Raw genomic sequence first — 141,279 nt, 5'->3', positions numbered from 1 at the left:
GAGGCTAACCAAGCTGTGCTCAAACCTAGGAGGTGTGCTTGGGAATTACAGGGCTCTTGTGGATTCAAAGCCAGGAAACAGATCCCAGAAGTGGGCAGTAGTTCTCCCAGAATCCCAGAGCAAGTTGGGGGCTGGGCTGGGCTCTGGGCTGCGGGCTTGCCAGCCCAGGGCCCTTCTCACAGTCCTCCCTGTCACTCCTGGGCGGGCCCAAGGTATTGAGTTTGAGGTCAATGCTCACAGGTCTACATCCTGCACTCTCCATCCTCCCCCTGTCCCCCAGCTTCTCTGCCCCTAGTTCTGATCCTCCAGGCTCCAGAGGTTGGTAGGGAAGGGTGGTGGGGCTGTGATGGGATTTGGGGCAAGGGAGAAGAGGTGAGGCAGGGAAATTACGAACCCCCAAACCCCAAACTAAACCCCTCCCCCTTTATAGGATGACAGTGATGAGTCTCCTGGTTCTTGTCCTGAGCTGGGGCTCCATGGGCCTGGAGGCAGCTACAGCTGTGGTGAGTGCTGGAGGTCAGGCCCCTAGGCCCTGGGGCAGGTCCTGAGGTCTAGAAGCTAGAGGCTTGGACACTTGGGTCCGAGGGAGGGGTGGGGGTCTGGACTCCAGGGTCTGAGGGAGGAGGGGCTGGGGGTCTGGACTCCAGGGTCTGAGGGAGGAGGGGCTGGGGGTCTGGACTCCAGGGTCTGAGGGAGGAGGGGCTGGGGGTCTGGACTCCAGGGTCTGAGGGAGGAGGAACTATAGGGGTCTGGACTCCTGGGTCTGAGGGAGGAGGGGCTGGGGGACTGAGCCCCTAGATCTAGAGGAGGGGTTTGGACTCCTGCTCCCCAGGAATGGTGGAGGCAGGGGTGGGGGGTGGTGAGCCAGACAGTGAGTTCTGTGGGAGTGTGGAATTGCAGCAGTTTCTGGTCTGAGACCCTTTTCCGAACACTTCTCTCAGGGCCTCAGTGACTTCTGCTCCAGTCCTGACACCTACATCCTGAACCTGACCCAGGAGGAGACTGGGCTTGGCTCAGGTGACCCCATCGACCCCGTGTGGGCCTTGCATGCCTTCCTGCACAGTCCTGCCTGCGGTGGGGTGGGCTGGGTGCCCAGTCTCAGATGCTCTCAGTACCTCTCCTGGTGGGCTGGAAAGAGGGATACAGATGCTGGACTCAGGAGAGAGGACTTGGCCACTTGGGGGAAATGGGAACACAGTCTAGTCAGGGGCAGGCCGGCAGAAGCAGGGGTTTCCAGGGAGTGTGGAGAGCAGTGTGGTTTGGGCTGTGGCAGGGCAGAATGGGTGGGGAAGGTGTGGGTGGTCTGTCCCTGAATGCCATGCCGATGGGACTACCAGAGGCCCCTGGGCTGGAGAGAGGCCCCTGGCCCTGGCCCTACCCCTTCCCATGAATCAGGGGACCCAGGCTCATAGGCTCCCCCCTTTCCCTCCTGTTTCAGACATCCTGAACTATTACTTCCTTTGCAACCAGGCAGTCTCCAACCCCTTTCAACAGGTAGGGCAAGGGAGCCTGATGGAGGAGGGCGGACTGGGGCCTGGACTGCTGGTCCTGGGGGAGGCTGCAGGCACCAGGGACCCCAGTCCTGTGTCCTGGGGCCGAGGAGGGCAGGCAGGGGGCGTCCACTACCCGGTCCTCCTCTGTCTTCCCACAGAGGCTGACTCTGTCCCAGAGAGCTCTGGCCAACATCCATTCCCAGCTGCAGGGCCTTGAGCGAGAAGCGGTCCCCCAGTTCCCTTCTGCGCAGGTCGGCAGAGGGCGCTCCCCACCCCCCACCCCAAGGGGAGGGGGGGGGCAGGTGTGTGGGTGGAGCCCCCCCCCCCACGGCGGGAGCGGGTAGGGTAACCCTCCCCTCCCACGCAGAAGCCACTGCTGTCCTTGGAGGAGACGCTGAATGTGACAGAAGGAAACTTCCACCAGTTGGTGGCACTGGTGCACTGTCGTGGCCTGCACAAGGTGAGCCCTGTCCCCCTGCCCCAATTTTTGCAGGGAGCCCCAGAAAGCATTTCTCTCTCTACCATACAGCTGTTCTTTGCCTACCCACGTCCATCTCTGCATCCCCCTTGCCTACTCCACCTTTCCGCCCCGCAGTACCCTCCCTTCCCTCCCATTTCCACCCTCCTCCCCCACTACCTCTCCTCCCCCTCCCTCTCTTCCTCCTCCTGCTCACTCCCTCCTGGTCTCCCTCCTAGAACCCTTGCAGCTTAGTGAATTCTGAAGCAGGCCTGCCCATGCTCCTGTCCTAGCTCCTGACCTCAGACTCTGTGCCTCAGTTTCCTCACTTAGAAACCTGACTCTGCAGGGGGCAGTAGCCCTAAAGCTGTGGTCTTGCTGAGGCAGCATGGAGGCGGAGCAGCCCAGAGAAAGCAGGCCTGGTGTCCTACACACTCATTCCAGCTTTGACTCTGCTGCCACCTCCATGGCTGTGTGGCTACAGGCAGGGGAGCATCCCTGAGTCCTGGAAGAGGAGACCTGCTTTCCTGGGCAGGACCACAGTCTGTTATGGTGACTCACCTGCACATGGCTTTGCTAGGTGTGGCACTGGCGGGATGCACCTGGGCCCTGGTTAGTCATGCTGTCATCACCCCATCTCACAGGCTTGGAAGATAAAGTGCAGAGGGCTGGGTCTCCCAGCTGGCCCTGGACCTCTCCCTCTGTGGCCTCCATGGCCAGGCAGTCACCCAGTGTCAACCCACTCCCATCCCAAGCCCCACTGCGCTCAGGCTTGTCTTCCCTGCAAGAGGAGGACACGTGCCTCCTCCCCCTTCTCGTCTGTCCCCCCCAAGGGCTCCAACAGAACTGCCAGATTCAGCAAACAACAAAAACCTCTTTACCGTAGGTATGTTCCAGGCCGAATTTGGACATGTTTGTACTAAACTTTTTTTGTTGCTGGGCATCTGAAATTCAGATCTAAGCGGACATCCTGCATTTGATCTGGCAACTGAACAGAGCGATCCATTTGTCCAACAGCACAGACCTGAACTGGCTCTTGCTGTGATCATATTCCTTCCATGGCTCCCATTGTCCCCAGAGCTTCTCAGATTGGCCCTCAAGCAAGGGGGCAGTGGGTGGATGGTCAATACTCAGAACTGCTGAATGCCTGAGCTGCAGAATCCTAGAAGGCAACCCTGCTCTTTTATTCAAAGACAAACAGAGGCCCACAAATTTCTCTATGGTCCAGGCCGACACTGGCCTGGATCGCACTTCCCAAGGTTCACCATGGACAGAGGGAAGAGAGGCAGGAGAAGGGAGGGTCAGAGTCTCACCCTCCATGCCTGTACCCTGTGACCCCGGGCCTCACTTTCCCCTCTCGGGCCTTAGGATCTCCATGCATTAAAATCAGGATTGAGGACGTCGGGGATAAAGTGGCAGGAGGGTGTCTCTGAGCCTGACAGACCTGGCTCCAAGCCCAGTTCTGCCCCTTTCAGGCTGTGTGACTCTAGGCAAGTGGCTTGCCCTCTCTGGGCTTCAACTTTCTGCCACTGCAAAAGGCAGCCATATTTTGGAAGCCTGATCTGTACCTTGCAGTGCTAGGAGGACCATGAAAGGACACTGTATAGGTACCTGATATAGTAAAAACAGTGCCTCATGGTTCTGACAGGCCCCTCGCTCGGGCTTCACTGGCACAGTACCAGATACCCCTGTCCCCGACCCAGGGGCTCAAGCCAGAATCCCAGGATCATCCTTTCTGCCATCTGTCCTTACCTCCCAGAACCAGACAAGTTCTGTCCTCCTCTGCAGCCCATCTGGATTCAGGTCACTGCTCCCTCCTCCGCCCCTGCTGCTACCCTGGTCACCGACCTCACCTCCTACCCAGTGACCACAGAGCATATTCCTCATCCCCCTGCTTGCCCCCACCCCCACCCCCATCTGTCCTCCCCTGCAACAGCCAGCAGCTGGGCGAGCCTCTCACACACAATCCGATCAAGCTCTTTCTCCACTAAAACCCTCCAGTGACTCCCTGCACATGGATTAAAGCCCAGCTCCTAGCCTCATATACAAGGGCGCTGGCTGGTGCTAGCCTCAGGCCCTTGCACCCTCTCCCTGCAGGGGCCGCAGCAGCCCTCAGGCAGCTCTAGGGCCCAGGAGACTTCTGGTCCCCTCTCAACTTACAGTCATCTCGGATGACCTTCTGGAGCCCAGTTACTCAAGTATCCCTGGAACATGGAGCCACACCCGTACAGAGCAGGCCCTTGGCTCATCTGGAGAATGAATTATGGCCGGGCATTCAGTACGTGGCTGTGCTGATCCAGGGATGACCGTAGGGGCAGCCAGCACTTCCCAAGCATGTAATTCCAAGTCTGCAGTTCTTCTAAGTGTTACTCTAAGTGTTGTAAGCCAGAGATTTTTGCCCCCGGGGGACATCTGGTGATACACGAAGACCTGTCTTGTTGTTACAACCAGGGTGGGGCTGCTCGTGGCATCAAGTGGGCAGGGCCCAGGGATGCTGCCTAACATCCTACAGTGCACAGGCCACCCCACAACAGTCATATCTGGCTCACCATGTCAGTGGTGTCCAGGTGGAGAAGCCCTGCACCAGACCAAGGCTGAGACGGTGTGGAGGGAGGTGGAGGGAGGCCCAGATTTGGGTTTATACCTGTGGGTATAATGACTGCTCAGAGCACCTCCCATGTGCTTGTACTGAGGTGCACAGACATGACTTATCCAGCATGGCACAGCCAGGTGGACACACTGTGTGTTGGGGAGAGGTGTCACACTGCCTGCTGACACCCTCCCCTGCCCACCCCAGGATTATGGCGCTGCCCTGCGGGGCCTGTGTGAGGATGCCCTGGAAGGCCTGCTCTTCCTGCTGCTCTACTCCCTCCTGTCTGCGGGGGCCCTAGCCACCACCCTCTGCAGCCTGCCCAGAGCCTGGGCCCTCTTCCCGCCCAGGTCAGGAGGGGAGGGAGGGCGTGACCCTGGGAGGAGGCAACAGGGGTTGGGGGGATGGATAGCCCTCTGATGGATCCCCCATCCTGCTTCTCTGCCACTCCGTTGCACCCCAGTGACGACTATGATGACACAGATGATGATGACCCTTTCAACCCTCAGGTACTGGATGCACTGGTCTGAGGGAGGGGCTCTGCACTACAGAGCCAGACTCCCTCCATGCCTCTTCACCAATCTGCCCACAGGAATCCAAGCGCTTTGTGCAGTGGCAGTCATCTATCTGAGCCCCTCCTCTATGCCAGACTGGAGCCTGTGCCCCCACCCCGGTGAGCTTCCAGAGCAGCAACCCAGCTCCTACAGCTGGCCCTTGCTCACCTCTCCCCTTGCTCTGGGCACTGGGGTGGCCCTGCTGCCTGCATCTGGCGCTTCTTGTCTGCCTCTTTCTACAGTTCCTTCCCTGGCTGCCGGAGACTACCCCACTAACCCAGCCTGACTGGGCTCTCACCTCTAACAACACCTCTGGCCACGGACACCTACACAGGACACGGCCTCCCTGCTCTGCCCCCTGTACTCCCGCCCTTGGCCCTGGGAGTAAGCTAGGGGGTGGGCCAGGCCCTGGGGTTGGCAGGGAGGGGCAGCCAGCCAGCCCTGCACCCCTCACCCCTGGCCACCAGGCCCATCCTTGAAGGGACAGGAGTGCCCCTGCCATGCCCCAGGGCACTCAGGGCCGTGATCTCAATTTGCAGCACTAACTTGGGAATGGGTTGATTTGAAATAAAAGGGAAAACTTTATTTTACAAGCAGCTGGGTCCTTATTTGTCTCCTCCCTGCTCTGGCCTCCTTGGTTGGGGCCTGGGAGACTCCTTCCCTGCAGCCTCCTGGCTGCCAGGCATTTCCAGCACAGAACAGACACCCCAGGAACAGATCTGTGTATGTGTGTGTGTGTGTGTGTGTGTGTGTGAGAGAGAGAGACAGACAGACAGAAAGATGACAGAAGACACGTGTTCAGTCAGGGTGAAAGGCTGCACGGTTTCAAAGCTCTGCAGATACAGTTGGTCTTCATCTGGAAGAAAACATCCTACATACAAGGCAGGTCTAAGCATAGATGAGGGAAGGGGCAGACATACTGCAAAGAATAAGTAGGAGACTCCTGTATGTGGCATACGTTGGCTGGAGAGGCAGGGTTTCCAGCAAGATATCCTAAAGCCGGCAAGGAAAAAATAATTTATTTGACAAATTGTGGAACTAAAAAAATAACCTAAGCCAGGAGGCAAATGCGGTAGTCTAGGTAAAAACAGTTTTGACACACATGGCAGATAAACGTGTTATTATTACTACATCATCTACAAAGCTTCTATAAACTAAGAAAAAGACAACTGAACTTGAAAATAGTGATTATGATGAACACTCGAAAAGTACAAACCCCAAGAGCAGTGAACGAAGTGCTCAGACCCTAATAATTAGGAAGTGCAATCTGAAACAAGTGGGAAGGCTCGTCTTCCAGCACTGCGCGATGCCACGATGAGAACAGTGCTAAGGCCTACTCTGCTGGCAAGGCTGTGGAGGAGCAGGCGCACGGCAGTCTGCTCACCTGTGACCCAATCCAAACAGCAGAGACCCTCTGGCCAGGCCATCCTACTCTGGGGATTCATTTTACGGAAATAAAGCAGAGGCATCTAAATCTCAGGACACGTATTAAGGGCAGTGGATTGGCTGAACTCTGAGCTGAAGACCACAGTGAGAGGGCGGGTCCCATAAATCACCCACTGCAGAGCTCCGGAACACAACTCTTGGGTTTGAGATTTTAGGGACAGCCTGAGAGGAGAGGTAGGCTGGGAGTGACAGGCAGTGGAAGCACAGCAGACAAATGCAGGGGAGGCTAAGATGAAGGGCCGTGCCTGCCACCCACCACCGGATGGCTGTGGGCAGTCACTGGACCTGGGGGAGCTGAGCTGCCTTATCAACCCATGGTGGTGGTGGTGGCGGGGGTGGGGGTAGAAGGTAAGACAGCTCCCCAGGTCTTCCTCTGCGATTCCAAAATTCAAAGCTCTCTTAGACCACAGGTCTCCCTTAACCCGCTGGGCAGCAAAAACAGACTACTTGTCCTGCTTGGTATGAATGCTCATCTCCATCCTCCAGAAACACTGACAGGGTTACTTCCAAGTGCTGTGCGGGGTACTGCGGGTACTGGGTACTGAGTGGAACACAAACCATATTGCCTCTTGAAACGGAAGAATCCTACAGTTCAAGTACACATCCGAGGATTTTATTTAGGTCACAGAGTGCCCAATGTCAGGCACCCACGGGGGAGTGCTCTTGTGCTTCCTCATCGTCTCCACCTTGTGCACTGCAAGGAACGTTCGAGGCGCTTTCTGTGTGGAGTGATCTGAGTGGGGAGGGAGAAATGGACTGCACTTTCCAGGGAGGGGCTCTGGGGAGCATGCACGGACTCAGTTTGTCCTCTTCACTGCTAGGTGAGCAGCCTGACCCTGGACAGCCCGCAGCTGTTCTGGCTGCGCAGATCTCAAACACTGCCCTCTAGTGACCTCAAAGTCCCTGTCTGCAAGCTGAAGCTGATGTGTTGGATATTTCAAAAGCACCCTAAGATTCAGGCTACCTGATTTCCCACCAATAGGTGCAGGAGTGATCTTTCACCCAGAAGCCGTAACCAAAAAACCAAAGACATTTGCATGACCTTGACAAATAATAAACCTACCTTTATTTTAAAATCATACACTCGAGGACTTTTATTTCCGACCAAGATGTAGTAACAGGGACTAGATTTGCTCTCCTTCTTGGAACAACCACAAGGCTGGACAAAATACGGGAAACAACAGGGCCCAAGGCTCAGCACCAGGCAAAGGACGAGGGTAATCCCTGAGACGGAATACATCATGGTGAGCCCTGACCTCCCACAGCCCACGGTAACCAAGGCTGACTGCAGGGCTGCCCAGGAACTGAGGTGGGACACCTCCCAAAGACCCCACCTAAAACTGCTCTAAAAGATAGACTAAAAACAAACAAACAAACAAAAAGAAAAGAAAACAAACAAACAAAAACCCCTCAAATCAGAAGGCAGAAAAAAGGGAAAAAAACAAAGAAAGATGGGACAGGTAGAAACCCAATGACAAAACAACAGATTTATTGTTTTTAAAGATTTTTTTTAAAATTTATTCAGGAGAGACACACAGAGAGAGGTAGAGACATAGAGGGAGAGGCAGACTCCTCGCAGGGTGCCAGATGCGAGACTTGATCCTGGGACTGGGATCACGCCCTGAGCCAAAGGCAGATGCTCAACTGCTGAGCCACCCAGGCATCCCAAGACAACAGACTGAAATGTAATCATCCCAAAAATCATGTTAAAAGTGCAGTTATAACACCTCTTATAGGGAGACCTGGGTGGCTTAGCAGTTGAGGGTCTGCCTTCGGCTCAGGTTGTGATCCTGGGGTCCCGGGATCAAGTCTCGCATGGGGCTCCCCCTGAGAAGCCTGCTTCCCCTCTGCCTATGTCTCTGCCTCTCTGTGTCTCTCATGAATAAATAAAATCTTTAAAAAAATTTACAAGCAAAATAAACCCCTCTTTTAAAAGGCAAAGATTGTTGGCTTGAATTAAAAGAAAGATCCCATCATATGCTATCTACAAGAAACTCACTTTAAATGTAATGGTGAAAAGTAAAGGGATGCTAAATACAACAGGTCCTTTAGACTGGATTCTGGCACACAGGGACATGTGAATGGAAAACAAGAAATCCAGATAAAGCCAAAGTTCAGTTAAGAGTAACGTGCCAGGGTTGGTTTCTTGGTTTTAGCTAATGTCCTACAGGAATGCAAGATAACAGCATCACGGAGAACCAGCAGTAGGTACACAGGACTCTCAATCACCTTTGCAACTTTCTTGTAAATCCCAAATTATCCTAAAACGAATAGTTTTTTTTTTTAAGTGAAAGGACAGAAAAAGATCAACTGTGTTAACAAACAAAATGACACCCAGTCATCAATACAAAAATTTCTAATAATAAAAACGGAAGGAAACTACTTCTGAAATACTTCCATTGCCTACTACTACTGCATTGAGCGGTCCCTGAGCTAGGTCCTGTCATCAGTCAGAAGCCTGGACGGAAACACATGGTACACTGCTACCTGCCAGGTCCACATTTCCCAGCCTGGCCCCAGAGCTCTTGCAGGGGCCGCCACTTGCCCACATGTAGAGACCTCTCCCCTCACCCCGGGACCCCGCCAGGTCCACATTCCCCAGCCTGGCCCCCAGAGCCCTTGCAGAGGCTGCCACCTGCCCCCCATGTACAGACCTAACCGCTCACCCCGGGACCTCGCACACGTCTACTGCGCCGCAGCCACCAGCTCCCCCTGTGCCCCCCGGCTCTGCCGGTCGCCCGCCGCCTGGTTTCCGCGAGCCGCGTCCTCTGCAAATTTACGTGCTAGAGAAGCTCCTCTTCCCTGCTGGAGGCTGTTCTCATCCCCTTTCCCGATTTCACCATTCTCTGCCCTGGGCTTCCACATCGCGGCACAGCAGTCTTACAGCCCCCCCTTACGCTAGCTTGTGTCTGAAAACAACCATGGTTACCACTCACTGAGCCCAAACTAGGGCTGCGTGTGCGGGCAGAGCGCGGAGGCCCGCCCTCCGCCGCGCAAGTCCCCTCGGGGCCACCGTTCCCTCCCGTCTTCCGGCTTGCCTTGAACGCCCACGCGTCCTTGCGTAAGCGGGGGGCGGGCTCAACACAAACCCGCGGCGCCCATTGGCTGTGCAAGGTCGAGGGAGGTGGGGAGAGGCCTCCGCATGACGTCAGGACGCCGCGGTCAGAACGTCGAAGCCCAAGGAAGACAAGAGCCAGCCGGGTCACGAGCAGTTCCGCACTGGTGTCGGTGTCGCCTTGGGCCGCTGCTGACGAGTCCAGGGGGCGAGCGGCTGAGGTGAGTGTGAGGCGCGGCGGGCGAGCCGGCGGGGACGGCGTCTCCTTCCGGGCCTACGCCCGGCGGGTCCCGAGGCCTGGTGGGCCGTCGCACCAACGGACGCCGCGCGCGAGCGACGACAGGGTGTGGCGGGCACTGGCGGTTTCTGCGCCTGCGCGCTCTCGCGCGTGCGCCGTCGGCCCGTGGCTCCCCGCCCCCTCCCCGGAATTCCTGGGGCCTGAGCGCCCTCTTCTTCAGCCCCCAGTGACCCGGCGGTTCCACCCGGAGGATGGCGTTGCCCCGGGCGACGCGCAGCCCCTGCGCTTCGGTGCTCCCTTCGCCTCACCCCCGAGCCGTGGTGCGCAAGCGCGGCGCGGCCGGGCGGTGGTCTGGAGCGGGTGGCGGGCCTGCGCCTGGCGTCTCTGCCCTCTGGACGGCCTTCCCTGCGGCCGTGAGAGCCGCTGCTCTCACCTCCTCCGTCGTAGTAGGACCGGCGAGGGCCTGCCTCGGGGCCCACCCGTGCTCCTCGGTCTCCGCGGCTGAGGCCGCCCGAGGCCCTCTCGCTCTCTTGCAGTCCTGGGTGTGCGGGACGTTGTTGGGCCCCCGGCCACCCGGCAGAGGAAGTGCCTCTGCCCGTGGGGGGCACTTCCTGAGAGGACGTTTCTACAGTGCAGGGCTCCCCAGGGGCACGCGGCGCTTGTCCTTGTTTCCTGGAGCGACTTCCGGGAGCCCTCCCTCCTGCCTGCTGGTTGTTCTGAGTGCTCGCTAGAGTCCGTCTTTCCGGACTGCTCCCCAGAGCACCCTCCGGGACCTCGTGCTTTCTCTCAGGAGCAGGCTTTCCTCTGGAACACGTCCTAGCCCTTGCTCGAGGTGTCTGTCAGCACCCCCCCCCCCCCCGCACCTTCTCTCCTGCCCCGGGGGCTCCTTCGGACCTTCCCTTCGCGAGGTCGTCGTTCCCCCCCTCCCTGGGGCTTCCCACTAGCCTGGGGCTCCTTCCTGAGGGCACCCCCCCTCCCCGCCCTCTGCACCATCCATTTCCCCTTAGGGTTTCAGGTCCTTCTCTTTCCCTTTGGGGAATCCCTTCAGCCTTCCCTGTTTTCACATCCCTCATGTTCCACCCAGAGCACTGCAGGGAGCCCGGGGGCTCCTTACAGGAGCCCCTTTATTCCACACCCAGGATTCTCTTCAGTGGTTCCTCGTCTCCTAGTGGCTCCTAACTTCTCATACCTCCTCCTCTGCCCGACTTCCCGTGAGCCCATCTCCTCTTCCCCACTTCGTGACTTGTCTCCTGCTCCTTCCTGAGTCTCCCTAACTCCTCCTTTTTCTCATAGACAGTGAGAAAGCAGTCTGGCTCCTGAGATCCACCCCTTATGCCCCAAGGTCCAGATGGCGGCCAACGTGGGTGATCAGCGGAGCACGGATTGGTTAGTGTGGCTAGAGAGACAGAGGCTGGAGGGGAGGGCAGGCAGAAGCAGGACTCAGTGGTGTTCCCTGAGATGACTGGGATGTGCTGGAACAGTCCTTGTGGGGGTGGTGAGGAGGAGTGCCTCTGGTCACACGGTGAAGGGAAGTGTTTGGTTGTTGGGTGGACAGCAGGTTTTCACCTCTCTGAACATTGTGTCCATGGAACAGTGCTTATTTCTCAGAATTGGGGTGATTCATTCCATGGACTGATTAAGGGGCAGCCTCCAACACACTTAATCCTCTCATTTATTGTCTGTTAATACCTTGTTTTTCCAAAACAGTATGATGATAGTCTTCTGTTGGCTGGGGACCTGTGAAAATTGACTCATAAGACATTTAGACTTAGTAGGCACCAGGTTCTGTTAATTTCTCTGGACACTGGTAATCTTTTCATTCGGTATCTAACAATTACTGTGTGTCAGACACCTGGAAAAATGTCATAGGTCTCTGTCTTTAGTCGGATTTCTTTCTCAGGGAGGTGTGAGACAGAAAGGAATTGTTAGCATGTTACAGATTAAAATATATCTTAGATTTAAAAATTTAGACTCTAGTAGATAGCATGAAGGAGTCTAGGATTCAGGCCCTGGTATGTGCCTGCCTGCATTTTGCCCGCCATGTACAGGGAGAGAAAAGACTGACTTGATGTCCCTTCCTTGCAGGTCTTCTCAGTACAGCATGGTGGCCGGGACAGGCAGAGAGAATGGCATGGAAGCTCCTATGCATGAGAACCCGGAGTGGGAGAAGGCCCGCCAGGCTCTGGCCAGCATCAGCAAAGCAGGAGCCGCTGGCAGCTCCGGCAAGGCCAGCAGCAATGGGCCTGTGGCCAGTGCACAAGTGAGAAGGCACACAGGACCTGGGGACCCTGAGCGGGGGTTGCTAGGGAGGGAAATATATGGTGTTCCCTGGTATCACAAGGACACAGTGCTCCGAAGATGTTCTAGGAGCCCTTGGATGGGGGAGCAAGGTCTGTTTCCTTGAAGAGCCCAGGGCACCGTGTGGTCCTTGTCCCTGGGAATCTAGCCTTAAGAGGGAGGCATGTCCTGGGCCCCTGAGATGCCTCAAGTGCGTTAGTAGAAGCTGTGGCTCTTGGAGAGAGATGGACCCAGTTGTGTTCCTTAGTAGTTAACCACATTTGGGGGCCGGAGGGTGTGTGCTGCTGCCAGTGCTGATGGCATGTGGGCCTCTCTCCACAGTATGTGTCTCAGGCAGAGGCCTCAGCTCTGCAGCAGCAGCAGTACTACCAGTGGTACCAGCAGTACAACTACGCCTATCCTTACAGCTATTACTACCCCATGGTGAGCATCCAGCCCAGCGGGGGCGGGTAGGGGGGTGGGTTCCAGGGCCAGGGGAAGACTCGAAGACAGCAGTGACAGCTTCCGAGACACTCCACTAGCATGTTGTTCCCATGATCAAGTTGAAGGCCCTTTCTAGGTCCCACCTTCTCTGCTCTGGCCACTTCCTCTCCCCATGCTTAGTCTGTTACCCATGACGTCCACCTGTGCTCTGTGTCAGCTCTCATTCCCTTTTCCCACACCTCTCCGTGTTCTCACCGTCGTGGTGGTGGTGGGGGTGCTTCCCAGGTTAGACCTTTCTCTGACTGGATAAGTTAAAGCAGGGTTGCACCCCACTCCTTCTTGCTTTCACAGTGCTTGCTGCCAGATACTCTGTGTATCCATCTGCAACTGTGCACGTGTTTTGAGCGCAGACTTCATGAGAGGGTGGATTTTTGCTGTTTATTTTTGGTTCTGTTGTAGCGTTTAGGAAAGTTGGCATTCGGTAAATATTTCTTAAATGGAGAATGGGATTGATAGAGTTTTTTGTTGTTTTTCTCATAAGAAGGATTTATGTAGTGGAGAAAGATAGGGGTAAGAGTGTGGAGCACAGAGGTTATGTCTGGCACCTGAGAGGGCGGGAGAAGGGGAGGGAGCTGGGCCTGTCCTGATCCTCATTTCTGTGCCTCTGGCAGAGCATGTACCAGAGCTATGGTTCCCCTTCCCAATATGGCATGGCCAGCTCGTATGGCTCCACCGCACCCCAGCAGCCATCAGCACCCCAGCACCAGGGGACTCTGAGCCAGGTAACACCCCCACCAGCTTTGTGGCATGTTCAAGATGGGGAATGTAGTTTTTCTGAGTGGGTGAATGGTGGGGACCCCTGTATTTGTTACAATGGCTGCCTCTGGGTAGTCTCCTGCCTGGTGACTACCGATCTGATAACTGAGGAGGGCAAACTATAGTTTTTGAAACCAGGATGGGGGCACCTGGGTGGCTCAGTGGTTGAGCGTCTGACTTCGGCTCAGGTCGTGGTCCCGGGGTCCCGGGATCGAGTCCCACATCGGGCTCCCTACAGGAGCCTGCTTCTCCTTCTGCTTCTTCACCAGTCTGCCTGTGACTCTGCCTCTCTCCTTGTCTCTCATGAATAAATAAATAAACTTAAAAAAATGAAACCAGGATGGGTTTAGGGCTTGGGCAAGGCCTGGGAGTAGGTGTTGGGGTTGATGGTAGCTGCGGTTTGCAGTGTGGCAGCCTATCTTGGGAATCTTCTCTCAGTGCAGTGCACACAGACATGCATAGTCATGCACATTGTCTGGCCTTGCACTTAACGTGCAGCGTGGAGTAGTGCAGAGCTGTGCAGGGGAGGTGGAGTGACCTGGGCCAGAGTCCCAGCTCCCCTCCCTTGGTGTCATTACAAGTCTCATACCCTCTCTGCGTCTCAGCCAGTCCTGTCAAGTGGGAAGGATAACCACTTCTTCACAGGGTCCCCTAGAACGTGGGTGACCATATGTGTGTTTTGACCGGCATACAGCATGTGTTCAGACAATAACTCCTGGGTGTGTTGGCAGCACTCACTAGAGCGCTCACTAGTTGCCTAACTGAGGTTTAGATGCCTACTGCTGCCACTGAGTGGCTGGGGACTGTGGGAGAACATCTCAGGATCTAAGCTGGAGCCTTCTCAGCTCTGAAGAGGGTGGGCACTAAACCTCCGTTCCTCAGGGAGACACTGAGTGCTTGGGGCAGTGAGATGTGGGAGGGTCACAGGACGGAGTTGAGGGCTGAGTGGTGCTGTGATCATGAGGACAGTGTGAGAGCCAGCACTGGAAGCTCTGCTCCTGCCCTCAGCACCTGCTTCCTCCAACAGCCCCCAGTCCCTGGCATGGAAGAAAGCATGTCCTACCAGGCCCCCCCTCAGCAGCTGCCAGCAGCCCAGCCCCCTCAGCCCTCCAACCCCCCGCATGGGGCTCATGCTCTGAACAGTGGCCCCCAGCCTGGAACAGCCCCAGCCACACAGCACAGCCAGGCAGGGCCTGCCTCAGGCCAGGCCTATGGGCCACATGCCTACTCTGAGCCTGCCAAGCCCAAGAAGGGCCAACAGTTGTGGAACCGGATGAAGCGTAAGTTGGAGGTGGAATTTGGGGAGAGAGAGGGCATAGGGGCTGCACCTTACAGAGCCAAGCGTGGGGCACTTCTGGGTGTGGTGCTCATTCCCTGGCTCTGGATGCAGTTGGTTTGGAGCCCTTCTCTAGAGCTTGGCGTCTCCCATTCCTGGAGATCAGGCAACCTGAGGAAGGCCACGGTAAGGTCTAACCCCAGCTCTTGCGGCCCTCACAGCAGCCCCGGGGACTGGTGGTCTCAAGTTCAACATTCAGAAACGGCCCTTTGCTGTCACCAGTCAGAGCTTCAGCTCCACCTCGGAGGGCCAGCACAGCAGCTTCGGCCCCCAGCCCAACCCTGAGAAAGCCCAGAACCACAGGTGATGGCCACCCCCTTGATCCTGTCCCAGCTCTCTCCTTCTGCTGTGCGTATAGTCCACTGGCAGGTTGTGCACCCCTCTGAGCCTCAGTCTGCCCCTCCAAGATGGGGAGGGGTTCCTCTTTTAGGGTTGCTGTGAGCATGAAATGAGAGGGGAAGAAGATGATGCTCGCATTGTTTTGGGTTTGTGTCTGCTTTGTGAGTGGTAGTGACAGCCATCTTTGCTGGGGTGTGGGGTGCCGTCCAGCTGAGTCCCACGTCTGCCTTCACCCAGGGGGAGCCTGTCGGGGAAGCCTGATGATTGGCCACAGGACATGAAGGAGTATGTGGAGCGCTGTTTTACTGCCTGTGAGTCGGAGGAGGACAAGGACCGGACAGAGAAGCTACTCAAGGAGCTGCTGCAGGCTCGGCTGCAGGACGGCTCAGCTTATACCATTGACTGGAGCCGGGAGCCCCTGCCAGGGTTAGTCTAGGCCAGGGATGGGGAGGAGGGCGATTCTGGGTGCTGAAGCGGAGACCTGCAGACTTAGGTATCTGAAGCCCCAAGAATGAGCAAGAAAGTTGGCTCCCAGGGGTAGAAGGCCAGGAGGGTAGAGCTGAGGCCCAGGCACTGCCTGGTGGTGGAATCCTGGGGTGGGGTGAAGGCCCTGAAGCCTGGCGAGTGCATGGTACTCAGCAGCGAAGAACACTCTCTAGACAGAGAAAATCTTGGGTTTGCCTCCCATTTTTGCAGTGTGTTAGCTGAGTCGCCTGGGTAAGTTTCTTTCCTGCCTGAGGTGGTGTGTTCCTGGGGCGGCTGGCAGATGCTGGGGTTGGTGGAGGCGCTGGATTGGTGATGCCCTGCCCTGCTATATCCTCAGGCTGACTCGGGAGCCTGTGGCTGAGAGCCCCAAGAAGAAGCGGTGGGAGGCCCCTAGCAGCCTTCATCCTCCCAGGGGGGCAGGCTCAGCGACAAGGGGCGGGGGTGCCCAGTCCCAGCGAGGGACACCAGGGGCTGGGGGTGCTGGCCGAGCCCGGGGCAGCAGCTTCGCCAAGTTTGGCAACCGCAATGTCTTCATGAAGGACAACAGCTCTTCCTCCAGCACGGACTCCCGCTCCCGTTCCTCCTCCCGGTCCCCCACCCGCCACTTCCGCCGCAGGTGTGAAGAGTTCAGGGTCCGGGGTGGGGGGGGTGGGGCGTAGGGGCTGTGGGGGGGTTGAGGGGCATGGGTGGGGTCTTGGGGGGAGGAGCCATTTCGGGCCTTACCTTCTTGCTGCTTCTGTGCAGTGACTCCCACTCGGATTCAGACAGTTCTTACTCAGGGAATGAGTGTCACCCTGTGGGTCGCAGGAACCCGCCCCCAAAGGGCCGAGGAGGTCGAGGGGCCCACATGGATCGGGGCCGAGGCAGGGCGCAGCGTGGAAAGAGGTGAGACTTGGGGCAGGTGGCCCAAGGGGTGGGGCTGAGATCGGGGTTCCTGGGGAGTGGTGGGAGAGGCATGCTGTGACATCTGCCTATTCACCTTGATCTCTTTTCAGGCATGATCTTGCTCCCACCAAGCGCAGCCGCAAAAAGATGGCCACGCTAGAGTGTGAGGACCCTGAGCGTGAGCTTAAGAAGCAGAAGCGGGCGGCCCGCTTCCAGCATGGACATTCCCGCCGCCTGCGCCTTGAGCCCCTGGTGCTGCAGATGGGCAGCCTGGAAAGCAGTGGTGCTGACCCTGACTGGCAGGAACTACAGATTGTGGGCACTTGCCCTGACATCACCAAGCACTATCTGCGTCTCACCTGTGCCCCTGACCCATCCACTGTGCGCCCTGTGGCAGTAAGTGCTGGGAAGGGCAGGTCCTCCCTGCAGGGCAGATGCTGGCACTAGGCTGTGGTACCAACACGGGAATCACGGCAGAGGTTGCACAGGAGACTGCTGTGGCAGCAGGGGCTTGCAGCTGGGCAGGGACTTTGGGGCCTGGGAGCTCTCTGAAGGTGACTTGGAGACAGAATTTGTGCTGGGTTGCATATCCTCATCAGGAGACTTGCTCAGCTCTGAGCTTATGTTCCCTGATTAGGAGACGGAGAAGGAAGTGGCTTTCCTAGGTCAGCACTTCATGTGACGGAGGCAGTCAGACCCCTCTGTGCTCTGCTGAGACTGCAGCAGCGGCATGGCTAATGTTCCATCCAGGGGACTGGACACGCAGATGTGGGCAGCTGAGGTTGAGAGTAGTAATTCTTGCAAAATGTGTTGGGTTCTTTTCAAAGTTGGCAGTGAGTTACTAAAGGAGTTTGATATTGTAGCTATTGTCTTAGAACAGAGTTAGTGGAATCATAATGGGTGTTACAGCCTTGCTCATCCTGCTGTGAAATCACACTGAGCCTTAATTTGGTTCCCTTTCCAGGTTTTGAAAAAGTCTCTGTGCATGGTCAAGTCCCACTGGAAAGAGAAGCAAGACTATGCTTTTGCGTGCGAGCAGATGAAGTCAATTCGGCAGGACCTGACGGTGCGGGGGCTGCGGGGAAGGCCTGCCCTGGGTGAGTCCTGTTCTGCTCTGGCCTCATTGTTCGTTCTGCCGATCCAGGTGCAAGGTGTGCGAACAGAGTTCACAGTGGAAGTATATGAGACACATGCTCGCATCGCCTTGGAGAAGGTGAGTGTGGGGTGCTGAGGCCCTTTCAGGCTCTTCCCGGGCTCCCTGTGCTGGCCTCACCATCTTTCTTGATGTCCACACCCTGGGTGCCAGGGTGACCATGAGGAGTTCAACCAGTGCCAGACGCAGCTCAAGTCACTGTATGCCGAGAACCTGCCAGGCAATGTGGGCGAGTTCACTGCCTACCGGGTCCTCTACTACATCTTCACCAAGAACTCAGGAGGTGAGAGGCGCTGCCTGCAGGACAGGGTGGCTCCAGGCCCCCAGGGTTGGGCGCTGCTGATCCTCCTTTGTCTTGGGCCCCAGACATCACCACGGAGCTGGCCTACCTGACTCGGGAACTGAAGGCAGACCCTTGCGTGGCTCACGCTTTGGCACTGAGGGCAGCCTGGGCTCTGGGCAACTACCACCGCTTCTTCCGGCTCTACTGTCATGCGCCCTGCATGTCTGGGTACCTGGTGGACAAGTTTGCAGACCGGGAGCGCAAAGCTGCCCTCAAGGCGATGATCAAAACGTATGTGAAGCTGGGTTCTCCCTCGCCCCCTCTGCTGGCCCTGTGGCAGCCTGCCTTCCCCTCCTTCCCCCGTCCCTTCCTTTTCTCCTCCTGCCCCTGCACACTCGGGCTGTCAGGCCTCCAGCTGCTGTGCCCTGGACCGTAGTCCTCTCCCCCCTTGTTTCTACACGTACCCTGCTCCCCAGGCCCTTCTGCTTCCCTCCCCACAGTTCACCGTGTCTCCCACGCCTGCGTCTGCATCTCCTTCCCCATTCTGTCTTGCTGCTCCAGGGTTCCCTCTTTACCCCTGAGTCTCTTTTTTCTGCTCGCATCACCTTGGACCCTGGTTTGTTTTCTCGGTCCCCTCACTCTGAGATCTCTGTTCACCTTTCAAGGCTCTCTTGACACTGAGCTCCCACTCGGTAGAAACAAACTAGAAAAGATGGCCCTGCTCTTGGTAGCTTCTGATGTAACAGGACAAGACCCTGTTCTGACTTGAGTTCCTTCGAGAGTGCAGGAAATATTTAGGGAGAAAGGTGTGATGTGGGGGCTAGGCAGATCAGGGGCTGGACATAAAAAGAGCATGCTTCTCTGTCATCAGCTATCACGTGTGCTGTGTGTGTGCGCGCGCGTGTGTGGCATGCATGCGTGCATGTGTGTGGTGGGGAACCTGTGTTTTTTCCAGCAGGGCAGTGAAATGCCCCTGGGCGACATAGGGAGATGTCAGGTGATCTCTTCTAGGGGTGGCTACTGGTGTCTAGTGGGTAGAGGCCTGGGATGCTGCTCAACCCCTTGAAGTGCCCGGGATGCCCCACAACCGAATCACCTGGCCCCAGTGTCAGTCTTGCCAAAGTTGAGAACTCTTGGTCAGAGGTTGGTAGGTCCAAGGGGCCACAAAAGTTACCTTAAGAGTCACAGGAATGGTGTGAGACTGGGGAGAGAGGGTCACCCTGAAGATATGAGACCACAGATTCCATGCTCCAGTTTGGGTCCAGGAGATTTAAGGCAGAGGCTGAGCCAGGGTAGGGGCCACAGAAGTAGACAAGGACATGGGCAGAAACATGAAGGCGCTAGGATGAGCAGAATCTGACTACCTACCCAGGAGTGTCGGGGAGGTGGTATGTCTAAAGGCCCTGTGGGCTGTCCCTCAGAGTCTGCTGTCTGCAGCGGGACAGCTCCCAAGCTTCTGTGCTGCTCCCAGGGGTGTCATGTGGGCAGGTCGCCATTCGGGTTAGTTTATACCTGCTGGGTCTTGGTTGGGGCCACAGCCATGAAAGCGCCTTGTAGGAGGGGCCTTGGCCCATCACTGGCCACATGCTCTCACTGCCCCCCTCCACCAGCAGACACGGACAGCCCTGGCCCTGAGTCTGAGAGTCCCCAGAACCAGGTCCCTGCAGGATGGCCAGGAGGCCAGCTCAGCTGTGGTAGGAATGGACTCTTTTATGCCCTCTGTGGATATCCAGGCCAAGACCAGGCACAGACTTGAGGCAGGACTGGTTTATGTCCTGTGTGATATAAGGGCAGGGTGACAGGGTTTCTGGGAGAGAATTCAAGTTAACAGCTATCTTCTGGCACATGCTGTGTCTTGTTAGCAACCGCAAGTGACTGTAGCCAGCACGTCATAATACATGTTGGCTGAAGCTTTGCTGGCATTCCGGAGGCACTTTGACCCAGGCAGGGGAAACAGCCAGGGCGGGTCCCCCAGAGTAGCTGTCAGACCTGCCAGCCCATGCCCACCACCATCCCCTGGGGTCCCTCCTTCTGCTTGGGCCACAGTGGGCCCTTGAGCAGCAAAGGAACCAGCTGGGCCCTTCCCTCCCACCCTCCTTGGTCCCCCCTGTACAGGTAAGTGAGGGTGAAGGGGGGGCACAGCCGGGGCTGGGGCCACTAACCCCACCCCGGGCCCCCCCAAGCCCCTGGAGGTGGGGAGGTTGGGTGGGGATGGGTGAGAGGTCAGCAGGTAATGTGCTGAGGAAACCCTTTGGGTGCCCGAAGGGGGGGCACCCACTCCCTGCTTGTGGGGCCCTCCCCTGCCCACTGCCTGCCTCATCGCATTCTCCTCTTGTCTCCGTAGCTTCCGCCCTGCGCTGCCAGTCTCCTACCTGCAGGCCGAGCTGGCCTTCGAGGGCGAGGCCGCCTGCCGGGCCTTCCTAGAGCCCCTGGGCCTGGCATACACGGGCCTGGACAACGCCAGCATCGACTGCCGCCTCAGCCTGGCGCAGCTGTCAGCCTTCTGAGCACCAGCGCGGATGGGGTGGGGTGGGGTGGGGTGGGGGCAGGGCTGTGGCCCCCCAGCGCCGCCTTTGCCGATTTTGTTTTTGAGCCATGGACTTGGGTTGTAAATTAATTCATGGGGAGTGGGCTCCAGGAAGAGCTGCCATCCCTGTCCCCGTTTTCCCACCGGGGAGTCTGTACAGAGATTTTTTCTACATTTTTATTTTTTGTCTCAGAGGAGTGGGATTGGGGGAGGATGGGGTGGGACAGCGGAGGGTTGGGGGCATGGTCTGTAGGCTGCTCTGTGTCCACCTGGCACCTCCACTAATGCTGTCTCAGTGTTTTCTCTCTCTCTCTCTCGAGCTTGTACTCCGGTACCGACCTGGCACCCTGGCCCATCCCATGCCCAGGGGGCCGGAAGAAGACAGGCCACTCCGCCCGTGCCCGCCCGTGGCGGGGCCACCAGCACAGCAGCCCGCCACCCGCCACCTGCCTGCCTCACCACAGACTCTTATTGCCCAGCCCTCTGGGGCCTCAGTATTCGGGGCTAGGGGAGCCATGTAGAGACTGTGCCCCACCCTCAGCCCCCCACGCCAGAAATGCCGCCGCCAAGCCAGCACCACATCCACGCCGACACTGCGCACTGAGGACTCCGGAGGCCATCGCGGGACCTCGGCCGGGCCGCCTCGTCTACAGTTGTATTAAGTTGTCTCCGTGTCCCTCCTCCCTCCACCCCCGTGTTTCTTCTGGTTTTTTTTTTCCTTCCCTTCCTCCTCTTCCTGCTCCCCAACCCTTCTTTGGTTCAGCACAGGTAAAACGGTTACCCTCCCTCCCTCCCTGCCTCCATGGATCACCAGCTCACGTCATGTTTCCTTCTCTTTTCTTTTTGTGTGTGTTTAAGTTAGTTTTCTTCCTCCCCTTTTTCTTTTTGGCCCTCCCCCCTCTTCTGCCATGTAACTGGAGGATGTGCGATGAGTTTGCAAACAGCTGGACTGTCAGGCTGCTTTTTTTCCAGATGTTCCTCCTCTGCCTCCCCTCCCTTCCCTTTCCCCTCCCTTCTCCTTCCTTCATTCTTTCCTTGGATCACTGAGCACCATTTGGAAGCTTGAGAGAAACCAAAATTAAAGAGAGAGAGAGAGAGAGCACTTTGTCCCTTCCTGCTTGGACAGGTTGAGAGCGGCCACCAGCGGATCTGAGGGGATCATCACCCCAGAGCTATCTCAGCCAGGGTGCCCTCTGCCGGCCCATGTGGGCACAGCCACACTTCTGCTAGGGGCTGGCTTCCAGCTCCTGCCTTGGCCTGCAACCAGCCTCAGGGAGGCAGACCTGAGAATCTTGGGGCACCTTGGCCAGGGTAGGAGCTGTTATTACTCTGAGCCCCTCCTCTTCCAGCCTCTGTCTCAGCACTTGGGCCATATTTTCTGGGGAGGGGAAGGGGGAGGGTGGGGCACAGCACATGCTGCCCCAGAGAAGCAGGCATCTAAAGCTCAACTGTGGGGTGCCAGGAACCCGGGCCAAGAGCACAAGTCTTAATGCAGTGCCTGTGGCAGCTACCTCCCCAGGGCCCATCAGCCTCAGAAGGGCTAGTCAGGTGCAGGGCCCTCGTGGGTACCAGGAAGGCAGCACTCGCGGGTGTGGTTCCAGACTTTTTCCTGGGCCTTGGCCACCCCTGCCTGCAGGATCGGTCACCATGAGGCCACAAAATGCGTGGGGGCGGGGCTGGCGAGGTGGTGTGCCCCTGGCTCCTGTGGCTTTTCTGCCTTCCGAGGGCTAGGCTCCAGGACCCCATTCTGCTTGTGTCTCAGGGAAGCCCTTCAGGGGACCGTGCCAGGGCTGCTACCAACAGTCTTCCTACCCCCGCGGCTCCGCCAGGGGCGGCCGGCTGCAACACCCTTCCCAGCTCTGTCCAGGGGGACGCCTGGCCTTCGGCCCTATCCCGCTCCCTGGCTTCCGGCCCAGCCCAGTCCGGTGCTAGGAGTTCGGTTCTGGTGCCAGCGGGAGGGGCAGCCACGCCTTCGAACGCGCCCCCGCCGCTATGCGCGTCCTCGCTGTGCTGAGCACCCTCCCCGTCCTGAGCGATCTCGCCGCCGTCCCGAGCGTCCTAACCATCGTGCGCGCCCCCGCCGCCCTGAGCGCGCTCGCCGCCAGGCCCGAGCCGAAGTCCAAATCAGTGCGTGAGGCGGGGTCCCACACGGTGCGGCCGCGAAGGCGGAAGTAGCGCCCCCGAGCGCCGCCAACGGCTCGTCCCAGCAAAAGGCCCCAAGGGCTCCGCGCGCACGCCAGGAAGCGGTCGGCGTAGCCTACCGAGAAGTCGGCCGGGTCGAGGCGCGGGCCCCAGCGGCTGTGCCGGAGGACGGCCCCGGCCGTGCACAGCGGCGGCTTCTTGCCCCCGGCACTGGCCTCGGCTCCACGGCAAGGCCCCGCCGGCACCGGAGCCCCCGGGTGGGGCTGGCGGCAGCGGACGCCGAAGCGGCAGGCTGGCGGAGGCGCGGGCTCAGCCGGGGGCGGGGCGCCGCCTCGGGAGCCGGTGACCGCGGGCCGTGACGTCACCGGCCGCACCCCTTCCCGCCGCCCTCGCGCTCTCCGCAGCCCGGGTACTCGAAGCCCGCCGCCGCCTGCGCTGCCCAGCGATGCTCGTGTGTGGCCCGCCCGGGTCCAAAGGGCTGACAGACTGGGCACCGCCCGCGGGGGGCCGCTTCCCTCTGCCCTCGAGGAGCCGGGCCTCTGCCCCTAAGATTTACAGGTGCGACCCCGCCCCCTCCAGGCCGTAGGAACGCCTGGCTGCGCCCTCGGCCGCTCTCCGCCCGTGCGGCCCCGGCCCTCACCTAGGATTTGTGTGGAGGCGGCGGCCTCTACGGGGGCCTCAGTGGGCTTCGTTCCGCCCCTCGCCTGGAGTGCTGTACGTGCTGCCCCGCCCTTCCGCCTCCACAACGGTACCCCAGCAGGCTAGACTAGGTAGCCCAGGCTTGGGACGCCGCTGTCGCCATGGGGCCGACACATGTATGGGGGGTGTTTCTCCTCCAGGGACCCTACCTCTTCCCGGCCACTTCCCTGAGCGTCTGCTCGCAGGGTAAAGAGCAGCTCGTCCCGAGGGGTTCACTGGAGATGCAGGCCGGGAGTCGAGGCTCCCGGAGCCACTGCCCTTGGCCTCCGGGAGCCAGTCAGGCCAAGCCCTCTGCCAAAACTGCTGAATTAAAGGGGCACCGTCTAACCACGCCCCCCTCTGATAAAGGGGTCACATCCCACCCCTCCAGGCCCGGCATCCGACCTAGAGCCTGGTCCAGTCTGCCGGGAACCGAGCTGCAGGTGTCGTGCTTGGCCCTTAAAGGAGCCAGGACCCCATCACCGACTCCCCGCCCCCAATCTTCCCTTCCCATGCAAAGCGAAGAGACAGAACCCGGGGCACAGACGTGGCGTTTATGTATACAGAAGCAGGATGCCGGAAGGTAAAAGCATGGGAACTGGGGTGCCTACAGGCCGATGACATCGTCCAGCTCCAGATCCGCGCTGGGGCGGCAGTGCGCCCTGGGATGCTGCGCCTCGGAGCTGAGGTCCAAGTCGGGCTTGGTGGCGGCGGCCCCCGGGCGCTCCGCGTCCATGACGCCGAGCACCGCGTCCAGCATGGACGGGCCCAGATCCAGGTGGAAGGACAGCAGCGGGTCGGCGGGCGCGGGCGCGCGGAGGGCGGGCGGCGGGGGCTGCGGCACCGCAGGCGGCGGCGCGGAGCGCGGGGCTCCCGCGGGTGGCGCCCGGGGCTCGGGGGGCGGCCCCCCGCCGTGCCGGCTCAGGAACGAAGTGTCCCCGAAGGCGTCGCCGCCGCGCCCCACGTGTAGCGTGTGCCGGAAGTCGCCGAGTGGCGCGGAGATGGACAGGGTGCCGCGCTCCGGCCGCTTCTTGGGCTGCGCGGGGCCCAGCTGCTTCAGCACGGGCATCTGCGGGAGGGGGCGGGGGAGCGGGTCAGCGCGGCCTCCGCCCGAGGGGGAACCCACGCCGCGCACCCACCCTGGGCCTAGGCAGCGGTTCCAAGGATGCGCTCGCAAACACGCGGGACGATGGTGGCGGGGTTACGTCCATTTTACAGGTGTGCAAACTGCGTCTCCAGAGGCCCTAGGTCCCAGATTGCAATTCAGGCCTGCGCATGACCAACGCGCCGCGCTTATCCCAGTAAGAACTAAGATTGCGGTCTTCCTACAGGCCAGGCAACAGGCTTCACCAGCTCTCCCCGAGTGTTTCCTAAGCTTGACAGAGAAACTCCAGCATCTCCGGGGCAGAGATTTTCAGGACCCTTCCCTGGAGACAGGGGGCACTTTGTCCACCAAGTGCGGCAGGCACAGTGCCTAGGGCCCACCACTCACACACTTCTAGAGGCCCAGGAAAATGTTAAAGTGTTTTGATTTATTTCAAAATGTGTGGATTATATCTGTCTTCACACCAACAGTTATAAAATATAAATAAATAAAATCTATACCCATGAAAGCTTTGCCTAGGGCACACACAAGTGATAATGCAAGTCTGCCTAAAAGCTCCAATCCAGGAATCAGGATGCTCACACAGCCTTTTATAATTTGAGTATTTGGTCCAGAAAGAGACAATATACTGTCTTACATTTTGCAAATTTCTCTAAGAATAACAACAATGGCATAAATTGAAACTGGCAGGTTGCACACTATAAACTAGGTGCACTATTTCCTCATGGCTGCCCTGGATTCTACATAAAAGAAGTGTCTGCCAACCTTTGCCTGTATCCTGGAACCTGGCTGTTTTTATGGAATTTCTGGGAGGGACTCTGATAACTTTGTACTTTTGTTTTAATAGTGCCTGTTATCATCATCATCATCATCATAATAAATAATCTTTCTCTTTGAAGTAAAGCCCCACCCTTCGCCAGCTGTATGATTGGGATAAATTACGTGATTTCCTTATGTCTGTTTCCTCTCTGTAAAATGGGTAAAATAACAGTACCTTCCTTGCAGGGCACATAGTAAATCTCAATTAAAGAAAACTATATTTGTAATAGTGCCAGCTAATTGGTAGTGCTAGTGCTGGGTGTGTGTGTGGGGCGGGGGGAGTGTGTCCTTACATAACTGTAGAACAAAATAAAGAATTGATAAAATCCTATGAAGAAGTCAAAGCAACCAACATTATTCTTTCAGTAACTAGCACCCTGGGAAATATCACTGATAATGCAGAGAAAAATTAAAGCTAAGAGGATTTAAAATAATTATAGTCCAGTGTGTTCTGAGGAATTGACCTTTGCCGTACCCCAACACACACACACACACACACACACACACACTCACACACTTTACATTTATTTCTCTGGGAAAACCAGTCTTGATTTACAAGATTCTGTAGTGTTTCTCAAACTTCTCTGACCTCAGCTTAGATGAACAAATATATTTTAATTGCAACATGACATGCAATCACCTCTCCTCCCCACCTCTGCATAAAGGAAACCAAAATTTTATGAAACAACATGCTAGGCACTGTGATGTTTTCAATTCTAATCTATTTTATTTTATTTTTTAAATGCTTACCTCTGCTCATTAATGAATCTCAATTCACAGTTGAAAATAAAAAACCCTCTCCCCATGGTCACAGTGAGTGTCATTACTGTGCAGTGAGTTGCCGGTGAAAAGACCACAACTCAGCCAAATGCCTAGGTTTCCATCTGGCTGTGTGTGTGTGTGTGTGTGTGTGTGTGTGTGTGTGGCTTTGGGCAAATACTTAACCTTTCTAAGGTTTCTTTCCCCCTCTCAAAAATGTAACATAGGAACACAGGATCTTCCTGTAACACTTCATAGTCTCTTTTCGAGATTGGTGAGATGTTGCCAGTAAGTCTTGGCAGAGTGCCCAGCAGAGAGCAAAAGTTCAATAAAATGCTCAGTGGCCACCTGAGATCACTCCCCCTTGTCCCCGAGGACACACTTAGAGAGGGTTTATGACTGGCCCAAGGTCACAGAGCCCAGACTTAACCACTTCTCCTGCCTGCTGCCTCGTGAACTGAGTCCTCTGGGGACAGCTCTCAGTCCCTGGCTTTCCTCCCTGCCCATGCCCTAGCCTGTAACCTCAGCCCATCCTCGCATTGCCCTACAAGGCATCACTACCACCATTTTCCAGTGCCTGGCCAAACACACCTGCCATTTCTTTTCTGTGGGACCCTGACCTAACTTCCTCAACCTTAGACCTCAGTTTACTCTACTGAAAAGTAGAAGTCAGAATGCCTGATTGCTAGGGGTATTTGTAAAGGACATTCATGATGCTGATGTTATACTTCCTAAGGACTTATTCTGGGGTGGGGTGGGGTGGGTGGGTAGAGGACTTAAATGCTTTCACTCAAATACACAAACTCATTCAATCCTCGGAACAATGCAATGAGTTTTATAGAGGTGGTGGCTGAGGAATAGAGAGGGAGAGTAAGTTGCCTTGGGTCACACAGCAATGAATGTTGTGTCTGGATTCAGAAACCAGGCAGAGTCTAAACCTGATGAGACTCTACAGATGATAGCCTATTGCTCATAGCCCCCCTTGGATAGGGTGGGTGGGTGTGCATCCGAATGTAAAAAACACTTGGATATGCCATAAAGGCCAAGGATTTCCTACATCCTTGACCGTGTTTGTTTGCCTTTTCTTTTCTCCATTCCAGGCAGAGTAATGACTTCGAAATCGCTTCTGAGTGGCCTCTTGCTGGCTCTGAGGGCCTCGGGCAAGTCACTCCCCTTCTCAGAACCTCGAATCCCAGGGTCCTCTTAAATAGAAGGCCCCAACCTCCCGCAAGCAAAGTTGTGTGCTAGAGGCAATGAGGTCATTCTAGGAAAAACCTCCGTCAGCCGGCCAAGGCTCCTACAGAGGGGCTGTTGTTTGTGACAAATGTGCAAAAGACAGTGCAGGAGTGAGGGTGGGACCCCGGAGGGCCCCTCCCGCTGCCATCCGCCCCTGCAGGCCCGCCGCTCCAGCTGCAGGAGGGAGGGCACAGCTGGTTCACCTCTGTCCTCTCCGGGCCCCAGCCCCGCCAAAACGGAAATAGGCGCCCGTTCCACACCCGGCCGGACCGGTTCCCGAGGCGTCCGGGAGGGGGAGACCCCCGCCCCACGGCTCGCCGCGCTTCCTCCCGCCACGTGGCGGCCGCCCCGAGCTGGAGCGCCCGCGGTCCCTGGGCCCGTCTGTCCCGCGTCCTCCCGAAGCTGACCCGGGAGCCCGGCTCCCCGCTGCCCCCTTACCTCTCGGTCCTCCCCGAGTGGGGCAGGCGCGCTCTCAGGCTCCGGCGGGGGGACCCCCGTCTCCTCGCTTCGGAGCCCGCCCCGGCCACCGAGTCCCAGGTCCGCACCCTCTGCCTTCTTTCTCCAGGCGGTTCTCACCTGGCAAAGGAAGTGTCATGCGGAACCTGTCAGGGGCCCGGGACCCAGGCGTCCGGGCCCGCGGGGCCACCTCCACAGGACGCCTCCTCGCGCAGGTCCCAGGGGTCCTGCCTCCGACCTTTCTCAGTCCTCGGACCGGGGAGTCCGAGCCCGCACCCCTTGCTGGCCCTGGCCCCGGGTCCCTTCTTTACCTGCACCGGGGACCGTAGCGTCAGCCCCTCTCGGGGGCCATGGCTGGAGCCGTCCAGGCCAGCCCAGGCCGTCTGGGCACAGGCCCCTCCCAACCTCCCTTAGTATCCGAAAGTTTGCCTCTAGGGTTTAAAGGACTAGAAAGCGGCGGTGGAAAAGCTGAGGCCTGCGGGCTGAGTGTGGGGCGGGCCGAGGCCGGGACTGGGTGTGCTCAGAGGACGCGCAGAGCGGGTGGGGGACGGCCAGGGCGCGCCCCCCAGCCCGGCCCCTCCCCCTGCCCAGCTTGGAATTTCCTGAAGCTGGCGAAGTCTGGCTGTTTGGAAGAGTAATTTCTAACAGATTGCAGCAGTTGGAGGAGAGAGCGAAAGAGAGAGCGAGAGCTAGAGAGAGAGAGAGAGAAGGGAGGACAGGAGAGAGGAAGGGGCAGACACAGAGGGAATGTAAGAGAGAGAACGAAACAGACGGGGTCCCTGGGCCCCGGGAGGATGGAGGTAGTCCCCGAGGGGCAGCCATGACTCTGCTTTGGAGAGTTTCCGGGATGAACGTCCGTGTCCCCTCTTCCCCACCCCGAAGCTGCTCCTAGAAAGACCATCGCATGACTCTGAGCGCTTGGGCCTTTTGCTGACAAGAAGAGTCTCAGATCTGTGTTGGGAAAAACCGGTCCCTGGTGGCTGTGAGGGAGGAGGGCCTTGGGAGGGGAACAGAGCCCCCAGGGAGGTGCTCAGTTGGGAGGAGAGGTGTGGAGACAGAGGCCCAGGGCCCAGGGCAGACCTGGCTCAGTGCTGAGGCTCTGCTGAGGCTGTGGGGCTGCAGTTTCACTGGTTACAAGGAAGTGCAGCTTGAAGGGAATCTCCCAGAAGTGGCAGGCCATGGGGCTGAGGACAGGAAGAAGAATGCTCAGAGCCGCGGGGAGGCCAGGTGGAGCCCAAGGCAGTAAGGCCTTCACATTGGAGTTCTTTTTACCTGGAGACATCAGCTCACAAGCCACTACACACCGCAGTACTGCACCAGGCAGGCTATAGGGCAGGATATCAAGCAGGGTCAGATCCAGGTGCTAGAAAGTTCTTTCTGGGATTCACAAGCAGGGGGATGGACCAAGCAGAGCAAGGCTGCGGTTCAAATCCAGAGCAAAATTTAGGGTGTGGGTATTGGGGCAGGGGTGGGGTGGTTTACACAAAACTCAGTCACCAAGATAAATAATATATTTAAATACAGATTTTTATTACGAATTTTTATGGATGTTAAAGTCACATGACATAAAATGAACTATTTAAAAGCAGTGCTCTGTACATTCCCAGTGTTGTGCAACCACCACCTCTATCTAGTTCCAAAATGGTTTCATCCCCATAACTCCCTCCCCTACCAAAGGAACCCGTTACCCATAAATACTTCCTATTTCCCCTCCCCCAGCTCCTGTGGGCCACCAATCTGCTTTCCATCTCTGTGGATTTGCTTGTTACAGAGGCTTCACGTATACAGAATCCTAACCTTCTGTGTTTGGCTTCTCTCAGTGAGCATGATGTCCTCAGGGTTCATCCACATAGTAGCACGTGTCAGTGTTTAGGTTTTTTTTGTGGCCAAATAATATTCCATGGCATGGATAGACCACATTTTGTTTAAGATAAATATTTATTTTTAAGGATTTTACTTATTCATAAGAGACACACATAGAGAGGCAGAGGGAGAAGCAGGCTCCCTGTGGGGAGCCTGATGCAGGGGGATTCAATCCCAGGTCCCAGATCATGACCTGACCCAAAGGCAAGATGCTCAACCACCAAGCCACTAAGGTGCCCCAGGAAGTATTTTAATACAATATTTTAAAGATGGATGTAGGAAAAAAAAATCCATAATGAACAAAGAAATCAAAAACTTCAAATAAAGACAGGATCAGGGTCGTGATAAGCTTTAACTGGATCCTGAGACAAAAGGGAAAAAATCAATTATATTGATGCCATCTTCATTTAAAATTTTGATATTTTGTTCACCATGGATGTGTTATTGATTGTTTTTGTTACATCTATTCATCTGTTGTATCACGCTGTTGCCAATCTTGGTTACTGAATCTTTCATGTTTCCTTTTATTTTATTTTATTTTTTTGCCTCACCTTCCTCCTGACCCTGGTTGGGAGGCTGTGAGGCTGGGTGCAGGGACCCTGTGGAGGGGCCTTGTTTGGAACAGGGGCCACAAGGATGGAAAGGAAGGTACAACCAGAAGGAATTTGGGCAAGCGAGATGGGATTTGCAGGAGAGAGAAGAACTAAGGATGACAATATTGATTTTCCATTGCTGGTGTGAGGGATCTCCACAACCTGTATGGTTGACAACCATCCACCTTTTTATTCCATTTTTTATTTCTGTAGGTCAGAGTGTGAGTGGGATTTAGGTCTCTCAGGGCTGAAATCAAGATGTCAGCAGAGCTGTGCCCCTTCCTTGGAACAACCTTCTTCTAAGCTCATTCGAGGTCTTGGCTGAATTCAGTGCCTTGTAGCCATAGGACCAAAGCCTTTGGCTCTTGCTAGCTGCTGGCTGGGGGCAGGTGTGTAGAAGCTATCTGAATCCTTCTTGTGCTTTCCATGCAGCTCCCCTCTCATGGTGGTGTGTTGAATCCTTCTGAGGCTTCAAATCTCTCTGATTTCCCATTCTGTTCCATCTCTCCTTTGCTTCTAGCCAGAGAAAGTTCTCTGCTTTTAAGGCCTCATGTGATTATATTGGGCCCACCTGGGTAACACAGGTGTATCAATCCGGATTCTCCAGGTAACCAGAACATGTCCCACTGTATATACATACACACATATTAAGATATATGTATTATTAAGATATATAATTTAGATATTTATATAGTTAAGGTCTATAAAATATTATTTTTTATTGATTACCAGGTAATCATATAGATATATGATTTATCACAAGGAATTGGATTTTGTGCTTGTAGGGGCTGGCAAGCCACAAATCCATAGGGCAGAGTGGAAATTGTCAGGCAGGAGCAGATGCTGCAGTCTTTTTATTATTAAATATTTTATTTATTTTTTTTAACACACACAGAGAGCGAGCATAAGCAGATGGAGGGGCAGAGGGAGAGAAGAGAAGCAGGCTTCTTGCTGAGTGTGGAGCCCAATGACAATAGGGGCCTCTATCCCAGGGCCCTGGGATCATGACCTGAACGAAAGGCAGGTGCCCAACCAACTGAGCCACCCAGGTGCCCCAGATGCTGCAGTCTTTTTTTAAATTTTTTTATTGGAGTTCAATTTGCCAACATATAGCATAACACCCAGTGCTCATCCTGCCAAGTGCCCCCCTCAGTGCCCATCACACAGTCACCCCAACCCCCTGCCCACTTCCCCTTCTACTACCCTTGTTCATTTCCCAGAGTTAGGTGTCTCTCATGTTTTGTCACCCTCACTGATATTTTCACTCATTTTCTCTCTTTTCCCTTTATTCCCTTTCACTAATTTTTATATTCCCCAAATGAATGAGACCATATAATGTTTGTCCTTTTCCAATGGACTTATTTCACAGTCTTAAAGCAGAATTTCTTCTTTCTCAGAGGAACCGTTGTTTTACCCAACTGATGGTATGAGGCCCACCCATGCTCTCAAGAATGACCTTTATTTAGAGTCAACTAATTTTAGGTATCAACCACATCTACAGAATGCTTCCACAGCAACACCTCGGTTAGTGTTTGAGTGAAAACCAGGCACTGTAGCCTGGCCAAGTGGACATATAAGATCCATCATCAGGAGCACCTGGGTGGCTCAGTGGTTGAGCATCTGCCTCTGGCTCAGGTTGTGATCCCAGGATCCTGGGATTGAGTCCCGCATCAGGCTCCCTTTGCATCTCCCTCTACCTATGTCTCTGCCTCTCCGTGTCTCTCATGAATAAATAAATAAAATCTTTATGAAAAACGATTCACCATCACACCAGGGTAATCTATTTTAAGGTCTGTAAGATAGTTTAATCATATCTGCAAAGTCCCTCTGCTATGTGATCAACATATTTATATGTTTAAGGCATTCATGCCTGGAGATCTTTAGAGGTACATTCTGTCTACCCCAACAACCCTCAGAGGACAGGTGTTGGGCAATGGTGGCGCTGCCATAAAGGTGAAGTACATGGGGTGGGAGGAGCAGGCCAGTGAGACAGACTGGGGATTATACCCAGGAGAATTGGAAGCATGGCTGGCTTTGTGGGCAAGTGGTCTACAGTTCCTTGTGGCCTCATGCTTAGAAGGGCTCTGCACTTGGTTTAATGATTTACTGTGACCATCTTGAAAATTTTTTTTTAATTTTTATTTATTTATGATAGTTACAGAGAGAGAGAGAGGCAGAGACACAGGCAGAGGGAGAAGCAGGCTCCATGCACCGGGAGCCTGATGTGGGATTCGATCCCGGGTCTCCAGGATCGTGCCCTGGGCCAAAGGCAGGCGCCAAACCGCTGCGCCACCCAGGGATCCCCCATCTTGAAATTATTAGTAATTTTCAACTAAGGACCCTACATTTTCACTTGCAATACACCCCACTGATTGTGTAACCAGTTCTAGATTGAAGCACAGGAAGAGCAGAGATCTGAGACAAAGCATCTGAGAAGAGTGACACTGGTGGGACAGAGAGGAAAGGAAAGTGGACAAAGTTCTGGCAGTAACCAAAGAAAGAGAGGGAGAGAGATGGGCTCCAGATACTCAGGAAAGTCACACAATCCTTCCCTGCAGTCCCAAAGCAGGCCAACTATGATAACAAGATTCACTGGATTCAGTAACAACCCAGAGACAGCTGTGTCCTGGTTAAGCTACAAGGGGGCTGGCAGCGGAAGCCAGATTGTGGTGGTAGTGGGGGTGGGGTGGGAGAGAGGAGATGCAGACCCCAGGAGGAATCCAGCAGTGAAAGGAAGGAAGGAAAGATAAGGTATCTGGAAAGGTCAGAGAAAAGAGTTTTGTTTCTTTGGTTGGTTTGGATACATTTGGTACTATTTTGTTGGGTTTTTTAAAACGTAAGTTTTAGTTACACAATGCATGAGTACATCCTGTTTGTAAAGAGAGAGAGAGAAATAAACCTTGACTAGTAAGGTTTTGATGACCTCCTCCAATCCAATCTCCATTTCCGGTATCCCTTGAAATTAGTTTGGGGTGTACACCTCTGAAACAGGCTGAGTCCTTGCAAACATATAGACTGGCATTTTCCACCTCTGTGCCATTGCCATTTGGGGCCAGAGCATTCTTTGTCATGGATGGGCTGTCCTGTGCATGTAGGATGTTCAGCACATCACTGACCTTTACCCACTGGATGCAAGTAGCAACTGCCCTCCCCAGTGTGGACAACTAACAATGTTTCCAAATGTCTCCTGATGGTGGGATGCCTGGGTGGTTCAGTGGTTGGGCATCTGCCTTCAGCTCAGGGCATGATCCTGGGGTCCCGGGATCAAGTCCCATATCGGGCTCCTTGCATGGAGCCTGCTTCCCCTGTCTCTGCCTCTCTCTGTGTCTCTCGTGAATAAATAAATAAAATCTTTAAAAAAACAAATTATGAAACTGAGGGCTTCCTAATTAGGAAACAGAGAAGGGTCTTTTCAAAATTAATTTCAAAATTAATTTTAATTTTTAGATAACTTAGCTAAGCAGCTATTAAGGTGTGCAGGTGGGATTTGAATTCAGGCAGGCTGACCTTGACAGAGAAGGAGTGATAGGAGATACAGGAGAAGCTATGTTCTATAAGGGAGAGACCTCCCAGAGCAAGGAAGACAGGGATCTGTCTAACAGAACTTTCTGGAATGATGAGAATGTCCTATTATCTGCATTGTACATGTGGCTGCTGAGCCCTTAAAATGTGGCTAGCAGAACTGAAGAACTGAGATTTAAATTTTACTTAACATTAATTTTTTAAAAGATTTTATTTACTTATGAGAGAGAGAGAGAGAACAAGCAGGAACAGAGGGAGAAGGAGAAGCAGGCTCCCCACAGGACCCCAGGATCATGACCTGAGCTGAAGGCAGATGCTTAACCAACTGAGCCACCCAGGTGCCCCTAAATTTTACTTAATTCTTTTTTTTTTTTAATTTTACTTAATTCTAATTGATTGAGGAGGAAATAGCCAGTAGCGGCCAGTGGTCTGGTACTGGCTAGTCCAGGTCCAGAGCATATGAAGTGGGTTTAGCCCAGGGTAGGGGGGCTGCTTCTTGAAAGAGCATGTAGAAGGTGGAGGGATGACTGCAGCCTAGGCCATCTTATGTGGGGGTGGGGTAGGCGGTGGGTAGGTGCTAATGAGGCTCCCCCCACAGACCTGGGTCCAGGCACCAAGGAGGCTGGGGTGGGCAGACAAGGTGTTGGCTCAGCTGTGCTGGATAAGAAGAGGAAGCAGGCTCAGATCTGAGCCCCAGAACTGCAGGACAACATCTGTTGAGCTTTTGCTATGTGCTGGGCCCTGCTCTAAGCACTTCTCAAATATCATCTCATGTAGTCCCACATCAACCTATGGGGTAGGTACTATTATTACATCCATTGAGCAGATGAGGAAACAGAGGCCAGGAGAGTCAGAGGTCATAAGGATGCAGTGACCAATGCACAGGCTATGGGGATTTCTCCAGCAGTTCAGGGATGTGGGCAGGGGAGGATGACCCAGGGTCAGGTTTTGCCATCAGAAAGGATTTCCAACACCCAAAAGGACTTTGAAGCATCCCCATCTAGATTCAGAGGGAAAGGAGAAAGGCCCAGAGAGGACAGGGACACACACACACACACACACACACACACACACACACAAACACAGCGAGAAAGAGAGAGATGGCAAGAGAAAGAGAAATCCCAGAAATATGGAGACAGAGAGAGAGAGAGAGAGGGAGGACCATGCCAGCAGAGGGAGCCCCAGGAGAACCATCGCACTGGGAGTGAATTGATCCACAGCCTCCCAGGACAGCTGTGGTCTGTCTCTGATCTCCCTCATGAGTTTCACCTCCTTCCACTGAGCTATCTCCTGATACCTCATGCAACTAAGACTGTCTACAATTCCTTCCTCCTCTGACCCCCAGTCCCACTAGGAAAAGTTCTCAGGAGCCTACTGCAGGTTCTGTGAAAGAAAGGAGCAACATTTCTGGTACAAGTGGCAAAGCTGAGGAAGGAGCGAAGGGCCAAAAGGCGTTGCAAACTCCTGGCCAAAGTACTATGAGCCTTGGTCTTTCCTCTGGGGTGGAGAAGGAGATTCCTAAGTTCCTTCCCTCCTTGATGGTAAATCTGGGCAGGTGGGATTGTGGCAAAATCCCATTCACTGGCATTGACAGGTTTGGCTTTGTGTCCCACTTCTACCAACTTTTGCCCATGTGGCCCCAGGCTAGTCACTTTCCACTCATAGCTCCAATGGCTTCATCTGTGTCAGCTCTCAGCAATCCTAACAGTAATCTATAAAAGCAGCTATCATTCCCAAACACAGGCAGTTTATCAGGCTGTGTCTAGGCATATAACCTCTAGGGTGATGATGATGATGATGATGATGATGATGGTAATAATGGTAGGAATGGCTCTCTTTTTTGCATGAGTGCTAACTATATGTGAGGCATTTTACTGCATGCATCACACATAGAAACTGTTCAGTTTCTTACCAAAACTCTACAAAGTAGGTTCTAGTATTATCCTCATTCTATAGATGACAACACAGAGGCATGAGGGTGATTTTCCCTAAGTCACATAGTTAATGGAACAGAACTACTATCAAATCCACGGCTGCCTGGCTCCAGATCCTGTCCTCATTGCTAAACTTTTTGCCTTTTGTGAAAGGCGGAGTATAATAATCTCTGGCCATCAATCTTCCAAACAGTCACCATTATCATTGCTATGTTACAGGAAAGAAAAGTGAACCTCCAAGAAGTGAAATGATATTCCCAAGGACACAGAGTTAGCAAGAGGCAGCTCTAGGTTTTGAAACCAGTTTGATGTGCCCCCACGTCTGTTATCTTTTGGTCATACCCAATAGCTGATGCCCTGAACCTGGTCTGGTAAGAGACATTCTGAGGTAGATAGGGAGAGCTGACATTATATGACACCACGGGCTGTTCCAGTGTCTAGCATGCTGTGTGGGGCCAACATCCTGAGCTTCTAAATTCTATCTCTGTTCAGGATGCACAGATTGTGAAGGGAGTCTGAATTAATGTCAACCATTGCTGTCCCCCTGTATTTTTCCAACTTACTCTCAAGCTCTGATGGAATATTTTCTTTATTTATTTATTTATTTATTTATTTATTTATTTATTTATGATAGCCACAGAGAGAGAGAGAGAGAGGCGCAGAGACACAGGCAGAGGGAGAAGCAGGCTCCATGTACCGGGAGCCCGACGTGGGATTCGATCCTGGGTCTCCAGGATCGCGCCCTGGGCCAAAGGCAGGCGCCAAACCGCTGCGCCACCCAGGGATCCCTCTGATGGAATATTTTCTATTTGACTCCTGCATGGGGACTATATAGGAGGACCAAAGGTGAGGGCGAGGGCTTGATGAGGCAAATTTGCCAAACCAGATGTCAGACTATGGTAACTTTTTGCCCTCAAAGACTCTGGCCATGTTACTGAAATGGATCAAAAGCCAAGTCCCGATCGGCACCATGGACAGCAACCACGGAGCCCACCTGATGGGGGTTGGGTCCTGGGATGAAATAAGCAGGATGTCTATACACAGGTCCGGGGGTGTTGGGGACTCCCAAAGGAGATAGTTTTGCAGTAGGCAGAGAAACTCAACATGTAGATGAGGATGAGATTGACCACAGAACGCTGTCATCCAGGGAAACAATTTCTTTTCTACTGTACTCTGTGGCAGGTAGAGAGACAGCAAACATCAAAGCACCCTAGACTTGGTTTGGTCATAATGTGGTCCTTTCTGGATACAAGTGTACAGTCTAAGTGCGATTACAAATGCACCCATAAAATGTCAGGGCTATGCCGCCTGCTTTACAAACAAATATTACATCATTCATTGCTTCCCCCCAACCCATTGTAGTAAAGTTCAGATAATGTAAAAATTGACCATTCACTAATTTATAAGTATACAATTCAATGGCATCTGGCACATTCGCAGTCTTGTGCAACCATCACCTCTAACTAATTCCAGGGTATATTCATCATCCCACAAGGAAAACCTGTGCCCATTGTATCAGTCAGGGTTTGTTCCAGAAACAGAACCAAACAAGATGTGTGAATCTCTATCTCGATCTCTATCTGTATCTTTATCTCTATATCTCTATATCTATCTATCTATCATCTATCTATCTATCTATCTATCATCTATCTATCAAGAGACTTCTTGTAAAGAATTGACTCATGCAATTATGGAAGCTGGCAAGTCCACAATTTGAAGGCTGTGCTGGCAAGCTGGAGACTCAGGGGTGCTGATGCTGCAATTCAAGTCCAAAGGCCATCTGCTGGTAGAATTCCTTGTTGCTCAGAGGAGATCAGTTTTTGTTCTATTCAGGCCTTCAATTGATTGGATGAGACCCACTCACATTATGGAGAACAATCTGCTTTACTCAAAGTTCAATAAATAAATAAATGTTAATCCCATCCAAAACACTCTCACAGAAACATACAGAGCAATGTTTTATGACACATCTGACCGTGGGCCCAGCCAAATTGACACATAAAATTAACCATCATAAGTCCACCTTTGTCAGCCTACCATCCATATGCTTCTTAAACAATATTTAATCTTCAGATAAATATGATGATGAGGTCATACTTCCAACTGACATGATACAATCATCCTGTATAACTGGAAATACACCAACCCTTTCCTCACAAGAGGAGGCAAAGTCCTTAGGTGATGTTCACTCTTTTTCTTGGTATCTCATAACTCATTACTATGGTATAAAGTTAACAATATTTAACTTTTCAAGTAATTTGTTTAATACTTGAACAAACTCAATAATATAAACTGACACATCTATCTTAGATGATAAGACAGGAGAGGGAAGAAAACAAAGATATAGATAGATAGATAGATAGATAGATAGATAGATAGATAGATAGTGATTAGCAACACATTGTTAACAAAATAAAGAGGAAATACTAATGATGATTACAGCCTTCATGTCTCTAACTGGTCACATGGTCACAGCTGGTATTTATAACTACCTTTTTCCCACCCATCATTCCATATTCTCTTTGCCTTCAGTAAGCACTTCAGTTGATTGTGGTTCTTAACCTGGTGTGATGATTCAAATCTACACTGCTGAGGGGTTTGGGTCATTAGTAGTCCTGCCTGGAATGGATTGTTGTGGTTTTTCATTTATCCTAACACAGGGCATGCCAGAGCTGAGAGATGTCCTAGGGGATCTCCTCTGTTGCAGACATGCCCTTCCTCACCTCTGTCACAACATACCGTGTCCAGTCTCCTCCCCTTACCGAATTCCTTGGTAATCAGTAATTCCTTTCTGTGCCTGTGGTTTCCAGGCAGGAGAACCTGAAGTGGCCTGGAGGAGTCAATAGAATCATTGTTCTGTCCCCCAGTAGAAGCATTTGAAATAAGAGCTCTAGGTCAGTAAATCAAAAGGTCACAGGGACAGGAAAAAACATTTTGCTAGTATGTCACTAGGAATATTAGTGAGTGGTGAGCCATCCCCTTTTCCAGCCCTCGATTGGTGGAGTCTTGAGTCCTGGCTATTGGAGGAACAGAACTATATATTAGATGCTGATTCAGAGCATATACAGCCTAGAAAATAATGCCCCAGTCCTATGAGGTATTGACATCTAGCTAATGCTGTAACTTAATCTTCAAAGGCCTTTCCACCATTCTATCAAGCCAAGTGCTTCAGGATGGTGAGGAACATGGAAGACCAGTGCATTCCTTGAGCGTGAGCCTACTGCCACACCTCTTTGCCTGTGCATTGAGTTCTTTGGTCAGATGGAATGTTGTGTGGAACACCATGATAGTAGTCATAGCATTCTGTAAGTGCACCCATGGTAGTTTTGGCAGAAGCATTATGTGCATGGAAGGCAAATTTGTATCCAGAGTAAGTGTCTGCTCAAATAAGGACAAAATGCTGCCCCTTCTATATGGAAGAAGTTCAATGTAATCATCCTGCCACCAGGTGGCTGGCTGATCCCACTGGAGAATGATGCCCTATCAGTGTTGGTCTCGGCTGCTGGCAGATTGGGCACTAGACAGTGACCATAACCAAGTCAGTCTTGTTGAGTGGAAGTCTATCTTCCTGACCCATGCACAACCTCCATTCCTGCCGTTCATGCACCCAATGACAGGAGTGATTGGAATCCACAGAACTGGGCCTCTTATCCACTTGATTATCAAAATTCTCCTTTGTTCAGGTCATCCTTTTGTGAGCATTCACAAACATCTTCATGTTTTTTGCCCATTCAGAGAGGTCTAGCCATATACTTCTTCCCCAGGCTCCTTGTCACCAATTTCCTAATCATGTTTTTTCCAAGTCCCTGACCATCCAGCCAAACCATTGGCCACAGCCCATGAACACCAGTATGATCTCATGTCTGGTCATTTCTCCTTCCAAGCACAGTGAACAACTATGTGCACTGCCCACTGTGAGGATTTCCCTTCACAACGTCCTTCAGGGATGTCCCAGGGAGGGGCTACAGTGTTGCAGTGTGTGCTTTCAGAGGCTGCCTGCATATCTACAAGACCATCATTTAACATGTCCAAGATTTCCCTTCCTCTATAAACTGATCATATGGAGCACCCCATGAGGCCATCAGGGAAGACTGTGAGAAAGAGGTAGGGTGGCAGGTGTGGTGACTGTGTAAATTTGGGCCACTTCTTCATGTAACTTGCTCCACCTGTGGGGTCTGTTTGACCATCCCTCTCTCTTTTCCCTTTCTCTCTCTCAATCCATCACTATCAATAGCCACTAACAGCTTTCAGTAATTTGAACATTTCGCAAATATTTTTCTGAGATCATGTCGAACTCCCATGGAGACACTATAACTGTATTTACAGATGAAGTGATAATCACTTCCTAGCAAGGAGGTGGCTGTACCAAACCTTTGTCTCAGGGATGAGATGCTCTCATTGCGCACCTTTACAGACTGTGATCATAGGAGCTATTGTCCTGGCAAGAAATCACATTTGGTAAGTGCATTTTCTTTTAGATAGAAAGACATATTCTTAGAGAAATAGAATGTGTCTTTGGAAACTTTACAAAAAAACATGATGTGGATGTACAGTTTCTTCTCTCCCTACATTTGAAACTAAACACAGAGAAATATTTCTCATTTTTTTGTCCTCAGAAATGCTTATCTGTACAATTTTCCTGCTTAGAAAACACATACTGCTTTCTTTAGCTGTTTACCTTGAATATTTAAAATGTTAATGACAGGGGAGGTGGGTGGGGGGATGGGGCAACTGGGTGATGAGCACTAAGAAGGGCACTTGATGGGATGAGCACTGGGTGTTATATTATATGTTGGCAAATTGAATTTAAATTAAAAAAATTACAGAATGGGTACCTACAGTAGGCCATCTGTTACATTACCAGTTACAAAGCTTTTAAAAAATTTTTTAAAGATTTTCTTTTATTTCTTTTTTTTTAAGATTTTATTTATTTATTCATGAGAGACACACAGAGAGAGAGGCAGAGACACAGGCAGGGGGAGAAACAGGCTCCATGCAGAAAGCCTGATGTGGGACTTGATCCTGGGATTCCAGGATCACGCCCCGGGCCAAAGGCAGGTGCTAAGGCAGGTGAGCTATCCAGGGATCCCCTCAGTTACAAAGCTTTATGTGGCATTTTATTCATAGGACTTATATGTATTTTAATAGCCCATAGTATCAACCCTCATTTTGAAGAAATTCAAATTTTGAACTTTTTGGAATTATTATTCATTCTGAAGACTTGGGAAATGCAGAGTTATATCTACCTTTTAGGTAAAATATACATTTTACAGCAATTTACAAAATTGGCTTTTGTTTATAAGCCTCAATTTGAATGATGTGTAAGTAGCCCTTTATATTTATATGACCATAAAATAGTAACTGTAATTTTCCTTTAAATTAGCTCACAGTTTATATGCCTAATGCCAGATTTGCTTCCTTTTTTTAAAAAAAAAAATTATTGGAGTTCAATTTGCCAACATATAGCATAACACCCAGTGCTCATCTCGCCAAGTGCCCCCCTCAGTGCCCATCACCCAGTCACCCCAACCCCCCGCCCACCTTTCCTTCCACTACCCCTTGTTCATTTCCCAGAGTTAGGTGTCTCTCATGTTTTGTCACCCTCACTGATATTTCCCATTCATTTTCTCTCCTTTCCCTTTATTCCCTTTCACTAATTTTTATATTCCCCAAATGAATGAGACCATGTAATGTTTGTTCTACGATTGACTTACTTCACTCAGCATAATACCCTCCAGTTCCATCCACGTTGAAGCAAATGGTGGGTATTTGTCGTTTCTAATGGCTGAGTAATATTCCATTGTACCAATTCTGTGAGTTAATCAATTTTCATTAGTTCTCTGCATGTCTTTCAAGTATCATGACTATAGCTATTTTCATACCTTTTAAAGGTTTTGTGATATTACTTTGATATATTTCTAGAGTTGTAGTCATGTTAATTGACTCCGAAGAATAGAGGATATCTTCTCTGAACAGTCAAGTTTTGGATTCTTGGTTGGGACCTGAGTCTGCTTTGATTCTCGCAAGGTGATTCAAAATTAAGCTATTGATCTTCAAATTGAGCTTCTTTTTGTATGACTAATTAAATAACTGTACTATAAACAAAGACTAAGTCAACTGAGTCAATCCTTAATATACTATGAAATATAACAAAAACTAAATGGCACAAGAATTGATAGGTTACATATATTTTTATTTTTATTTTTTTAATTTTTTAAAAGATTTTATTTATTTATTCATGAGAGACACACACAGAGAGAGGCAGAGACACAGGCAGAGGGAGAAGCAGGCTCCATGCAGGGAGCCCGATGTGGGACTTGATCCCGGGACTCCAGGATCACGCCCTGGGCTGCAGGCAGCGCTTAACCACTGAGCCACCCAAGGATCCCCTACATATATTTTTAATAAACTAGTATATCATAATAAAACAAAGAAAGTAACAGATTGCAAACAACTAAAACCTATGTCAAAGGTATTAACTTATAAAAAGTATTATTGACATAACAGTGAAATTTTAAAGTGCCAATTTATTGTTATCTGTTGTTCAATAATGGTACTTGTAATTTAAATAGATGACACATTATCAGGTGTCATAGTAAGTTAAAGTGTATTTTTAAAATAGGGGTGTTATTTTGAAAATAACTTCCTAAGCCATTGTTAACACTGTGTTTTTGAGAATTAAAGAGAATTTGGCCTAATGGTTGTTTAAACAAATTCCTGTGCTAATAGCATTCTACCACTGTAAATAGCGCTCATAATATTACATATTTCAGGAAAAGTGAAAAAATTAAAAAATGTTAATGACAATATCCTTTTTAAAATTTCAGTTTATGAAATATTTTCCAGTATTCTGAGCTTATCTTTATATTTTTGTGTCTTTCATGCCCTCCTTCCCCTTTCTGTTCTATCTGGGCCCTCAGGGGATGGAGGATACCCACCCAAATGGGGAGGGTGGATCTCTTCACTCAGGGACTGAATCAAATGCTCATCTTTCAGAAACCTACAGACTGACCCACGAGTTATATTTTCCCAGCTCTCTGGACATGCCTTAGCCCAGTTGGGTTGACCCCTAAAAATAACCATCACCGTCAGAATGGTTGTTTCTCCCTTAAAATCTGGCTTGTTCAACTCTGACCTGAGCCAGATTCCTTTTAATTTTTCTGTATACCTTTTTATTGGAGTTTGATTTGCCAACATATAGTATAACACCCTATGTTCATCCCATCAAGTGTCCCCCTAAATGCTAGAGGAGAACACAGGCAACACCCTTGTTGAACTTGGCCACAGCAATTTCTTGCAAGATAAATCCATGAAGGCAAGGGAAACAAAACCAAAAATGAACTCTTGGGACTTCTTCAAGTTAAAAAGATTCTGCACAGCAAAAGAAACAGTCAACAAACCTAAAAGACAAACTACGGAATGGGAGAAGATATTTGCAAATGACATAACAGATAAAGGGTTAGTATCCAAGATCTATAGAGAATTTATGAAACTCAACAGCAAAGAAACAAACAATCCAATCATGAAATGGGCAAAAGACATGAACAGAAATCTCACAGAGGAAGACATAGACATGGCCAACAAGCATATGAGAAAATGTTCCGCATCAATTACCATCAGGGAAATACAAATCAAAACCACAATTAAAATGGTGAAAATTAACAAGACAGGAAACAACAAATGTTGGAGGGGATGTGGAAAAAGGGGAACCCTCTTGCACTGTTGGTGGGAATGTGAACTGGTACAACCACTCTGGAAAACTGTATGGAGGTTCCTCAGAGTTAAAAATAGAGCTACCCTATGACCCAGCAATTGCACTACTGGAGATTTACCCCAAAGATACAGATGCAGTGAAACGCCGGATAACTTGCACCCCAATGTTTATAGCAGCAATGTCCACAATAGCCAAACTGTGAAAGGAACCTTGATGTTCATCAAAAGATGAATGGGTAAAGAAGATGTGGTGGTCTATATATACAATGGAGTATTACTCAGTGATTAGAAATGATGAATACCCACAATTTGCTTTGAGGTGGATAGAACCAGAGGGTATTATGCTGAGTGAAGTAAGTCAATTGAAGAAGGACAAACATCATATGGTTTCATTCATATGTGGAATATAAAAAATAGTGAAAGGGATTATTGGGGAAAGGAAGGAAAACAAATGGGAAATATCAGAGAGGGTGACAGAACATGAGAGACTCCTGACTCTGGCAGACGGGCACTGAGGCAGATTCTTAGCAAGGTAAGGGTAGAGAGCCTGGTGTTGGGAGACAGAGGACTCCTGAGTAGTCTACTCCTGCCAGAGGAAGAACGGCTGACCATGTCAGGCATCTGCTCTGGTGGAAAGGAGTTCCATGAGTCCAGGCAGTGAGACCACAGCGGGGAGCAGACACAGTTTAGGGGAAACTGGAAAATAAAAGCAAAATGAAGCTCAAGGCTCTTCCATCTTGGGGGCTTGGTAGGAAGAGGAGGAGAGAACCTTTCTGCTAGAAGCTGTGGACTAGTCTTTCCTTCTTGACCCTCCAGCCACGACATGTGGGTCAAGACTCAGGGACATTGGGGTAGGGACAGTCCCACAGGATGGATGTCCCTCATGCTCCGTGGCCTGGAGGGCGAGCCACATTTAGCATTCCTGGTGGGTCAGGGTCCCAGGCAGGGAGGGAGGATGTGTCTTGCCCTGGGACTGCCTCCAATTCCCCTGAGATGTGCGTAGGGGGGTGAACTCCAGGAGGCCCTGGTGAGCCCCTCATAGTGAGAGGAGAGATCCCCTGTGGGCCACATGGGGCAGAAGCAGGTGTCCACACACATCCACTGAACCCCTGGGATAAAAGGGACATTGAGATGACCAGAAGGGTCCCCAGGTCCGTAGGGAGCAGAGAAAGGCTGGACCCTGTGACCCCTGAGCATAGACATCAGCTGGGCCTCCAGCAAACCCCACAGATCCCAGTCAGCTCAAATCCAGAGACCAGCAGGAGGATGCAGAGCATCTCCTGGGACACCATCCTGGGAACAAGCATGGAGGTGGGCAAAAGATATGATATGGGAGTATTTGCAATGATTGGGAGGGACTGTGTGTGAGTGTAAGTGTGTGTGTGTGTGTGTGTGTGTGTGTTCCCTGCTTTAGTGAGGGCAGCTCCTGAGAGACCAAATCACTGAGGGACAATGACATTTTATTTTTTTCTGCTGAACTGCATTGCATCCTGCTCTGCCACACACAAACACACACACACATGTGCACACACATATGCAAGCACACAAGTGCACACACACATCCCCTAACACACCCATGGTACGTACACTGACACGCAGTACTCTGTAATTTCTCCAGGTTGGAATTTCCTAACGAACACCCTTGATGGAATAAAGCAGCCTCTGTGCTATTGTTACAAAGTGCTCCACAGTTTTCCGCATATATATCTATTTTTCTTTCCAGCATGGGTAATAATCTAGAGGCCCTCCTCCAACTGCTTTGTCACTTAAACCCAGCAGAGGCATGCTTGCACACGTCAGCTTCCACAGCACCCTCTCATGGCACAGAACACAGCACTGTGACTAAGGGAGGTGCTCCAGAGCTCCATCCCTGATGATGATGCTATGAGTCTGTGTCATGTTTTTTAAATATCTTATTTTTAAGTAATATCCACGCCTAATGTGGGGCCTGAATTATAACCCTGAGATCAGGAGTCACATGTTCTACTGACTGAGGCACCAGGCCGCCTAGAATGGGATGTTTGACAGCAGGAAAGTCCTCCTGTCCTGCATCTTCTTGCTGTCCTGCAGCCCCGTCAGTGCCCCCTAACCAGAGCCTAACCTGACCAGGTGGGAGGCAGGGGTGAGTGTGCAGAGCACAGCCCAGAGGCACAGGATGCAGAGGGGTGCAGAGGCGAGAGCATCGTACCTGAGCAGGAGCCAACAGACTGGAGGGCATGAGGAAGACCTGGCCTGAGTGTTCTTCTGATGTGCCACCTGCTTCTCTGTGCACCCTCTGCCCCCCAGAATGACATGAAGTCATCGGAGAATTTCAGATCCCCTTTTGCATTTGGGAAATGTATAGTTTGAGAATAGTCAGCCTGTTGGGACCAGAAGCAGAGCCGGAAACTTCCACCTTCTGTGTCCCACACCATCTCTGTAATGAGATATCTGTGTCGTATCTGTCATACGTGTGTGCATATCTACCATCATGTGTCCCTAGGTATCCGTTTATGCATCTGCTCATCCCCCGTGGATGCATCTGTCATTCTCCACCGTCCCATCATCTCCCTCTGTGCATTTGCCTATTTGTTACCTGCTACCCATCATCCTTATGTTTGTATCCATATACATGTACGTACGTATGTACCATCCATGACTTTATCATCATCTGTCTATCTCTTCTCTATCTACCTATCATTTCTCTGTCTCTATAATCACCCCTTAATACTAGGTGGGTTCCATGTGGGCACGGGTTCCACCTGGTTATGTAATACCTCACTAGAAATGCCTTTCAGAAACCAAGGCTTCTCTATGATCCAATGGAGGAGGGTACAGTTGAGCCTGAGCCCCTGCCCACTTCCTTCCTGTGAGACCACAGATAGGACCCTCCACTCTCCTTTCCTGCTCACTGCCTGACCCACAGGGCCTGTCCTGCCACCCTAGAACGAGGACAGAACAGACCTGGACAGGCCGGCCATGTCCCTCAATCCCACCTGTGTGCTGGGTCTTGGTGAGGAAGGAAGGTGGGGAACGGTGGGGGGAGACTCCAGTGGGGACCAGGCTTCTCTCAGGTAGCCCCTCTGAGGACCTGCGGGTCCCATGGGAGGACTCTCCTTGCAGGTCGTGAGGCTCTGTGCCTGGGGCCTAAGCCAACAGTTACAGGGACCAGAGCCTCTGACGTGTGTCCCAGAGGTTGGGATGGGGTGGGTCAGACATTAACAAGGCCATGAGGGGGGACGGTGACTGCTTGGAGTCACCTGGGAATGGTCCTGAACTGGCTACAGGGGAGGAACTGTGTCAGGGAGTTCACGTGGCTGAGGGGAGGTTTGCAGGCCCTCAGCACACTGACCCCCTGGAAGGAGCTGGGCAGCTTGTTTCTCACTGGGGCTTCTCCTGCAGTGCTCTGCCTGGGCCATGTGATCCCCACCCAGGAGGGTGAGTCCTCTGCACCTGCTTCCTGTTCCTCTCACCCCAGGGCAGCCCTGCACGGGAATCCTGTTTCTTCTGGGAGGGACCCAGACTCTGAGGTCCACAGAGGAGAGCCCCCCAACAGCTCCCGCAAACACCTGCAAATCCCTGAAGAGCTTCCAGCTGCTCAAGTCCCACAGAGACCGTGGACACAGACTCTCATCCCCTTGAACTGACCCCTCACTCCCCTCTCCTGGGAGCCACTGGCCAGGACCAGAGAACACAGTTGTCCTGGATTCTCGGAGCTCAAAGCCCTGTGGGTCCTGCCCTCATGTCTCAGGTCAGCCTGCACCTCCTGTGGGCTCCATCCATGCTAGACTGCTCCACAGTCAAAGTCCTGGTGTCTCTACCGTCCCCCCATCCCCACACTCCCCACACTCCCCACCATCCCCACCGTCCCCACCATCCCACCTGTCCCCACCGTGCCCACCGTCCCACCTGTCCCCACCATCCCCATCATCCCCACTGTCCCTCCTGTCCCCACCATCCTCACTGTCCCACCTGTCCCCACCATCCCCACCGTCCCCATACTCCCCACACTTGCACCGTCACCACCATCCCCACTGTCCCACCTGTCCCCACCATCCTACTTGTCCCCACCATCCCCACCGTCATCACCGTCCCCACACTCCCAACCATCCCCACCTGTCCCCACCATCCACACTGTCCCACCTGTCCCCACCATCCCCACACTCCCCACCATCCCCACACTCCCCACCGTCCCATCTGTCCCCACAGTCCTCAGCGATCCCACCATCCTCACAGTCCCTACCATTCCCACCATCCCACCTGTCCCCACAGTCCCCACCGTTCCACCTGTCCCTGCCTCTCCAGCAGCGTGGGGCACTGCAGGGGCTGCTGCACTTCTACTTCTCTTGTCTCTCCGGCCAGGATCTGCCCATCCTCCACTCTCTCCCTGCAGGTGGGTTTAGAGAACACCCATAGGATGGTTTTACCTCCCAGCCACGCCCCTCCAGACTGAATAAAGGTGCAGGGGATCCCATATCAAAATCTTTCATGACCACATCTATCTCTAATCTGCCCTGCTCTGTCCAACTCTCTTATCTCCAGACCCTTCGTTCTCTTTCTGTCTTTCAGACATGCCACACTCACCCTGCAGACAGTACCCTCTCCCATGCAGGGTCTCCACCTCCAGCACCCGGCTCCCTTGCCTGCCATGAGGTAATTTTTGCTCGTCTTTCAAACATCTTGTCCTCATCTGACACTGAGGAAGGTCTCTTTATAAAGAGTGCAGGGACCTCGCCATAGGTCTGTCTGGCATCCAGGCCTTTTCCCTTACTCCATGTCACCTCCCCAAACTGCTGCACCCGATAGAGAGTATTTTGGTGGTCTGTTTCTGTCTCACAGAAATGTGTTCTCTGTGGAGTCTGGTAGCAGTCTCATGGTGCTGTCAGTGGTCTTGCGGTGGCCCCAGCAGGTCACCAGGCCTGCAGGCTCCCTTCTCTGCTCCATAGCTTTGGTGCAGGGCCACCAGCACCGGAGTTACCTTTTGATGCAAGGTGGCTGCCAGAGCTCCAGCTATTGCATGTGCTTGCAGATTGGAAGGCAGAGAGAGGCAGAAATGAGGAAAAGGCCCTCCAGGCTTAACTGCCACCCTTTAAAGCTGCCTTCTCGGGAATTCCACCAACCAGGCTCCTCTGTGTCATTTCACAGACATGGTCACAGGGCTGCACAGAGCAGATCTGGAGTTCTCAGTATTAACCTGTGATGCTCTGTTGAACAGTGACAGAGAGCCCAGATGTTGAGGGCAGGAGCCGTCTGTATGACCTCCCTCCCACCTCCCAGGGAAGGACAGGCTGTCTTCAGAACGGACCCTGAGAGCCCAGTCGGCTTCCCTCCTAGGGGTCCTGCCCAGACCCTCCATCTGGGCCGAGCCGGGCTCTGAGATTCCCCGGGGGCAGCCGGTGACCATCGTGTGCCAGGGCCCTGCTAGGGCTGAGACACTCCACCTGGAGAAGGAGGGAAGTGCTCTACTTAATCTGTGAGCGACCCAGTGCTCGAGATGCAGGCCGGATTCCCCATCCCCATGGCACCTGCGGGGCTCTATCGCTGCCTCTATAAAAAAGACAGCGCCTGGTCTGACCGCAGCAAGGAACTGCAGCTGGTGGTGACCGGGGAGGACATCTCACCTCTGCCCTCAGGTTTGCCCCCAGCTCCCTGGACCCTGTTCCCTGCCGCATCCCCTGTTCACAGGCTCCTCTGCCCTCCTGGCCTCTTCAGGCCCTCTACTCCCTCTCTCCCTCTGCACGCCTGTCCCTCTGCCTTCCACCTGGTGGCGTTAGGTCCCCGGAGCCCTGGTCTCATCTGGACACATGAATGGCCTGGACGCTCAGTCCCAGCATTGGTCGGGGAGGCACAGAGCTTGGCATGGGGGCTGGGTGGGGAATGGGCTTCCAGAGACTGAGCCCTCTCACTAAGGATGGTGTTAAACTGTCCTTTCCTGGACGGGGCCAGGATCTGTGGGGCCCCAGGGCATGTGCCTTGCTTGCAGGCAGCCGTGGTCTGAGTGGGGCAGGGTGGACTTCCCCCAAGTGCATAGTGCCGAGTGCCGGGGCTCCCCATGTCCTCCCAGCTCCCACACCAACGGAGCTGAGGGGACTCTGTGCCAGGCACTGAGGTGGTGTGTCCTCCTGATAGGGACATGCACTGCTCCTCCGCCTTGTGGGGGAAGAAATGAGGTCGTGACTGTGAAAGGCCCCCTGGGCCCCGAGTAGGCAGCCCCAGACTCAGACTGTTGATCACCCATCCCTCCTGTCCCCGCTGAGTCTGCACACTCTGGCCCTAAACCCATGACCTGGGGAGTGAAAGTCAAGGGTGGTGTTGGTCATGAGGAGAAAGCTCAAATGCACCAAGTCAGGCCCAAGCATTCATCATTGCTTTCTGACTCCTAGCAGCCCCCCACCCACGGAAGGGGGTTCCAGACAGCTGAGTCACCTGGGAATGTGCCCAAGGGCATGCTGGGTGGGGTCAGGTCCTGGCACCCAGTCCCAGTGGTCCTGGGCTGGGTTGGGTCTTACCTACCTGTGAGTGACTCTCCTGCCCTTGTGCTTCCAGCAACCCCCTCCCCAAATTACACAAATTACACGGTGGGGAACTGTGTCCCCCTGAGCGTGGCTGGTATGGTCCTGCTGATCCTGGTGGTGATTCTGGCAGAAGCTTGGTACAGCCAGAGCAGGAGCCAACAGGGAGTACAGGGATGGAGCCAGGAGGTCTCCCACGGGGGCCTCAACCCCAGGGTCTCAGGGGGGACACTCCCAGGGCGCTGAGGTTCAGGCTGGAGTCCAAGGTGACCTGGCACTGCCCTCGGGCCATGCGCCCTCGGAGCCCATCCTGGGTAGTGAGTGCAGCGGTGCAGCGGCCATGCCTCCTGCCTCTCCAGCGTCTGCCCCTCCGTGTGTCCCAGCTCTGTCTCCAGGTCTGACCTGCACCATCAGGCCAGCCCTCCCACCCACTGCTTCCCGGGCACCCCTCCTCTCGGGGTTCCTAGGCTCCCTTCCCTCCAGCCCCTGCCTCCTCTTCCTTCTCCTCCCACCTGGTTCAGAGGCTCTGTGATGCTCAGCTCAGGCCAGTCCTCAGTGCTCACCTCTCCCTTGGGTGATACCAGCGTCTGGGGCTTCCCTTTCACATTTCAGTGGAGGGCTCCACGGTGGAATCTCCCTCCCCACCCCTCCTGGAGCCTGGCATCCCGGCTGCCCTCTGGGAACCAGGAACCGGCCACCTCAGACCCCAGGGGCTCACTGACTCCTGACACCTGCCTCACTCAGGGAGGCCCCAACTCTACCTGCCCTGGGGCTCCACACATCCTGTGTCTCCTCCTCCAGGATGGTCTCTGCCTTCTTCCCTCTGCAGGCTGCTCCTGGTGTTGCATCGGGAGTCCAGGGAAGGACATGCAAATCAAAGCCTTGGTGCCATAGCACCACACGCTCATTAGGACGGCTTCTATGTGTTTCACGTAGTCTCAGGGAAAGTCACAAGTGTCTGGAGGAAGTGGAGAGATTGGAACCCCGTGCAGGGGTGGAGGGTGTACTGGGGGGAAGTTCCTCAGAAAGTAGAGAATGTCTGTGTGACCCAGCAGTCCCGGGGCTCGGGGCGCCGGCGGGAGGAAGGGAAGCAGGGACCTGGCAGCCTGTGTGCTCATCCACACCAGGGCCGTGCACAGTCGCCGGGACAGTCACAGCCTCCTGAAATGTGGAAGATGGAAGCTGAACCATCAGGGCCAGCGCCAGGCACCCAGCAAGGACTCCACCGGCCAGTCGGGCGTCGAGGATGGAGGAAAGAGCCCCATGGCCAGGAAGGCGGGTACCCCAGGAACTAGAATCTGCAATGAACTGAGCTCTCCCCTTGAGGCTCCAGGAAGCGGGGGTGACCCCGCAGACGCCCCCTGGCGGCCCCCTGGTGACCCTGCGTCAGGCCTCTGGCCTCTAGAACTGACCTGTTGCTGTGGCTCCAGTTTGAGCTCACCTGTTGTGGCAGATGAGGAGCTCAGACCCCTGTATCTGACACTGTTCTCAGTGACTCCCAACCTTCTGGAGACGGATCCTGTCTGGCCTCATCCCCTGACATTTCATCCCAGACCTCTGAGCACCAGTGCCCGAAGCCCAGCCTGGCCACATTCTGGATGCATGGGCTTCACGTCTGAGGCTCTGCAGTGGCAGGTGAGTTTTTGGCAGCGCCCAGCCCCAGCTGCTCATGTCACACTTGTATCTCTGACATTGCAAACCCTGCTCCTAAGAGTCAATGTGACAGTTTTTCCATCTGCCCCGTGGCTCTGGTGTTAATCAGATGGAAGCTTACCTTGACTTTTATTTGTTTATATTCACACCAAGATGTGCTTTTCCCATATCTCATGGTATAACTGTGTTTCGGAATATGCAGAACACTCGTTGGTTTCAAAAGCTACCCCCCCGCCCCTGAAGTGGTGCGTTCGGGAATGATCCACCTCCTTCATCCCCTTCACCGAGTGCTCCCACACAATGCAGGTGACTATGTTTGTCAGATTCTGGTTTTCAGGATGAACAGTGATCCCTGGAAAGATAAGTCAGCAGACATGTCATGTTTCACTCCTTTCTTAGAAGAAAGTTAGCCCATTAATGTGAGTACTGTGCACCGTGCTTTCTACCCTTCCAGATTCCTACTGCTCCTGTAAGAAGCTCCCATACTCTCGGTGCTGGGAACAGTGTGCACTCATGCCCCTGTGGTTCTCTGGATGACTCAGACACAGTCCTGGGGGCTGCATGAAGGTGTCAGCAGGACTGTGTTTCTCACAGCAGCTACAGGGCAAATCGGTTGTCCTGCTTTCTTGGTGTCTACAGGGGGCCCGCCTTCCTCAGCTCCGTTTTCAACTACATGAATGGCAGGCAGGCCTGCGTCCTTCTGAAGCCACATCTCATGGACTCCCGTCTCCATCCACACATGTCTTTCTCTGACCCTTAGTCTTCTGTCTCCCTCTTCTAGTTTTGTGAATCCATTTGGCTTCCTGCATAATTTCAAGGTTCTGATTTACCACATCTGTGTTTTTTCTGCAGCTGAGTAAATGACTCCAAGACTGCAGAGATGGGGACATGGGATCTGAGGTGGGCATGGGTGGGCGAGATCCAGCCCACCACACTGTGCATCCTAGAGGCTATGGCACATCAGTTCATATAAATCCTCTTCACTACATCCATGGCTGCTAGCCCCAGTTGCCCCAGATACCCCCAGAATCTCCTTTCCTTTTTTTTTTTCACAGATAGAGTTTGGTGACAGACAATGCACAGAGGAGGCTCTGTCTCTGCCCCTAAACGTCTTCACCAGATTTCTGAGAGCATTTGCTGGGCTGGACGGAGTCTCACTGGTCATGTGACTCAGTAGATTTTGTGCAGTCAGCATCATCACCTTTCTGGACTCTGCCAGCCAGTATAGGGAAGAGGGTGAGTCTCTGCACAGGCCTTCTGGCCATGTTTGTGGTCAATGTTCAGAAATGCTCAATTTGATGTCTGAGCATGCAGATTTCACTGGACACTCTTATGATGAATTCAGAGAGCATCTGTTTTTATGATTACACATCATGTACATAGACTGGATACACTTCAGGTTAACATCTCAGTTTGCTTCAGATTTTGGTGTTGGTAACAGTTTGTGACATGATTCACACACCATGTAATTCACTCATTTTATTTTATTTTTTAAGATTTTATTTATTTTTCATGAGAGACACAGAGAGACAGAGACATAGGCAGAGAGAGAAGCAAGCTCTCCATGGTGACCCTGATGTGGGACTTGATCCCAGGATTCCAGAATCAAGACCTGAGCCAAGAGAAAAAAAAAAAAGACCTGAGCCAAGGACAGACGCTCAACCACTGAGCCACCCAGGTGTCCCACAATTCAATTACTATTTTTTTATTTAAGTTTGATTTGCCAACATATAGTATAACACCCAGTGCTCATCCCATCAAGTGCCCTCCTCAGTGCTTGTCACCCAGTTACCCCATCCCCCACCCGCCTCCCCTTCCACTACCCTTTGTTTGTTTCCCAAAGTTAGGAGTCCCTCACATTTTGTCACCCTCTCTAAGTTTTCCCATTCACTTTCCCTCCTTTATACAATGGAATATTACTCAGTCATTCGAAAGGACGAATACCCCCCATTTGCTTTGATGTGGATGGAACTGGAGGGTATTATGCTGAGTGAAGTAAGTCAATTGGAGAAGGACAATCATCATATGGTTTCACTCATACAGGGAATTCACCCCTTTTAAAGTGTGCAATTCAGTGTGGATTTTTGGGCTATTTCACAGAGTTGAACAAGTACACCACTGTCAATTTTGGAACACTTTCATCACCCCCCAAAAAACTCCATGCCCCCTAGCAATCACTCCTGTCTCCCCAGCCCCAGTCAACAATATTTCTCTCCATAAATTTTTCTATTCTTGCATTTCATTTAAGTGTGAACCATACACCATGTGTCTTTTGTGATTGGCTTCTCTCACTCAGTATGTGAAGTATCACTTGAAACATAATGTCTTATGTTTTACCCGCCTTGTAGCATGAATCAGTACTTTATTCCTTTTTGTTGTCAAATAATATTCCACAGTCTGGATAGACCACATTTTATTTATCCATTCCTGTCTTGTGTCCATTATCTTTTTTTTTAAATTTTTATTTATTTATGATAGTCACAGAGAGAGAGAGAGGCAGAGACACAGGCAGAGGGAGAAGCAGGCTCCATGCACCGGGAGCCCGACGTGGGATTCAATCCCAGGTCTCCAGGATCGCGCCCTGGGCCAAAGGCAGGCGCCAAACCACTGTGCCACCCAGGGATCCTTTGTGTCCATTATCTTAAGAGACAATATGTTTTGTCCATTTTTTTTCATTTTTAACTTACTGTATTTGGGAAATTAACACTTTTATGCAATTGCCACTTTTATATAATGTATATGTATGTAGATGCACAAATGAATATATATAAGATATTGTGATTTGCATCATACAATATTATATATGTAGTATATATATTCTTTCTCTCTTTGCCTTGTTTTTCAAATTGGCTTATGAGTATTTTTTTTTTTTGCCTGCAAAAGTTTTTCTTTTCCTTTATTTAAAAAATGATTTTATTTATTTAAGAGAGAGAGAGAGAGGGATAAGCAGACTCCTCGCTGAGCAAGGAGACTGATGTGAAACTCGATCCCAGGACTCCAGGATCATGACCTGAGCCGAAGGCACACACCCAACTGACTGAGCCCCCCAGGTGCCCATTTTCCTTTTTTTTTTTTTTAAATAAAAGAAACTCAAATTTATTCAAAGGTTTGCTTCATGGTTTAGAGCCTTTCCTCCTTCTCATTATGAAGAAGTTCTTCAATATTTTGTTCTAGTACTTACTTGATTTCATTTTATATACTTACACCTTTTAATTATTTGCTGTACACAATATGGAAGAGCAATCCAATTCAGTTTTCAGCAAACTATTTATTTTTTTATTTTTCACAAATATCGATAGCACCTTTATTCATAATAGCTCCATTCTTTTTTTTTTTTTTTTAAAGATTTTATTTATTTATTCATGATAGTCACAGAGAGAGAGAGAGAGAGGCAGAGACACAGGCAGAGGGAGAAGCAGGCTCCATGCACCGGGAGCCCGATGTGGGATTCGATCCCGGGTCTCCAGGATCGCGCCCTGGGCCAAAGGCAGGCGCCAAACCGCTGCGCCACCCAGGGATTCCCCTCATAATAGCTCCAAACAGGAAACAGCTCCATAGAACAGATACACAAATTGCAAAAAATTCATACAATGGAAACCTATGCAGCAATGGGAAAAATTAACTTCGATTATGAATAACAACATGGATGAGTCTCATAGGTGTTACGTTGAGGGAAAAGAAACCAAATGCAGAAAGGTACACATTGTGTGGTGCCATTTACATGAAGCTCTAGCATAGATGACTGAAATCAGATGTGTGGTTGTCGGTGTTAGGACTGTGTGTGTGGAAGGGAGCTACTGAACGGAGAATGGAATGAAGGAACTCTCTGGGTGAAGGAAACATTTACTAGCTTTATTTTGATGCTATATACATGTGTATACATACGTACAAAACCTCCTTGAATATACACTTGAGATGTACACATTTCCTTTATGCAAATTACACCTCAATGCCGTGCTGTAAAAACAAGTTGCATTGCTTTATAGTTTATCAAGTACATTCTAACACAACACTGTTTTTCAAATATTCCTAAGCATTATAAGTCATTCTTTAAACAAACAAGCAAAAAAACCAATTAGGGGAGCAAAAGACACCACCAACCTAGTTGTCAGAGTTATTGAAACGACTGCAAAGGATCACCTGTGTACCATTTATTTTTTTAAATTCACCTTCCCCCTGATGATTTGTGATGCCACTTTCTCAATGCACTTTCTTTTTAAAAAAATTTTTTTTATTGGAGTTCAATTTGCCAACATATAGCATAACACCCAGTGCTCCTCCCACCAAGTGCTCCCCCCATTGCCCATCACCCAGTCACCCCAAGCCCCCGCCCACTTCCCCTTCCACACTACCCCTTGTTCATTTCCCAGAGTTAGGTGTCTCTCATGTTTTGTCACCCTCACTGATATTTTCACTCATTTTCTCTCCTTTCCCTTTATTCCCTTTCACTAATTTTTATATTCCCCAAATGAATGAGACCATATAATGTTTGTCCTTTTCCTATAGACTTATTTCAGTCAGCATAATACCCTCCAGGTCCCTCCACGTCAAAGCAAATAGTGGGTATTTGTCGTTTCTAGTGGCTGAGTAATATTCCATTGTATACATAAACCACATCTTCTTTATCCATTCATCTTGCGATGGACACTGAGGCTCCTTCCACAGTTTGGCTATTGTGGACATTGCTGCTATAAACATCGGGGTTCAGGTGTCCTGGCATTTCACTACATCTGTGTCTTTGGGGTAAATCCCCAGCAGAATGCACTAACTTTCTATAAGTAGTTGGATTCATCTCTTAGCTTGGTTGTTCTATTCATGTGCTTGCACTGGATGATTTTGTTAAAAAGTGTTTCTATTGTGTTGTAATATATGATTGATCTAGTCCTCCTTCACCTCTTTTATTTTTAAGTGTATTATTTAGCTACTACTATGATAAGTCTGCATAACAAATTTTACCAACACAGTGGCATAATGCAGTGACTACAGATTCTTACTCACCACTGTCAGTTGATTGGTGTTCAGCTATTCTAGGTTGTGCTTGACTGGGCTTGACTCCAGATCCACTCTGCACGTCATTCATCCTCTCTGGGTCATTGAGCTGGTGAGCATATGATCTCCTCATTGTGACAATGGCAGAAGCATAAGAAGGCATGCCCATCCATGCATGCACATTGCAAATTATTGTCTGCACAGCTGAGGAAAGTGTGAGGCAGCACCACCACTCTGACCCTAACCATGCTTCTCTGTCTCGTTGAACTTCAGAAAGAAGAGGAACAGCCCCAATATCTGGGATGAAGTCCCTCTCTGCATGCCCAGGCCTTTATCTCTGGACTCAGGAGCCCTCAGGAACCTCTGCACCACAGCAGGTAGGTCATAATTTGTCCAGAATCCAGGGTACTCAGGCTTCAAATACACAAGGACTCAAGGTCAAAGTCCAAACATGGAAATTCTCTGTGTCTGTGTGTGGGGAGGAGCAGGCATCTCACAGAGGACTCTCTTTCCAGGCTGTGCCTTGGCAGGAGGGTCCAAGCAAATCAGATGCATTCTTTCTCCAGACTTTCCAGTCTCAGCCTGTTGGATTAATACAAGATTGTCTTCTGGTTCTATTAGTTTCTATTGCTGCTGAAACAAATGATCATCAATATGGCAACCCAGAGTAACAAACATCTATCATCTCACAGTTCTGGAGGGTGGAAGTCCAGGAGGTTGGCAGCCCCCTTGATCTGGGTCTCATAGGACTGTAATCTGGGTTTTGGACATTTGGACTCTTCTCTGGAAGTTTTAGGAAGAATCTGTTTAGGCTCATTGAGGGTATTGGGTGTTGGTGAATTAAGCTCCTTGTGATCATTGTACTAAGGTCCCCATTTCCTTGACGTCCATTAACTGGGAGTCATTCTTGCTTCTACAGGCTGCTTGCACTCCCTGGCTTGTGGACTACTTCATCTTCAAAGCCAGTGATGGTGGAATGAGTCCTTCTCACTCCTTGAATTTCTCTGCTGATTCTCTTCTCCTCCAGACAGAAGAATTTCCTACTTTTAGGGGCTCATGCAATCATATTGGGCCCACCCAGGTAAGCCAGGATAATGCCCCGATTTTAAAGTTTGTGACCTTAATGGCATCCTTAAAATCCCTTTTGCCATGTGATGTAACAGATTCACAGATTCTGGGGGACTGGGGCGTGGACATATTCTGGAAGCTGCTCCACCTAGTGGAGTAGCAGGGTTTGGGGAGGGGGAACAGCAGCTCTGGGAAGATAGACATTCCTCTAGGACACCTGCGATTGTGCAGGATCCCTTGAAATTCCACCTCTGATTCTCCTCCAGGAGTACTTCACAAACCCACATTCTGGACTCGGCCAGGCTCCATGTCTACCTGTGATGAGTACCTAGCATCTCTAGGGCCCTTGCGGGGGGCGGGGGCCGGCGCTGATAAAGGGGATGAAGAGGGTGTTCCTGTGCCTTGGAATGGACAAATCCCAATGGAAACTAGGGAGTGCCAAGCTCTGTACTCAAGTCTGTGACAGCTTAATTTGGTTTTGTTGTTAATTTCCATATGAATATTGGCTATGTGTTATTCTCTTTCTGTGTGAGGTTTGAGCTCTTAAGAGAGAGAGTTGTGTATTATTTCTTTTTTTAAAAAAGATTTTATTTATTTATTTATTTATTTATTTATTTATTTATTTAGAAGAGAGTGCACAGTAGGGGGTGGGGCAGAAGGAGAGAGAAAGAGAATCTCACACAGACTCCCCACTGAGCACAGCATGACCTCATGACCCTAAGATCATGACCTGAGCTGAAATCAAGAGTCTGACACTCAACTGACTGAGCCACTCAAGCATGCCAAGAGAGTTGTGTATTATTTCTCAAAGCGTGTAAAGGGGCTGTTAAGAAGTTTATAATTGGAGGAGGGGCAAGATGGTGGAAGAGTAGAGATCCTCAACTCAACTAGCTCCACAAACTTACCTAGATAACTTACCTAGAAAACATCCTAAACACCTATAAATTCAACCTGAGATGTAAAGAGAGGATGACTGGAATACTACAGAGAGAAATTTTTTTGCTTCTAACAAGGTAGGAAGGTGGAAAAAAAAAAGAAAAAAGAATAAAATGGGGTAGGAGAACTGCAACTAGCAGAGCTAAAGCAGAGGGGCTAGCACCTCCAGGGGAGGAAAGCCCAGCCCTGGCGAACCAGGAACTCAAAAAATCCACACTGGAGTTTTCCCTGACGGAAGAGTGCTTAGCAGGGAAATTGATCAGAATCATAGGAGGAGCAGTGAAGGTTCAAGATTCCTGGAGTCACTATACGAGGAGGGTTGCCCAGGGGAAAGCTCACTGCAAACCATGGCCCAATATCTGTAAAGGTCTGGAGTGCTGCAGCCCTTGGGGCATTTGGGAGAAGACAGGTGGGTCAGCTCCAGAGCTGCCTTTACCCTAGAACCTGGCAACAGACGGAGGTGGTTGTGCCCCATTCCCTTTAGGAGAGGTGGTGCCTGGGAGCACAGGTCCAGTGGTACAGGGCCCAGATCCCAGGGTGCCCAAGTGGACAAAGTCAGAGATCCTCCATTCCCTCTGGGACTGACGGGAGCGGGTGGGGCACTCTCCATCCATTGGGTGCCCCACAAGCTGTGCAGATCAGTGTACCCATGCCTGCCCCCAGGAGCATCTAGGCCAGTGTGGACAGGGAGACTGTGTTTAGTTACTTCCGGGGAGCTGGACTACAGAGAGGGAAATCTGGCCGCCACCATTGTTTTTCCTCTTTGTTTCACCTTGTGCCTGGAAGAGGCGGGGCCTCTAGGGAACAAAGGCTTCACAGGATGAACAGCTCACACTGAGCTGGGCACCTGGCAAGGGGCGGGTCATCTCACCCAGGAGCAGACACCTAAGAATCAGCACAGCAGACCCTTCCCCCAGAAGAACTGCTGGAAGAACAACGGAAGACCAAGTTTATTGACCAAACAGCCCTGGAAAAATCCAGGACTGAGGGAAAATAATATATAGAACTAGAGGGTCTTTTTCTTTTCTTTTCTTTTCTTTTCTTTTCTTTTCTTTTCTTTTCTTTTCTTTTCTTTTCTTTTCTTTTTATTGGAGTTCAATTTGCCAACATACAGCATAATACCCAGTGCTCATCCCATCAAGTGCCCCCCTCAGTGCCTGTCACCCAGTCACCCCGACCCCCCGCCCACCTCCCTTTCCACCACCCCCTGTTCATTTCCCAGAGTCTTTTTCTGTTATGACTCATTTGTTTATCAGACTAAAAACTTCCAATATTTTCTCTTTCTCACCTTAACTACAATATTTTACCAGCTCTCCATTTTTAAGTTTTTTCCTTTTTGACTTTCATATTTCTACAATTATATGTCTTAGATATATTTTTCACTTCTGACTTCCCTTCAATGTATTCAATTTAGTTTTGGTTGATATATAAGATATAGGTATTTGTTTTGGTTTTTTTCTGCCTCGTTTTGTTTTACAATGGTGGAAGGTAGTATCTTCTAAAACATGACCAACATACACCCAGAACTAGGTGGAACACCGTGTTGGTTCATTCTGTGAGATTATATTCTTTTTTCCTTCCCACTCTGCCCCCCACTTTTAACTTGTTTTGTTTTTGTGGTCAATCTTGGGGGCTTTATATAAGTATTGCTGGTTTATATAAATTTGGGATTGAGCATCATCTAACATACAGAACAAAGTACACTCAGAACCAAGAGGATCACCCACTAGGACCCCTCAGGGAGGGGGACCCCTCAGGGAGACTACATTCTCTCTCCACTACAACTTTGTAACCACCACCATCCATCTTCCCCTTTTTTCTCTTCTCTTTATCCTTTTTTTTTATAAATTTATTTTTTATTGGTGTTCAATTTGCCAACATACTGAATAACACCCAGTGCTCATCCCATCAAGTGCCCCCCTCAGTGCCTGTCACCCATTCACCCCCACCCCCACCCTCCTCCCCTTCCATCACCCCTAGTTCGTTTCCCAGAGTTAGGAGTCTTTATGTTCTGTCCTCTTTTCTTTAACTTTTCTTTCTTTTTTCTTCTTTCTTTTTGGTTTTTGGATTTTTATTTTTAATACTTCGTTTTAAAATTAGTTTTTCACTTTAGGGGTCCTTTTGTTTTATTTCATTCTGTTCTTGTTTTCTTTTATTTTCTAGTCTCTGGCCTCTTCAGAATCACTAGGATGTATTTTACTTAGGTTGTGGTTGATATTTTTGACTCAGTCCACTCATACAGTCACTTTGCACTGGACTAAATGACTAGAAGGAAGAATTCACCACAAAGGAAGAACTGGAAACATACTCTCTGCCACAGAGTTACAGAATTTAGATTTATGTACGATGTCAGAAATTTAATTCAGAAGTACAATTATAAAGTTACTGGTGGTTCTGGATAAAAGCGTAAAGGATTCTAGAGACTTCGTTACTGCAAAATCGAGATAAAATTAGGCCAAAACTAAAAATAGTTTAACTGAGATGCAATCCAAACTGGATATTCCGACTGCTAGAGTTAATGAGGTGGAAGAGAGACTGAGTGACATAGAAGACAAGGTAATGGTAATGAAGGAAGCTGAGAAAAAAAGAGAAAAACAAGTAAGAGGCCATGAGGAAAGGCTTAGTGAAATAAACCATAGGTTTAGAAGGATGAATACACGTCTAATTGGGGTCCAGAAGAGATTGAAAGAGAGAGAGACAGAGACAGAGACACAGAGAGACACAGAGAGACACACACACACAGAGAACCACAAAGTGTATTTGAACAAATCATAGCTGAGAACTTCCCAAATCTGGGGAAGGAAACAGGCATTCAGATCCAATAAATGGTTTTATTGTTTTTCCCCCAAAAAACAATAAAACCATTTAACACCTCGACATTTAATAGTGAAACTTGCAAATTTCAAAGATAAAGAGAAAATTCTTTAAGTAGTGCAAGACAAGAGATTCTTAACTAATATGGGGGGAAATATCAGATTAACAGGAGACCTCTTACTCCTTACTCTGGGAAACTAACAAGGGGTGGTGGAAAGGGAGGTGGGCGGGGGGTGGGGGTGACTGGGTGATGGGCACTGAGGGGAGCACTTGATGGGATGAGCACTGGGTGTTATGCTATACGTTGGCAAATTGAACTCCAATAAAAAATAAATTAATTAAAAAAAAAAACCAGGAGACCTCTTCACAGAGACCTGGCAGGCCAGAAAGGGCTGGCATGATACATTCAGGGTACTAAATGAGAAAAACATGCAGCCAAGAATGCTTTATCCAGCAGGGCTGTCATTCGGAATAGAAGGAGAGATAAAGAGATTCCAGGATAGAGAGAAACTGAAAGAATATTTGACTACCCAACCAGCTCTGCAATAGATATTAAGGGGAACCTTGTGAAAGAAAGAGGGAGCCCAAAGAAACAATACACAAAAACAGGGACTGTATAGGTAATACGATGACTAAAATCATCGTATGATTAGTATGAATACTAAATTCATATCTTTCAATAGTTACTATGAACACAAATGGGCTAAATGATCCCATCAAGAGATGAAGGGTATTTGACTGAATATAAAAGAAAAACCCATCTCTATCTTGCCTACAAGAGACTCATTTTAGACCTTAGGACACCTCCAGCCTGAAAATGAAGGGTTGAAAAACCATTTACAAACAATTACCATTCAAATGGTCCTCAAAAGAAAGCAGGGTAGCAATCCTCATATCAGATAAATTAAAGTTTATCCCAAAGACTGTAGTAAGAGATGAAAAGGGACACTATATCATACTTAAAGGATCTATCCAACAAGAAGACCTAACAATCATGAATATTTATAGCCCTATTGTGGGAGCTGCCAAAGTATATCAATCAATTAATAACCAAAGTAAAGACATACTTAGATAATAATACACTAATGGTAGGAGACTTCAACATGGCACTTTCTGCAAATGACAGATATTCTAAGCACAACATCACCAAAGAAACAAGAGCCTTAAATGATACACTGGACCAGATAGGTTTCACAGATATATACTGAACATTCCATCTGAACGCAACTGAATACACATTCTTCTCAAGTGCACATGGAACTTTCTCCAGAATAGACTACATACTGGGTCACAAATCAGGTCTCAACTGATACCAAAAGATTGCGATTGTATCTTCCATATTTTCAGACCACAATGCTTTGAAACTAGAGCTCAATCATAAGAAGAAATTTGGAAGAAACTCAAACACATGGAGGTTAAAGAGCATCTATTTGAAAGATAAATGGATCAACCAAGAAATTAGAGAAGAATTAAAAAGATTCATGGAGGGGATCCTTGGATGGCGCAGCGGTTTAGCGCCTGCCTTTGGTCCAGGGTGTGATCCTGGAGTCCCAGGATCAAGTCCCGTGTGGGGCTCCCTTCATGGAGTCTGCTTCTCCCTCTGCCTGTGTCTCTGCCTCTCTCTCTCTCATAAATAAATAAAATCTTAAAAAAAAGATTCATGAAAACTAATGAAAATGAAGATACAACCGTTCAAAATCGTTGGGATATGGCAAAAGTGGTCCTGAGAAGGAAATACATCACAATACAAGCCTCCCTCAAAAAATTGGAAAAAACTCAACTACACAAGCTAATCTCGCACCTAAAGGAATTGGAGAAAGAACAGCAAGTAAAGCCTACACCAAGCAGAAGAGAGATAATAAAAATTAGAGCAGAATTCAATGAAATAGAGATAAGAGGAACTGTAGAACAGTTTAACAAAACCAGGAATTGGTTCTTTGAAAGAATTAATAAGATAGATAAACCACTAGCCAGCCTTAGTTTTTTAAAGATTTTTATTTATTTATTCATGAGAGTACAGAGTACAGAGAGAGAGAGAGAGAGAGAGAGAGAAAGAGATTGGCAGAGACACAGGCAGAGGGAGAAGCAGGCTCCACGCAGGGAACCTGATGCAGGACTCAATCCCAGGTCTCCAGGATCAGGCCCTGGGCTGAAGGCAGCGTTAAACTGCTGAGCCACTTGGGCTGCCCCACTAGCCAGCCTTATTAAAAAGAAAAGACTCAAATTAATAATATAATGAGTGAAAGAGGAGAGATCACAACCAATACCAAGGAAATGCAAACGATTTTAAAATACCCACTATTTCCTTTGACGTGGAAATACCCCCTAGAGGGTATTGTGCTGAGTGAAATAAGTCAATCAGAAAAGGACAAACATTATATGGTCTCATTTATTTGGGGAATATAAAAATTAGTGAAAGGGAATAAAGGGAAAGGAGAGAAAATGAGTGAAAATATCAGCGAGTGTGACAAAACATGAGAGACACCTAGCTCTGGGAAATGAACAAGGAAGGGGTAGTGGAAGGGGAAGTGGGCAGGGGGTGGGGTGACTGGGTGATGGGCACTGAGGGGGGCACTTGGCGGGATGAGCACTGGGTGTTATGCTATATGTTGGCAAATTTAGTTCCAATTTAAAAAATTTTAAAAATCTTAATCTGAAAAAATATATTATGTTTTTAATATAAGTTAAGAGCAGCAATATGCCAACAAGTTAGGCAATCTGGAAGAAATGGATGCATTTCTGGAAAGCCACAAATTACCAAAACTGAAACAGGAAGAAATAGAAAGCCTGAACAGGCCAATAACCACGGAGGAAATTGAAGCAATCATCAAAAACCTCCCAAGGCACAAAAGTCCAGGGCCAGATGGCTTCTCAAGGGAACTCTATCAAACGTTTAAAGAAGAAACAATACCCTTTTTTTGCAGTGGGTTTGCCGCCAGAACACAGGTGTCATGAAAACCACCACTAAACCTACACCAAAATGGGAAAGACTCACATCAACATCATCGTCATTGGACACATAGATTCGGGCAAGTCTACCACTACTGGCCATCTGATCTACAAATGTGGTGGAATCGACAAAAGAACTATCAAAAAATTTGAGGAGGCTGTTGAGATGGGAAAAGACCCTTTCAAGTATGCCTGGGTCTTGGATAAACTGAAAGCTGAATGTGAACATGGTATCACCATTGATATCTCCCTGTGGAAATTCGAGACCAGCAAGTATTATGTGACCATCTCTGATGCCCCAGGACACAGAGACTTTATCAAAAACATGATTACAGGCACATCTCAGGCTTACTGTGCTGTCCTGATCGTTGTTGCTGGTGTTGGTGAATTTGAAGCAGGTATCTCCAAGAATGTGCAGACCCGTGAGCATGCCCTTCTGGCTTACACACTGGGTGTAAAACAACTAATTGTTGGTGTTAACAAATTGGATTCCACTGAACCACCCTACAGCCAGAAGAGATACAAGGAAATCATTAAGGAAGTCAGCACCTACATTAAGAAAATTGGCTACAACCCCGACACAGTAGTATTTGTGCCAGTTTCTGGTTGGAATGGTGACAACATGCTGGAGCCAAGTGCTAACATGCCTTGGTTCAAGGGATGGAAAGTCACCCGTAAAGATGGGAATGCCACTGGAACCACACTGTTTGAAGCTCTGGATTGCATTCTGCCACCAACTCATCCAACTAATAAGACCTTGCATCTGCCTCTCCAGGACGTCTACAAAATTGGTGGTATTGGTGCTGTCCCAGTGGGTCGAGTGGAGACTGGTGTTCTTAAGCCTGGCATGGTGGTCACCTTTGCTCTGGTCAATGTTACAACTGAAGTAAAGTCTGTTGAAATGCACCATGAAGCTTTGAGTGAGGCTCTTTCTGGGGACAATGTGGGCTTCAATGTCAAGAAGGTATCTGTCAAAGATGTTCGTTGTGACAATGTGGCTGGTGACAGCAAAAATGACGCACCAATGGAAGCAGCTGGCTTCATGGCTCAGGTGATATCCTGAACCATCCAGGCCAGATCAGTGCTGGATATGCATCTGTGCTGGATTGTCACACAGCTCACATTGCTTGCAAGTTTGCTGAGCTGAAGGAGAAGATAGATCATCGTTCTGGAAAAAAGCTGGAAGATGGTCCCAAGTTCTTGAAATCTGGGGATGCTGCCATTGTTGATATGGTTCCTGGCAAACCTATGTGCGTTGAGAGCTTCTCTGACTATCCTCCTCATGGCTGTTTTGCTGTTTGTGACAGGAGACAGACAGTTGCTGTGGGTGTCATCAAGGCAGTGGACAGGAAGGCAGCTGGAGCTGGCAAAGTTACCAAGTCTTCCCAGAAAGCTCAGAAGGCTAAATGAATATTATCCCCAATACCTGCTACCCCAGTCTTAATCGGTGGCGGAAGAATGGTCTCAGAACTGTTTGTGTCAATTGGCCATTTAAGTTTAATAGTAAAAGAGTGGTTAATGATAACAAAGCATCATAAAACCTTCAGAAGGAAAGGAGAATGTTTTGTGGATCATTTGTTTTTTGTGTGTGCATGTGTGGCAGTTTTAAGTTATTAGTTTTTAAAATCAGTACTTTTTAATGGAAATAACTTGACCAAAAATCTGTCACAGAATTTTGAGACCCATTAAAACAAAAGTTTAATGAGAAAAAAAGAAGAAACAATACTTAGTCTACTAAAGCTGTTTTGAAGGATAGAAAGGGAGGGAATACTTCCAAACTCATTTTATGAGTTAAGCATTACCTTGATCCCAAAACCAAACACTCCAACAAAAAGGAGAATTATCAACCAATATCCCTGATGAACACGGATGCAATAATTTTCAACAAGATGCTAGCCAATAGGATCCAGCAGCACATTAAGAAGATTATTCACCATGACTGAGTAGGATTTATCCCTGGGTGGTTCAACGCTCGTAAAATAATCAACGTGATAGATCACATCAACAAGAGAAAAAACAAGAAACATATGATCCTCTCAGTAGATGCAGAGAAAGCACTTGACAAAATACAGAATCCATTCCTGATTAAAACTCTTCGAAGTGTAGGTTTAGAGGGAACATTCCTTAACATCTTAAAGCCATTTATGAAAAACCCACAGCGAATATCATTCTCAATGGGAAAACACTCAGAACCTTCCCCCTAAGATCAGGAATACCACAAGGATGTCCACTCTCACCACTGCTATTCAACATAGTATTAGAAGTCCTAGCCTCAGCAATCAGACAACAAAAAGAAATCAAAGGCATTCAAATTGGCAAAGAAGAAGTCAAACTCTCCCTCTTCACAGATGGCATGATACTACATAGAAAACCCAAAAGACTCCACCCCAAGATTGCTATATCTCATATAGCAATTCGGCAATGTGGCAGGATACAAAATCAATGCCCAGAAATCGGTGGCATTTCTCTACACTAACAATGAGATTGAGGAAAGAGGAGTTAAGGAGTCAATCCCATTTACAATTGCACCCAAAAGCATAAGATAGATCCCTAGGAATAAACCTAACCAAAGAGATAAAGGATCTATACCCTAAAAACTACAGAACACTTCTGAAAGAAAATGAGGAAGATGTAAAGAGATGGAAAAACATTCCATACTCATGGATTGGAACAGTTAATATTGTGAAAATGACAATGCTACCCAGGGCAATTTACACGTTTAATGCAATCCCTATCAAAATACCATGGACTTTCTTCAGAGAGTTGGAACAAATCATCTTAAGATTTGTGTGGAACCACTGCTGGTGGGAATGTGAACTGGTGCAGCCACTCTGGAAAACTGAGTGGAGGTTCCTCAAAGAGTTAAAAATATGCTCAATGAGTTAAAAACTGAGTGGAGGTTCCTCAAAGAGTTAAAAATTGCTCAATGACCCAGCAATTGCTCTGCTGGGGATTTACCCCAAAGATACAGATGTAATGAAACGCTGGAACACCTGCACCCCAATGTTTATAGCAGCAACGTCCACAATAGCCAAACTGTGGAAGGAGCCTCGATGTCCATCGAAAGATGAATGGATAAAGATGTGGTTTATGTATACAATGGAATATTCCTCAGCCATTAGAAACGACAAATACCCACCATTTGCTTCGATGTGGATGGAACTGGAGGGTATTATGCTGAGTGAAATAAGTCAATCGGAGGACAAACATTATATGGTTTCATTCATTTCGGGAATATAAAAAATAGTGAAAGGGAATAAAGGGGAAAGGAGAAAAAATGAGTGGGACATATCAGAAAGGGAGAAAGAACATGAGAGACTCCTAACTCTGGGAAACGAACAAGGGGTGGTGGAAAGGGAGGTGGGGGGGGGGGTGGGGGTGACTGGGTGATGGGCACCGAGGGGGGCACTTGGCGGGATGAGCACTGGGTGTTATGCAAATGGAACTCCAATAAAAAATTTAAACAAAGAAATAACTCAGTTATCTGCTAATTATACCTCAATAAAGCTGGGGGAAAATATAAAAAATAAATGTTTCTCTTAATATAATTAGAGGGGCACCTGGGTGGCTCAGTTGGTGAAAGTGAAGCATCTGCTTTCAGTTCAGGTTATGATCCCAGAGTCCTGGGATCAACAGGAAAAATTTTTTAAAGATTTATTTATTTATTTATGATAGACAGATTGAGAGGGAGAGAGAGAGAGAGGCAGAGACACAGGTAGAGGAAGAAGCAGGCTCCATGTCGGGAACCCGACGCGGGACTCGACAAGGGACTCGATCCCCGGTCTCCAGGATCGTGCACTGGGCCAAAGGCAGGCCCTAAACCGCTGAGCCACCCAGGGATACCTTCAATAGGAAATTTTTAAAAAGATTAAAATGACACTTGTGAAGATCATGTCACTGTATTGTGCTGTGTACAATATTGTACACCTGCAACCAATATAACACTATGTTGACAATTATAAAATGTTTTTTAAAAACCTAAAACATAAAAACATAAAAAATTAAAAATGATCAAAAAATAAATATCCAGAATATTTTTACCCTACAATTACAAAAGGAATAATCCAATACATGTTTTTCACAATATGCTCTATTTTTTCCAAACTAATTTTAATATTTTCCAATAAAAAAATAGAATGGCACTTTAACGCGTGAAAATCCGTTCAGATTTACTTCTACTTAAGTAAATGCAAATTTAAACTAAACTGAAATGTTATTTTTTCTATTTGGCAAAAACAAAGAAGCTTTCCAACTTGCTCTTACAAATTTGAGAATAAACAGAAATGCTCTTATATTGTTGATAGGAATGCAAAATTGGAACATGGTCACATGAAAAGCTGGCGTGTGTCAAAAGCACTGTTGCATTTTAGATAGTAAATTAAAATTTCTAGTCTAATTCTAGTATTTATCAAAATACATAGCCACCCAGACCCTCAAAGTTCTATACCTTTGGGAAATACCAATTTCCTTAAAATAAAAGACTTGCTCTTTTGTGTAAAAAAAAAAATTGGACAATTCACATTTAGGAGAATTATCATTATTTACCAAACAACATGTGGAAATTATGCTTTTGCCTCAGGAAATTCCTGCCAAAAATGTGAAAAGATATATCTCAAGGCTACTAATTGAAGTATTATTTGTACTTGTGAAATATTGGGAAATTGGGCTAAGCAAACTCAAGTTCATCTCAACATGGAGCTGTTTACCACTGTACAGAACAAGAGACATTTATATTCTTTTTTATTTTTTTAAAGATTTTATTTATTTATTCATAGAGTCAGAGAGAGAGAAAGAGGCAGAGACATAGGCAGAGGGAGAAGCAGGCATCATACAGAGAGCCCGATGTGGGACTCGATCCAGGGTCTCCAGGATCACGCCCTGGGCTGTAGGCGGCGCTAAACCGCTGCGCTACCGGGGCTGCCCTATATTCTTTTTTTAATTGGAGTATAGCTGACATACAATATTACATTAATGTCAGGTGCACAACAAAGCGATTCAACTTCTCTGTACGTTAGGCTGTGCTCACCCTAAGTGTAGCTACCATCTGTCATCACACAACGTTATCACAGTATCATTAACCATATTCCCTGTACTAAGCCTTTAATTTTAATGACTTACTAATTTCATAACTGGAAGCCTGTACCTCCCCCCACTCCCTTTCACCCTTTCAGCCCATCCCCCTGCATTCAGCTCCCCTCTGGCAACCATCTATTTGTTCTCTGTATTTAAAGATATGATTCTGCTTTTTGTTTGTTTATTAATTTGTTTTGGTTTTTAGATTCTGCATATGAGTGAAATCATGACATTTGTCTTTCTCTATCTGACTTATTTTACTTAGCGTGATACCCTCTAGGTCCATCCATGCTGTCACAAATGGCAAGATCTCATCCTTTTCAAGCCTGGGTAATATTCCATTATGTGTATATGTACATGTACATCACATTTTCTTCATCCATACTTGAGTTCCTTCCATATCTTGACTATTGTAAATAATGCTGCTGTAAACATATGGGTGAATATGTTTTTTTAAGATTTATTTTATGTATTTTAGAGAAGGAGAGTGAGAACAAGCAGGCAGAGAGAGGGGCAGAAGGAGAGGGAGAGAGAAAGAATCTCAAGCAGAAACCTCACTGAGCTTGGAGCCTGAACTGTGGCTTGATCTCATGACTCCAAGATCATGCCCTGAACTGAAATCCAGAGTTGGCCACTTAATGAACTGAGCCACTCAGATGCCCCAGGAATGAATATGTCTCTTCAAATTAGTGTTTTTGTTTTCTTTGGGTAAATACTCAGTAGTGGAATTATTGGATCCTATGGTATTATATTTTAATTTTTTTGAGAAACCTCCTTACTGTTTTCCAGAGTGGCTGCACCAGTTTGCAATCACACCAGCAGTGTAGGAGGGTTCCTTTTTCTCCACATTCCTCAGCAACTCTTGTTGTTTCTTGTCTTTTTCACTCTAGCCATTCTGGCAGATGTAAAGTGATATTTCACTGTGGTTTTGATTGACATTTCCCTAATGATGAGTGATGTTGCACATATATTCATATGTCTGGTGGCCTCCTGGTTGTCTTTGTTTGTTTTTAAGATTTTGTTTATTTGGGGATCCCTGGGTGGCTCAGCAGTTTAGTGCCTGCCTTCCGTCCAGGGTGTGGTCCTGAAATCCTGGGATTGAGTCCCACATTGGGCTCCCTGCACAGGGAGCCTGCTTCTCCTTCTGCCTGTGTCTCTGCCTCTCTCTCTCTGTGTGTGTGTGTTGCTCATGAATAATATTTATTTATTTATTTATTTATTTATTTATTTATTTATTTGAGAGAGAACAAGCAGGGGGAATAGCACAAGGAGAAGGAGAAGCAGGCTCCCCGCTAAGGAGGGGACCTGATATGAGACTCAATCCCAGAAGCCTGGGATCATGACCTGAACCGAAGGCAGATACTTAACTTACTAAGCCACCCTAGAGCCCCTGGATGTCTTCTTTGAAAAAGCCTATTCAGGTTCTCTGCCCATTTTAATTGGATTATTTGTATTTTTTTTTTTTTGGTGTTGAGTTGTAGAAGTTCTTTATATATTTTGGATATTAACCCCTTATCAAATATGCCATTTGCAAATATTGTTTCCCATCTCATAAGTTGCCTTTTTATTTCATTTTATTTATTTTTTGTTATTTACTTATTTATTTTAAAAGATTTCATTTATTTATTCATAAGAGACACACAGAGAGAGGCAGAGACATTGACAGAGGGAGAAAGGCTCCCTGGGGGTATTATGATGAAGGACTCGATCCCAGGACCCCAGGATCATGACCTGAGTCACAGGCAGATGCTCAACCACTGAGCCACCCAGGTGCCCCTGCCTTTTTATTTTTGATGATTTTCTTTGCTATGCACAAAGTTTTTATTTTGATGTAGTCCCAGTAGTTTAATTTTGCTTTTGTTTCTCTTGCCTGAGGACACATATCTAGAAAAATGTTGCTATGTCCAATTTCAGAATAATTACTGCCTGTGTTGTCTTCTAGGATTTTTATGGTTTCAGGTCTCACATCAAGGTCTTTAATCAATTTTAGGTGTATTTTTGTGTATGGTGTTAAACAGGGGTCTAGTTTCTTTTCTTTTTCTTTTTTTTTTTTTTTTTTTTGCAAAAAAGCTATCTTTATATACAGTGAATTTTAGGGTGGAATTTTAAATGAAAAGAGGAAATAGTAAAGGGAAGAAAAAATGGTGCTGGAAGAACACCAGATGTCAATATGGAGACGTAGGGAAATCAGAAAGCTTAGATGGTTTCGCTTATTATGGGAGAAATACAAGAAGCATCAGCCATGTTTCCCAAGTACGTAAAAGCAGTGAGATGCCATTAACGGTATTATTTTTATAGCAAATAATTCACTTGGGGGAAAGAGAAGGTGTTTGCTTTAGCATAATGGTCAGTGGCTGATAGAATTATCTAAGTGGAAGTTTAATGGGCAGCATGATATGTACACACTCAAAGTATCTCTCCATGAATCGATTATCAATTACAAAAGACAAATGGAAACTTTATTGTGAAGAAACGTGAGGAATGGAAAATTAACCAAGTTATGAAAGCAAAAATCACCCATAAGGAAAAATATGGACAATGTCGCTGGAGAGGTATTCCACCCCAAAACACACAGCCTGAATCTAAGCGTGAGGTATCCTTGGACAAAGCTCTTCTGTATGCATCATGGTTTCTTCCTCTGCCGAGACTCCCCCTTTCCAGCCCTGGGTCATCTCCACTCACCACTCTAGCCATAACCAACAGCTGTAAGAAAGGCACCCAAGGTGCACTTGTGTTAAACTTCATTAATACAGATTGGATTCCATGCTCTGGTGATGCACACAAACCACACAAGTGTGGGGAGAAGTGGTGACCTGGGCATGACCCACAAATCTTCTGAATGTCCAGCTCTGAACCAGGCACTGGTCACTTTTCTTTCACTCGATGGCACATTTGGACATTTCCTGAAATGCAGAACTGTGCACTTATGACAGGTAGAAATGGTTTTCTGAAAAAGGAGAAGTCCACATCTTATTTGGGACCAGTACAGAGTTGACAAATGAGGAAGTAGCTGTTCTGCTTCTGGTAAAGTGTCAGTGTTGAAATGTGGCTGGGCTGAGAGATTAATGGATGCCTACTCATGCATCCTGTTGCTCAGTGTGGTCTTCCAGGCTCTGTCTCCCCCCACCCCCCACCTCTCCGTACAGTTGGGACAGGCAGGAAAGTCACTGAGGTTGCAAAACTCACCACCCTGCTCTGCTTTACATTGCAGGGAAGGAAAGTGAGTCATGTCTTTATGATATCATTTTGTACTTTTAGAATGAGCCTTGAATTCCTCTTTAAAATTCCCCTCAAATTATCTTCTCAATGGTATGTTATCAATTTACTCTTCATTAATAAATACTCTTAAATTAAGCACTGGTGATCAATTAAGCAATTATTAAAACCAATCATTAATAATGTAGTTATTTGCTTGTAAATGTTCGTTTATTGTGTTTTACATGCTGGAGCACAGTGTGAAGTGTGCTCATGATTCAGCAATGAGAAGATGTGGCTTAGAATTCCATGGGAATTATTGCTTAAGTTATTGCCTAACTCCTGCTTGTCTACGGAATCATTATAACAAATTCTCAGATACACCCCTTACCCTATCAGGGATAATTATTTATGAGGCAGGGAGAGACAGTGAATGTGTAACTAGCATAAAATCAGTTTGAAATGCAAAGGTAGTCACTTCCATGAAGGTCCTAGACACCAGCTGAGATTATGTTGGATGTGTAGGTGAAGGGGAGCCTTGGGTGGCAATTCAGGAGAGATGGGAGCGCAGATAACAAGAAAGGCAGATTCAGATCTGGTATCCACTCTAAAATGGGAAGTCATAGAGTATGAACTTCTGAGTAGGAGAAATGGCCATAAGGAGTTCTTTCCAATAGAGTCTGTTTCTCCAGAGAGGAAGATGTATGAGCTGTGCCTCATGCACATTCCACATTCAGTTTTTGGAAAGTGTGTAGGAAGTTGAAAGTGGGCAGAGCCACTGTTCCCTGCACACAGGCTTTTCAGCACTTTGCTCCCCTCATTTAAAACCAATGCCAAAAATAAATAAATAAATAAATAAATAACTCCCTTCTTCTCTTGGGTGTAGGATCTATTTGCTGTTTTTTCTCTAGCTCCTTTATGTGTAAGGTTAGCTTTTGTATTTGAGTTCTTTCCAGTTTTTGAATGGATGCTTCTATTGCGATGTATTTCCCCCTTAGGACTGCTTTTGCTGCATCCCAAAGATTTTGAACGGTTGTATCTTCATTCTCATTAGTTTCCATGAATCTTTTTAATTCTTCCTTAATTTCCTGGTTGACCCTTTTATCTTTTAGCAGGATGGTCCTTAACCTCCACGTGTTTGAGGTCCTTCCAAACTTCTTGTTGTGATTTAGTTCTAATTTCAAGGCATTATGGTCCGAGAATATGCAGGGGACAATCCCAATCTTTTGGTATCGGTTCAGACCCGATTTGTGTCCCAATATGTGGTCTATTCTGGAGAAAGTTCCATGTGCGCTTGAGAAGAATGTGTATTCAGTTGAGTTTGGATGTAAAGTTCTGTAGATATCTGTGAAATCCATCTGGTCCAGTGTATCATTTAAAGCTCTCGTTTCTTTGGAGATGTTGTGCTTAGAAGACCTATCGAGTATAGAAAGAGCTAGATTGAAGTCACCAAGTATAAGTGTATTATTATCTAAGTATTTCTTCACTTTGGTTAATAATTGATTTATATATTTGGCAGCTCCCACATTCGGAGCATATATATTGAGGATTGTTAAGTCCTCTTGTTGAATAGATCCTTTAAGTATGATATAGTGTCCCTCTTCATCTCTCACTACAGTCTTTGGGGTAAATTTTAGTTTATCTGATATAAGGATGGCTGCCCCTGCTTTCTTTTGAGGACCATTCGAATGGTAAATGGTTCTCCAACCTTTTGTTTTCAGGCTGTAGGTGTCCTTCTGTCTAAAATGAGTCTCTTGTAGACAGCAAATAGATGGGTCCTGCTTTTTTATCCAGTCTGAAACCCTGCGCCTTTTGATGGGGTCATTAAGCCCGTTCACATTCAGAGTTACTATTGAGAGATATGAGTTTAGTGTCATCATGATATCTATTCAGTCTTTGTTTTTGTGGACTGTTCCACTGAACTTCTTCTTAAAGGGGAATTTTAAGAGTCCCCCTTAAAATTTCTTGCAGAGCTGGTTTGGAGGTCACATATTCTTTTAGTTGCTGCCTGTCTTGGAAGCTCTTTATCTCTCCTTCCATTTTGAATGAGAGCCTTGCTGGATAAAGTATTCTTGGTTGCATGTTCTTCTCATTTAGGACCCTGAATATATCCTGCCAGCCCTTTCTGGCCTGCCAGGTCTCTGTGGAGAGGTCTGCTGTTACCCTAATACTCCTCCCCATAAAAGTCAGGGATTTCTTGTCTCTTGCTGCTTTAAGGATCTTCTCCTTATCTTTGGAATTTGCAAGCTTCACAATTAAATGTCGAGGTGTTGAACGGTTTTTATTGATTTTAGGGGGGGATCTCTCTATTTCCTGGATCTGAATGCCTGTTTCCCTTCCCAGATTAGGAAAGTTTTCAGCTAGAATTTGTTCAAATACATATTCTGGCCCTCTGTCCCTTTCGGCGCCCTCGGGAACCCCAATTAAACGTAGGTTTTTCTTCCTCAGGCTGTCGTTTATTTCCCTTAATCTATCTTCATGGTCTTTTAATTGTTTGTCTCTTTTTTCCTCAGTTTCCCTCTTTGCTATCAACTTGTCTTCTATGTCACTCACTCGTTCTTCCACCTCGTTAACCCTCGTCGTTAGGACTTCTAGTTTGGATTGCATCTCATTCTATTGATTTTTAATTTCTGCCTGATTAGCTCTAAATTCTGCAGTCATGAAGTCTCTTGAGTCCTTTATACTTTTTTCTAGAGCCACCAGTAGCTGTATAATAGTGCTTCTGAATTGGTTTTCTGACATTGAATTGTAATCCAGATTTTGTAACTCTGTGGGAGAGAGGACTGTTTCTGATTCTTTCTTTTGAGGTGAGGTTTTCCTTCTAGTCATTTTGCTCAGTGCAGAGTGGCCAAAAGCAAGTTGTATTGGGAAAAAGAGAAAAAGAGAGGAGAGAAAGAAGGAAAGAAAAGAGAAAGAGAAAAACAAAAGGGAAGAGAAAAAAAACGAAAGAAAAAAAAAGAAGAAAAAGAGAAAGAAAAAGAAAGGAGAAAAAAAAAGGGGGGGTGGGGGAAGGAAACAAATCAAAAAGCAAAACAAAACAAACAAAAAACAAAAAACAAAAAACAAAAAAAGAAAAAAAACACCAAAAAAAAAAAAAAAAAGAACCACCGGGGAGTATCTTCTGATTCTGTGTTCTTTAAGTCCCTTGGCTTCTCCTGGAAGTTGTCAGTCTAGCTGGTGTTCTGGGGGAGGGGCCTGTTGTGCTGGTTTTCAGGTGTTAGCAGTTGGGGGAGCTGCTGTGCCCCTGCCTGGTGCAGGGCTCAGTGGGGGTTGTTTACCCCGTGAGGCCGCAGGAGGAACAGCCCCAGTGGCGGGGCAGCTCTGGAACCTGGATTCAGCTCCGGCAGGAACTCTGTCTGCAGGGCCTGGAGGCTCCGGGGCGGGGCCGCTGATCTGCTCAGCTGGGGCAGGAGCGTCCTCGCTGTCCTGGGCCCTCCCGGCCTCTGCCTGTCCCGGGGGGAGGCCGGATCCTGGGCTGTGTCCCGGCGCCCTGTGCTCCGGAGCCTGCGCTGGTGGATTCGCGCTCCCGGGCCGCGCAACCCCCTCCGCGGAGCCGCCGCCCGAGCCCCTCCAAGCTGCTCCTGGAACCGCGCAGGCCCCTCTGCACGGAGCCTCTTCCTCTGCCCGAGCCCAGCCGAGCTGCTCCCGGGGCCGCGCAGCCCCCTCCGCGGAGCCGCCCCCGAGCCCCCCGAGCTGCTCCGGGTCCCGCCGTGCGCGCTGCAGCCCTTAGGGAGCTCGGGGCAGTCTCCTGGGCACGCAGTTGCTGTTACTGTCCCGGGGAGCCCGAGGGCATCCTCGCCCTCCTGGGTCCTGCTCCACCTCCCTGTGAGCCCCTTTCCGCCCGGGAAGGTTGGTGCAGCTCCTGCTCCTCCGGGACGGGGCTCTCCTGTCCTGGGGACACTCGCCCCGGCCTCAGCCCGGCTCCTCGCGGGGCCCCTCCCCCTTGGAGGCCTTTGTTTCTTTACTTCTTTTTCCCCCGTCTTCCTACCTTGATAGAAGCGCGAACTCACTGTTGCATTCCAGGTGTTCTCTCTTTAATTCTCAGGCCGAATTCATAGATTTTCAGGATGATTGGAAGGTTTTCTAGGTAGTTTGGTGGAGACAGGTGATTTGGAGACCCTACTCTTCCGCCATCTTGCTCCATCTCTCTAAATAAATAAATAAATAAATAAAACCAATGCCATTGCCTTCTTTATTAGTGAAATAGTAATCTATTGTCTCCTATGGATTTTTCTTTTCTTTTCTTTTTTAACTAAAATGTGCATTGTTGATCTTACCATTTTGTTAAATATTCAATTATTTCTGGAGACCCCCAAACCACTGATGTCTGAGCAGGCCAGTGAGAGTTGAGGCATAAGGAGGAGGTGTGGTTAGTGGCTCCTTGGACCTTTCTTGTAGTCATTTCTCTAGTTTTGGGATCCTTAGACCATACAAACATCCTCAACAGCGAGCACTGGTTTTCTAACCTGTGATGTAAGAGATTCAGTGAAGGAAAGGCCAGGTGGAAAGTGCTGGAAATGCCTCTTACCAAAATAGTGAAACAAAAGTAATTCTCACCCTTGCAGATATTGCACAGATTCATACCACCAACAATAACTCAGAACTGAGTGTTATATACTATATGTTGGAAAATCGAACTCCAATAAAAAATATACATAAATAAATAAATAAATAAATAAATAAATAAATAAAAATAACTCAGATCACAATAGCCAAACTGTGGAAGAGCCTCGGTGTCCATCGAAAGATGAATGGATAAAGAAGATGTGGTTTATGTATACAATGGAATATTCCTCAGCCATTAGAAACGACAAATACCCACCATTTGCTTCAACATGGATGGAAATGAGGGTATTATGCTAAGTGAAGTAAGTCAATCGGAGAAGGACAAACATTATATGTTCTCATTCATTTGGGGACTATAAATAATAGTGAAAGGGAATATAAGGGAAGGGAGAAGAAATGTGTGGGAAATATCAGAAAGGGATACAGAACATAAAGACTCCTAACTCTGGGAAATGAACTAGGGGTGGTGGAAGGGGAGGAGGGCAGGGAGTAGGGGTGAATGGGTGATGGGCACTGAGGGGGGGCACTTGACGGGATGAGCACTGGGTGTTATTCTGTATGTTGGTAAATTGAACACCAATAAAAAATAAATTTATTAAAAAAATAAAAATAAAAAAATAAAAATAAATAACTCCAATCAATACAGAGGCAGTGATGTTTTCCACTCTCCATTCAACTTGCCTACTTTGTTTGCACAGAAGACAGAAGGACCTTGGAGAATTGGATTCTTGTGCACCAGGTGATTCCAATGTCCATTTCTGCTCCAGCTGAAGACCCACAGAGAAACCCATCTTTCTCCTGGCACCTGGTATGCAACTGTTGATTAATGGGTTTATTTTCCTGAGTCTGTAAATGGCATTAGGTTTGGTCTATAGTTAGTTCTCAGGCTCAGCTATACACTGTCACTGTCCACATTTGTTCAGGTCTGTGGCATGTCTCCAGCCCTGCCCACGTCTCCAGTCCTGCACACATCTCCAGCCCTGAGCATGTCTTCAGCTCTGAGCATGTCTTCAGCCCTGTGTCACATCTCAAGCCCTGACCACATCGCCAGCCCTGTACCACATCTCTAGCTCTGTGTCACATCTCCAGCCCTGTGTTATCCAGGCTGTGTGGACCATGACTGTCCTTCCATTGAATAGGACATCACACAGATCCAGTACACACCATGTGGATTATATCTGTGAAACAAGAAGTAGCAACTATTCTAGGTGATTTGTAAGACTATGGGAAATAAATCTCTCCAAACTTTAGTTTCTTGCTACCTCTGTGAAATTTCTAGGCATCCAGCTGCCTGAGGCATGTTGAGATACCCCATCCTAGCTTAACACTCATGGCTCCATCTAATCCTCCTACTAATGAGACAAAAGTTCAATTCCTAGTGAGGCAGCTTTGGAACATGGAGACAATATAGAGCTCCCTGAGTTGAGGAGCTGTTGGTTTTGAGCCCAGAACAAGAGAAGTCTTTGCAATGGGCCCAAACTTCAGAAAGCCTGATTTGTATGACCTAAAAACTCCAATGGTGTTTGGAGTTTCTGTGGCAGATGAGCTCAACGTCCTTTGGCAGGGAACCATATAGATGACGTACAATGTAGATATTAAAGATTTTGAAGCCACACTATGCCATTTCTGCAGAGAACTACTCTCCTTTTGTGAAGCAGCTCTGGGTTGCTCCTAGGCTCTAGTAGAGACAGAATGCTTGGCAATGAGTCATCACAAAGGTCCTCATGAGTGAAGGAGTGGGCCAGAGGGGCAGGGTCAGAACCAAAGAAGAGACTCCAGAGCAGCTGGAGCAACGTGATGCTGGCCCTGGAGATGGAAGGGGACCCCAAGGCATATGGGCAGGAGTAGCAGCTTGCAAAGGCAAGGGAATGGATTCATCCCCAGGAACTCTAGAACAGCTAGATTACACCTTGACTTTAACTCAGGGATGTCCATGTTGCAATTCTGTCCTCAAAAAGGTAAGATAATAAATCTGTGCTGCTTTAACCCACTAGCTTGTAGTGATTGGTTATAGCAGCAACACAACAGGAAAATTATACACCAGATACACCTACTTTTAATTGTGTGCCTTTTTCTTTAGTTTTTTGTTTTGTGAATTTGAGCTTTACAAAGTAGTTTGAATCAGTCTAGTTCAGAGATGTATTTCTGGGACAGAGACATTGCAAACACTCAATAATACATATTGAAGTTTGTGTCACAAGGGGGTATCAGGCCAGGGAGACAGCAGTTTCTGGGTCAGGTGAGGCCTCAATTGTGATCAGAAACAACTGCAAAGCCTGCTGCCTGCCTGAGCCTCAGCCCTTGGGAAATGACAGCTAGGCTGTTCCCCTTCCTGTGGGGTGGCTGACGTGAAAACCCCGTGACAAGGAGGACTGGTCTCCGAGTGCCTGTGCTCCGTTCATCTGTCTGATCTATGGACACCAAGGTCCCTCCATCCGTATAGCTGGGACAGAGACAGGAGACATCATGACCCCCATCCTCACGGCCTTGCTCTGTCTAGGTGAGATCTGAGGAGGGGAGGAGACACCATAGTCTGAGTGGGACCCACCCCACAGTCAGGCCCTGGTCTGTCAGAGACCCCAGGGTCAGGAGGCTCACTGGGAGGGCCTCAGCTCAGAATTCAGGGCAAACCTCTCATAGGGACTCTCTTCCAGGGCTGAGTGTGGGCTCCAGGACCCAAGTGCAGGCAGGTGAGTCTGTCCCCAGGGGTCCCAGTACCACCTCCTCACTGGGGACAGGGAATACCCACCAGGCAGGGGGGATGGAGATCAGCAGCTCTGGGTTGACAGAGGGGGGACATCTGGGTGTTTGGGGCTGAGTTGGGAACTGAGGGTGGAGAGGACCTTGTGACCCAGCCTCTGTTTCCTTCCAGGGACCCTCCCCAAACCCACCATCTGGGCTGAGCCAGGCTCTGTGATCCCCATGGAGACATCAGTGACCCTCTGGTGTAAGGGGAGCCTGAAAGCCCAGAAGTACGTCCTGTATAAAGATGGATACCCAGAGACCTGGGAGGAGCAGAAGCCACTGGAGCCGAAGGACAAGGCCAAGTTCCCCATCACAGACATGACAAGTGTATATGCAGGACGGTATCACTGTTACTATGAAAGCCCCACTGGCTGGTCGGAGCCCAGTGACCAGCTGGAGCTGGTGGTGACAGGTGCGAAGCCTACTCAGGTCTTGCCCTCAGGAAGAAGGTCTGCTCTCAGGGTGTCACCCTTTTACAGCCCATCCCTAGGGATCATGTGGGGGAATCTGAGCCCCATTTAACACAGCCCCTCCCCTCTCCTAGGGATGCACAGCAAACCCAGCCTCTCAGTTCTGCCCAGCCCTATCGTGCCCTCAGGAGGGAACGTGACCCTCCAGTGTGGTTCATGGAGAGGATTTAACAGGTTTATTCTGATGAGGGAAGTAGAAGGCCAGCCCTCCTGGACCCGGGACTCCCAGCGAGCCCCCAGTGGAGAGTTCCAGGCCCTGTTCCCTGTGGGCCCCGTGATCCCCAGCCTCATGTGGACGTTCAGATGCCATGGTTTTTACAGCAACACCCCCCAGGTGTGGTCACTCCCCAGTGACCCTCTGGAGCTGCTGGTCTCAGGTGAGAAAGTCTGATTTTTGCCTCATCTGTGGTTTGAGGCACCAGACAAGTTATTGCAGATCTGCTCCCAGGAGACCTTCAGACATAACAGTGGGGTGAGGGGACCATGGGGTCACAGGTCAGAAACTGAGAGGGTGAGGGACAGTGAGACCCAGGAGTCAGGATGGGAGAAGGGAGGATTGGGGAGAATCAGCCTACAATCCATGGCCTACAATCCATGGCTGGTCTTCTCCCAGGTGTGTTGGGGAAGCCCTCCCTCTTGACCCAGCAGGGCCCTGTTGTGACCTCTGGACAGAACCTGACCCTCCAGTGTCTCTCTGATGTCAGCTACGACAGATTCGCTCTGTTCAAGGAAGGGACAAGTGACCTCCTTCAGCTTCATGGCCGGCAGACTCAGGCTGGGTTCTCTGGGGCAGACTTCTCCCTGAGCCCAGTGAAATCCTCCCGCGGGGGCCAGTACACATGCTACGGTGGACACAACCTCTCCTCCCAGTGGTCAGCCCCCAGTGACCCCCTAGACATCCTGGTCACAGGTGAGGAGCCATGGGTACAGTCAGGACCCAGACTGCACAGGTCCCTGAGGGGAACCCCAGGTAGTGGCCGCCAGGACCAAGGGTGTGGGGTCCACAGGGAGGGAGAGAGACAGAGAAACCGGGGATAAAGATGGGAGAGACTCAGAGGACACAGACTCAGGTCAAGACAAGGCTGGACCAACCCTTACCTACCCTTCCTCTCTCTAGGACAGCTCTCCTATACACCCTCCTTACGGGTGCATCCAGGACCCACGGTGGCCCCAGGAGAGAATGTGACCCTGCTGTGTCAGTCACTGAGCAATGTGGACACATTCCTTCTGTCCAAGGATGGGGCAGCTGATGCCTCCTTGCGTCTTAGATCGAAGTACCGAGCTGGGAAGTACGAGGCTGAATTCTCCATGAGTCCTGTGACCCCAGCCCATGGGGGGACCTACAGGTGCTACGGCTCTATCAAAACCTCTCCCTACCTGTTGTCATACCCCAGTGTCCCCGTGGAGATCCTGGTCTCAGGTGAGTAGCCCTTGCCCCTGTCCCCTCCATGTGCTAACATTGTTCTCAGGGCCCTGTGCCCACAAAAGCACAGGGCTGGGATGGGAGAGGGGGGCTCTGAGGGGTCCACCCCTCACACTGCCCTCCTACACCTGGTTCTTCTCTCGACCCCGTCACCAGAATTCTCCAGGTGGAGGAGGAGGAGTACCTGGGGACCTCAGGGTAAATAAGGAGGAGGAGTGTGAGCATAGGCAGGGTCTCTGTGGGAAGCTCTAGCCTCCTCTCCTGACTTTTTTCCCAGGATCCTTTGGACACCATGGCCCCCCACCCACAATGTCCAGCCCAACAGCTGGTGAGTCACAGGGGCGTCCATCCAGGGCCTTTGGTTCCAGTCTCTCAGAGATGACAGGGGGCCGACGGGCACCAGGGATCTTGGCTGGTGGAGGAGGCTGGGTGTTCATGGGATAGGGAGGGGTGGGGACCCATCTGGGGGAGGGGCAGCAGGTGCAGTGGAAGCACACAGGCCCTCCCCTGACCCTCTACTGACCCCAGGAGGCTCTGAGGGTAAGTGAGGGTCTCTGTCAGGAGGTGGTGGGTGGGTAGTGGGGAGCAGAGGCTGAGTTACACCCTCACTTCATGACCCCTTACATTCCCTATCTTGGACATGCCCCTCCCCTGTGTGGGCCTCAGTTTCCCCAAGTGTAAAGGAGAGAGTCATGGCCCAGATTAGATTTGTCCTCGGTTCTGACCATGGCTCTGACCTCCTGGGTGAGGAGGGCTCATGGGGAGGTTCCCCAAGTCATGATTCTAGGGGGGTGCCTGTCCCTCTGCAGCAGTGACAGTGACATTGTAGGGGGAGGGGAGGGAAGTTGATGGCTGGGGGGTGTTGAGGTCTGGAAGGACTCTCAGCTCAGGATGAAGATGCTGGGACAGATCCTGCCCCAAATGAGGAGCCCAGAGCCTCGGAGTGGTGACCTCACAGGGGAGGCATGAGTAGAGCACAGGGAACCTTCATCCCAACTTCCTGTCCCAGCCCTGCCACCTCCATGCTGAGCAACCTGAGACACGTGATTGATTGCTCTGTGCCTCAGTTTCCAGTCTGTGGAGCAGGTGGGAGGGACGACAATCCCCTGCTGCATGATCGTTGTCAGAGTCACAGGTGCAAGCACGGAGCCCAACAGGTGCCTGGCACACAGTAGGCGCTCAGTAAAATGGAATCACTCTCTCATTCATGGTATAGCTCCTGCCCAAGGTCCTAGCTGGTACCTGTATGTCCTCATTGGGGCCTCGGTGGCCTTCATCCTGATGCTCTGCCTCCTTATCCTCCTCCTGGTCCGACAGCAACGTCGGGGCAAATGCAGGAAGTCGAGTAAGAAGGGGCTGAGGCACCCCAGGGGTGGTGGTGCTCTGTGGGCTGACCCAGGGTGGGCTCAGGGCAGCGGCCAGAGGGAACCCAGAGAGGTGGGAAAGGCCGATGTAGGACACTTCCACAGAATCTCAAGTCAGAGAGTCTAGACAGAAAACACCCAGGTTGGCTCCCATGTGCCAATAGAAGGTGCTCCCCTCTTTTCAATCTTGGGAGATGGAGAAACACACAGGCAATGCGGGTGAAGGGCTCCTTTCCCTGGAATCACATGGAGCGGGGAGGTTGTAACCTTCCATCCCAGAGGAATGATGATTCCTAATGTCCAGCAGGGGATGCAGACCCAGAGCCCAAGGACAGAGGCCTTCAGGACAGGTAACTCCTGCCCACAGACCCCCACACTCCCACCCGCTCGCCCCCTGCATGCCCTCTGACACCATGTCTCCTCCCCAGCTCCAGGCCAGCTGCTGTCGCCCAGGAGGAAACCCTCTGTGAGAGGAAGGGGCCACCCTGGGGGTGGGCTGGGAAGGTTTGGGAAGGGGTGAGGACCCAATTCCCCCATGCATGACCTCAGCACCTCACCCCTGGATCCCCTGGGTCACAGCCGCCCCATCTGGGAGCAGGTCAGGGTCTGCAGCCCTGAGGGAGCTCAGGGGACTTTGCCACGACATACACCCCGTTCTACCCCACAGATGCTGCTGTGCAAGACTCATGGCCTGAGGATGGGGTCAAGCTGGACCACTGGGTGAGACCCCCACTCCCATCCAGACCCCAGGGCCCTCTTGGTGCCAAACTTAATCCAATGCATGATTCTCTGTCTTCACACCACCCAGTCTCAGCTCTGTTCCACTGATGACCTCTCCACCCTTGGGCACCTGGGACATCCCGCTGTGACCTCTTGGCCCCTCCTCCAGGCTCTCCTTGCCTGGCTCCCCATCCATTGTCTGACTTAGGGTTATTGGAGTGCATACCCAGATCTCAACAGGGTGCATGAAGAAGTGAATCACCCTAAGGTCTCTGGACCTCCTTCATTCATTCACTCAGCAAAGATAACTGGGAGTCCAATATTTACCTAATCCCACTTAGTGTTCCAGGTTTAGCAGTGAACATAATTGACCCCCACTGAACGAGCTCTCCTTGTGGGTGTCAGACAATATGCAAGGAAGTCACAGCGTCCTCGGGTGCAAAGTGTGGCTAAGGAAATAAAACAAGATATGAGAGTAGCAAGTGCAAAGGTCCTGAGGCAGCAACATGGTACTTCAGGAACACGGGTCATGTGGCTGGAGCCAAATGGGCAAGAAACAGTGTCAGGAATAGAATCAGCTGTTTTAAGACAGCATCACATGCTCCAAGGCTCAGGAAGTCCCTGCAGAGTCCAGCAGGAAAGTGACCTAATCTACCCGAAACTTTGAAAGCATTACTCTGGCCACAGTGTGATAAATTGACTGGGGGGATTGAGTGGGTTCAAGGAGATAAATATCCTTCTCACTGTCTGTCTGCAGCAGAACACACAGGATGAAGATCCCCAGGTAGTGACGTACGCCCAGGTGAGCCACTCAGTGTCAAGTCTCAAGTGGGTCCTGGCCACTCCTCTATCCTCCCTTTCAGGAGGATTACAGGACTCAGAGGACAGACAAGCAGAGGAAGATAGGTGGATGGACAGTCAGGTGGGCCCTGTCTTCTCTGATCACCCTGGCTTCCCCCCACCCCAACACCAACCTCCCCTCTCACTCTCCCCTGCTGCAGGCTACTGCATCTGACGCCCCCCCAGATGTGACCTACGCTCAGCTGAACCACTTGACCCTCAGACAGAAGACAAGTGCATCCTCTCCCTCCCAGTCAGGGGAGCCCCCAGCAGAGCCCAGTGTGTATGCTGCTCTGGCCATTCACTAGCCCAGAAAGGACCCAGACCCCATACTCCAGGGAGAGGGACCCCACGGACCCTAGGAAGGCACAGGACCTGCCCACAGTGGGTGCTACCTGGTTGTGGACTTCTCATAGAGACCAGTTGGAACTCCTGGGGTCCTCTCAGAGTCACTCGATTCTTCCCTCAAAGATACTCCCGCACTTTGGAAATTAAAGAAATGGACTTCTCAATAATCCAGGAGTGAAATGAGAAAACCAAAATGGAAATGAGAGAATGTTTACACTGAAGGATTATGTAAAACGTTACACATAAAACCTGAAATGGGAAATTAAGAACCAAGAACAAAATGTTTAGGAAGGAAAAAGCCTAAAAAAAATGAATGACATATTCTATCAAATCAAGAATTTAGAGAAAGAATAGCAAAAGATTCCAAATGAAGGTAAAGGAGGAAAATAATGAGAAGAGTAGCTAAGAATAAGGACAAAAAAATTTTTTAAATCAATAAAGCCAAAAATGTTCATTTTTGTGAACATTGTTTAATTTTATAAATCTTAGCAACAACCACTAAGAAAAGAGATAGAAAAGGGCGGGCACATGTCGCCATTATCAGGACACCATCACATCCTACAGACTATAAATTGATAACAGAATATTAGAACAGTTTTATTCTGATATATGAAAAAATGTAGATGAAACCGTCAAAATCCTCAAAACAGAAGCTACCAAAATGATGGAGAGGTAGAAAATGTGTGTCACCTTATGTGTATATAAAATGCAATGACATGTGATCAAAAACTGCTCCCCAACTGAAGTATGTGGAGAGTGAGAGAAACAGCAGAGTGGTGACTGCCAGGGCTGGGGTTGTGGAAATGGAGAGGCCCTGGTCAGGGTGATAGGTAGTTGATGAACAAGCTCTACATGGTTACAAGAGCACAAGTTCGAGGGATCTGATGTACAGCATGGTGACCACAGCTCATAACACTTTATCATATTTTTGAAAGTTGCAATGAAAGGAGATCTTAAATGTTCTCATCACATACAAGAAAGGTAACTATGTTGTGGGATGGAAGTGTGAGCTAACTTCAAGGGGATAACCATTTTGTAATATATAAATGTGTCTGTTGAGGAGGCAACTTCCTCCACTTATGCATTTAGGATACACACACACACACACACACACACACATGCATTGCATACACACATGCATATACACATGCCCACACACACTCTCACACATGTGTACACACTTGCATAGTCTCAAGCACACAGGCATGCACACATACACACTCATGCACACCCACATACATACACACACACAAAAATTACACAAACCTTTCCTGAGTAGAGAAAAAGAAGTAAGATTGTATCAGGCCAAGAAAACATTGACACCAAAACCTGGCAAGGAAATTACAGAATAGAAAGGCCCAGAAAGATCTCTCACATAAATTTAGATGTCAATCTCTAAAAATTGTTCACAAATAAGAATCAGTAATGCATAAAAAGAACACTACATCATAACCACATTGGATTTTGAAGGGAGAGGAAGAACAAGTAGCTTCAAATTTTAAAACTCAATCAATATAATCTGATACACTTAGAGAAAAATGACCATCTCACAAACCAGAGGGGAGGGGAGGCGGAGAGGGGTGAAACAGGTGAAAGGGATTAAGAGAGACAAACTTCCACTTAATAGGGCAGCCCCTGGTGGCTTACGCAGTTTAGCGCTGCCTTTGGCCCAGGGTGTGATTCTGGGGACCTGGGATCGAGTCCCGCGTTGGGCTCCCTGCATGGAGCTTGCTTCTCCCTCTGCCTGTGTCTCTGCCTCTCTCTCTGTATGTCTGTCATGAATAAATAAATAAAATCTTTAAAAAAACGTTCCACTTAATTTACTTAATAGTAAATGAGCCTCAGGGATGAAATATATAGTTCAAGGAATATAATCGATAGTATTGTGATAATTTTTTTGTGTGACACATGATAGCTGCACTTCATATGGTAAGCATTACATAATGCATATAATTGTTGACTTATTATGTTAAATAATATACTATTACATATCAGCTGTACTTTAAAGTTTTTTAATGAAAAAATATGAGAAATAGTGAAAGGGATTATAGGAGAAAGGAGGGAAAATGAGTGGGAAAAATTAGAGAAGGAGACAAAACATGAGAGACTCCTAACTCTGGGAAACAAACAAGGGGTAGTGGAAGGGGAGGTAGGTGGGGTCTGGGGTGACTGGGTGATGGGCACCTAGGAAGGCACTTGACCGGATGAGCACTGGGTGTCATACTATATGTTGGAAAATCAAACTTCAATAAAAAATATAAAAAATAATGAAGAAATAGCAATCTCAACAAATATCGAAAAGCTTTTGATAAAACATACCAATAATTCATAATGAAAATAGAATCTTTATGGAGTACACATCACCCTGGATCCACACACAGCCAATCCGTGGCTCATCTTTTCAGAGGATCGGAGACAAGTGAGGCTTGGAGACAGCCGGCAGGAAGTGCCTGAAAATGAAAGCAGATTTGACATGTATCTCATGGTCCTGGGTGCCCAGTGCTTTGACTCTTACTGGCTTACTGGAGGTAGATGTGAGAGGAAAGGAGGCCTGGGACCTAGGTGTTTGTACAGACTCTGTACAGAGGAAGGGACACTTTTTGCTCATCCCTGGGAAAGGCTTCTGGACAATTTGGCTGTGGAACAAACACAAATACGAAGCTGGCACCTGCCCTCAGACTCCCCTCCACCTTCAGGTGCCTCCATGCCAAGTTGGGATCTTTTTGGTCTGTGAGGCCCACACAGCCTCCTTCTACAACATCACTGACCATGGCTCCCTCATCTATACCTTCTCTGAATGTGCCTTTGCTGGACCTCTGTGGCCTTTCTTTGGTACTGGTTTTAATGATGCAGGAAGAAATGCAGCACCTCTTGTGCTCTGTCTGCTGGAGGTGGGATCGTAGGGATCCATGGAGCAGTGGTGGCACTCTCTGAACACCGATACTGCCACTGTTGGTGTCCTTCTCAGCCACTGACTCTCTGCCTCATTTCCCCAGGGGCTCTGAACCACTTTGTTTCTGTAGAGGTGTCAGGATACCAGCACGCAGATTGCAGCAGGGAATTCACTGAAAATCTACATAAAATGACTTTCAACATCAAACAAACAAACGAAAACAGAAATAAAGGATATTTCCTACAATTGGTGAAGGCATGGTAGTAATCAGCACCTAGACATCATCTTTCAAGGCGAGAACTTGAAGTAATGCTCTCTGTGATGGGGAATGATCCAAGTATGTTTCCTCTGACCATGTTTGTTCAGCACATCATTCTATTCATTTAATTGGAGGTGCCACCAATTCAATGAAGCAAAAAAAAAAGTGATAAGTACTCAATTACTTAATATTGTATTGCTCCCAGATTACACAGTTATGTGGATAGAAAATGAAAAAATAATATAAAGATGTATTACCAGAGTTTTCCAGATTTACTGGATATATGGCCAATATTTACAAGTTCATTGCATCAGACTTCTGGTTCTGGATGCAGATGAACTAGGTGAATGTCTTCCCATTCCTTGAGTTTATACTCATGACACTGATTTTGTGTTTCTGACATCCATAGTTGTAAGAGAATAAATTTATGTTGTTTGAAGACCCCAAGTTTGTGGTCATTTGAGACAGCAACTATTGGAAGCTCATTCAACCATGTCAATCTTTTTGATTAGTTTCTTTTTATTTAATTAAGAAAATTTTAAAGATTTTATTTATTTATTCATGAGAGAGAGAAAGAGAGAGAGAGAGAGGCAGAGACACAGGCAGAGGGAGAAGCAGGCTCCATGCCGGGAGCCCGACGGGGGACTCGATCCCGGGACTCCAGGATCAAGCCCCCGTCCAATGGCAGGCGTGAAACCGCTGAGCCACCCAGGCATCCCTTGATTAGTTCTTTTTTAAAAATTTTTCTTATTGGACTTCAATTTGCCAACAAATAGTATAAGACCCAGTGCTCATCCCGCCAAGTGCCCCCTCAGTGCCCATCACCTAGTCATCCCGTCCCCCCGCCCACCTCCCCTTCCACTACCCCTTGTTTGTTTCCCAGAGTTAGGTGTCTCTCATGTTTTGCCATCCTCACTGATATTTTCACTCATTTTCTCTCCTTTCTCCTTTATTCCCTTTCTTTTTAAAAATTTATTTATTTTTATTTTTTATTGGAGTTCAATTTGCCAACATATAGCATAACACCCAGTGCTCATCCCATCAAGTGCCCCCCTCAGTGCCCATCACCCAGTCACTCCCACCCCCCCCCCCAGCTCCCTTTCCACCACCCCTTGTTCGTTTCCCAGAGTTAGGAGTCTCTCATGTTCTGTCTCCCTTTCTGATATTTCCCACTCATTTTTTCTTCACTAGTTTTCACTAGTTTTTATATTCCCAAATGAATGAGACCATATAATGTTTGTCTTTTTCTGATTGACTTATTTCACTCAGCATAATACCTTCCAGTTCCATTCACGTTGAAGCAAATGGTGGGTATTTGTCGTTTCTAATGGCTGAGTAATATTCCATTGTATACATAGACCACATCTTCTTTATCCATTCATCTTTCGATGGACACCGAGGCTCCATCCACAGTTTAGCTATTGTGGATATTGCTGCTATAAACATTGGGATGCAAGTGTCCCGGCATTTCATTGCATCTGTATCTTTGGGGTAAATCCCCAGCAGTGCAATTGCTGGGTCGTAGGGCAGGTCTATTTTTAATTCTTTGAGGACCCTCCACACAGTTCTCCAGAGTGGCTGCACCAGTTCACATTCCCACCAACAGTGCAAGAGGGTTCCCCTTTCTCCGCATCCTCTCCAACATTTGTTGTTTCCTGCCTTGTTAATTTTCCCCATTCTCACCGGTGTGAGGTGGTATCTCAGTGTGGTTTTGATTTGTATTTCCCTGATTACCAGTGATGCGGAGCATTTTCTCATGTACTTGTTGGCCAGTCTATGTCTTCCGTCTTTTGCCCATTTTATTGCACAATTTTCTTCTACTTTTTCAATGTGGTTGAATATACATTTCATAAAATTACCGCATTAACCATTCATTACTAAGGTATGTAATTCAGCAGTATGAAGTACATGTACCATGTTAGATAATCATCATCACTCTCCATTTCCAGAATATTCTTGTTACCCCAAAGGATAGTCCCTGCTCATTACATAACCACTCCTGTGTGCCTTTGCCACCAGCCCCTGGCAATCTCTGTTCCAATACCTGTCTCCTGAATTTGCATTTTTGGTTCCTATTAGTGGAATCACACAATATTGACCTTTGCGTCTGGATTTCTTTACTTAGCACAGTGTTTTCAAGGCTCAGTCACATTGTTCATTCTTTTACTTTTAACCTACTTACGTGATTATGTTTGAAGTGAATTTCTTATAGAATGCAAATAGATTCTTTTTTATACTTGTTTTTCTTCAACTCATCTTACCATCTTTGTCTTTTAAGTGTTGTGTTTACATCATATATATATATATATATATATATATATATATATATATATAATATGATTGGTGATGAGATTTAAAAAAAATATATTTTATTTATTTATTCATGAGAGACACAGGCAGAGGGAGAAGCAGGCTCCATGCAGGGAGCCGGACGTGGGACTCGATCTCGGGTCTCTAGGATCAGGCCTTGGACTGAAGGTGGCGCTAAACCGTTGAGTCACCAGGGCTGCCCGGTGATGAGATTGTTATTAGATATATTTTATTTTTGCTCATCCTCTCTTTTGCTTGTTCTTCTATTTCCATTTTCTGCCTTTTCTTGGCTTTAAGAAATATTTTTAGTATTCCAATTTATTGTCTCTATTGGGATTTTAACTATACATCTTGGGTGCTCTTTGAGTGTCTGTCTAGACATTATCATAGCATACCTAACTAAACAGTCAGGTTAGAATTAGCATTTTACATCTTCCTGTGAAATGTGGGAAAACTATGAACATCTAAATGATGTGCCCTCACACCAACAACGTTGTACTTGTTATATGTATTGTAATTTAGACACATCCAGGTCAGTGTTAGGGGCAAGAGATGGAGGACAGGCAGGTAAGTCCTCCTCAGACCTCCTGCTTCCACTCAACAGGCGCTCTGGACAGCTGGGAGGCAGAGAGGGTCAGAGAGGGTCAGGGCTGCTGGTGACCAGTGTTGTAGGGGCCTTGGATGGACAGTTGGGAAAATGAGGGGAGAAGGGCACCTTTGCAACTCTCCATCTGATTCCTTTCCAGGGACCCTCCCCAAACCCTCCATTTGGGCTGACTCAGACCTCATGGTCAGTGAGGGGAGCCCTGTGACCATCTGGTGTCAGGTTTCTCTGCAGGCTGACATCTACTCTCTGTACAAAGAGAAGGACTCTGGATCCTTGTCCATGAAGATCTCACAGGATTTCAGCAACAAGGCCAGTTACTACATTGAATCCGTGAGCCCACACTATGCAGTGAATACCAGTGTGCATATCAGAGCAGGAATGGTTGGTCACAGTGGAGTGATCTCCTGACCCTGAAGGTTAGAGGTAAGGGCAGGAGCTGGACTCTCCCCTGGGGCCCCTTCTCCAGGCAGAAAGGAATGTAGTGTGGTCTCAGGGGACCCCTCCTCATAGTTCATAGTACATGGGGTACCTGAGGTGATTGAGATGGCATTAGCTAGTTTCAGAAACTTCTAGGACATGAGAGATGGGATTATTTAAGCATTCCTATATCTCCTCAACCACAGACTCTATTTTTGATTCTCAGGAATAGCTAATACCCTCAGACCATCACAGAAGAAGTTAGAGTACAAGAGGAATGGTTATGGAGAAATTCTAAGTTATGTGATGGACTACAGGGTTGCATTTTCTCAATAAATGTAGAAGGATGGAGGTGCAGGGATCCCAGGGTGAATTCATATTACCCTGATCTCCACAACCTCTTTATCCACAAACTCTAGCCTCCCAAAGTCATGATTACACAGTGGAGAATCTCATTGGGTTGTCAGGTCTGCCTGGATCTTGATGGTTCTCGGGGTACAGCTCTTTCAACCTCGACAAGTCAGAGAAGACCCCGAGGTGCAGTCAGGGAATGTAAATAAACGTAAGAGAGAGAAGCCAACCATTCATCAAGGTAGGTCCTCATTATGAATAAGAGAAATTCTGGAAGAAGATCTGGAGCTTACCCTGAGGAAAGTGTGTTGAGAAGGTCCAGAGGAGTAAAAGTGGTTCGCATGTAGGAAATGTATGGAGAGAACATTTCTTGCCTGGAGAGGACTTTTGTGCAGTGAAGCTGATAATTTGAATATTGATTATCCCTGACAGCCTCTTGCCTTTAACTCCTATGACATGAGACTGCATTCATGTCCCAGGTGTGGACCCACACCTACACACACCTTCATGGGCTGGCCCACTTTTGCATATATACACATATCCTTTGTTTTTAGTAACCACATTCTTGGAAGTATACTTCTATTTTACTAGGAACACAGAATCTGTTTTTGAATAACTAAATGGATCGGATGAAAATAGGGTCTACCTGGAAACAGGTGATGGAATACCATCTCCTAAGCCCTTTCTAAACTCATATTGCTCTTCTCTACTCATCCAAAGGAACCTGTTTTTAAGAGTTTTTGAGAAATACTTTCAGTTTGAGTGACTCAGAGGTGTTTGAAGTGACAGCCTGGTTGTGAGCTGCTACACAGGCTCTAAGAATTAATTGTTTTTAAACAACTGTCATTCATGACATTAGCCCATTTCTTTGGTATAAACACTTCTATCATGTCCAACATCAAGTAGTCATGTGAGTGCACCATATGCAGAGGTGGGAGTCACCGTCTTCCACAATTGAGTTGGATCCAGCTGTGGGCACAACTCACTGCTGGCCATGTATGCCTCCTTCTATTCTATTTATTAATTTTTTTCTTACTTTTCTAAGGAGGCTCCATGCCCAGCATGGAGCCCAACACAGAGCCTAAAATCACAACTATGACATTAAGGCCTTAGCTGAGATCAAGAATCAGATGCTATATGACTGAGCACCCAGGTGACCCTCCTTCTATTATAAATATTTATTTTATTTATTTGAGAGATAAAGAGACAGAGTACAGGGAGGGCAGGGGCAGAGGAACCCTCTAGTGCAGAGGCAGAGGAACCCTCATACTCACACATGCACAGACCTTCATGGGAAGATCCAGTGGATGGAAACTTTCCACACACACACACACACACACACACACACACACGGAGACAAGGCTCTGTTTTGACCTCTCGGCCTGGTCAGTGGGCAGACACATGCCAGTGCCCTCCCAACACATGATGTCAGGGTCTGATGACTTCCAGAGTCACCCAGAGACTTGATGCCTTTCCCGTCTATGAGGACCTGGCTGCCTGTTCTGGCAACACAGGGGCAGAAGTCAAATTTCACCACTCCAGGCCACACCCCAGGCACTGATGTTCACTCAGCTTTGACCTGTGTTTCTGTTGTGGTTCCTCTCAGTTCCAGAGAATTTCAATTCCCTTTCCTGCATTGGCTTTTGCAAACAATTTCAGAATCAGTATAAATAGTATTTCTCAGCTTTAGGGGCACATGGGGTCATTCAAGAGTGTGCATCACTGACCCTCCCTCACTGTGGGGTCTGACACTTATACTTCTTGTGTCCTGAACACAATAATTTCAATCAGGTTAGGAAACTAACATGATTGATCCCACTCATGGTCCAGGTCCCAGCCCCCCACAGAACCACCCTGAGGAGTGGGGTTCAGACAGCACAGTACTATACCAGATCACTCTGCTAAAAGTCTTGGGGCAGTGGATGCTGGAGGAGGATCGACCTGAACATCAGCTTTGTTCCTCAAATCAGAGCACTCACCCACATATGATCTCCTACAATTTGGAGTCAGGACGCCTCTGTAGGATGTTCAGCTCTGCCATAGGAACAAGGGGGCACTGATGACCCAGGAAGGACTCACAGGAGTGTTCCCAAGAAGGGTGAGTAAATAACATCAAAGGAAAATAGAGAAGTCCATAGAGGCTCTGATAGAAAGAAAGCCCACACTGCAAGGCCAGGAGACGGGTTGTTTCCTTCCTTATTTGCCTGTATTTCTCCTCTGGGCTTATTGCCACAGTGACCTCGACCTGAGCTAAGCAGAGATGACACAGGTCTGTCTGTGCTGACATGAGCTCCACAGAATAGCAAGAACCTGAGTTCCCTTCAGCATCTGGGTCCTGGGAACCTCATCCATAGTGAGGACCCCAGGGATGTGCTGAGACTGAAGAGACCCCATGGGGGAGGCTCTGGAAAGGAAGGACATGTCCTGGTGTCTGACCTGGACTTGACATCTCAGTAGCCTTAGGGTCCATTTGCTGCATTGCCTTGGACACGAAAGCCAGGCTAGTATCCTGGGAACAAGATGTTCCTTTAGGGCTACTGACATGACAACCCTGTGACAGGCAGCACTGGCCTCCCAGTGGTCACACCCTGTGTGTCTATCTATCCTGTGGGCACTGAGGTCCCTTAATTTGCACAGCCACAGCAACAAAGAAGATGCCAAGACCCCCACCCTCATGGCCTTGCTCTGTCTAGGTGAGATCTGAGGAGAGGAAGGGACACCCTAGTCTGGGAGGGACCAACCCCACAGCCAGGCCCTGGTCTGTCAGATATTGCAGGCTCAGGAGGCTCACAGAGAGGAGGGGCTCTGCTCAAGATTCAGGGCAAACCTCTCACAGGGACTCTCTTCCAGGACTGAGTGTGGGCTCCAGGACCTGAGTATAGACAGGTGATTCTGTCCCCAGGGGTCCCCATCTCACCTCCTCACTGGGATCAGGACCACCCACCAGGCAGGAGGCATGGAGATCAGCAGCTGTTTTTTGTCCCATCCATGGTTTCAGGAACTAGACAGGTTACTGGGGTCTTGCTCCCAGGGGACCCACAGATGAGAGGATAGGATGAGGGGACCGTGGGGGCTCACAGGTCAGAGACACAGAGGGTGAGGAACATGAGACCCAGAAATCAGAATGGGAGAAGGGAAGTTTGGGGAGAATCAGCCCTTGGAATCTGGGCTGGTCTTCTCCCAGGTTTAGCACGAAAGCCCTACCTGCTGACCCAGCAGGGCCCTATTGTGACCTCTGGACAGAACCTGACTCTCCAGTGTCTCTCCGATGTCAGCTATGACAGATTCACTCTGTCCAAGAGGGGGGCACAGAACCTTCTCCAGTGTCATGGCTGACTGCCACAGGCTGGGCTTTCTAGGGCAGATATCCCCCCGGGCCCTGTGACACCCTCCATGGAGGCTGGTACACATGCTATGGTGGACACACCTCTCCTCCCAGTGGTCAGCCCTCAGTGAACCTCAGGTCATCCTGGTCACAGGTTAGGGGCCATGGGTGCAGGCAGAACCCCAGATTCTGCACAGGTCCCTGATAGGGGACCCTAGAAGGTGATGGCCAACCAAGACTAGGGAGAGAGACAGGGGATGGGGATGGGAGAGACTCAGAGGACACAGACTCAGGTCAGATCAAGGGCTGGATCACCCCACACCAACCCTTCCTCTTTCTAGGACAGCTCCTCACATACCCTCCCTCTGGATGCAGCCAGGACCCTCAGTGGCCCCAGGAGAGAATGTGACCCTGCTGTGTCAGTCATGGATTTCTGTGCACACTATCCTTTTGTCCAAGGAGGGAGCAGCCGATACCCCCCATCCGTGTCTTACATTAAAGTAATGCGCTGGGCAGTACCAGGCTGAATTCTCCCCGAGTCCTGTGACTTCAGCCCAGAGAGGGACCTACAGGTGTTATGGCTCATCCAACACCTCCCCCTACCTCTTGTCACACTCCAGTGACCCCCTGGAGCTCCTAGTCTCAGGTGAGGAGCCCTGACCCTGTCCTGTCTGAGCTCCACCAGCTCAGGTCCCACATCTCAGGAAAGCCTGAGACAGTAAAAAATGTAGTGGCATTGGGGGGCTCCACAGAGAAGGGTCCAGCCCAAGAGAGGATGGAACGAGCCACAGCCTCCACCTGGGGTCCCCCATCCTGCAGTCTCAACAGAGGTAAGGAGTAGGGGGCTACTTGAGGGGTGGGTAGGTGAGGACAACCATGAATAGGTAGAGACCTCCCACTCCTCTCCTGCTGCCTCTATATCAGAGCCTAACCTGTGGGTGTAGCCCCATAGGACACTCTCCTGGAGAGAAGCCTCCCCACCTGTGTACACTGCTCTGCTGCCCCCTGTGCCCCCTGGGGCCCCCATGCTCCTTGGTGCCTACCTGAGCCTGAGGATGGGCCGTGCCTGGCTCACGGGAGTCTCCAGGGTTGCTGTACCCTGAGTCCCTGTGAACTTGGTGTGCACTCTGCATTGTGTGTGGAAGCTTGTCCAGCATCCCTGTGCCTGCTTCTCACACCTTCTAGAGTGACACCTGCACACACATCTGATGACAGATGTAACTCATGTGACAGGGACACCAGATTCAGAAACATTCATCCTCCTCCTGTGTTAGTTGGTTAACATACAGATAGTGCTATATTTGCTTCTGGTATAAAATTCAGTGATTCATCACTTCTGTGAACTTCAAAGCCTTTAACTTTATTCATAAAAGTGATGTCAATTCTTAGCCTGTCTGAAGAACTGCTTCACCTACTTTAAAAGCATATTCAAAAGTGTCTGGGACTTCCAATACTATGTTGAATAGCAGTGGTGAGAGTGGACATCCCTATCTTGTTCCCGATCTTAGGGGAAAGGCTCCCAGTGCTTCCCCATTGAGAATGATATTTGCTGTGGGCTTTTCGTAGATGGCTTTTAAGATGTCGAGGAAAGTTCCCTCTATCCCTACACTCTGAAGAGTTTTGATCAGGAATGGATGCTGTATTTTGTCAAATGCTTTCTCTGCATCTAATGAGAGGATCATATGGTTCTTGGTTTTTCTCTTGCTGATATGATGAATCACATTGATTGTTTTACGAGTGTTGAACCAGCCTTGTGTCCCAGGGATAAATCCTACTTGGTCGTGGTGAATACTTTTCTTAATGTGCTGTTGAATCCTATTGGCTAGTATCTTGTTGAGAATTTTTGCATCCATGTTCATCAGGGATATTGGTCTATGATTCTCCTTTTTGGTGGGGTCTTTGTCTGGTTTTGGAATTAAGGTGATGCTGGCCTCATAGAACGAATTTGGAAGTACTCCATCTCTTTCTATCTTTCCAAACAGCTTTAGGAGAATAGGTATGATTTCTTCTTTAAACGTTTGATAGAATTCCCCTGGAAAACCATCTGGCCCTGGACTTTTGTGTCTTGGGAGGTTTTTGATGACTGCTTCAATTTCCTCCCTGGTTATTGGCCTGTTCAGGTTTTCTATTTCTTCCTGTTCCAGTTTTGGTAGTTTGTGGCTTTCCAGGAATGCGTCCATTTCTTCTAGATTGCCTAATTTATTGGCGTATAGCTGTTCATAATATGTTTTTAAAATCGTTTGTATTTCCTTGGTGTTGGTAGTGATCTCTCCTTTCTCATTCATGATTTTATTAATTTGAGTCTCCTATCTCTTCTTTTTAATAAGGCTGGCTAATGGTTTATCTATCTTATTAATTCTTTCAAAGAACCAACTCCTGGTTCTGTTGATCTGTTCCACAGTTCTTCTGGTCTCGATTTCGTTGAGTTCTGCTCGAATTTTAATTAATTCTCTTCTTCTGCTGGGTGTGGGGTCAATCTGCTGTTTTTTCTCTAGCTCCTTTATGTGTAAGGTTAGCTTTTGTATTTGAGTTCTTTCCAGTTTTTGAATGGATGCTTGTATTGCGATGTATTTCCCCCTTAGGACTGCTTTTGCTGTGTCTGAATAAGAGTCAATATGCCTAAGAGAGCTCTCAGCTGGGCATAGTTCATGTGCTGTGAACTCACTATACACTCTCCCTTTCAACTGTTTCTCATATGCTACTACATATTATCATAACCATGAACACACATAAATTTCTGTTTATTTCCCAGATGCACACCTATTTTTAACATCAAAGGACACAGGAAAATATCCTCATGCTTCACCTCAGGGAAACAGCTTGATTTACACCCAAAAACTATTTTATTTTTAAGCAAGCTCATCAAAAATCTCCTTTTTTTTAAATAAAGATTTCATTTATTTATTCTTTTTTTTTAATTTTTATTTATTTATGATAGTCACAGAGAGAGAAAGAGAGAGAGGCAGAGACATAGGCAGAGGGAGAAGCAGGCTCCATGCACCGGAAGCCCGATGTGGGATTCGATCCCGGGTCTCCAGGATCGCGCCCTGGGCCAAAGGCAGGCGCCAAACCGCTGCGCCACCCAGGGATCCCATATTTATTTATTCTTGAAAGAGAGACAGAGACAGAGACACAGACAGAGGGAGAAGCAGACTCCATGCTGGGAGCCTGACATGGGACTCATCCCGGGTCTCCAGGATCACAACCTGGGCTGAATGCAGCGCTAAACCGCCTTTTTTTTTTTTTTTTTTTAATTTTATTTATTTGTGATAGTCACACAGAGAGAGAGAGAGAGAGGCAGAGACATAGACAGAGGGAGAAGCAGGCTCCACGCAGGGAGCCTGACATGGGACTCGATCCTGGGTCTTCAGGATCGCGCCCTGGGCCAAAGGCAGGCACCAAACCGCTGCACCACCCAGGGATCCCTAAACCGCCTTTTTTACATTCCCCATATAAGTGAAACCATTTATCTATCCATTTCAATCCATTTTCATGTTTCATTAGGTTTTATTAAAAATGTGTTCTTTTCTGGGAAGATGTATGTCTCTTGACAACCTTTTTTTTTTTTCTCTCTCTTTGATTTATAACCATGTGAGGCTCTTCACAAAGACTTCCTATTTCAAACATTTGGATGCAAGGGACGCCTGGGTGGCTCAGTGGTTGAGTATCTGCCTTTAGCCCAGAGTGTGATACTGGAGTCCCAGGATTCAGTCCCACATCAGGCTCCTGCATGTAATATAAAAAATAGTGAAAGGGATTGTAGGGTAAAGAAGAAAAAAAGAGTGGGAAAAATCAGAAATGGTGACAAAACATGAGAGACTCCTAACCCTGGGAAAAGAACAATGGGTAGTGGAAGGGGAGGTGGACGGGGGATGGGGTGACTGGGTGACGGGCACTGACGGGGGCACTTGATGTATGAGCACTGGGTGTTAAACTAGATGTTGGCAAATCGAACTCCAATAAAAAAATACAAAAAAAAAAAAAAACCCCAAAAAACAAAAAAGAAAAAAAAACCTGAAACATTTGGATGCTAACCCAACAGCATAATATGCACTGTTCATTCGTATTTTCAGAATTGTAGAAGCTAAAATTACTTAGACTATTTGTATGAATGCTTAAAGTTAGGTTTGGTTCATATTTTGTTTTTTCATTTACTTTTTTTGTTTTTGCTATTTTGATTTTTTCAATTTATATTTTTTACTTCTTTTTTTTTGTTTTTTTTTTCTAAATTTATTTTTTTATTGGTGTTCAATTTGCCAACATATAGAACAACACCCAGTGCTCATCCCGTCAAGTGCCCCCCTCAGTGCCCATCACCCAGTCACCCCCACCCCCCGCCCACCTCCCCTTCCACCACCCCTAGTTCGTTTCCCAGAGTTAGGAGTCTTTCATGTTCTGTCTCCCTTTCTGATATTTCCCACTCATTTTTTCTCCTTTCCCCTTTATTTCCTTTCACTATTTTTTATATTCCCCAAATGAATGAGACCATATAATGTTTGTCCTTCTCTGATTGACTTATTTCACTCAGCATAATACCCTCCAGTTCCATCCATGTCGAAGCAAATGGTGGGTATTTGTCGTTTCTAATGGCTGAGGAATATTCCACTGTATACATATACCATATCTTCTTTATCCATTCATCTTTCGATGGACACCGAGGCTCCTTCCACAGTTTGGCTATTGTGGACATTGCTGCTATAAATATTAGGGTGCAGGTGTCACTGCATCTGTATCTTTGGGGTAAATCCCCAGCAGTGCATTTGCTGGGTTGAAGGGCAGATCTACCTTTAACTCTTTGAGGAACCTCCACATAGATTTCCAGAGTGGCTGCACCAGTTCACATTCCCACCAACAGTGCAAGAGGGTTCCCCTTTCTCCACAGCCTCCCCAACATTTGCTGTTTCCTGTCTTTTTTATTATTATTATTTTTATTGGAGTTCGATTTGCCAACATATACTTTAACACCCAGTGCTCATCCTGTTGTTTCCTGTCTTGTTAATTTTCCCCATTCTCACCAGTGTGAGGTGGTATCTCATTGTGGTTTTGATTTGTATTTCCCTGATGGAAAGTGATGCAGAGCATTTTCTCATGTGCATGTTGGCCATGTCTATGTCTTCCTCTGTGGGATTTCTGTTCATGTCTTTTGCCCATTTCATGATTGGATTGTTTGTTTCTTTGCTGTTGAGTTTAATAAGTTCTTTATAGATCTTGGAAACTAGCCCATTGTCTGATATGTCATTTGCAAATATCTTCTCCCATTCTGTAGGTTGTCTTTTAGTTTTGTTGACTGTATCCTTTGCTCTGCAAAAGCTTCTTATCTTGATGAAGTCCCAATAGTTCATTTTTGCTTTTGTTTCTTTTGCCTTCGTGGATGTATCTTGCAAGAAGTTACTGTGGCCGAGTTCAAAAGGGTTGTTGCCTGTGTTCTCCTCTAGGGTTTTGATGGAATCTTGTCTCACATTTAGATCTTTCATCCATTTTGAGTTTATCTTTGTGTATGGTGAAAGAGAGTGGTCTAGTTTCATTTTTCTGCATGTGGATGTCCAATTTTCCCAGCACCATTTATTGAAGAGACTGTCTTTCTTCCAATGGATAGTCTTTCCTCCTTTATCGAATATTAGTTGACCATAAAGTTCAGGGTCCACTTCTGGGTTCTCTATTCTGTTCCATTGATCTATGTGTCTGTTTTTGTGCCAGTACCACAGTGTCTTGATGACCACAGCTTTGTAGTACAACCTGAAATCTGGCATTGTGATGCCCCCAGATATGGTTTTCTTTTTTAAAACTCCCCTGGCTATTCGGAGTCTTTTCTTTTTTTTTTTTTTTTTTTTTATTTTTTTTATTTTTTTTTATTGGTGTTCAATTTACTAACATACAGAATAATACCCAGTGCCCGTCACCCATTCACTCCCACCCCCCGCCCTCCTCCCCTTCTACCACCCCTAGTTCGTTTCCCAGAGTTAGCAGTCTTTACGTTCTGTCTCCCTTTCTGATATTTCTCGGGGTCTTTTCTGATTCCACACAAATCTTAAGATGATTTGTTCCAACTGTCTGAAGAAAGTCCATGATATTTTGATAGGTATTGCATTAAATATGTAAATTGTCCTGGGTAGCATTGACATTTTCACAACATTAATTCTTCCAGTCCATGAGCATGGAATATTTCTCCATCTCTTTGTGTCTTCCTCAATTTCTTTCAGAAGTGTTCTGTAGTTTTTAGGGTATAGATCCTTTACCTCTTTGGTTAGGTTTATTCCTAGGTATCTTATGCTTTTGGGTGCAATTGTGAATGGGATTGACTCCTTAATTTCTCTTTTTTCAGTCTCATTGTTAGTGTATAGAAATGCCACCGATTTCTGGGCATTGATTTTGTATCCTGCCACATTGCTGAATTGCTGTATGAGTTCTAGCAATTTTGGGGTGGAGTCTTTTGGGTTTTCTATGTACAGTATCATGTCATCGGCGAAGAGGGAGAGTTTGACTTCTTCTTTGCCAATTTGAATGCCTTTAATGTCTTTTTGTTGTCTGATTGCTGAGGCTAGGACTTCCAGTACTATGTTGAATAGCAGTGGTGAGAGTGGACATCCCTGTCTTGTTCCTGATCTTAGGGGAAAGGCTCCCAGTGCTTCCCCATTGAGAATGATATTTGCTGTGGGCTTTTCGTAGATGGCTTTTAAGATGTCGAGGAATGTTCCCTCTATCCCTACACTCTGAAGAGTTTTGATCAGGAATGGATGCTGTATTTTGTCAAATGCTTTCTCTGCATCCAATGAGAGGATCATATGGTTCTTGGTTTTTCTCTTGCTGATATGATGAATCACATTGATTGTTTTACGGGTGTTGAACCAGCCTTGTGTCCCAGGGATAAATCCTACTTGGTCATGGTGAATAATTTTCTTAATGTACTGTTGGATCCTATTGGCCAGTATCTTGTTGAGAATTTTTGCATCCATGTTCATCAGGGATATTGGTCTGTAATTCTCCTTTTTGGTGGGGTCTTTGCCTGGCTTTGGAATTAAGGTGATGCTGGCTTCATAGAACGAATTTGGAAGTACTCCATCTCTTTCTATCTTTCCAAACAGCTTTAGGAGAATAGGTATGATTTCTTCTTTAAACGTTTGATAAAATTCTCCTGGGAAGCCATCTGGCCCTGGACTCTTGTGTCTTGGGAGGTTTTTGATGACTGCTTCAATTTCCTCCCTGGTTATTGGCCTGTTCAGGTTTTCTATTTCTTCCTGTTCCAGTTTTGGTAGTTTGTGGCTTTCCAGGAATGCGTCCATTTCTTCTAGATTGCTTAATTTATTGGCGTATAGCTGTTCATAATATGTTTTTAAAATTGTTTGTATTTCCTTGGTGTTGGTAGTGATCTCTCCTTTCTCATTCATGATTTTATTAATTTGAGTCTTCTCTCTCTTCTTTTTAATAAGGCTGGCTAATGGTTTATCTATCTTATTAATTCTTTCAAAGAACCAACTCCTGGTTCTGTTGATCTGTTCCACAGTTCTTCTGGTCTCGATTTCGTTGAGTTCTGCTCGAATCTTTATTAACTCCCTTCTTCTCTTGGGTGTAGGATCTATTTGCTGTTTTTTCTCTAGCTCCTTTATGTGTAAGGTTAGCTTTTGTATTTGAGTTCTTTCCAGTTTTTGAATGGATGCTTGTATTGCGATGTATTTCCCCCTTAGGACTGCTTTTGCTGCATCCCAAAGATTTTGAACGGTTGTATCTTCATTCTCATTAGTTTCCATGAATCTTTTTAATTCTTCCTTAATTTCCTGGTTGACCCTTTTATCTTTTAGCAGGATGGTCCTTAACCTCCACGTGTTTGAGGTCCTTCCAAACTTCTTGTTGTGATTTAGTTCTAATTTCAAGGCATTATGGTCCGAGAATATGCAGGGGACAATCCCAATCTTTTGGTATCGGTTCAGACCCGATTTGTGACCCAATATGTGGTCTATTCTGGAGAAAGTTCCATGTGCGCTTGAGAAGAATGTGTATTCGGTTGAGTTTGGATGTAAAGTTCTGTAGATATCTGTGAAATCCATCTGGTCCAGTGTATCATTTAAAGCTCTCGTTTCTTTGGAGATGTTTTGCTTAGAAGACCTATCGAGTATAGAAAGAGCTAGATTGAAGTCACCAAGTATAAGTGTATTATTATCTAAGTATTTCTTCACTTTGGTTAATAATTGATTTATATATTTGGCAGCTCCCACATTCGGAGCATATATATTGAGGATTGTTAAGTCCTCTTGTTGAATAGATCCTTTAAGTATGATATAGTGTCCCTCTTCATCTCTCACTACAGTCTTTGGGGTAAATTTTAGTTTATCTGATATAAGGATGGCTACCCCTGCTTTCTTTTGAGGACCATTCGAATGGTAAATGGTTCTCCACCCTTTTATTTTCAGGCTGTAGGTGTCCTTCTGTCTAAAATGAGTCTCTTGGGATTCCTGGGTGGCGCAGCGGTTTGGCGCCTGCCTTTGGTCCAGGGCGCGATCCTGGAGACCTGGGATCGAATCCCACGTCGGGCTCCTGGTGCATGGAGCCTGCTTCTCCCTCTGCCTATGTCTCTGCCTCTCTCTCTCTCTCTCTCTCTCTCTCTCTCTGTGACTATCATAAATAAATAAAAATTAAAAAAATATGTTTAAAAAAAAAAAAAAAAAAAAAAAAAAGAAAAAAAAAAATAAAATGAGTCTCTTGTAGACAGCAAATAGATGGGTCCTGCTTTTTTATCCAGTCTGAAACCCTGCGCCTTTTGATGGGGTCATTAAGCCCGTTCACATTCAGAGTTACTATTGAGAGATATGAGTTTAGTGTCATCATGATATCTATTAGTCTTTGTTTTTGTGGACTGTTCCACTGAACTTCTTCTTAAAGGGGAATTTTAAGAGTCCCCCTTAAAATTTCTTGCAGAGCTGGTTTGGAGGTCACATATTCTTTTAGTTGCTGCCTGTCTTGGAAGCTCTTTATCTCTCCTTCCATTTTGAATGAGAGCCTTGCTGGATAAAGTATTCTTGGTTGCATGTTCTTCTCATTTAGGACCCTGAATATATCCTGCCAGCCCTTTCTGGCCTGCCAGGTCTCTGTGGAGAGGTCTGCTGTTACCCTAATACTCCTCCCCATAAAAGTCAGGGATTTCTTGTCTCTTGCTGCTTTAAGGATCTTCTCCTTATCTTTGGAATTTGCAAGCTTCACAATTAAATGTCGAGGTGTTGAACGGTTTTTATTGATTTTAGGGGGGGATCTCTCTATTTCCTGGATCTGAATGCCTGTTTCCCTTCCCAGATTAGGAAAGTTTTCAGCTAGAATTTGTTCAAATACATATTCTGGCCCTCTGTCCCTTTCGGCGCCCTCGGGAACCCCAATTAAACGTAGGTTTTTCTTCCTCAGGCTGTCGTTTATTTCCCTTAATCTATCTTCATGGTCTTTTAATTGTTTGTCTCTTTTTTCCTCAGTTTCCCTCTTTGCTATCAACTTGTCTTCTATGTCACTCACTCGTTCTTCCACCTCGTTAACCCTCGTCGTTAGGACTTCTAGTTTGGATTGCATCTCATTCAATTGATTTTTAATTTCTGCCTGATTAGCTCTAAATTCTGCAGTCATGAAGTCTCTTGAGTCCTTTATACTTTTTTCTAGAGCCACCAGTAGCTGTATAATAGTGCTTCTGAATTGGCTTTCTGACATTGAATTGTAATCCAGATTTTGTAACTCTGTGGGAGAGAGGACTGTTTCTGATTCTTTCTTTTGAGGTGAGGTTTTCCTTCTAGTCATTTTGCTCAGTGCAGAGTGGCCAAAAGCAAATTGTATTGGGAAAAAGAGAAAAAGAGAGGAGAGAAAGAAGGAAAGAAAAGTGAAAGAGAAAAAAAAAGGGAAGAAAAGAAAAAAAAAACGAGAAAAAAAAAAAGAAGAAAAAGAGAAAGAAAAAGAAAGGAGAAAAAAAGGGGGTGGGGGAAGGAAACAAATCAAAAAGCCAAACACAACAAAAACAAAAACAAACAAAAAAAAAAAAAAGAACCACCGGGGAGTATCTTCTGATTCTGTGTTCTTTAGGTCCCTTGGCTTCTCCTGGAAGTTGTCAGTCTAGCTGATCTTCTGGGGGAGGGGCCTGTTGTGCTGATTTTCAGGTGTTAGCAGTTGGGGGAGCTGCTGTGCCCCTGCCTGGTGCAGGGCTCGGTGGGGGTTGTTTACCCCGTGAGGCCGCAGGAGGAACAGCCCCAGTGGCGGGGCAGCTCTGGAAACCTGGATTTAGCTCCGGAGCTCTCCGTCTGCAGGGCCTGGAGGCTCCGGGGCGGGGCCGCTGATCTGCTCAGCTGGGGCAGGAGCGTCCTCGCTGTCCTGGGCCCTCCCGGTCTTTGCCTGTCCCGGAGGAGGCCGGATCCTGGGCTGTGTCCCGGCGCCCTGTGCTCCGGAGCCTGCGCTGTTGGATTCGCGCTCCCGGGCCGCGCAGCCCCCTCCGCGGAGCCGCCGCCCGAGCCCCTCCGAGCTGCTCCTGGAACCGCGCAGCCCCCTCCGCACGGAGCCTCTTCCTCTGCCCGAGCCCCTCCGAGCTGCTCCCGGGGCCGCGCAACCCCCTCCGCGGAGCCACCGCCCGAGCCCCTCCTGGCTGCTCCGGTCCCGCCGGGTCCCGCCGTGCGCGCTGCAGCCCTTAGGGAGCTCGGCGCACTCTCCTGGGCGCGCAGTTGCTGTTACTGTCCCCGGGAGCCCGAGGGCATCCCCGCCCTCCTGGGTCCTGCTCCAACTCCCCGCGAGCCCCTTTCCGCCCGGGAAGGTCGGTGCAGCTCCTGCTCCTCCGGGACGGGGCTCTCCTGTCCTGGGGACACTCGCCCCGGCCTCAGCCCGGCTCCTCGCGGGGCCCCTCCCCCTTGGAGGCCTTTGTTTCTTTACTTCTTTTTCCCCGTCTTCCTACCTTGATAGAAGCGCGAACTCTTCTCACTGTTGCATTCCAGCTGGTCTCTCTTTAAATCTCAGGCCGAATTCATAGATTTTCAGGATAATTTGAAGGTTTTCTAGGTAGTTTGGTGGAGACAGGTGATTTGGGGACCCTACTCTTCCGCCATCTTGCTCCTCCCCCCCCTATTGGTTTCAATTTAAGAAATATTAAGAAAAAAGGGAAGATGAAAGTAGATCATAGGAACACATGGGGAATGTTAGAATTCAAACAAATACAGATAGCAGGATGTCAGAATAAGGGTCCCTGCCGTCATGGTCCTGATCATCCATGTTGACAAAGAAAATCGGAGATGCCTGTGCCTCAACTCGGAAGTAGCCTCACCTCTGCACTAAGGACCTACATCCCAGTTTAGATCCTGGGGATTGATGGGTCCAGACGCAGGAACCCAGTTTTATTTCCTAATCACACACCCCGGACACTGAAGTGTCTGTTCAGAGACCCAGCTTCTCCCCTGGGATGTGGCTCAATGTCTAAGGAGACTTGGGTGAGTCTCAGCAGGTAGATGGTGATCCTATGTTGGGGGGACCTCAGTGCCAACATGTGAGGTAGGGGCTGTGTCAGCACCAGGGCGACTTGGGTTGATACTCAGGGTCCAGTGCAGACTGTTTGTTCCAGCCCCTACAGCCCCATCTCACTAAGGTATCTGCAGAATAGGTGGAGGTTACAACCTATTGTAACCTTTAATGTGTTCTTTACCAGGAACTACACTTGGACCCTGCATGGACAGAGGAGCATCACTGAGAACATTGCCAGGGCTCCACAGGGTGGTTTCCATCCTGAACAAATCCTCCCAACATCACTTTGCAGTCTGCCATCTAAGGGAGGCCATGGGATTCTTTCCTTGCTTTACTTTGAGGCTTAAATATAACTTCACCTCTGTAAGCAGGAAATGGTTCTATTTTTGAACTTTGCCTATGTGATGGAATAAATATACACTCATGGTTCTTAAAATTTCCCTTTATTTTACCACTGGGATGTCCCAATTTGATCTGTTTGATGGCTTTTGGTTTTAGTTTGTGTTTTTTTCTGGCATAAAATATCCCATTATATACACATAACAAAGCATTCTTTAATTGTCATTTTATTTGTTGGTTTTGTCTACATTGAGTGAGCTCCTTGTCATGATCCTCACACAGGGTCACCATGCAAATGCACACTATTTCCTCTAGGTATGGAGTCATGGGCCAGAGCTGTGTCCCTTCTTTTAATCAGGCAATTTTGATCTACTCCCCTTATTCACTGGAGCAATTTATACTCCTATCAGTAATGTATTGTGGGTCTAAGTACACAATAGTTTTTTTTCCAACAATCAATATTGCCATTGTATTTTCTTGCCACTCAGGTAGTTGTACTATGTTTTCAGCATCACAACTTCCCTGAACCTGTGTCATTACACTCAAATGGAAACAATATTTAAAATAGAAGGAAGCACAAGTACAGGTTGAGATCACAGGTGAGATGTGCCAGCCGATGGAACACACTCATGAAAGATGGTGAATCCATGACATCCCTCCTGGGCACACAGTGCCTTCACTTGACACGTTGATGTTGGTCATGACGGGAGTGTTTACATCAAAGAAATAGGCAAATGTCATGAATGATATCTGTTTAAAAATGATGAATTCTTAGAGCCAGTATAGAAGCTCACTACCAGGGTATCACTTCAAATGCCCCTGAATTCACTCAAACTGATGGTATTTCTGGAAAAACTTCCAGGTATCACCTGATGAGGAGAGAAGAGTTCTATGAATCCAGAGAGGATTTAGGGAGTGGTTTTGGATTCTTTTTTCCAATGTGGACATAATATTCACCCAAGTATTTACTTCTGAAGACAGATTTTGTTATTTGGGCTGCAGGGATGGAAGTCAATAGCACCCATCAGGGAATGTGGAAATGGGAAGGAAAGGAAAATGTATGCCACGCATAGGAACAGAAGATGCTGCTATAGGAAGGTATGAACCAAAAGCTGCTGTGTGGGACATACCCTCATGTCACAGGGATGAGGAAAGACTGGGGGAAGTCAAGAACGTCCAACAATTGCAGGAGGGACAGCATCACACATCATAGAAGATGAGTCCTGGACAGGGAACAGCCCAGACACTTCCTGGCTTCTAAACCATGTTTCCCTCTCTGTGTTCTCAGCAGAGAGCTCAGCTAGCAGGAGCTTCATGCTCTCTTCCAGATCCCCCTGGGCACACTACATTCATGTCCAAAGTTCTGCCGCAGGAAAGGTGGGTTTGTTCCCTGTGTTTATCTCCTGGCTGCACTTGGGTTCCTTCTCTGGCTGTGCTGAGCCTCTAGTTGCAGAATGCCAAGGACCATGACGATGAAGGCAGCCACATCCATGGAGATGAGATGCTCTACTGTGTAATCATTGGAGTCAGAGGCTGAGGACACGAGAGGTTGCAGAGGTCATGGTTGTCCCAGATATCAAGGGATATAGGATGTCTTCCAAGGGTACACACACACTTACCCCCCACTCCCCTGACAGGACTTCACCCTCCACATCAGTCGCATAATTGAGACTTTATCTTACTCACCACTGTTGGAGTCTGACATGTTGTGGGGTGGACTCACGGTGTCAGCTACTCCTGGGGGGAAAGGAAGCACATGGTGAGCAGCTGGAGACTCCCATCCAGCCTGCCCTCTGCTCTATGTTCTATATCCCTCCACTTGTCATCAGGTCATTTCTCTACAGTTCCTGAACTAGCCTTTCTCTGCATTAGAGGGGTTCTTCTGCTCTCCTCAGTGGATTCCCTCAGCCTCCTTGTTTTCCTTGATTTCAGACTTTGCTTCTGAGTCAGTCTGGATAGATTCTGGCTGTGCTCAGGGTTACAGAGGAAAATATCCTTACAACACAGAAATCATCATGTCCTTGTATGTTCTCTGTTCAGTCAGCACAAGACCTCATGTGCTCCTATCCCTTTAGATGAGAGTTCCCATTTATGCAGGATCCAAGGACCCAGCATCCCTGGATGAAGACCTGGTGTCAGGGGCTCCTGTCCGGAGCACAGAGGGGACAATATCTGGGGCTGGGTCCCTGTCGCTCTGTGTCAACCAGCATCCTTCCTTCAGAGTCGGGAGTTTAATCAATACCTATTTATCCTAGGATATGTGCATTAATTCATTCTTCATATAGTTAGAAATACCTATAGTCATAGATCCATAGTGTCAGGTTTAATCCAAATGGTAATGAAATGAAAGAAGCCAGGCAAAAGTTGGTCTAATCAGGCTTTTAATGGGATGCGCTCCAGGCGAGTTCTGTGGCCCGCAGAGGAGGGAGAGAGCGGAGAAGTCATGGGCTGGGGAAATTGTGCCCAGGGCAGTGCAAATGGGCTTTTTAAGGGGGGAAGGGTAAGGGGTTGTATGTCTGTACAGAATAATAGGTATTAGGCATATTACTGCTGAAATTGGCATGGGGCAACAACTGCCCATGCCCTTATGGGGTGTGGGTAAAGTATGGTTCAGGTTTCCTGCATAGGTCCAGTCTCCCCCTGATGATGTGTCCCCCAGCAGTCTTCTGGTGATGGGAAAGTTCTGAGGTGGGGGCAATAAGGTGTGGGGGTCCACTGCCATTTTGTTGGTGCCTCCTGATCCCCCTTGATCCCGCTGGCCCAACATTCTGATCCTTTTGTTGTTATAGGGAGTCAGTTCAGATCTGGCTGCTTCCTGCTGAGTAAGGGGCATCGTGGGGTCCCTCGGAAGTGGGCAAACAGGAGTAGGGATGTAGGAGGAGTTGGTTGGCAGATACTCAAGACATTTCGCGAATTTGTTCTGGATGAATTGGAGAATGCAAGGGGCCACCATTAATAATATGCCAATGATTAGGAGTGGGCTTAGAAGGGGGAAGAGCCATGTGGTTAGTGGGGTCTGCCACCATTGGGGTGTAGTTGGGCTGCTGGAGTGGTACCGGTTTTGGAGAGACTCACGAACTTTGGCTAGGGTGTGGAGATTGGTCTCAATTACACCTGTTTCATTGATATTACATCTAGTAACAGCATTCTTCGTTGAGAAACATGTAGGCTCCGCCCTTGTCTGTGGTGAGGAGGTCTAAGGCACGTCAGTTCTGGAGAGCTATCTGGGCCATGAGGTTATCTGGCATTGTAGGGAAGCCAGAGACTCTGCCGAGGCCTCGATGGCCATTTGAAGCCTTTCAGATAGGCCCCTGGTGGAATCTACAGAGTGGATTAAGGCCCCTGTCCCCAATCCCGTGGCCACCAGGGTTGAGGCCAGGGAGACCCTGATAACTAGTGGGAGAAAGATTACTCGTTTCTGCTTTTCCAGGGGGCTGGCGAGGAGAGCTACTTCTGCTTGACTATAGATAGTTAATCGTGGAACCAGAGAGTCAGGCAGACAGAGGAGAGAGGCAGAGGTATTGAGAGATTTAGAAACGGTGCCATTGTACCAAAAGAAACCGCCAATAGGGGGATGATGCGAGGTAACATTTGACAGGGTGACGTTGCAGACAGCAGAGTTAGGGGTGGAATAACAGAAAGGGAATTGGTGGTTGAGAGGGTCAGTGAATAAGGAAATGTCATGGAGAGAGGGAGAATGTCCTGGAGGTGTGGGTGTGAGAGGAGGACAAACCATGAGAGACCCTTAACTCTGGGAAACAAACAGGGTTGATAGTGGGGACAGGGTGGGATATAGGGTGACTGGGTGATGGGCATTAGGAGGGCATGTGATGGGATGAGCACTAGGTGTTATATGCAACTGATGAATTATGAAAACTACATCTGAGAATAACGATGTGGATTATGCTGGCAAATTGAATTTAAATTAAAAAACAGAAAATCAAAATTAGCAAACAAAATAAAAGGAAAGGAAAAACAAAATATGGACCGAACCTAATTATAAGGATTCATACAAATAGTCTAAGTAATATTAGCTTCTACAAATCAGAAAATACAATGAACTGTATATGTAATGCTGTAGGATTAACATCCAAGTGCTTGAAACCAGGAAGCCTTTGTAAAGAGCCTCATATAGTTATCAACCAAGGAGAAAAAATACAGTTGTTCAAGAGATGTACATCTTTCAGGAAAAGAGCACATTTTTAACAAAAGCCTAATGAAACAGTAAAATGAATTGGAATGCATAGATCAATGGTGTTGTAGATATAACTATGGACTTTTAAAGACTTTCCTTAGAAATAAAATAAGTTTGGGGTATAAATAAACCTGTGTCCCTGAGGTGAAATGTGAGCACGATTTACTCTGTCCTTGATGTGAGAAATATAGGTGTACATCTTAGAAACGAGAAAGTGAAATTCCATGTGTTCGTGGTTATGATAGTAGTTAGCAGCGTATGAGAAATAGTTAAAAGGGAGAGTGTGACTGAGTTCACAGCACATAAACTATGCCCAGACTGAGCTCTCTTAGACATACTAACTTTTATTCAGACAACTTAAGAATATGGTATTAAAGTAGGTGAGCAGTTCTTCAGACAAGCTAAGAATTGACATCACTGTTATGAATAAAGTTCAAAGGCTCTGAAGTGCATATAAGTGAAGAATCACTGAGTTTAATACCAGAAATCAATAATGCACTATCAAAAAACTTTTTTTGATAGCAAAAACTTTTGCTATCAAAAGTTTAAGATAGGTGGATAGATAGATTCATAGAGAGATAGATAAATCAGACTCATTTGAAATGGGCTCAGACTTGGTAATTCCCAGGTGGTCTTCCCCACAAGGATCATGTGAATCTAATCTAACCCCAATGGACACAGGAGAAGGATGAGTGTTTCTGAGTCTGACATCCCTGTCACATGAGTCACATCTGTCATTATGTGTGCAGGGGTTGCTCTAGATGGTGTGAGAAGCAGGCACAGGGATGCTGGACAAGTTTCCACACACAATGCAGAGTGCACACCAAGTTCACAGGGATTCAGGGTTCAGCAACCCTGGAGAGACTCCTGTGAGCCAGGCACGGCCCCTCCTCAGGCTCAGGTGGGGACCGAGGGGCATGGGGGGCCCAGGGGGCAGCAGAGAAGTGCCCACAGGCAGGGAGGCTTCTCTTTAGGGGAGTGTCCATGGGGCTGACACCATGGTTCAGGCTCTGATATTGAGGCAGCAAGAGGTGAGTGGGAGGCCTGTGTCTACTCAGAATCATCATCACTCACCCACCCTTCATGCATCCCCCTACTCCTTACCTCTGCTGATACTGCAGAATGGGGGGCCCCAGGTGGAGGCTGTGGCTCTTTCCACCCTCTTCTGGGCTGGACCCTCCTCTATGGAGCCCCCAACACCCCCATATTTGTTACTGTCCCAGGCTTTCCTGAGATGTGGGTCCTGAGATGGTGGAGCTCAGACAGGACAGTCAGGGCTCCTCACCTGAGACCAGGAGCTCCAGGGGGGTCACTGGGGTGTGACAAGTTGTAGAGGGAGGCACTAGATGAGCTGTAACACCTGTAGGCCCCCCATGGGCTGAAGTCACAGGACTCATGGAGAATTCAGCCTGGTGCTGCCCAGCTTTGTACTTTGATCTAATATGCAGGGGGTGATCAGCTGCCCCCTCCTTGGACAGAAGGAAAGTGTGCACAGAGCTCTGTGACTGACATAGCAGGGTCACATTCTCTCCTGGGGCCACCATAGGTCCTGGCTGCACCCAGAGGGAGGGTGTATAGGGGAACTGTCCTAGAGAGAGGAAGGATGAGTGAGTGGTGATCTAGCCTTGTCCTGACCTGAGATGTCTGTGTCCTCTGAGTCTCTCCCATCCCCATCCCCTCTCTCTCTCTCTGTCTCCTCCCTACCTGGGGACCTCATAACCCGGGTCTTGGCCACCACCTCGTCGGGTTCTCTGTCAGGACCAGTGAGATTCTGGGGCCCTCCCTGCACTTCTGGCCCCTCACCTGCAACCAGGATGTCCAGGGGGTCACTGTGGGCTGACCACTGTGAGAAGAGGTTGTGTCCACCATAGCATGTATACTGGCCCCCATGGGAGGATCTCACTGGGTCCAGGATGAACTCTGCCCAGAGAACCTAGCCAGGGTCTGCCGGCCATGAAGCTGAAGATCATGTTCCCCCTCCTTGGACAGAGTGAGTCTGTTGTAGCTGATATTGGAGAGTCAGGCTCTGTCCAGAGGTCACAACAGGGCTCTGATGGGTCAGGAGGGAGGGCTTCCCTGACACACCTGGGAGAAGACCAGCCATGGATTGTAGGGGCTGATTCTCCCCAAAACCTCCCTTCTCCCATCCTGAACCTGGGTCTCACTGTCCCTCACCCTCTGTGTCTCTGACCTCTGAGCCCCTGTAGTTCCCTCACTCCACCCGCACATCTGGGGCTTACCTGAGAATAGAGCCCCTGAAACCTGTCTGGTACTTCAAAACATAGGACAAAAACCAGACTTTCTCACCCGAAACCAGTAGCTCCAGGGAGTCACTGGGCAGTGACCACACCTGGCGGGTGTTTCAGTCATAACCATAGCATCTGAACATCCATGTGAGGCTGAGGGTTATGAGGCCCACAGGGAACAGGGCCTGGACCCCCACAATGGGGGCCTACTGGGAGTCCCAAGTCCAGGAGGGCTGGCCTTCTACTTCCTTCATCAGGAGGAATCTGTCAAATACTGTCCGTGAACAGGACCCTGGAGGGTCATGTTTCCTCCTGAGGGCATGATAGGGCTGGGCTGAGAGGCTGGGTTTGCCATGGAATCCTAGGAGAGGGAAAGGGGCTGAGTTACATGGGGCTCAGATCCCCCCACATGATCCCCAGGGCTGGGCTGTGAGAGGGCGACACCCTGAGAGCAGACCCCCTTCCTGAGGGAAGAGCCTGGGGAAAGGAGGGGACGCCCTGAATAGGCTTGCACCTGTCATCACCAGCTCCAGCTGGTCACTGGGCTCCGACCAGCCAGTGGCACTGAGATATACACAGTAATATCATCCTGCATATACATGTGTGAAATGTGTGATGGAGAACTTGGCCTTGTCCTTGGGCTCCAGTGGATTCTGTCTGTTCCAGGTCCCTGAGTGTCCCTGTTTATGCAGGAGGTACTCCTGGGCCTTCAGGCTCCCCTGACACCAGAGGGTCACAGCTGTCCCCATGGGGATCACAGATCATGGCTCAGCCCAGATGGTGAGTTTGGGGAAGGTCCCTGGAAGGAAACAGAGGCTGTGTCACAAGATCCTCCCCACCCCCAGTTCCCAGCTCAGCCCCAAACCCCTAGAAGTCCCCCTCTGTTAGCCCAGAGATGCTGATCTCCATGCCTCCTGCCTGATCGGTGGTCCCTGTCCCCAGTGAGGAAGTGGGACTGGGACCCCTGGAGACAGACTCACCTGCCTGCACTCGGGTCCTGGAGTCCACAGTCAGGCCTGGAAGAGAGTCCCTGTGAGAGGTTTGCCTCAAATCCTGAGCAGAACACCTCCTCCCCATGAGCCTCCTAAACCTGGGGTCTCTGACAGACCAGGGCCTGGCTATGTGACAGGCCCCTCCCAGACTAGGGCATCCCCCCTCTCTTCAGACTTCACCTAGACAGAGCAGGGCTGTGAGGTTGGGGGTCATGGTGTCTTCTGTCTCTGGCTAAGCTATTCAGATAGTGGGACCATGGTGCTCACAGGACAAAGATACACACAGAGTGTGGCCAGTCGGAAGCCAGTCCTGCCTGTCAAGATGACATTGTCAGCATCCCTAAAGGAAGGGGAACATCCCCTCCCCTGCCCCTAGTGAGGTGTCCATTCGAGGCAGCAAATTGAACTCAGGTTTCCTGAGAAATCCTAACCAAATGAGGAGACCAGGACATATCCTTCCTCCCAGAGCCTCCCCCATGGGGTCTCCTTCATTCTCAGCACATCCCTGGGGTCCTCACCATTACAGTTCCTCAGACCCAGAGATTCTGCAGGGAACATGGGTTCCTGAGGGCAAAGACTTGTGACATCTCTGCTCAGCACGGGTTGAGGTCACTGTGGCAATGAGCCCAAAAGAGAAGTGCAGGCAAATAGGGAAGGAAATCCAGCCCCTCTTCTGGCCTCTGGGTGTGGGCTTTCTTTCTGTCACAGCCTCTGCTGATGTCTCTGTTTTCCTGTGACATCATCCACATCCGGTTCATGAGAACACATCTGTGAAAACTCCCGGCTCATCAGTGCCCGTTGTCCTGGACAGAGCTGACCTCCCTACACTGGTGTCTTAATTCCAAAATGCAGGAGATAATATGTGGGTTAATGCTCTGATTTGGGGAACAAAGCTAATGCTCATATAAATACTATGCCATATGTATTTTTTTGTCTGGCTTCTTTTAGCTGATGTGTTGTTATAGGTAGTTCTAGAGTGCTCATTCTCAAGTCTGTGGACAGATCCATTTTATGTATATACCACAAATTAGTTATTCATTGTGCTGTCATCAAATGTTAGAATTGGGCAGCCCAGATGGCTCAGTGGTTTAGTGCCGCCTTTGGCCCAGGGTGTGATCCTGGAGACCTGGGATGGAGTCCCGCATCAGACTCCCTGTATGGAGCCTGCCTCTCCTTCTGCCTGTGTCTGTGCCTCTGTGTCTCATGAATAAATAAATAAAATCTTAAAAAAAAAAAACAAAATAAAATAAATAAGTATGCAATGGAATATTACGCAGCCATTAGAAATGACAAATACCCACCATTTGCTTCAACGTGGATGGAACTGGAGGGTATTATGCTGAGTGAAATAAGTCAATTGGAGAAGGACAAACATTATATGTTCTCATTCATTTGGGGAATATAAATAATAGTGAAAGGGAATAGAAGGGAAGGGAGAAGAAAGTAAATATCAGAAAGGGAGACAGAACATAAAGACTCCTAACTCTGGGAAACGAACTAGGGGTGGTGGAAGGGGGAGAGGGCAGGGGGTGGGGATGAATGGGTGATGGGCACTGAGGGGGGCACTTGACGGGATGAGCACTGGGTGTTATTCTGTATGTTGGCAAATTGAACACCAATAAAAAATAAATTTATTATTTAAAATAAATACATAAATAAATAAATAAATAAATAAATAAATAAATAAATAAATAAATCTTATGCCAGTGTCCACTGCCTAGGTGACCTTGAGCAGAGTGACCAGGCCTGTAGCATGCTGTCTGATCCCCACTCCTCAGATTGGCTTTGGGGTAGGTGGGACTGGAACAGGAGTAGGATCAATCATTGTCAGTTGCCCGACCTGATTAAGAGGGTTGTGGTTGGGACAAGAGAGGTCCAAGTGTCAGACCCTACACTGAGTATGATCCAGTAATGCATCCTCTTGAGACATCTCATGTTCCCTGAAAGCTGAGAAATGCTATTTATAATATGTCTGAAATTCTTGGCAACAGCCAATTGTAGGAAAGAGAAATGAAATTTTCTGGAATTGAGACGGACTACAAGAGAAACAGAAGCCAAACCTGAGTGAACATCAGTGCCTGGGATCAGCACAGAGTGGTGGAATTTGATTTCTGCATCTCTGGTTCACAGAGGAGCAGCCAGAGCAGGCAGGTGCTGGTATGCATGGACATGTCCCTGAAATCTATGTCTCCATATCTCATGGTGTGGTGAAGGATGTTAATGGAGTTGACTTTCAAGGAGAATATAGGGGCAAAGGTGAAAGGGTCAGCAGGTCACACATCCCTAAGACAAAGAGATTCAGGGCTTCAGAGTGAGGGCCACTTGGGTGACCGAGTCAGTTAATTGTCCGACTTTTCGTTATAGCTCAGGTCATGGTCTCAGGGTCATGAGGTTGAGCTCTGTGTGGCTGTGCTCACAGGTGAGTTATTTGAAATTTTCTCCCTCTTCCTCTGCCTCTCCATCAGCCCCGCCCCCTACTCTATCTTTCTCTGTCAAATAAATAAAATAAATATTTATAATAGAAGGAGGGTCATCTGGTGCTCAGTCAGCTAAGCATCTGACTCTTTTTTTTAAATGGAATTAAATTTGTCAACATATACATAACACCCAGTGCTCATCCCGTCAAGTGTCCCCCTAAGTGCCCGCCACCCAGTCACCCCCACCCCCAGCCCTCCTCCCCTTCCACCACCCCTAGTTCGTTTCCAGAGTTAGGAGTCTCTCATGTTCTGTCTCCCTTTCTGATATCTCCCACCCATTTCTTCTCCCTTCCCCTCTATTCCCTTTCACTATCATCTATATTCCCTAAATGAATGAGACCATACAATGTTTGTCCTTCTCCCATTGACTTACTTCACTCAGCATAATACCCTCCAGTTCCATCCACGTCGAAGCAAATGGCAGGTATTTGTCGTTTCTAATGGCTGAGTAATATTCCATTGTATACATAAACCACATCTTCTTTTTTAATAAATTAATTTTTTATTGGTGTTCAATTTACCAACATACAGAATAACACCCAGTGCTCATTCCGTCAAGTGTCCCCCTCAGTGCCCGTCACCCATTCACCCCCACCCCCCGCCCTCCTCCCCTTCCACCACCCCTAGTTCATTTCCCAGACTTAGCAGTCTTTATGTTCTGTCTCCCTTTCTGATATTTCCCTCACACTTCTTCTCCTTTCCCTTCTATTCCCTTTCACTATTATTTATATTCCCCAAATGAATGAGAACATACAGTTTGTCCTTCTCCGATTGACTTACTTCACTCATCATAATACCCTCCAGTTCCATCCACGTTGAAGCAAATGGTGGGTATTAGTCGTTTCTAATGGCTGAGGAATATTCCATTGTATACATAAACCACATCTTCTTTATCCATTCATCTTTCGATGGACACCAAGGCTCCTTCCACTGTTTGGCTATTGTGGACATTGCTGCTATAAACATCGGGGTGCAGGTGTCCCGGCGTTTCATTGCATCTGTATCTTTGGGGTAAATCCCCAGCAGTGCAATTGCTGGATCGTAGGGCAGGTCTATTTTTAACTCTTTGAGGACCCTCCACACAGTTTTCCAGAGTGGCTGCACCAGTTCACATTCCCACCAACAGTGCAAGAGGGTTCCCTTTTCTCCGCATCCTCTCCAACATTTGTGGTTTCCTTCCTTGTTAATTTCCCCATTCTCACTGGTGTGAGGTGGTATCTCAGTGTGGTTTTGATTTGTATTTCCCTGATGGCCAATGATGCGGAGCATTTTCTCATGTGCGTGTTGGCCATGTGTATGTCTTCCTCTGTGAGATTTCTGTTCATGTCTTTTGCCCATTTTATGTTTGGATTGTTTGTTTCTTTGCTGTTGAGTTTAATAAGTTCTTTATAGATCTTGGAAACTAGCCCTTTATCTAGTAGGTCATTTGCAAATATCTTCTCCCATTCTGTAGGTTGTCTTTGAGTTTTGTTGACTGTATCCATTGCTCTGCAAAAGCTTCTTATCTTGATGAAGTCCCAATAGTTCATTTTTGCTTTTGTTTCTTTTGCCTTGGTGGATGTATCTTGCAAGAAGTTACTGTGGCCGAGTTCAAAAGGGTGTTGCCTGTGTTCTCCTCTAGGATTTTGATGGAATCTTGTCTCACATTAAGATCTTTCATCCATTTTGAGTTTATCTTTGTGTATGGTGAAAGAGAATGGTCTAGTTTCATTCTTCTGCATGTGGATGTCCAATTTTCCCAGTCTCTTTATTGAAGAGACTGTCTTTCTTCCAATGGATAGCCTTTCCTCCTTTATTGAATATTAGTTGACCATTAGTTGAGGGTCCACTTCTGGATTCTCTATTCTGTTCCATTGATCTATTTGTCTGTTTTTGTGCCAGTACCACACTGTCTTGATGACTACAGCTTTGTAGTACAATGTGAAATCTGGCATTGTGATGCCCCCAGATATGGTTTTCTTTTTTAAAATTCCCCTGGCTACTCGGGATCTTTTCTGATTCCACACACATCTTAAGATGATTTGTTCCAACTCTCCGAAGAAAGTCCATGATATTTTGTTTTTTTATATATAAATTTATTTTTTATTGGTGTTCAATTTGCCAACATATAGAATAACAGCCAGTGCTCATCCCGTCAAGTGCCCACCTCAGTGCCCGTCACCCAGTTACCCCCACCCCCTGCCCACCTCCCCTTCCACCACCCCTAGTTCGTTTCCCAGAGTTAGGAGTCTTTCATGTTCTGTCTCCCTTTCTGATATTTCCACTCATTTTTTCTCCTTTCCCCTTTTTTCCCTTTCACTATTTTTAATATTCTCCAAATGAATGAGACCATATAATATTTGTCCTTGGTATTTGATGGGATTGCATTAAATGTGTAAATTGCCCTGGGTAGCATGGACATTTTCACAATATTAATTCTTAATTAATATTAATTAATCCATGAGCATGGAATATGTCTCCATCTCTTTGTGTCTTCCTCAATTTCTTTCAGAAGTGTTCTGTACTTTTTAGGGTATAGATCCTTTACCTCTTTGGTTAGGTTTATTCCTAGGTATATTATGCTTTTGGGTGCAATTGTAAATGGGATCAACTCCTTAATTTCTCTTTCTTCAGTCTCATTGTTAGTGTATAGAAATGCCACTGACTTCTGGGCATTGATTTTGTATCCTTCCACACTGCCAAATTGCTGTATGAGTTCTAGCAATCTTGAGGTGGAGTCTTTTAGGTTTTCTACGTACAGTATCATGTCATCTGCAAAGAGACAGTTTGACTCCTTCTTTGCCCATTTGAATGCCTTTTATTTCTTTTTGTTGCCTGATTGCTGAGGCTAGGAATTCTAGTACTATGTTGAATAACAGTGGTGAGAGTGGACATCCCTGTCCTGTTCCTGATCTTAGGGGAAAGGCTCCCAGTGCTTCCCCATTGAGAATGATATTTGCTGTGGGCTTTTTGTAGATGGCTTTTAAGATGCTGAGGAATGTTCCCTCTATCCCTACACTCTGAAGAGTTTTGATCAGGAATGGATGCTGTATTTTGTCAAATGCTTTCTCTACATCTAATGAGAGGATCATATGGTTCTTGTTTTTTCTTTTGCTGATATGATCAATCACATTGATTGCTTTACGAGTGTGGAACTAGCCTTGCATCCCGGGGATAAATCCCACTTGCTCATGGTAAATAATCTTTTTTTATAAATTTATTTTTTATTGGTGTTCGATTTGCCAACATATAGAATAACACCCCGTGCTCATCCCATCAAGTGTCCATCATCTTCTTAATGTATTGTTGGATCCTATTGGCTAGTATCTTGTTGAGAATTTTTGCATCTATGTTTCTCAGGGATATTCATCTATAAGTCTCCTTTTTGGTGGGGTCTTTGTCTGGTTTTGGAATTAAGGTGATGCTGGCCTCATAGAACGAGTTTGGAAGTACTCCATCTCTTTCTATCTTACCAAACAGCATTAGTAGAATAGGTATGGATTCTTCTTTAAACGTTTGATACAATTCCCCAGGGAAGCCATCTGGCCCTGGACTTTTGTGTCTTGGGAGGTTTTTGATGACTGCTTCAATTTCCTCCCTGGTTATTGGCCTGTTCAGGTTTCCTCTTTCTTACAGTTCCAGTTTTGGTAGTTTGTGGTTTTCCACAAATACATCCATTTCTTCTAGATTGTCTTATTTATTGGCTTATAGCTGCTCATAATATGTTTTTAAAACCATTTGTATTTCCTTGGTGTTGGTGGTGATCTCTCCTTTCTCATTCATGATTTTATTATTTTGAGTCTTTTTCTCTTCTTTTTAATAAGGCTGGCTAATGGTTTATCTATCTTATTAATTCTTTCAAAGAACCAACTCCTGGTTTTGTTGATCTGTTCCACAGTTCTTCTGGTTTCTATTTCATTGAATTCTGCTCGAATATTTATTAACTGTCTTCTACTGCTGGGTGAAGGTTTTATTTGCTGTTCCTTCTCCTGCTCCTTTAGGTGCAAGGTTAGCTTTTGTATTTGAGTTCTTTCCCGTTTGGGGATGGAGGCTTGTATTGCGATGTATTTCCCCCTCAGGACTGCTTTTGCTGTATCCCAAAGATTTTGAACAGTTGTATTTTCATTCTCATTAGTTTCCATGAATCTTTTTAATTCTTCTCTAATCTCCTGGTTGACCCTTTCATCTTTTAGCAGGATGGTCCTTAACCCACGAGTTTGAAATCTTTCCAAACTTCCTCTTGTGATTTAGTTCTAATTTCAAAGCATTATGGACTGAAAATATGCAGGAGACAATCCCAATCTTTGGTATCTGTTAAGACCTGATTTGTGACCCAGTATGTGGTCTATTCTGGAGAAAGTTCCATGTGCACTTGAGAAGAATGTGTATTCAGTTGCGTTTGGATGTATAGTTCTGTAAATATCTGTGAAATCCATCTGGTCCAGTGTATCATTTAAAGCTCTTGTTTCTTTGGAGGTGTTGTGCTTAGAATACCTGTCGATTGTAGAAAGCGCTACGTTCAAGTCACCAAGGATAAGTGTATTGTTATCTAAGTATGTCTTAACTTTGGTTATTAACTGATTGATATACTTGGCAGCTCCCACATTAGGGGCATAAATATTCAGCATTGTTAGGTCCTCTTGTTGGATAGATCCTTTAAGTATGATATAGTGTCCCTCTTCATCTCTTACTACAGTCTTCAAGATAAACTTTAGTTTATCTGATATAAGGATGGCTACCCCTGCTTTCTTTTGAGGACCATTTGAATGATACATGGTTCTCCAACCTCTGTGATCTGCACAGCTCGGGGCCACCCGGCGGCAGGAGCGTCCAGGCTGTCCTGGGCCCTCCCGGCCTCTGCCTGTCCCGGGGGAAGCGCCGGATCTTGGGCTGTGTCCCCCCGGCGCCCCAGGTTCCGGGGCCTGCGCCACTGGATCGCGCTCCCGGGGCGTTGTGAGCTTGGAGCCGCCTCGGAGCTGCTCCTGGCCCAGCCTGGCGCGCGCTGTAGCCCTTTAGGGAGCTCGGCCTGCCGCGGTGTGTGGTGTGCTCTCCCCCAAGGGCCCCGTCCTCTGTTAGTGCCCTTGGGAGCCTGAGAGCATCCTCGCCCTCCTGGGATCCTGTTCGAACTCCCTGCAAGCGCCTTTCCATCTGGGAAGATTGGTGAAGCTCCTGCTTCTCTGGGCCGGGGCTTTCATGTCCTGGGGGCACTCGCCTTGTGGCCTTAGCCTGGCTTCTCACGGGGGCCCCTCCCCCTTGGATGCTTTTTTATTTCTTTTTTTTTTTTTCCGGCTTCCTACCTTGATAGAAGCACGAACTCTTCTCACTGTAGCATTCTGGCTGTTCTCTCTTTAAATCTCAGGCCAAATTCGTAGGTTTTCAGCATGATTTGAAAGTTATCTAGGTAATTTGGTGGGGACAGGTGACTTGGGGACCCTACTCTTCCACCATCTTGCCCCCTTCCTCCAGCATCTGACTCTTGATCTCAACTCGGGTCTTGATCCTGAGATTGTGATTTCAGGTTCTCTGTTGGGCTCCATGTCAGTCATGGAACCTATTTAGAAAAGAAAGGGAAAAACTTAATAGAATAAAAGGAGGCATACATGCCTGTTGGGGTCGCCAGTGAGGTGCACACACATCTCGATCACACTCCATTGTGAAAGACTGCGAATCCAGGACTCCCACCTCTGCATACGGTGCATTCACACGACTCCTTGATGTTGGCCATGATGGGAGTGTTTACACCAAAGAAATGGGCAAATGTCATGAATGACAGCTGTTTAAAAATAATGAATTCTTAGAGCCAGTGTAGAAGCTCATACCAGGCTGTCACTTCAAACACCCCAGAGCTCACTCAAACTGATGGTATTTCTGGAAAATGATACATGTGCTGTTGGATGAGTAGAGAAGATCTCTATGCGTCCAGAAAAAATTTAAGGAATGGTATTCCATCACTGTTTCCAGGTAGACCGTATTTTCACCTCATCCATTCAAATATTCAGAAACAGATTCTGTGTTCCACTCAGAACACAAATATACTTCCAAGATTATGGTTAATAAAAATAAAGGAGAGAAGCGCCTGGGTGGCTCAGCAGTAGGGCGTCTACCTTTGACTCAGGTCGTGATCCTGGGGTCCTGGGATGGAGTGCTGCATCAGGCTCCCTGTGGGGAGTCTGCTTCTCCCTCTGCCTATGTCTCTGCCTCTCTCTCTCTCTCTGTCTCTCATGAATAAACAAATCAAATATTTAGAAAAATAAAAATAAGGGAGAATGTGTATATACATAAAAGTGGACCAGTCCGTGAAGGGGTATGTAGGTATGGGTTCGCACCTGGGACAAGAATGCAGTCTCATGTCATAGGAATGAGAAAGGTGAGAATCAGTCAGAGAAAATCAATATTGATAGGGAGGTAAATTACCAGCTTCATTGCACAAAAGCCCTCTCCAGGCAAGAAATATTCTCTCCACACATTTCCTACATGCAAGCCACATTTACTCCTCTGGACCTTCTCAACACACTGTTTCCTCAGGGTAAGCTCCAGATTTTCTTGCATAATTTCCCTCACTCAGTCATGAGGACCTGTCTTGCTGAATGGCTGGCTTCTCTCTCTTATATTTATGTCCTGGCTGCACCAGCAAGTCTTCTCTGACTTGCTGAGCTTGAAATAGCTGCATCCTGAGAACCCTCAAGATCTAAGCAGACATGACAACCCAATGAGATTCTCCACTGCGTAATCGTGACTTTTGGAAGCTAGAGTTTGTGGAGAAAGAAGTTGTGGAGGTCAGGGTAATATGAATTCACCCTGGGATCCCTGCATGTCCATCCTCCTGCATTTATTAAGAAGATGTGATCCTGTGAGACCATCACAAAACTGATAATTTCTCCTTAATCATCTCTCTTGGACTCTAACTTCTTTTGCGATGGTCTGAGGGTATCAGCTATTCCTGAGAGTCAAAAATAGAGCCTGTTGGTGAGGAGATATAGGAATGCTTAAATAATCCCATCCCTCATGTCCAGGAAGTCTCTGAAACTAACTAAAGCCATCTCAATCCCTTGAGGTGAGCATCTCTGGTGTCTCACCTTCCATCTAATTGAGAGGCCAATATAAACATCTGAGGCTTCATTTTGTCCCGAGAATGAGGAACATGGAGGAGTGAAATGCAGGTCTGTCTTTCATTTCTGCATACCAGCCAGCTCCTTCTGCTCCCTGACTTATGATTATATATTTCCTCAGCACTTTCTAGTCTTCAGTCTAGCAATCTATTATTTAAGGGATAACATGATGGAGTCTCTGTAACCCACCATGCAATCTATCATGGAGTAAGGATTACCACAGCTAACATAAATTCCAATTACTCATTCAGTTTGTCATCTGGATAGGGTGGATAAAGAAGATGTGATATATTATACACACACGCACACACACACACACACACACACACACACACACAATGGAATATTACTCCACCATCAGAAAGAATGAATTCTTATCATTTACATCAATTTGGATAGAAGTGGAGGGTATTATGCTAAGCAAAATTAGTCAATCAGAGAAGGACACTTATGTGTTTTCACTCAAATGGAGAATATGAGAAACAGCACAGAGGATCATAGGGGAAGGGAGGGAAACTGAATGGGAAGGTATTAGAAATGGAGAAAAAAACATGAAAAACTCTTAACTTTAGGAAACAAACTGAGCATTGCTAGAGCAGAGGGTTTTGAGGATTGGGCAGCTGGGTGATGGCCATTAAGGAGCGCACGGGATGTGATGAGCACTGTGTGTTCTAAGCAACTGATAAATTATTGAACTCCACATCTGAAAGTAATGATGTAGTATATGTTATCTCATTAAATTTAAATAAAAAATAGATAGGGTGATTGATAAGAAATGAAAAAAAATGTGTTGTTCTATACAGTCCTGGAGGAGAAGCTTTGCTAAAGAGGGCCATTACCCCAGGTACCCTATGTACTGTAGACTATGTGGAGGGGTCCCCTGAAATCATCCTCCATTCCCTTCTGCCTGGAGGAGATGCCTCAGGGAGGATGAGCCAGCTCCTGTCCTTACCTGTCACCACCAGGGCCAGGAGGTCACCCTGCTATGACCAGCTGTTCCTGCTCTGATATGCACACTCAAATTGCCCTGCATCATGTGGGTTCATGGATTCAACGGAGTAAGCCCTTGTTGCTAGAATCCTGTGAGATCTTCACAGACAAGGATCCAGAGACCCTCTCTTTATACAGAGAGTAGACATCAGCCTGCAGAGACGCCTGACACCAGATGGTCACAGGCCTCTCCTCACTGACCATGGGGGCTCGGTCAGCCCAGATGGAGGGTTTGGGGAGGGTCTCTGGAAAGGAAACAGATAGGGAGTTGCAAGGGTGCCCTTCTCCCCTCATTTTTCCACCTGTCACACCAAGGCCCCTCTCACACTAGTCACAATCAGCCCTGACATTCTCTGCACCCCCAGCTGTCCAGGGGTTGTTGGGCAGAAGCAGGTAGTCTGGGGAGGACTCATCTGCCTATCCTCCATCCTTCAGCTCCAACACAGCCCTGGATGTGTCCTAATTACAAAACATGTACCAACTACAATGTAAAGGGTTGAGGACAGTCATTTAGATGTTTGTAGGGTTCCCATATTTCATGGGAAGGGGGAAAATACTACTTCTAGCCTGACCAAGTAAACTTAGGTATGTATATGATGTCTAGACAGCCACTTAAAGACACCCAAACCCCAACAGGGACATGAAATTGGAATACCAAAAATATTTCTTGAAGCCAAGAAAAGGCAGAAAATGGAAATAGAAGAACAAGCAAAAGAGAGGATGAGCAAAAATAAAATAATGAATCTGATTACAATCTCTTCACTAATTACATTATATATATATATAAATGATATAAACACAACACTTAAAAGACAAAGATTGTAAGATGAGTTTAAGAAAAACAAGTGTAAACAAGAATCTGCTATTTGCATTCTATAAGAAATTCACTTCATTTTTTTTAAATAATAAATTTATTTTTTATTGGTGTTCAATTTGCCAACATACAGAATAACACCCAGTGCTCATCCCTTCAAGTGCCCACCTCAGTGCCCATCACCCATTCACCCCCACTGCCCACCCTCCTCCCCTTCCACCACCCCTAGTTCATTTCCCAGAGTTAGGAGTCTTTATGTTCTGTCTCCCTCTCTGACATTTCCTACCCATTTCTTCTCCCTTCTCTTCTATTCCCTTTCACTATTATTTATATTCCCCAAATGAATGAGAACATATAATGTTTGTCCTTCTCCAATTGACTTATTTTACTCAGCATAAGAAATTCACTTCAAACATAATCATGTAAATAGGTTAAAAGTAAAAGAATGAACAACGTGACTGAGCTTTGAAAACACTGTGCTAAGAAATCCAGACACAAAATGACTGGAAAATATCAGAGAGAGTGACAGAACATGAGAGACTCCTAACTCTGGGAAATGAACAAGCGGTAGTGGAAGGGGAGGCGGGCAGGGGGATGGGGTGACTTGGTGACAGGCACTGATGGGGGTACTTGGGATGAGCACTGGGTGTTATACTATATGTTGGCAAATCGAATTTAAATTTAAAAACTTACAAAAAAAAAAAAAAAAAGAAATCCAGACACAAAGGTCAATATTGTGTGATTCCACTTATAGGAATCAAATATACAAATTCAAGAGACAAGCCTTGGAATAGAGATTGACAGGGGCTGGTGACAAAGGCACATGGGAGTGACTATGTAATGGGTAGGGAATCTCTGTTGGGGTAATAAGAATATTCTGGAAATAGAAAGTGGTGATGTTTGTCTAATATGGTACATGTACTTCATGCCACTGAATTACATACCTTAGTAATGTTTAACATGGTAAATTGTGTGTAATATATATTCAACCACATTGAAAAAGTAGAAGGAAGAAAAGTTGTGCTATAGAAACTATTTTAAAAAATTTAAGTGGTTGAAAGAGCTTCCAATTGCTGCCATCACAAATGACCACAAACTTGGTGTCTTCAAACAACATAAATTTATTCTCTTATAATTCTGGAGGTCAGAAGTGCAAAACCGGTCTCATGAGGGAGACATTCACCTAGTTCATCTGTATCCAGAACCAGAAGCCTGATGCAATGGACTTGTAAATATTGCCCACGTATCCAGTAATTCTGGAAAACCCTGGTAATACATCTTTATATTATATTTTTAATTTTCTATGCACACAATGGTGTAATCACACAGCAATGCAAGTATTATTCTTATCCATTTCAATGCTTATCACTTTGTCTTGCTTCATTGGATTGGTTGGCATCTCCAATTAAATGCATAGAATGCTGTGCTGAATAGATGGTCATAGGAAAGATACTTGGATCCTTCCCCATCACAGAGAGTAGGACTTCAAGTTCTTCCCTTGAAAGATGATGTCTAGGTGCTGATTGCCAACAATACCTTCATCAATTGAAGGAAACCCCCTTCATTTCTGACAAGTTTTTCTTTTCATTAGGAATTGATGTGTTTTATCAAAAGGTTTATATCTGTTGAGATTAATTTTTCTTAATGTTTAAATTTTAATTAAGGGAGGGGGGCAAGATGGCAGAAGAGTAGGGGTCCTCAACTCACCTGACCCACACACTTCCCTAGATAACTTTCAAAACAACCTGAACACCTATGAATTTGACCTGAGACTTAAAGAGAGAAGATCTGGAATGTTACAGTGGAAAAGATTTCACTTCCAATAAGGTAGAAAAGCGAAAAATAAAATAAAAAAGAATAAAGTAAGGGAGAGAAACCACAAGTAGCCAGGCTAAAGCAGTGAACGGCTCTGGGACAGGAACCAGAGCCCTAGAGAAGCAGGAACTTTAAAAATCCACACAGTTTTCCCTAACAGAAAAATGATTAGCAAGGAAGTTGGGCAGAATTGCAGGAGGGGCAGTGAAGCCTCAAGATTCCCAGAGTCACTAGAAGAGGAGAAGCAACCAGGGTAAAGCTCACCCCAAACCGTGGTCAGATTATCAGTAAAGGGCTGGAGTGCCACAGCCCTCCAGGACATTTGGGAGAAACCAATAGGTTAGGTGGCCAGGCTCTGGACAGAGGTGGCTTATCCTATTCCCTTCAAGAGAGGCTGTCCCCAGGAGCACAGGTCCAGCAGCACAGGGTCCCAGATCCAGGGTGCCCAAGCAGACAAAGCCAGCCATCCTCCATTCCCCCCTGGGACAGGCAAAAGTGGGGAGGACACAAGAAAGCGAGAACTTTTCTGCAACTGGGCACCCCGCAAACTATGGAGATCAATGCACCAACACCTGCCCCCTGGAGCATCTAGGCCAGTGTGGACTGGGAGACTACAGTTAGTTACTCACAGGGAGCTGACTCCAGACCTGGAAATTTAGCCAACACCATTGTTGTTTTTCCTCTTTGTTTCACCTTGTGCCTGGGAGAGGTGGGGCCTCTAGAGAACAAAGGCCTCACAGGATAAACAACTCACTTTGAGCCCAGCACCTGGCAAGGGGCAGGGCATTTACCCCCCAGGCACAACAACTGATTCTCAGAAGACCCCTCCCCCATACCAGCTGGAAGGACAAAGGAAGAGCAGGTTTATTGACCAAGCAGCGTTGGGAACCTCCAGGACTGAGGGAAAATAGGATGTAGAACTACAGGGTCCCTTTTTCTCATTTTTTTCTCATTTTTTCTTTTTTTTTCTTTTTCCATTATGATTCATTTTTATATCAAACTAAAAATCTCCAATATTTTTTCTCTTTTCTCACCTTAACTACAATGTTTTACCAATCCTTCATTTTTAAGTTTTTCCTTTTTGGGTTTTTTTTTTGTGTGTGTTTGTGTATTTTTTTATTGGAGTTCAATTTGCCAACATATAGCATAACACCCAGTGCTCATCTCGTCAACTGCCCCCCTCAGTGCCCAGCACCCAGCCACCCCATCCCCCCACCCATCACCCCCTCCACTACCCCTTGTTCATTTCCCAGAATTAGGAGTCTCTCATGTTCTGTCACCCTCTCATATATTACCCACTCATTTTCTCTCCTTTCCCCTTTAATCCCTTTCACTATTTTTTATATTCCCCATATGAATGAAACCATATAATTTTTGTCCTCTGATTGACTTATTTCACTCAGCATAATACCCTACCAGTTCCATCCACATCGAAGCAAATGGTGGGTATTTGTTATTTCTAATGGCTGAGTAATAGTCCATTATATTATATTATATTATATTATATTATATTATATATATATACCATAAATTCTTTATCCATTCATCTTTTGATGGACACTGAGGCTCCTTCCACAGTTTGGTTATTGTGGACATTGCTGCTATAAACATTGGGGTGAAGTTGTCTTGGTCTTTCACTGCATCTGTATCTTTGGGGTAAATCCCCAGCAGTGCAATTGCTGGGTTGTAGGGTTGCTCTATTTTTAACTCTTTGAGGAACCTCCACACAGTTTTCCAGAGAGGCTGTACTAGTTCACATTCTCTCCAGCAGTGCAAGAGGGTTCCCCTTTCTCCACATCCTCTCCAACATTTGTTGTTTCCTGTCTTGTTAATTTTCACCATTCTCACTGGTGTGAGGTGGTATCTCATTGTGGTTTGGTTTGTATTTCCTGTTGGCCTTTTTGACTTTCATATTTCTACACTTACATGTTTTATTTTTTATTTTTTGGTGTGTAACTCCATCCTTTATTTTGATGGGAATTAAAAGATGAATGCACAAAAATTCATTATGAATATATTTTAATGGGCACACAATATATAAAAATGTAATCTGTGACATTAATAACATAAAGTTAGGGGGTTGACCTGTAAAAGTAGAGTTTTTATATGTGATTGAAATTAAGTTACTTCCAATTTATATTACTATGTTATAATATCAGGATGCTATATGTATTCCCCACCATAGCCACATAGAAAATATCTCTAGAATATATACAAAAGGAAAAAGAAGATAATGAAAATATATAACAACAACAAAAATCAACTAAATACAAATGAGGATAGTAATGGAAGAAATGAGGAACCAAAAAAGCTATAAAACATACAGAAAACAACAAAATCCTAAAGCAAATACTTCCCTGTCAGTAATTACTTTAAATATAAATGGATTAAACACCCAAATCAAATACATAGATAGTCAGAGTGGATTAAAAAACAGTATCCAACTTTATGCTGTCTACAAGAGACTTATTTTATTTTTTTAATAATAAATTTTTTTCCATTTTTTTAATAATAAATTTATTTTTTATTGGTGTTCAATTTGCCAACATACAGAATAACACTCAGTGCTCATCCCTTCAAGTGCCCGCCTCAGTGCCCATCACCCATTCACCCCCACTCCCCACCCTCCTCCCCTTCCACCACCCCTAGTTCGTTTCCCAGAGTTAGGAGTCTTCATGTTCTGTCTCCCTTTCTGATATTTCCTACCCATTTCTTCTCCCTTCCCTTCTATATGTTCTCATTCATTTGGGGAATATAAATAATATAAATAATACTTAAATGTTTTAGATGTATTTTTCACTTCTGGATTCCCTTCAACATAGTCAATTTAATTTTGGTAGATATGCAAGACATGGGTATTTGTTTTTTGTTGTTTCTGCCTCGTTTTGAAATACAATGGTGGAAGTTAGCTTCTTCTAAAACACTACCAACATACACCCAGAACAAAGGGGAACACCTTGCTGGATCATTCTGTGTGATTATATTCTCCCTTTCTTCCCATTCTTACCCCCACCCCCGTTATCTTCTTTATGTTTTTGTGGTCAATGTTAGGGCTTTATATAAGTATTACTGATTTATATAAATTTGGGGTTGAGCATCTTCTAACATACAGAGCAAAATAAACTTAGAACCAAGAGGATCACCCTCTACAAGCCCTCAGGTAGACTACATTCTCTCTCTACTACCACTTACTCACCACCACCATTCCCCCTTTTTTGTGTTTTCTTTTTTTATTGCAGTTCTATTAGTGAACATATAGTATAACACCCAGTGCTCATCCTATCAAGTGCCCATCTCAGTGCCTGTCACCCAGTTACCTCATCCCCCCACCCACTTCCCCTTCCACAACCCTTTGTTCATTTCCCAGATTTAGGAGGCTCTCATGGTTTGTCTCCCTCTGTAATTTTTCCCACTCATTTTCCCTCCTTTCCCTTATAATCCTTTTCATTATTTCTTATCTTTATGTTATTTCTATTTCTTTTTCTTTTTTCATCTTCTTTGTTTTTGGCTTTGGCTTTTAATTTTTACTTCTTTGTTTTAAAATTGTTTTTTCACTTTAGTGAACCTTTATTTTATTTTATTCTGTTCTTCTTTTTCTTTTATTTTCTGGTCTCTGACCTCTTCAGAATCATCTAGGGTATATTTGGCTTCGGTCATGGTTGAGATTTTTGACTCATCCCTCTCATACATACACTCTGCACTGGACAAAAAGACTAGAGGAAGAAATAACCACAGAAAAAAAAAGAAATGGAAAAAGTACTCTCTGCCACAGAGCTACAGAATTTGGATTTCAGTACAATGTCAGATTTTCAATTCAGAAGTACAATTATAAAACTACTGGTGTCGGGATCCCTGGGTGGCACAGTGGTTTTGCGCCTGCCTTTGGCCCAGGGAGCGATCCTGGTAGACCCGGGTTCGAATCCCACGTTGGGCTCCCGGTGCATGGAGCCTGCTTCTCCCTCTGCCTATGTCTCTGCCTCTCTCTCTCTGTGACTATCATAAATAAATTAAAAAAAAAAACGCTGGTGTCAATGAAAGTCCTAGAGGAGAACACAGGCAACACTCTTTTTGAACTTGGACACAGCAACTTCTTGCAAGATACATCTACGAAGGCAAGGGACACAAAAGCAGAAATGAACTCTTGGGACTTCATCAAGATAAAAAGCTTCTGCACAGCAAAAGAAACAGTCAACAAAACTAAAAGACAACCTACAGAATGGGAGAAGATATTTGCAAATGACCTACCAGATAAAGGGCTAGTTTCTAAGATCTATAAAGAATTTATTAAACTCAACAGCAAAGAAACAAACAATCCAATCATGAAATGGGCAAAAGACATGAACAGAAGTTTCACAAAGGAAGACATAGACATGGCCAACAAGCACATGAGAAAATGCTCTGCATCACTGGCCATCAGGGAAATATAAATCAAACCCACAATGAGATACCACCTCACACCAGTGAGAATGGGGAAAATTAACAAGGCAGGAAACAACAAATTTTGGAGAGGATGTGGAGAAAGGGGAACCTTCCTGCACTGTTGGTGGGAATGTGAACTGGTACAGCCACTCTGGAAAACTGTGTGGAGGTTCATCAAAGAGTTAAAAATATATCTGCCCTATGACCCAGCAAATGCACTGCTAGAGTTTTACCCCAAAGACACAGATGCAGTGAAACACCAGAACACCTGCACCCCAATGTTTATAGCAGCAATGTCCACAATAGCCAAACTGTGGAAGGAGCCTCAGTGTGCATCAAAAGATGACTGGATAAAGAAGATGTGGTATACGTATACAATGGAATATTACTCAGCCATTAGAAACGACAAATACCCACCATTTTCTTCAATGTGGTTGGAACTGGAGGATATTATGCTGAGTGAAGTAAGTCAATTGGAGAAGGACAAACACTATATGGTCTCATTCATTTTGGCAATATGAAAGGGAACAAAGGGGAAAGGAGAGAAAATGAGTGAAAATATCAGTGAGGATGATAGAACATGAGAGACTCTTAACTCTGGGAAACGAACAAAGGTTAGTGGAAAGGTAGGTGGGCAAGGAGTTGGGGTGACTGGGTGTCAGGCACTGAGGGGGGCATTTGATGGGATGATCACTGGGTGATATGCTATATGTTGGTAAATTGAACTCCAATAAATAAATAAATAAATAAATAAATTTTTTAAAAGAAGACATACACATGGCCAACAAGCACATGAGAAAATGCTCCACATCACTTGCCATCAGGGAAATACAAATCAAACCCACAATGAGATACTGTCTCATACCAGTGATAATGGCAAAAATCAACAAGACAGGAAACAACAAATTTTGGGGAGGATGTGGAAAGGGGAACCCTCTTGCACTGTTGGTGGGAACGCAAGCTGATGCAGCCACTCTGGAAAACTGTGTGGAGGTTCCTCAAAGAGTTAAAAATAAAGCTACCTATGACCTGGCAATTGAACTGCTGGGAATTTACCCCAAAGATACAGATGCAGTGAATCACTGGAACACCTGCACCCCAATATTTATAGCAGCAATGCCCACAATACCCAAACTGTGGAAGGAGCCTTGGTGTCCATGAAAAGATAAATGAAAATGTGGTCTATATATACAATGGAAGATTATTCTACCATTAGAAATGATGAATACCCACCATTTGCTTCAACATGGATGGAACTGGAGGGTATTATTTTGAGTGAAATAAGCCAATCAGAGAAGGACAAACATCATATGGTTTCACTCATATGGGAAATATAAAAAATAGTGAAAGGGATTATAGGGGAAAGAGAGAAAATGAGTGGGAAAAATCAGAGAGGGTGACAGAACATGAGAGACTCCCCAGTGCTATACTATATGTTGGCAAATCGAACTTCAATTTAAAAAATAAAAAGAAAAGGGTGGGGGTGAGGATAACAGGGAAAGGAAGAAAAACCTTGCTAATAGCTTACTCTCTTCTCTTTTAGGTTTCTACGACAAACCCTTCCTCTCTGCTGCCCAGAGCGCCTTGGTGAAGCTAGGGGAGAAGATCTCATTACAGTGAAATTCAGCACACATCCCACTTGATATATTTTCACTGACCAGGGAAGGAGGAGCCACCCTTTCATAACCCAAAATGGGGAACATCAAGGCACCTTTATTCTAGGTCCTGTGAACCAAAGCTTCTCAGGGAACTACAGGTGCTATGATTGGCACAGTGGCAGCCCTTATGTGTGGTCAGCCCTAGTGATGCCCTGCAGCTTGTGGTCACAGGTAGGTGCACCCCAACCCAGCCCTGTGTCCTTCTCCTCAGGGCCTTCACATCCAGCAGGAATGCAAAGAGATGCACTGAGAAAGAACAGTGGGGCAGTAGAGACTGCAAAGAAAGACTTTCATCCACACCCCATTCAACTTCCACATCCTCTCCTAGAGTTCTCCAGACAGTGCCTTTTAAAAATATTTGGTCCACCTGCACCCCGATGTTTATAGCAGCAATGTTCACAATAGCCAAACTGTGGAAGGAGCCTTGGTGTCCATCGAAAGATGAATGGATAAAGAAGATGTGGTTTATGTATACAATGGAATATTACCTAGCCATTAGAAATGACAAATACCCACCATTTGCTTCGATGTGGATGGAACTGGAGGGTATTATGCTGAGTGAAATAAGTCAATAGGAGAAGGACAAATATTATATGGTCTCATTCATTTGGGGAATATAAAAAATAGTGAAAGGGAATAAAGGGGAAAGGAGAAAAAATGAGTGGGAAATATCAGAAAGGGAGACAACATAAAGACTCCTAACTCTGGGAAACGAACTAGGGGTGGTGGAAGGGGAGGTGGGTGGGGGGTGTGGGTGACTGGGTGATGGGCACTGACGTGGGCACTTGACGGGATGAGCACTGGGTGTTATTCTGTATGTTGGCAAATTGAACACCAATAAAAAATAAATTTATTTAAAATAATAATAATAATAATAAATAAATAAATAAAAATATTTGGTCCAGGGAACATGTGTGCTCAGGGGTTGAGTGTCTGCCTTTGGCTCGGGTCGTGATCCCAGGGTCCTGGGATCGGTCTCACATCAGGTTCCTCATGGGGATCCTGCTTCTCCCTCTGCCTATGTCTCTGCCTCTCTCTGTGTCTCTCATGAATAAATAAATAAAATCTTTAAAAAATATATTTGGTTTGTTAAGAATAGAGTGACCAATGTTCAGAATCACATCAAGGAGCATTGTTGAGACAATAGATCCCAGACCCCACCTCAAACTAACCCACTTCTCATCTTCACATGCTTAGTTGTATCTGGAAACCCTTAAACTAATCTTCAGTACTAGGCTCCACTCTGAGTGATCGGCTGGTAACTTACAGCTTGTGAGAAGAATTTTAAAAACTCTAACACAAGCCACATTATCATAGTGTTTGCATCTCTCTGCTCAGCAGAAGACAGGTTACAGCAAAGGGAAGCGACTGCTAATCACTGAACAGGGAAACCACATTAATCTCTCATGCCCACCTTGTCTGGGTCACTCAACAAACTGAGCACAAATACTAGTCATGGCAGTGTAAGATCATACAGGCTAGAGTGCTCTTTTAATTTAACAATGCATGGATAATTAGGCATTGATGGAGAAGGAGTGAATTTATTAGTCTTTTTCTTTAGAGCAGATAGTCACCGTATTTTGTTTTAGAAATCATCTAATCCAGTATCAGGATACTACCACCCTGTATTATCTTCTTAAACTCAAAATATTTTGCACTTTGCAATTAGGAACTAATTTGAAATTCCAAATCCATTTGAAATTAATTTCTGTATTTTAACAAGAGAGAGTTACTATGATTTCTGAGCATTGTCATCTCACAGTATTTTATTACATCCTTGAAAGGACATAGGCCCAGAAAGTCCATATAACAAATAAAGAAATGTGTTTAAAGATTCAGAGAACAGCAATGTCTAGTAAACAGTCATACAATAGTGGAGATACATTTTACCTAAAAGTATCTGAAAATTTTCTCCAAGCTGCTTCCCAGATATGAATAGTGCTATCCTTTTTCACGTATGAAAGAGGAACACAAGTCATATGTGAGATGAAGAAAATGTAGAGGAGAAAATTTAGGGTTCTGAATATGTGGAGGTGTTGTAAGGATATGACTAGACTTTCAGGGAAATCACCACATAAAGAGGGAATGAAAAGCAAATACAACATTCACATGATCACCTCCTTTGCAGTTCACAAGACTCCCCCTTGGACCCAGGCTCAAAGATTAAGTATGGTGCTCATGAATGCATAAGCTTGTTGAGGAGGGGTTCTGACTGTAATCACAAATAGGGAAATGAGTTCCCCTTTCAGGGCTCTGGGGTTGGGATGAAATGGAACATGACCAGTGATTGCTCATCTCCTTTGAATTATGTCTGTAGATCTAGTGAACCAAGATTACACGATGGGGAATTTGATCTGAATGAGTGTAGCTGGGCTGGCTCTCCTGGCCATACTGGTTGAAAATTGGCATAGTCATCACGCTCCAAACAAGGAAAACTGGCCAGATTTTCCTGAACTGAGCCAGAGTAAACAGGAATGTTAGACAGAATGGACTTTTGGACAAACTCCTAACACCCACAAGGTAGATACCTGTCAGTGAAGCAGAAGTGAGTCAGCACTGTGGAGTCCTGCAGAGCTACTGGGAGAACAAAAGAGAATGAGGCACTAAGAATTTTGGATCCACTTTCAAACCAATCCAATGGTATTTTCTTATACATATCTGGTATCGTTGTACACCACCTTTCTAGATGTTGGTGAGAAAATTCTTGGTATAGTCTTGGCTTAACTCATTTCCTGTGATAAAAAGCATGAAAAAGAATTCTCAGTTCTCATTGCTATTTTTCTCCCAGCCTCTGTAAGAAGATCTGGCTCAAAACTTCATTCTGTCTTGAATTTAGCAGCAAAACCAGATCCCCTCATATCCTTCTAGGTAAAACCTTAACACTTAGAATTCCACTCATTATTAATACTACTAATTAATTATTAACACTGTCCACTCATCATACCATATATTCCATGACATATGTGCTTCTGGTGTCCCATCACCTAGTCATGTTTTCCCCATTGTTAAGAAACTAACATTTTTTCTTTTTATTTATTTGTTTAAAATAAATTAATTAACATAGTGTGTTATTAGTTTCAATGGTAGAGTTTAGTGATTTATCAGTTGCATGTAACACCCAGTGCTCATCACATCAAGTGCCCTCCTTAATGCCCATCACTCAGTTACCCTATTTCCCTATCCTCATCCCCTCCAGCAACCCTCAGTTTGTCTCCTATAGTTAAGAGTCTCTGTGGTTTATCTCTCTCTCTGATTTCATCTTATTTTATTTTTCCCTAGCTCCTTCCGTTCCTTTTCATAGCTCCTTCTGCTATGTTCATCTGTTTTGTTTCTTAATTTCCACTATGAGTGAAATCATGATGCTTGTCTTTCCCTGATTGACTTATTTCACTTAGCATAATACCCTCTAATTCCATCCACATCATTGCAAATGGCAAGGGGATGGATTGAGTGGGTGCCTGGGCAGTGAGGGGAGTACTTGATGGGAGCACTGGGTGTTAGACTATGTGTTGGCAAATCAAACTCCAATAAATAAATATATATATATATCATATATATATGATATATATGATTTCATTCTTTTCAATGGCTGAGCAATATTCCATTGTATATATGTAACATTTCAAAATGTCTCATGTCTCTAATGCAAAGTCAATAGACTAGTGAAAATAGCTCCAATAAGCATCTCCTCTGTGAATTTTCAATAGACTGGTTAGTCTATTGATCCATCCCTTTGTAGTATTTATCATGAGGTCTACAAGGCATAAAATATTATAAATATTTAGTGAGATTATGAATGAATAAGTTGATGAGAAAATGTTAGTGATTGGGCCAGACAAAACTATGAGTAAGTGCCACAGTTTCAGAGGATGGCTAATCAGAGACTTTACAGCAGAGCCAGGATGCAATGGGGCTGGATCCTGACAGAGGGATAAGATTAGCCTCACACGCTTGGTTTTTTCCACATAAGAGCCTTGTTTGGAAAGCATACTATAACCTTGGGAATAAAAGCATCCTCCCATCCTAGGAAAAGACTATATTATCCTGTAGCCATGATGACAAGGAGCCACCAGAACCAATTTTTCACCCATTGTCAAGGAGCACTCACCTCAGTGAAAATGCCTTGGCAATTCAACCAATCAGCTCCTTGCATTTAAATATCAGCCAATCAGAAACAAGTTTACTCCCGTAAACATACCTTGAATGGCAGCCAATCAGAGTCCCCCTCAAAAAAACATTTTTACAGATGATACCAAACTACAAGAGGCCCTGAGAAACCACATTTCCCAAAAACCCTGTCTAGGGTCATCTGTAGGCTCTGCTCAGAGGCTCAAAGACACCAGACACCATGTCTGGCCAGCATCACTCTCCCTCAACATAGCAAAAATAAATTCTGCTTTGCCTTTTTTTTATTTCAAGGACTGAATGGTGAGTGCATTAGCCTCTGATAGTTCATATATTGGGTTGATTTAGGTTACCCCTAAGGCTTGGCTTAGGGGAAGAGTATGGGGACTTATATACCAGGACCTTCACTTCTATGTTAGGCTTTATGCTAGTCACTTCATTTATAGGAGCATACTTCAAGGCTGTGAATTTTATTCTATTCAATCCACCTCTCATGTGAGCAAACAGACACTCACAAATGATATGATTTGATGAGCACCTGCTGGATCAGTTGGTAAAGCATGAGACTCTTGATCTTGAGGTTGTGAGTTTGAGTCCCACACTGGGTATAGAGACTACTTAAGAGTAAATAAACAAAAACTTTAAAATGTTATGATTTGAATAATGATACAAATATATGGATTCTGTTTCAGTTTGGGATGGTGGTGATGGTCCCAAAACAGTGTGAATGTGCTTAATGACACTGAACCATACAAAAAAAAATGGTTAAAATGAAACCCTATCTGTCAAGCAACAATTCCCCTTGGGGGTATAGAGTTTAAGTATTGAAAGATGAAAAAGTTCTGGAGCCTCACTTCACAACAGTGTGAATGTACTGCACACTACTGTACAATTGGTAAAGATGGTAAATTTCATGTTATATTTTTTTACTACAATAAAGAAAAATTTTTAAATAGTTAAAATGATAAAAAAAATTATATATATTTTTTACTACAATTTGTGAAAAGCTCTTAGTTCTTTGTGGTCTGTAGAGACTGAAAGTAGATTACTGGTTTCCTGGGGCTGGCAGAGTGAGGGGAAAATAGGCATCAATGACCAGCAGGCATGGGGTTTCTTTTTGTGGTAGTAAAAAAAATTTTTAATTACATTGTGGTAACGGTTGAGCAATTCTGTGAATATACTAAAAATCATTAAATTATACACTCTAAGTGGGTAAATTGTATGGTGTGTGAGTTATATCTCAAAAAGTTTTTTTAAGTGCCAAAAAATGAATAAATTGTTAGTGACATACTGGGTGTTGCTCACCCTTTAAGTGATTGAGTGATGGTTTGAAATCCATCATCTCCAACATGGCTTACAGTCTCTAAACAGAGATTGTCCCAGGAGTATGAGTGTGAGCCTAAGAAGACTTTATGAGAAACCAGAAACAAACTTCGTGAAGAGGATGGTATGGTTTACCATAGTATGTGGTGTCCAAGGAAGACGCTGAAGGTTGAGGGGCATATCCCCCTAAAGCAATCATACAACACCTCTAATTAGCTGGATAAAACATGCCATTTACTTAACTTCTTCATACCTCAGTTTCTTTAAAAAAAAGATTTTATTTATTTATTCATGAGACAGAGAGAGAGAGAGAGAGAGAGGGAAAGGCAGAGACACAGGCAGAGGGAGAAGCAGGCTCCCTGCAGGGAACCCGATGTGGGACTTGATCCTGGGACCCCAGGATCACGCCCTGGGCTGAAGGCAGATGCTCAACCACTGGGCCACCCAGGCATCCCATACCTCAGTTTCTTGTCTGCAAACTGAGGGGATAAATGCTACCAACTTCACTGGGTTATCATGAGGTTTCAAAGAGTTAGTTAATGGTTGCAAACAACACAAAACAAAGCCTGATACATAGTAAACAATTTCAAGACTGGATAACACAAACCATACCTTCAAAGATGATTCTGTTGGACTCCTGAGTGGCTCAGTGGTTGAGCATCTGCCTTTGGCTCAGAGTGTGATCCCGGGATTCTGGGATGGAGTCCTGCATCAGGCTCCCTATGGAGAGCCTGCTTCTCCCTCTGCCTATGTCTCTGCCTCTCTCTCTGTGTCTCTCATGAATAAATAAATAATCTTTTTTTTTAAGCCACAATAATCAAAACAGTGTGCTATTGGCCAAATAATAGACAAATAGATCAATGGAACTGAGTAGAGACCCCAGAAATAGAACCCACATAAATATAGTCAACTGATTTTTTCTCAAGTTTGTTTGTTTGTTTATTTATATAATCTGTACACCCAATGTGGGTCTCAATCTCACAACCTTGAGATCAATAGTCACACACTCCGCTGAGCCAGCCAGGTGCCCCATAGTGATGTCTTTTCAGATACAACACCAAAGATACAAACTATGAAACAATCAAACTTCAAGAAATAAGCTGAACTTTATTAAAACTAAAAACTTAAAAAGAACACTAATAAAAAAAACAATGTCAAGGGAATTATAAGACAAACTACAGACTGGAAAAAAATATATTTTTATTTTAAAATTTTTTATTTATTTATTTTATTTTTTATTAGAGTTCAATTTGCCAACATATAGCATGACACCCAGTGCTTATCCTGTCAAGTGCCCCCCCTCAGTGCCTATCACCCAGTCACCCCAAACCCTCGCCCACCTTCCTTTACACTACCTCTTGTTCATTTACCAGAGTTAGATGTCTCTCATATTTTGTCACCCTCACTGATATTTTCACTCATTTTCTCCCCTTTCCCCTTTATTCCCTTTCACTAATTTTTATATTCCCCAATGGATGAGACCATATAATGTTTGTCTTCGTCCTTCTCCAATTGACTTACTTCACTCGGTATAATACCCTCCAGTTCCATCCATGTCGAAGCAAATGGTGGGTATTTGTCGTTTCTAATGGCTGAGGAATATTCCATTGTATACATAGACCACATCTTCTTTATCCATTCATCTTTCGATGGGCACCGAGGCTCCTTCCACAGTTTGGCTATTGTGGACATTGCTGCTATAAACATCGGGGTGCAGGTGTCCTGGCGTTTCACTGCATTTGTATCTTTGGGGTAAATTCCCAGCAGTGCATTTGCTGGGTCGAAGGGCAGATCTATTTTTAACTCTTTGAGGAACCTCCACACAGTTTTCCAGAGTGGCTGCACCAGTTCACTCCCACCAACAGTGCAGGAGGGTCCCCCTTTCTCCACATCCTCTCCAACATTTGTTGTTTCCTGCCTTGTTAATTTTCCCCATTCTCACTGGTGTGAGGTAGTATCTGATTGTGGTTTTGATTTGTATTTCCCTGATGGCCAGTGATGTGGAGCAATTTCTCATGTGCTTGTTGGCCATGTCTATGTCTTCCTTTGTGAAACTTCTGTTCATGTCTTTTGCCCATTTTATGTTTGGATTGTTTGTTTCTTTGCTGTTGAGTTTAATAAGTTCTTTATAGATCTTGGATATTAGCCCTTATCTGATAGGTCATTTGCAAATATCTTCTCCCATTCTGTAGGTTGTCTTTTAGTTTTGTTGACTGTTTCTTTTGCTGTGCAGAAGCTTTTTATCCTTTTTTTTAATTTATTTTTTATTGGTGTTCAATTTACTAACATACAGAATAACCCCCAGTGCCCGTCACCCATTCACTCCCACC

At 47.2% G+C, this 141,279-nt stretch overlaps 6 protein-coding genes, 2 long non-coding RNA genes and 4 pseudogenes across 23 annotated transcripts in view; 8 read left to right on the top strand and 4 right to left on the bottom strand.

Moving 5' to 3' along the window:
- Positions 1-5,687, top strand: part of TTYH1 (tweety family member 1) — a 15,455-nt gene extending 9,768 nt beyond the window's left edge. For 3 of the 9 annotated variants that reach the window (XM_049105498.1, XM_049105600.1, XM_049105657.1), the window contains 8 exons: positions 431-503; positions 942-1,017; positions 1,439-1,494; positions 1,652-1,744; positions 1,861-1,953; positions 4,748-4,890; positions 5,050-5,213; positions 5,337-5,687. In XM_049105498.1, coding sequence (XP_048961455.1) covers positions 431-503; positions 942-1,017; positions 1,439-1,494; positions 1,652-1,744; positions 1,861-1,953; positions 4,748-4,890; positions 5,050-5,213; positions 5,337-5,380 — 742 coding nt within the window. In that variant the 3' untranslated portion in view covers positions 5,381-5,687. Of the gene's footprint in view, positions 1-430; positions 504-941; positions 1,018-1,438; positions 1,495-1,651; positions 1,745-1,860; positions 1,954-2,270; positions 2,575-2,594; positions 2,837-4,747; positions 4,891-5,003; positions 5,220-5,336 lie in introns of those variants that run through there. The other 6 variants (XR_004813288.2, XM_025423957.3, XM_025423956.3 and 3 more) reach the window with 6 other exon arrangements.
- LOC118353849 (uncharacterized) lies at positions 5,652-9,635 on the bottom strand. Its single transcript, XR_007409612.1, has 2 exons — positions 7,604-9,635; positions 5,652-6,087 (listed from the first exon to the last, which is right to left on the bottom strand). It is a non-coding gene; the product is annotated as an uncharacterized LOC118353849 (long non-coding RNA).
- Positions 9,636-9,673: 38 nt separating this feature from the next.
- LENG8 (leukocyte receptor cluster member 8) lies at positions 9,674-21,478 on the top strand. 7 transcript variants are annotated; one of them, XM_025423945.3, is made up of 18 exons: positions 9,685-9,816; positions 10,465-10,665; positions 11,127-11,219; positions 11,919-12,093; positions 12,453-12,554; positions 13,226-13,336; positions 14,398-14,650; positions 14,868-15,009; positions 15,283-15,471; positions 15,742-15,762; positions 15,869-16,147; positions 16,276-16,416; positions 16,527-16,812; positions 17,381-17,482; positions 17,561-17,629; positions 17,723-17,852; positions 17,936-18,143; positions 20,197-21,478. In XM_025423945.3, the coding sequence occupies exons 3-18, from the start codon at positions 11,182-11,184 to the stop codon at positions 20,357-20,359; spliced, it is 2,409 nt and encodes an 802-aa protein (XP_025279730.1). In that variant the 5' UTR covers positions 9,685-9,816; positions 10,465-10,665; positions 11,127-11,181; the 3' UTR covers positions 20,360-21,478. The 7 variants fall into 7 exon arrangements, with proteins under 7 accessions (XP_035568580.1, XP_035568578.2, XP_025279728.3 ...); XM_025423946.3 differs by lacking the exon at positions 10,465-10,665 and having other exon boundaries at positions 9,679-9,816; positions 11,131-11,219; XM_025423944.3 differs by lacking the exon at positions 10,465-10,665 and having other exon boundaries at positions 9,771-9,816.
- A 657-nt stretch (positions 21,479-22,135) lies between these two features.
- LENG9 (leukocyte receptor cluster member 9) lies at positions 22,136-23,323 on the bottom strand. Its single transcript, XM_025421833.3, is given in 4 exon segments — positions 22,136-22,558; positions 22,561-22,595; positions 22,597-23,066; positions 23,303-23,323. Coding segments are annotated over 4 exon segments (777 nt in total). The 3' UTR covers positions 22,136-22,307.
- A 410-nt stretch (positions 23,324-23,733) lies between these two features.
- CDC42EP5 (CDC42 effector protein 5) lies at positions 23,734-28,188 on the bottom strand. Its single transcript, XM_025423966.3, has 3 exons — positions 27,886-28,188; positions 27,557-27,694; positions 23,734-24,268 (listed from the first exon to the last, which is right to left on the bottom strand). Exon 3 carries the CDS (start codon positions 24,266-24,268, stop codon positions 23,807-23,809), a length of 462 nt encoding a protein of 153 aa, XP_025279751.1. The 5' UTR covers positions 27,557-27,694; positions 27,886-28,188; the 3' UTR covers positions 23,734-23,806.
- Positions 28,189-50,577: 22,389 nt separating this feature from the next.
- On the top strand, positions 50,578-58,002 carry LOC118353844 (uncharacterized). 2 transcript variants are annotated; one of them, XR_004813302.2, is made up of 5 exons: positions 50,578-51,325; positions 52,399-52,579; positions 56,606-56,709; positions 57,252-57,413; positions 57,667-58,002. It is a non-coding gene; the product is annotated as an uncharacterized LOC118353844 (long non-coding RNA). The 2 variants fall into 2 exon arrangements; XR_007409605.1 differs by lacking the exons at positions 50,578-51,325; positions 52,399-52,579 and adding an exon at positions 55,881-56,444.
- A 6,006-nt stretch (positions 58,003-64,008) lies between these two features.
- LOC125754320 (elongation factor 1-alpha 1-like) lies at positions 64,009-67,437 on the top strand (annotated as a pseudogene).
- Positions 67,438-78,715: 11,278 nt separating this feature from the next.
- LOC112645009 (leukocyte immunoglobulin-like receptor subfamily A member 6) lies at positions 78,716-84,828 on the top strand. The gene is made up of 15 exons (XM_035712714.2): positions 78,716-78,891; positions 79,301-79,433; positions 79,588-79,623; positions 79,806-80,090; positions 80,223-80,525; positions 80,762-81,058; positions 81,266-81,568; positions 81,849-81,899; positions 82,788-82,916; positions 83,240-83,285; positions 83,364-83,401; positions 83,603-83,655; positions 84,413-84,439; positions 84,519-84,577; positions 84,657-84,828. Exons 1-15 carry the CDS (start codon positions 78,802-78,804, stop codon positions 84,685-84,687), a joined length of 1,881 nt encoding a protein of 626 aa, XP_035568607.2. The 5' UTR covers positions 78,716-78,801; the 3' UTR covers positions 84,688-84,828.
- Positions 84,829-86,751: 1,923 nt separating this feature from the next.
- Positions 86,752-87,818, top strand: LOC112643680 (E3 ubiquitin-protein ligase TRIM21-like; annotated as a pseudogene).
- Positions 87,819-94,785: 6,967 nt separating this feature from the next.
- LOC112643679 (leukocyte immunoglobulin-like receptor subfamily A member 4) lies at positions 94,786-95,734 on the top strand (annotated as a pseudogene).
- A 10,690-nt stretch (positions 95,735-106,424) lies between these two features.
- On the bottom strand, positions 106,425-114,717 carry LOC112643677 (leukocyte immunoglobulin-like receptor subfamily A member 6; annotated as a pseudogene).
- Positions 114,718-124,997: 10,280 nt separating this feature from the next.
- On the top strand, positions 124,998-135,982 carry LOC112643676 (immunoglobulin alpha Fc receptor). The gene is given in 5 exon segments (XM_025421832.1): positions 124,998-125,025; positions 133,387-133,524; positions 133,527-133,637; positions 133,640-133,672; positions 135,819-135,982. Coding segments are annotated over 5 exon segments (474 nt in total).
- The last annotated feature ends 5,297 nt before the right edge of the window (positions 135,983-141,279 follow it).

Source organism: Canis lupus, chromosome 1 (genome assembly GCF_003254725.2).
Source record: "Canis lupus dingo isolate Sandy chromosome 1, ASM325472v2, whole genome shotgun sequence".
NCBI lineage: Eukaryota > Metazoa > Chordata > Mammalia > Carnivora > Canidae > Canis > Canis lupus.
The sequence above is the reverse complement of the archived record's forward strand: the minus strand, read 5'-3'. Positions and strand labels throughout refer to the sequence as shown.

What these genes read in the sequence shown, in the direction of transcription:
- LENG8 (XM_035712685.2), top strand. Translation starts at nt 9,683, where the DNA reads ATGACGTCAGGACGCCGCGGTCAGAACGTCGAAGCCCAAGGAAGACAA. An exon ending in GAGAAAGCCCAGAACCACAG is followed by an intron (nt 15,010 to 15,282) that starts GTGATGGCCACC and finishes GCCTTCACCCAG; the next exon opens with GGGGAGCCTGTCGGGGAAGC. An exon ending in ACCCGCCACTTCCGCCGCAG is followed by an intron (nt 16,148 to 16,275) that starts GTGTGAAGAGTT and finishes GCTTCTGTGCAG; the next exon opens with TGACTCCCACTCGGATTCAG.
- CDC42EP5 (XM_025423966.3), bottom strand. Translation starts at nt 24,268, where the DNA reads ATGCCCGTGCTGAAGCAGCTGGGCCCCGCGCAGCCCAAGAAGCGGCCG.
- LOC112645009 (XM_035712714.2), top strand. Translation starts at nt 78,802, where the DNA reads ATGGATTCATCCCCAGGAACTCTAGAACAGCTAGATTACACCTTGACT. An exon ending in CAGGACCCAAGTGCAGGCAG is followed by an intron (nt 79,624 to 79,805) that starts GTGAGTCTGTCC and finishes GTTTCCTTCCAG; the next exon opens with GGACCCTCCCCAAACCCACC. An exon ending in CCTAGACATCCTGGTCACAG is followed by an intron (nt 81,059 to 81,265) that starts GTGAGGAGCCAT and finishes TCCTCTCTCTAG; the next exon opens with GACAGCTCTCCTATACACCC.